Below are 144,179 nucleotides of genomic sequence, written 5' to 3' on the forward strand. Positions count from 1 at the left end.
ATGAGACTCATCACTGGGGGACTTCTCCATCCCTTCCCAGCTACAGCTGGGAATTGTGCTGCTGCAGCCCCAGACCATGATCCCAGTTCTCCCAGTGCCCCCTGCCTCTCCCCAGCAATGCCCCCAGCCAGACTGCCCAGAGATCAATTACCAGAGCCTGGGACGTTCTCCTCTCCCCCTCTCCACTGACCTCTCTGCCCCAGATTCTCCTCTCCACCGAACAATCGTCTTCCCCTCCCTCTGCTCTCCAGACCAGCCCCCAGCCTCTCTGCTTTGCCCTTCCCCCAACTCATTCCTCTTAGGCACAGACCCCACAGCTAAGGAAGGGAGTTGAACTCCGACGTGGCCCCCATCTCAGCCAGGAGGGGCCAGCTGGGGTAACAGCTGAGGTAAAGAAACCAGAGCCCCAGACCTGGATAATCCAGGCCAGTCAATGGATCATAGATCATACTTCATAGGTTGCCAGCCCAGAAATGACCACTCTGCTCATCTTGTCTGACTTCCAGCATTGCACAGGCCAGAGAACTGGAGCAGGACCAGCGCTACGTCCCTCTGGCCCCCACTCCTACCTCTTCTGATTCCACTTCTGCTTATTATCCTCTCTCCCTCCTTCCCCGCTGGACTCTAGTCTTTAAATTTACAACTGCTCCTTTTACTCCCCTCCTCTTCTGCCCCCTCTTTGCTCTTTCATGCTCCTGATGAGCCTCACGCTTCAACATTCGGGCCTAACATGGCTGCCCAACTGGGAAAATGGCCTCCTCACTGCTTTACATGACCACCTAACTGGCAACATGGCTGCTATTCTGATGCCAACACAGCCACAAAATGAGGCTGCTCAGCACAGCCCAGGACACATTTATCCAATATGGCTGCCTGATTTCCAATATGGCCGCCCTTCAGAGAGCAGCACAACCTATGGCTAGTCAACATAGCCAAGGACATGGCTGCCAAACAGAAACAGATCTGGGCATCAACGTGGCCATCTTGTGCCTCTCCCCTCTGGGAAGGTAGAATCCCACCAGGACCACCCAGCTCTCAGTCAGTCTGGCCAGAGTGGGTGGGATCTGCAGAGAGAACTGTGCCCTCCCTATCTACCGAGATCTCTGTAAATATCAGGGGCCAGAGCATTAGTAATGGAGGGGTGAGACAAAATGGGTCATGGCCCGGTGCCCCCGGCCACCTTCTGACCCCCATGTCACAGCCCGACATTGTATCTGAAGGAAGCAATCCCCACCCAAGCCCGGCTCTCACTCATTTGTGTGGGGAGCCCCTCAGGATCCTGAAGAGAAGCACAAGACTCTGGAGAGAGAATAAATTTCAGCTGTAAATAAACTGAATTCTGGGCACCATCTCCTCTTTCTCCACCGCCATGCCTCTGCTGATCTCTCTCCTTTTTTAATCCCCACAGATCCCCCTCCCCAGCCTTCGCTGAGCATGGATCCCCCATCCGGAGCGGTGAGCAAAGGGCTCCCCCTGCTCATCACCTGCACGGCCCCCAGGGATGCTGGTCAGCGGAGGTTTCACTTCTACAAGGACAGTGTCAAGCTCATTCCTGGGGATGCAGGGTCTGAGATCAGCACCACAGAGCCCAGCACCAGGTCTATGAACATCTCTGTGCTCAGCATCCCGCAGGCCAGTCCCAACAACACCGGGGAATTCACCTGCGGGTACGAGGAGAACGTGGGTGGAAGGTGGATCCTGTCCACCAGGAGCCATGCTGTGAATGTCATTGTTACAGGTGAGACTTCCCTAATTTCTTAATCCAGCTCCTGGTTTGCTCCCATTGGAGGGGGACCATCCCCTGGAGCTCTCCTGGGAAAGGGGGTCGGATGAGGTGACAGATGTCACATGGAGATAGAAACTAAAGTGGAGATGAAAATCCTCCCTCTCCTCCCATGCCCTTTCTATCTATGATACTTCGATGGCCACGTGACCTATTATCTGAGCTCCTCACAATGTTGTTAATGGATTTAGCCCCTCAGTGCCCATTTCAGAGATGGGGAATAGAGGCAAAAAGAAGATGAGTCCCACAGGATAGCAGGGAATTGAACCCCCATAGCTAGTGTTGAAGACTAGCTCCATAACCACTGGACCATCCTTCCCCTCTTTGGAAAGGGGAGCAGGCTGTTACAGATGGAATGTGCAATAGACAACATAGTGAGAGGTTGTCGTCACAGCAAATTTGTTTCAAGGGCGGATTCCTCTGTGGGTCCCAGACCTTTTGACATGGCTGCCTGGCTGTTCTCATGTCCCCGCCCCCCCCCCCTTTTCTTTTCTGCGGCATGAACAGCCTCACACTATACCCGTGATATTCTGTTGACAACTGGTGGCATCTTGCTTCTGGGTGGAGCCCTGGCTGCTCTCATCTGCTACTGCCATAGGCGGAAAAGAGGTGAGTGAAAGAGGGCAAGGGGATGTGATCTCCCACATGCTCCTGTGATATAGTCTCATCAAAAACTGTTCTGTAGTGATCAGTGTAAAGAGTTTTAAACCATTAACAACCACAAAGAATCCTACCACCGTGTGGGTACGGAAGCCAAATTCTCAAATATGCCTGGTAAACGAGGTATGTACCTTTGAATAAGAAGACAAAGTACAATAAGAAGCTAGAGTTCTAAAAAATATGTATAGGCTTTCCAATGTGTAGTGATACATGTTCGATTTATTAACACATCATGTCAAATAACCAACTCAGCTGAAGTTTGATTGAAGACAAATCATTTCATTTGATGTGAGCACTAAGACCTTTGTTTGTGGTTAGGGTGAAGTGAGGGTAAAATAATTTAAAACGTGCAGTCGTCTTCATGCCTCTGGGCTGGGAAAATATAGATTTAAACAAATTCAGATAAATTGTGGGACCGTTTTCCCCCTGCGCCCTGGCAGAAGCCCCAGAATCACACACGCACTGAAATCAATAGTTACAAAGCTGAGTTTACCTTCTTCTTTCTCAAGTTTGCACATTGCAGCTAGGCATTGCCTCACAATCTCTCCCCACCTCAGCTCCGTTCTCATCTGGTTCTGTTTTAGTTCCAACACCTCTGAAAAGCACCAAGGGATCTGAGCCCGGAGAACACACCAGGAACCTGGATCCTGGTCATGATAATAAGGGATCAAAAGCCACGGGTGCCGGAGCAGAGCAGATGGAACAGGTAACGTGAATGGATTTATAGGCTAAACTTCAAACCCCAGCACAGTCCAACCACCTGGAAATGGCAAGGCCTGAAACTTTTGTCCACTCCTAAGATGCAGCTGCCTCTCTGGGGTGGGGCAGCCAGGTAACAGCCACAAAGAGATGCTGCACAGGGTTTGCTCACACAGGAGGCAGGGCTGGGAATTCATCATCCCTTTCACCATCACCCCAAACCTCCATTGAATCACAGAAATGTGGGGCTGGAAGGAACCTCAAGAAGCCATCTAGTCCAGCCCTCTGGGCCAAGGAAGGATTACTTAAACCTAGACTATCCCAACGGGATGTCCAGCGGTTCTAAAAACCTCCAATGATGGAGATTCCACATCCTCCCAAGGTCACCTGTTCCAGAGATTAACTACCCTTAGAGATTGAAAATTTCCCTTAATATCTAACCTAAATCTCCCTTGCCGCATATTAAGCCCATTACATCTTGTCCTACCTTCAGTAGATACAGAGAACAATTGAGCACTGTCCTCTTTAGAATGTCATGTAAAAAGATGGTTATAAGGTCCCCCCCTCTCTAAACTAAACATGCCCAATTCTTTCACCCTTTCGGCATAGGTCATATTTTCTAAACTTCTGATCATTTTTGTTGCTCTTCCCTGGACCTTCTCCAGTTTGTCCACATCTTTCTTAAGTGAGTCGCACAAAACTCAACACAGTACTCCAGCTGAGTCCTCACCATGCCGAGTGGGACAACAGTTACCTCCTGTGTCTTACATACGACAGACCTGTTCATATACCCCAGAATGAGATTAGCCTTTTTCTCAGCAGCATCGTGCTATCGACTCATCTGCAATTTGTGCTCCACTAGAACGCCTTTCCTGCAGTACTGCTGCCGTACAAGATAAACCCCTTTTGTCCTGCTGCCTTTAATTTTTCCTTCCTAAAGGGAGTACTTCGCACTTCCCTGAATTCCATTTGACTGATTTCAGGGGAATTCTCCCTTTTTTAAAGATCACTTTGAGCTTGTACTCCAATGTCTTTGCAACCACCTATTTTATAGGCGTACTCTCCACTCCAGCATCCAAGTACTTAGTGTCCATGCACCCCTCCCCCTCACCATGTCTCTTTCCTCCCCCACCAGGGCTCAGAAGTCACCTACGCGCTCATAGAATTCCCGGCCTCACAGGCTCACACAACCCAGATGACAAAAAAACCAAAACCTGCTGAAGCTGAGCATGTGCTGTATAGCGAGGTGGTGACAACGCACACCTGGAAGGCAACTAAATAAGGAGGAGACACTCTCTCTATGTCTCTCTGCATGTTCTCCCCCTCCTCCAGGCATCCATATCCTTAACCCTTTATACCCCAAGAGGCCTTTTATGCCTCTTGCCGATGGGCACACCCAAAACACCATTGATAGAATATTTAGCCAACCAGCATCTTGTCAGGTATCATATAAAAACTGGTAACCCGTTGGTCATGAACACCACTGCGTGATGTATGCACGGATTGTGTAGCAAGCGTTACGTATGTATGCTGGAAATATGCTATGGAGGTAGTTGATAAAGAAGCCGGACCTAGACAAAGGAATGTGGATTCATGTGTCTGCGTGAATCAGGCTAACTGGCGGATAAGCAAAACAGCCTGGCTTGTGTGCTGCTGGCAGGTCTGATGCCCACTCTTACCAAGGCTGCCGGCATTAGCTGAGAACTTACAACCTCATAGCTGGAGACCAGACCAGGTCACCTGTGTGTTAGATTTGCTCTAAATCTAATTGTCTTTAGTGTTTAGACGCTATGAAATGCTTGTATGTTGCTGCCTGCGTTAATCTCACTGATAATTTCCATATCCCATGTTATAAGGTGATAGTTAAGAGTTTGCTCTGAAACTGTAAATGCCCACAGTCTGGAGAGAAACATGACCAAGTGTGAAATATGAGTTTGCCACAAGAGATGTTATTTCCTGCCCAGCAAAAGCAGGCCCATAGACACCAGACAAACCATTGTGGAACATCAGAGGACAAAACACTTCATTGATCTTGTCCCTCCACCCATATAGAAGAGAAACGGATGGGAACTTGTCCCCTGCTCTTGAACTCTGGGGGGAGGGAATAAAAATCCCTGAGAAGAAGAAATTGCATCTTTTTGGCTGTCTGAACTCAGAAGGGCCAGAGACTCTGAACTGAAGCCAGAGATCCCCAGGGGCTGCCTCCTACGTCTGCCCTGAAAGACCCTTTGAATTGACAGATCACTACAAATCTGTCCCTCTTCAGATTTACATGGTAACTCATTGGTGTGTGTCTATTTGATTGCTTTTACCTGCAGATAACTTTTCTATTCCTTTTTCCTAGTTGATAAACCTTTGTAATAGGATTGGTGACAGGTGTTGTTTTTGGTGTAGGATGTAGGGTACCAGTTGATGTGGGGTCAGTGACTGGTCTGTTGGGCTTGGAAGCAACCTAAGAGCGATGTGATTTTTGGTGTGACCATTGTGACAGGAGCCCTGGGGTGCAGCCTGGGACCATGGGACCCCTGAACTCTCTGCAGCCTGGGCTGTCTCTCACAGTGCTTTGCTAGTGAGAAGCAGCAACCCCTTCAGGTGCTGTGATCACTCAGCACAAGCACATGTGGAGCCCCACCCCCAGCTAGATTGCATGAATGCTCCCAGAGCCACTCATGAATCACACAAGAAAGGCACCAGCCAGATCCCCCAAGCTCCCAGCACTGCACCTCAGGAATATACCCCTTTTTTATTTTATAATATACCCCTGCATATCCATGTTCAAAAGCCTAGGACCCTCTTGTTGTAAACAACTTTCTGCATTTTCTTAAGGGTGTTTGTCTCTATTTGCCACAGATTTTTGTTGCTTACAATAGAGGGCTGCTGCACCTCTATCTTTTTTGAGATTTTTTCTCACAGGCCCGTGCAATAGTCCAGGACTAGATCTTTCAAACTGTCAAAGTTGATCTTCTCTCAGTTTGCTATGTTCAGAGTAATCCCTTTGACTTTCATACAGGCCTTTCCTCCCGACAGCTTATACCTGTATGTTTTCGGGCCTGCAGAGACAAACACAGATCGTCACAGATAGTCACAAAGCCCTTTTCAATAGATTTTTTTTTTTATTTACAGCTACCAAGTTTTATATCGCATGTTTGTCCCCTCACCATTCTCTAACTTAATCCTTTTAGATTTCTTACAAATAGTCTTTTTTTTAAGCAGGGTCCTGTAACTTTTTGTGCGGACCAGACGGTCAATATAATGCTGTAAGCAGGCATCTTCTGGTTTGGTCAATTTGTTTAAAACACACTCAGGGTGTCCACTGAATTGCACAGCATTTATCAAGGTCACCCCTTGTGCTAAATGTTCTTGTGTTAGGCACAGACATTGCATAGCATAACCTACGGCAATAACAGTGTTTAATAAGCTTTCCAAACACAGCTCAGCACACAGGCCCCGGAGCTTGCAGTTTATATCCATTGAAGTCCAAGTCACACAGTCATGGTACCGCTGGCCTGGGGCATCCATGATGCAGCCCTCACAATCTTCGAAAAGCTTTTCCCTAAGGCAGTGTTTAAGGACAGCATAAACAGCAAAACGTACAATAGTCCGCATGACTTTTTTACGCTCACGACGTGGCACTGGCTCGGTTAGTTCCATGCCAAGCCTCCTCCTAAACTCCTCATAGTCGTCATCCTCGGAGTCCTCTTCAACAATTTGTAGCAGCGTTGAGCAAAAAGAAGGCGGTCCTGGTTCATCTTCACTGTTTGATCCAACACTGTCCAGGGCCTCCTCTAGAAAGGCATCGTCGAGCTGTTGAGAGATTTTCAGACAAGAAACAAGTGTAAGTTCCCACTGCTTGTTTTTACATGTAAGCAGAGTCAGGATGAGCTCTTCCCTGACATCTGGTGGTGAGTTGTGCGGGTTGTGGAAAAGAACTTAAGGGGCTGATCTCATTTGCATAGGCACACCCACTCTGCCTAGATGGTCACTTTGGCTGCTGTCAGAGCCCCAGTTTCTCTGTTATTGGGGCAGGAAGAATAAACTGTTATTATCCTGATTATGTGAATCAAGGACAGTGGAACTGTACTTGGCCTTTTGTTATGATGTGGGGGGGGGGAGGGGACTCACCATCAACTAAGCAGCACTCACTAGGCAACGGACATGGGTTCCAAAACCCAGTGAGTTGAGAAAGGCTGGGGACAGGTATTACAAGATACTGGTTTTTACTTCATGGCCTAAGAGCTATAGGCAAGGTTTTCATCTTGAGGCTAAAAGGCCAAAAATATCAAGACACTTGATCATAACCTTTGATAGACCAAGAGACTACTTACACTTGTAGTACCTGGTGGTGTGGGCCCCCTTGTGAGAACCTGAAACACCAATTGTACCTTCTCTTCTCTTCACTGTGGAATATCAGAGCTAATTTTGATTCCATTAGGAATCTAGTTACAGGCTGCTGAGCTGAATTCACTTTGGGCCAATGGTGCACCAGCACTGAGGCTCCCCTACTACAAGCTGAAATCACTAAAGAGCTAAAATTGAGTACTGTGTTAAGTAATGGGGGGGCCTGAAGATATGTTGCTGAGCGGCTGGTGTAGCAGTTTGCGGGATGGCTGGCAGAGTGGAGCGGCTGGTGGAGCGGAGCAGTTTGTGAGATGGCTGGAGCAGCTCACGGGATGGCTGGCAGAGCAGAGCTGAGCCCCACTGAGAGGTGGGGCAGTCAGCCTTGGACCACATAAGGTGCCCCTTAAAACACCCCCCCTCCCCATTTCCACCCTGGCTGTGGGGGGGGGGGTGGGGTAGAACTCTGCAGATGAACTTTTGAACTCTGGGGCTGCACTGACCAGGGACAGAGACTTTTGGGACTTTGGGTGACTTTGGGTTGCTGGACTCAAGAACCGGGGAAAGGACATGGCCCAATTTGCTTGGGGGCGGGTCTTTTGCTCATGGTTTGTGTTACAAATCCTGTTTGTGGTGTTTCCCCAACATAATGCCACATTGTTTCTCTCTGTTATTAAAAGGCTTTTGCTACACTCAGACTCTGTGCTTGCAAGAGGGGAAGTATTGCCTCTTAGAGGCACCCGGGGGGTGGTATGTAATTGTCCCAGGTCACTGGGTGGGGGCTCGAGCCGGTTTTGCATTGTGTTATTGAAATGGAACCCCTAGATACAGAACCCGGCCCTTATTGCTGCCGACTCTGATGGGCAGAAGGGTTACATACATTTACACAACCCCGGTTCCTAACTCCATTACACACACACACACACACACACACACACACATCCTCTAACGTTACTTCTAAATTGTTCAATTACCTGAGCGACGTACCTTGTCTGCCGGTGATTCCCTCGAGCTACGTTCGCCTACCCCCTCCACTCACTGACCCACACGTATGGGCCCCTGCCTGGGGGGGACTCAGGGTAATGGGCAGGTGGGGGCTCAGGCTCCATGGCCCATCCAGCCCTCGCTCTCTCTGTGTGAGAGGAGGGGGATGACTGCCCCCCCGACCAAAACCCTCTTCCCTCTCATCTCCCCCCCCCCGCAGGCATCTCAGCAAGGACAGGATATGTCATTACCTGTGTGGGACACCAGCCTGGGGAGAATCTGGAGAGAGGCTGGAAGAGAAGAGAAGAGAAGAGAGCTCTGGGGAGGGGATGGGGCCGAGTAGGATGGAGGGATGTGGGGCAGGGTGGAGGAGGAGTCTCCAGACAGACAGATAGAGGGATGGGGGCTGAGGGATGTCACTTACCCAGCAGAGGCAGAAGGAGAGTTAGCACCATGCTGAGCTGGTCGCTCTAGGCTGGGAGCTGGGTTCTCGGCTCAGCCCCCAGCTCCATCTGGGTGCAAGGAGGGGGATGGGCCCCTCCCCTCTGAGGGATGCAGAGGAAGTCGCAACCTTAGTTGCAGTCACCGCTCAGCTCAGCGGTTGGACAGGCAGCATCATCTCAGGTAAGGAGGGACTGAGGGCAGCTGACCACTTCCCGACACCTTCTCCAAGACCTGCACTGGCGGCTGTACTTCAATGAATTGCTGGTGGGAGGGGCTGGAGTCTGAGCTGGTGTAAAGGAATCTCTTGTTCTGTATTCTGGGCATTGTAAGTTTCAAGCCTTCATATGAGGCAGCGATTTCAATTACCCAAGGTCAAAGCGCTTTGGGGATTGACTTTATCTACCCTTGCACGACCCATAATCACCATGGAGATATTTTCCAAACTTTGTGGCTCTTCTACAGCATAAAGAAGGATAAAAGATAACACCAACCAAATTGGGCTGAAAAGTGTAACTGAAAACAGAGCAGGGGGTTGATTCCCATCTCCAACCCACTAGAGCCCACTTCCCTCCCAAAGCTTGGAGTAAAACCCCTACATCCTGACTCCCAGTCTCCCCTGCTCTATCCACTAAACCCCACACCTCCCCCAGAGTCTGGAATAGAACCCAGGAGTCCTGGTTCCCAGATCCCCCTGCTGGCTGCCTCAAAAGAACACACGGAAGAAAGAGAGAACTCTCCATCATGAACATTCAGACACATTAATAGAGTGTCTCAGAGATGGAGGGTGTCAGAGAATTTCATGGTTGTCCTACAGCCCTTGTGGGCACCGCCTGGGAGCGTCTTGCAGACGCTGGAAGACACAAACACAAGGAGCAATGCAGGGTCATTTCACACCAGGTCCTGCCTCGTGAGCTGTGATACACTCCAATTTCTCACACTCAGCCAGCTTGAGTGACCCCAACCATATTCAGTGTATTGCTTTGGGGGTGCCATGCTGCAGGGAGCAGGGCAGGGGATCAGCAGGGGGCGCTCTCCCCTGGCAGGCAGTGCTGGCTGCCGTGCCCTGCGTGGTGCTAGGGGGTGCGGTGCTTCGGGAACCAGAATGAGTGTCTCCTTAGGGTTCATTGTGCTGCTGGATTTGTCATCTCGTGGAAGGTCTGCATAGAAGCTAATGACATGCCTGGTCGTTAAATACCCACTGGCTCTTGACATGCACAATTCTTGTTCTCTAAATTCCCACCTCCACTTCGACTGGGCACATAAATCTCGCTCTGCTGAGCTCATGGATATCGGTCCTGTGTCTTTGTACAAGAGCTGCAGAGTCCTACACTAGGGGAGGTTGGATGGTTGCTGGGATCACTGCTCGCTGATGTTGCGCAAAAGCCGCTATGCTTGGGTGCCATCTTTTGGGGTTTCATCCACACCCTCCTCCCCCTTAACCTTTGGTCCCTTGAAATGCTTGGATCCTGCAGCTCCCTGTCTGGGTGCTTCCCACCAGCAGACAGGCATGTACTGAGCATCTGCGATCAACAGACCTGGTTTAGCAACACCGACTCCAGCAGCCTCCTTGGTATCTCTCACCATGCTCTGGTCTTCAGAAGTCTTGGTTACTACTAACCATGGGACCCCAATGCTTCCCTGGCCCAAATTTCCCCACAAACCATTTGCCCGGAAATGTCCATTCCTCATCCGGAGAAATAATATGGGTCGCTTGCTCCTTTAAAGAGACAATCCACAGCTGCTTCCCACATTAACTGGAGTTACCAGTGACTTGAATTCACATCCAGCCCTGGGTTGGTTTAGATTAAAATAAAACAAATTTATTAACAACAGGCTAACAGGTTAACAGGTTAAGTGATGCCAAGTGAAAAGAATCCAAGTGAAAAATGGTTACAAGAAAATCACAGTGAAAATGCAGCTGAAAGGCTAAAACTCAACGTAGCAAGGCACGGTCTGTGTTCAAGATGGTTTCACTCTCTAGTATGCATGGTCCAGCCTGGCCGACCGGCTCTCGGTCAGAACCTTCCACCAAAGTATGAGGCGCTGGTTTCCCCTGTTGTCCGAGGCAGAAGATAACTTGGAGGTGCATTGACCCTCTCTCTATTGTCCCTGAGAGCATATCTCTTTAAGTTCATTGATGCTGCTTCAAGAAGCAGGAAGGTCTCTTGGGAGTGCCGCTCCAGCCCCCACTGATAGCTGAGTCCTTACCTCCTCTCCTTGCTGGCTTTGAAGATTTTCAGAAAGCCTTTGAAAAGGTCCCTCACCAAAAGCTATTAAGAAAAGTAAGCAGTCATGGGATAAGAGGGAAGGTCCTCTGATGGATTGGTAACTGGTTAAAAGACAGAAAACAAAGTGTAGGAATAAATGATCCGTTTTCAGAACTGTGAGAGGTGAATAGTGGGGTCCTCCAGGGGTCTGTACTGGGCCCAGTCCTATTCAACATATTCATAAATGATCTGGAAAAAGGAGTAAACAGAGAGGTGGCAAAATTTGCAGATGATACAAAACTACTCAAGATAGTTAAGTCCAAAGCAGACTGCGAAGAGTTACTAATGGACCTCACAAAACTGGGTGACTGGGCAACCAAATGGCAGATGAAATTCAATGTTGATAAATGCAAAGCAATACACATTGGAAAACGTAATCCCAACTATACCTATGTCGTGGAAAAATCGACCACACCGTTAATTTTGGGTCAGACACACTAATGCACCTTTATTAGGTAACACAAATACAATTATGCATAAAGGGAAGGTCGGCGTATCCCCATGCAAGGGGGTCAGCCGCCTTGCATAAACCACACAGCTTTAAGCTTATAAAGGTAAAAACCGCAACGCGTAATGAAGCATTACAAATCTTATCAGCCTTATTTGGTATATTTATCAGCAAACCAATCAGAGCCCTCCTGGGGCCGCGACTTGGACCCAATTCCATTTAGGGTCTTTCCTGTTATTGCTAGAGGCCCTGGCACGGCCCCCCCCCTCTTGCATTACCTTTCTTGCATTACTTTATTGAGTACTAAGTTACCTAATGCGTTTGATTTGCTAATAGAGTTGTACAACAAGCCCTTTTTTAACTGTGTGCCCACCTACTTGCGGTTTCACTGTACAAGACTTTTCTGCTTTATTAATTTTCCATAGCTAAACTACTGTTATCTTAGGTCAGGTTACCCAACTACCAGTAGGCGTTGGTTCCCTTTTTCTCCTGTTGGCCTTTTGATTGAGCCATACAGGTCCTGCATTGTGTCACACAAGCTTATAACTTAAAGCATATACTTTTAATATCAAGCAGGCCTGCCACGGCCTGCTGTTGCTAGCTTAGCAATAGGTTATAATTCAGAGTAAGGCATATGGGGTTCCCCGAAAATCCTCCACAACTCCCTCCTCTTGATGCTATTCAACAGCATCAACTTCCTCGATATGAATGTTTATTAAAGCTTGGACCTTAGGTCTTTCTTCCAGGGGCGTTTTATATTCGTTACAGTAGGGTATTTTCAGTGAGTTATATACTGGATCTTTTGGTTCCAACACAGAAGTCCGTAAAGGGGCGAGGGGCAAGGGGTAAGGGCGTGGTGGAGGGCAAATCACAGGCTGGGTTTGGGGTGATCACAAGCTAGGGTGTTGGGGTTGGGGTCAGTCCTCTCACCCCCCTCCCTACCCTCTGACCTAATTTCCGAGGAGTGGGTGTTTGTTTGGGTAGAAGGGCGCTTGGTGGTTTCCGCAGGGGTGGTACTCGGCCCTAGTTTTGGTACATTTCTTAAGACTTGGACTATGTCATTTTCCGGGGGATTTCAGCAAAGGCTTAAGGGGGGGGCTAGTTTACAGATAGCTGGAATTACGGAATAGGTCATAGATCATGCAAGGGAGAAATTGCATGAGTCAGTTTGCATTTAGCTAAAGTTACCTATTGCTTCACACAAGCGGTTATTATATTTTATTAGCCATGAACATATTTTACCAGTGCTGCTGGGGGTCATTCCCTCCTCTGTTGGTACTTTTGACTGGGCATAGCCTCACAAACTGATTTTTGGTTCAGGCTTTTAGGCCTACCCCATTACCCACGAAAGTCCTCAGTATGGCAGATTTCTAGGGAAGATGTTTCAGGGTCTTCAGGTAGGCATTACTATTCTTATTTAGAATGGAGGTCATTGGGCAATACTTAGCACACAAGTTTATACTAAGGTGGTTAACAGTTGGGTCTGAAAGATTATTAACATCAGTGGAAAAGAACAGGGCCCTGAGGGGTGGTTGTGGCTGAGGCTGGGATATAGGACAAACTTTACATAAACAACACAAAAAGACAATTAACAATTTACAACTAGCAGCTAAAATAATACCAAGCAAAATTTTTTTACAACTATAAAAGTGAAAAGGCTGGGTACAAGCTGAGCCAATTCTTTAGTAAGAGGGATGGCTGGGTTGAGGGACACATAGATTTGGGGCATACCAGGCCAGGTAATAAACGGCTGCCTTGTGCAGTGGTTAAGTTAAGACTGTATGGAATGGGGATTTGGGGCTGAGATGGCAGGGCACACCCATTTTTTTTGCTAAACAATAATTTTCCCTCTGGGTCCCTTTTAATTGCTTCTTCTTCCCAACAGGCCATATCCAATACATTGATTATTTCCCCAGAATGCAATTTGCGGAGGCAAAATAGCTGTGGGGGTTCCAAGGGCCATAATGACCACAAGGTTCCGATACCCACCCAGATATATAGAGCAGCGAAATCATAGGGAGTGGTGATGAAATAGCTAGGTTAATGGGGTGGTTTAACTTCCCATACCTGCCGGTGGATAACCCAGTCCCATAGACAATTCGCCCAGGGTTTTGGCACAAGTAAGTGTACTGGAGCCCAGGTGCCATTTACCGGTTCCAAAGCTTGGAAGGTACATACAACAGATGTTTTATTTATTGTCCAAATAGCGGCTACTCTAGTTAGGCCATGCAAAGCTCCTTCCACCAAACCTCTTCTTCCTTGATAAAAACTTTCCCACTGCACAAGCTGGGCCAGTTGAATGGCCGCTCTCTGTAAACAATCAGGGTACTAGGTAGTTATTTGGAAAGCAGAGAGGGAAATGAGAAAGTGGTGGTTCTTACAGTAGCATTTAGCACAATTTACCACTGTAAACAACAATTCCATCGGTAGGATGTGCTATACCACATTCGTTGTTCCGAGACTTGAATTTCCCTGAGGCTATGGCCAAACAGATTTGTATGGGAATTGGAGAAGATACAAGGGGGAGTAGCTGGGGAGCGGGGACTACAACAATGGGCAACCATATAGAGCCAGAATACACTGCAATACGACACAGGCCAAACCGAAGGCTACTGATTGGCCAAGATTTAGAAAAACAAAAACAACACAAAAAATTACTTTTTCCCTCCCCACCCCAAGTTCGTTAAGGAGGAGAGGCTGAAAAATATTAAAAGTTTCATCTTTAGGTAGTTTTGGCTAGCTTCCGCAAGCTATTCTTCAAGATTTCGTAGTCTCAGTTCACTTAGCTGTCCGGCAATGAGGCTGCAAGGGAGGGGTTACCAGCACAATCACCTTGCTTGGTTGGAGGCTTTATTATGGCCTCAGGTGGAGAAGTTGTTTTCTTAGCAAGGTCCGAAGGCTTAATGGATTTGTCAGCGGACAAGAGTTCCTTAGCATGGGGCCAGGGCAGTTCTTTGCTGATGGACCCCTATGCAGACCCAGTCTCTGGTTTCCGTGAGTGGCAGGACTGCTGTATATAAAAAACCTCACATTTCGTTAGTGCCTGACTATTGTGTAATTTATTAAATGACTGTTTATTTGAGCTAAGCTAGCAGGGCACTGTTGGTAGTTGCATTGGGTGCCCTGGTAAAAATTTTCATGAGGGCTAAATTTGGTCCTTTGATTAGGAGTGGCCTTCAAAGGGTATTTGGCCATACTGGATCTGTGAAGCTGCACACATACTGGATCTGTGAAGCTGCACATAGCTCTTTTATAATTAGTTTAGATATGCCAGATTGTGATACAAAATTCTTAAGCAAAAGCTCCACAACAGCCCCCGCATGACATATTCTACCAATGCAAAACTGTTGTAAAACCTTCATCCAAGATCCTGCATCTGCCCTCTCTGCAAGAAAATACACCACCAAAACTAACACACACTTATAATTATAACTTTTAAACATTTGAACAAATTAATTTAAATATCCAAAACAGATTTAAAATTTTTTATTTTAAAACAATTTAAACTTTGCAAAGCACTAAATTACTTTAAGGATTAAATGCTAAATACCAAAACTAAACAACACTAGTTTATTTTGTTTGGCAAAAATATTTTCCTTGGTTCCATAACCCCAAAACAACATTAACTTATCTTAAACTTATAAACAATAATTATACACACCAGGAGTGTTTCTTAACAAATTTAACTAACCTTTTCTTATAGTCAAATGATTTTACCTTAATAACCTTTTGCCTGGATTACTTACAGACACTCCCAAAGGAATGGCTGCAAAGAAACCAAGAATTTCCTTTTAACATTTATTCATAGTTTTACCGCTTATGCCATTTGTGACGGGTTGGATTACAAAAACCCACTTGGGAGCCGCCACCCAATGTACCAAGACCACTCCTGCCCCTGCCCTCCCTGCCAGCTCAGGACTCCAGCACCCCGTCCTGCCGAGCCAGACACCCCAGCCTGCTCCAACACAGACCCCGCTGAATCACTTGTCCCAAAGCTGCAAGTCTACCTGAAAACAGCTCACAATAGTGTGCTTGTCTCTAGCACTCAGATGCCCAAATCCCAATGGGGTCTAAACCCAAATAAATCCGTTTTACCCTGCACAAGCCCATGCAGGGCAAACTTATAAATTGTTTGCCCTTTATAACACTGATAGAGAGATACATTTTATATTTCCAGTTTTAGATACAAGAGTGGTACAAATCAGATGACTATACTTAGTAGATTATAAGCTCTGTAATGATACCTTACAAGAGACCTTTTACATAAAACATATCCCAATCACGTTATATTCACTTATTACCATATTTTTTTTTTCTAAAACTATTCCAGTTACATTATATTGATTTATTATGTTTCTATAAAATTATATAGACTTTACATTACACCACTATTTAAGCAATTACTATTATAAAAGAAAGAAAGCAAGAAGCCAACTCTGTAATTACTTAATTTTCACCAGCAACCACAGAGTTAACCCCTCAACCCCCCCTCTCCTGACTTCCTTAAACTGCGGTTGTCTGCCCGCTTGGGCCCAATCCTTTTTTTCTTATGGGCACAGGCACTGTTTTACTATTAATTCAGCAAGGAGGGTGGGCTGTTTTTACCAACTCTCCTTGTAGAAGAGGACCAATTATTTAACAAAACAATTATTATTATTATACTTAAAGAGTGGTTAAACAACACAACAACACTAAAACACTTGCTATTATGCTTAAAGAATAGTTAAACAACACTAAAACACAGCAATAAGCTTAGTTCTCCACATTTTGGCGAGAACAATTTCCCAGGCCTCCACATTTAGGCGAGGCCGACTTCCCAGGCCCCCACATTATCGGGCGGGGCCGTCTTCCCCAACATTCACACACCAACGGGGAGGATTTATAAGGAAGGTCCTCGCATGCACCCTGTCCGGCAACGAGTTACCAATCCGCCCCTGAGGGGAACGGGGTAGGATGCCCAATTGCCCCAGGTTTTGGCAAACGATTTCCAGGGGCTCCCCTTCACACACAGCAAGGGGAGGGAGCTCACTCCACAGTGATCCAACCCACACGCGAGTTCTTGCTCCAGAAGAAGATAAGATTCGGGGAAGGGTTTTTGGTCGTAGGTCAATCACACGAAAAATTAGGAAAGCCTTGGTCACCGTACTCTCCTCCCCCAGTAGAGAGCACCGGCCCGTCTTCAAGAGTACGGGATGGGATACTCTACTACCTAGGAGTACTAGGACGGATTCCTTAGGGGCCCCCCCGCTCTCCGAGCAAGGAGGTGGTCGCCGTACACTCCTCCCCCAGCAGGGAGCACCGGCCCGTCTTCAAGAGAACGGGATGGGTTGCACCACTGCCTAGGAGTACTTGGACGGTTTCCCGGGGCCTTCTCTCTCTCCGAGTGAGAAGGGACACAATGGTCACTTAACGGGTAGAAAAGGGTGGGGACCTACTACTCTACTTACACAAAACGGGGGTCTCCGCTACTTCACTTCACGGTCCCTTACCCCGCCCGTAGCAGGTCCCGGAACCACCTTACGACCTACAATCACACCACACCTAAACTGGGATCTTTGCTATAACAGTCCTACCCAGCCACTAGCCTAATACTAGTGGGAGTCCTGTCAATCCCCGGGCCGCAGGTCTCATCAGTCCACACAGCCTATTGCTGGTGGGAGTCCTTTGGCCCCTTCGGCTGCTCCGGGATTCCCTGTACCTAGCCCTACATGCGCAATGGGGGTCTCCACAGTTAAGGGTCCCTTACCCCACCCACAGTAGGTTCCAGGGTGCCCTGTCCTAGCCCCACCGCTGTCACTCTAGGCGGGGGTCTCCGCTCCTCGGTCCCTTACCCCGCCTGCAGTGGGTTCCAGGGAGTGGCTCTGTCCCCTACTCACTATGGGGTCCACTTTCCCGGGGTGCTCCAGCAGCCTGATTTTCACCTCCCTCTGGGATCACCACTGCCCAGAGGGATATGGCCACAAAGCTAAGCAAGCAACAATATAGAAAGCTTAAAAGGCAAAGCATAGGAGTTTGGCATACTTCTTGTTCTTATCAAGATTAGAAACCCTTTCAGTTGTTTACCTCTAGTCCTCGGGCCACTTAGTTCTTGAGTCAGTGGTGGTTTCCTTTATATCCCAGAGAGATCACCCAGCCTATTCAGCCTCTGTTCCTGCCTGAATAATCTCCTGTCATCCGAAACTTGTTTTTATTCTGGGCTGGCACTCTAAAAGTGTTTAACTGCCAGACGGATGTCCCAGTAATTTTACCGAGGCTGTTCCAAAGAAACCGTTGGGTCTAAGACCTCGTGTACGCACCACAAAACAGACAGTCACCTACGCCCTCCCCCCTAGCTTATAGCCTAAGAGAGCGCAGCATGATGCAAAAATTTAAACAGACAAGTTACAGAACAGACACACACAAAACGAACAGGCGTCAGGCAAATGAGTCTTACAAATCGCCAAGTTTGCTTCCCTGGCTTTCTCACAGGTAAAATAGGGGAGTTACATTCACTGACCGTCGGCACAATGACCCCTTGCTCCAACAGAGCAAAAATTACCGGGCGAATACCCTCCTCTGCCTGTCTGGATAATGGATATTGGCGGATCCTGGGGAGGGGCTTTGCTGGGTTTACACGGATTTTAACCGGTTGGGCAGAACCAATGCGCCCAACCTGGTTGGCATGTTTTGCCCATAACGTGGGTGAGACCTTTGCCAGCAATTCCTGTTGCAACAAGGAAGGGCTGGACTGGGTGTCCCCCATCGGAGCCTGCTCTTCCTGCAGCAGAGCTAAAACTGTATTCTGTGCAGGATCGGGCACCTCCAGAAACACCCCGTCTGGGGAGCAAAAATTGTACAATTCAGTTTACACAGCAAATCCTTTCCCAATAAATTGGCAGGGGAACAGGGGCTGAGGAGAAACGCGTGTTGGTCAGATAGGGGACCGATAGAGACTGACAAGGGAGAAGTAACAGGAATCAAACTGACCCTGGGGCACCGTGTTGGCAAGAAGGGCTCCTCTAAGGTGCACCATCCTGTCAAGATCAAAGCTACCCTCCAGGGGAAACTGCAGTTTTGGATTATCTCTAGTGTACCAGTTCCACTTATCTAAATATTTACACGTCGACGATCCACAATGTACGTACATATAAGCAGCAGGCGTGCCTTTGGGTGGGACCGGCAGGATTTTTGATCCTTTGGCCCCCATTCTTTTTACAGCTCACTTTCACTCAAGCCAATTACACCAGGATGCTAACTCGGGGGTTACCACAGTTCTACACTAATGGCCCAACTTAGGCCTGCCCTTGTTTCATGGCAGGAACACAAGGGAGCAGGTTCCCAGGCATTTCTCTTCTGGTGAACCTACAGGAAAGCGGACAAGGGGGGGCGGGCTGACTGGGCAACCCGTGGTCCCCGTACGTCCCTCTCCAGCCCTGGGCACCAGCCTTCAAGCCAACGGTGCTGCAGTAGCTTTTGAGCCGACGGTACGGTTTCCTGGGGCTTCCCTCCTCTCCGAGGTAGGGAAGGGAGCTTATGGCTCCGGGGGGAACAAAAGGGACCCCGTGGCCTTTTACAAGGCGGTGCTCCAAGAGCGGTCACTGGGCCATAGGGAAGTGGAGGGGTAAAGGACAACAGGATGGGGGACACACAAGCACCCGGACTGGTTAGCCACTTACCAAGGCCTGCCAGTCGGGGAAGCTTTTCAATTTTTCTTCAAGCGGGTCGTGGAGCTTGCTTTCAGAACACCCCCGGTCACGAGCAATTACTTGCTTCGCAGGGGGTCTGGGGCGTCTTTCCACGACCAATACACTCCGGCCGCCTGGCCTTATACACACACACACAGGCCGCTTGGCCTCACACACACAGGCACATTTCCTGGCACAGCCGCCAGGGCGAAATTACCCCTTGTCCCTCCCAACCTGGTCGGCTCCGGGACCCCGAACGCCCAGCTCTAATAGGCGATCAGGCTACTGCGGACCAAAGGAGCGTGGTCCGAGGGGGCTGCCGGCACTTCCTGAGACTGGGGCGCGTAACCCAGCCTAACACCTCTCGGCTGAGACCGTAGCTCAGCCTGACACCTCTCGGCTGAGACCGTAACTCAGCCTGACAACTTCGGAGACACCACTTAACAACTTCGGAGACACCTCTCGGCTGAGACCGTAACTCAGCCTGACAACTTCGGAGACACCACTTAACAACTTCGGAGACACACTTCGGAGACACACTTCGGAGACTGAGACCCGCCCAGTCTAACACAAACCCCAATAAAGGCGTCAAGCAGTGTCTGACTTTGTCCCAAGGTTGGATCCAGCTTGTGACTTACCCCAGTCAGAGCCTACGGACCAGTCCTCTCCCAGGCCCCTAGCAGCAGAGATTTCAAAAGGTCTCTTACCTCTCAGATGGGCCCCGGGGTTGGAAGAGAACTGCCCGCGGTCCTCTGATCCAGGGATGTCATCTGTGGATCCCGGACGAGCCCCCAAATTGTCGTGGAAAAATCGACCACACCGTTAATTTTGGGTCAGACACACTAATGCACCTTTATTAGGTAACACAAATACAATTATGCATAAAGGGAAGGTCGGCGTATCCCCATGCAAGGGGGTCAGCCGCCTTGCATAAACCACACAGCTTTAAGCTTATAAAGGTAAAAACCGCAACGCGTAATGAAGCATTACAAATCTTATCAGCCTTATTTGGTATATTTATCAGCAAACCAATCAGAGCCCTCCTGGGGCCGCGACTTGGACCCAATTCCATTTAGGGTCTTTCCTGTTATTGCTAGAGGCCCTGGCACGGCCCCCCCCCCTCTTGCATTACCTTTCTTGCATTACTTTATTGAGTACTAAGTTACCTAATGCGTTTGATTTGCTAATAGAGTTGTACAACAAGCCCTTTTTTAACTGTGTGCCCACCTACTTGCGGTTTCACTGTACAAGACTTTTCTGCTTTATTAATTTTCCATAGCTAAACTACTGTTATCTTAGGTCAGGTTACCCAACTACCAGTAGGCGTTGGTTCCCTTTTTCTCCTGTTGGCCTTTTGATTGAGCCATACAGGTCCTGCATTGTGTCACACAAGCTTATAACTTAAAGCATATACTTTTAATATCAAGCAGGCCTGCCACGGCCTGCTGTTGCTAGCTTAGCAATAGGTTATAATTCAGAGTAAGGCATATGGGGTTCCCCGAAAATCCTCCACACCTATAAAATGATGGGGTCTGAATTAGCAGTTACCACTCAAGAGAGATTTTGGAGCCCTTGTGGATAGTTCTCTGAAACCTTCCACTCAATGTGCAGCGGCTCTCAAAGAAGCTAACAGAATGCTGGGAGTCATTAGGAAAGGGATAATAAGACAAGGGGGAGTGTCCTCCCTCCAGACGGACAGAGGGACAACCGCAACTGCCCCGCCAGAAGGACACCCTCTCCCACCCCGCCGGAAGCAGAAGGGAGGGACAGGAACCTGAAGTATAAAAGGCAGGCCCTCCAGCTCAGTTGAGGACAAGCCACCAGAGGAGGACATCTTCCATCCACTGCCGGAGCTCAGACCCGACAGTGCCCGCTACAGCGCCTGAGACCCAGAGGGACTGCCAGAGCTGCCAGTTGCCAGAGACACCAAGGAGTTGTTGGGGCTGCCATTAGCTATTTATCCCAGCGAGATGAACGATGACCCTGGGACCCAGGTACCCCAGCCCCAAACAGGAGTGTAGGATGTAGCCCAGGGCAGTGGTTCTCAACCAGGGGTATGTGTACTGGGCGCACCCAGAGGTCTTCCAGGGGGTGCATCAGTTCATCTAGATATTTGCTTAGTTTTCCAACAGGCTACATAAAATGCACTGGCAAAGTCAGTTCAAACTAAAACTTTATACAGACAATGACTTGTTCATAGTGCTTTATATACTATACACTGAAATGTAAGTACAATATTCATATTCCAATTGATTTATTTTATATTGTATGGTAAAAATGAGAAAGGAAGTAATTTTTCGGTAATAGTGTGCTGTGACTCTTTTGTATTTTTATATCTGATTTTGTAAGCAAGTAATTTTTAAGTGAGGTGTAACTTAGGGGTGTGCACGACAAATCAGACTCCTGAAAGGGGTACATTAGTCTGGAAAGGTTGAGAGCCACTGGCCCAGGGGAGCTGAATGTAGTTCGGCTGTGTTGTTGACTGACAGCTGGCTAGGAAGTTGTAGCTGGATTTCTCCGCTGACCCAGTGGCAGACCGTTCCACCACTCTTAGGGCCCTGGGCTAGAGTCGAGTGGGCCTGGGTCCCCCTACCCCGCCACCCACCCGGGGATGGCAGGCTCCCCAGTCTAGGCCAAGAAGCCTGTGTTTGGTGGTGGTTTGCCAGAGTCAGGAGCCCCACTGTTTGCTGCCCAGCCCTGCTTGAATGCCTGGGCTTTTAGACTTTACTGCTCTGCCCAGGGCCGGCTCTAACTTTTTTGCCGCCCCACACAAAAAGAAGAGTGCCGCCCCCCCCCGCGAGCGCCACGCCGCGCCGCCGTACCCCCCCCAGTGCCGCCGAAATCCCCGCCCCCCCAGCACCACGCCGCCTGAATCCCCGCCCCCCAGAACGCCACGCCGCCCGAAGCCACGCCCCCTCCGAGCACCGCGCCAACCCCCGCCCCTCCTCCGAGCGCCAGCCCCCGCCCCCCCCAGCGCCGCACCGCGCCAACCCCCGCCTCTCCTCCGAGCGCCAGCTCCCGCCCCCCCAGCGCCACGCCAACCCCCGCCCCTCCTCCGAGCGCCAGCCCCTGCCCCCCCAGTGCCGCGCCGCACCAGCCCCCGCCCCTCCTCCGAGCACCAGCCCCCGCCCCCCCAGCGCCACGCCAACCCCCGCCCCTCCTCCGAGCGCCGGCTCCCACCCCCCCAGTGCCGCGTCGCGCCAGCCCCCACCCCTCCTCCGAGCACCAGCCCCCGCCCCCCCAGCGCTGCGCCGCGCCAACCCCCGCCCCTCCTCCGAGGGCCAGCCCCCGCCCCCCCAGTGCCGCGCCGCGCCAGCCCCCACCCAATAAATAAATAAATAAAAACCTGAGCGCCGCCCCGGCCCAAGGTGCCGCCCCAACCATGTGCTTGGTCGGCTGGTGCCTGGAGCCGGCCCTGGCTCTGCCCTGACTACAGTGTAACTGTTTGGTGTCACACCCTGGCTGGGGACCTGGGCGCCTAGAGTCGTTACTGCTCTGTGCTGAATACCGGCCCCAGCCTCCTAACTGCTAGCTGCCCCACCCTGCCTGAGGGCCTGGGCTTATACACCTTGCTGCTCTAACCTGACTGCAGGCTAGAGCCCTCTGTTTGTTGCCCCATCCTATTGGAGGGCCAGGGTCCATAGACTTATTACTGCTCTATCCTGCCACGTGATGGAGACCCTGGTGCTAATACCCCCTGAACTGTGCCCTTTCAGAATGCACTCAGTCAAGATGGTTGGCTGGGCAGGGCCCCTTCAGGTTAATGAGCCATTAGGAGAAAACAATAGGCCTTAGAAGAAACTTATCTCCCACCAGTGGGGTGTGGAGGGGGAGGCTTCCTAAGGACCCTACAAACAGCCTCTGACTCATGGCTGATATGACACTACAGAGCAGGGCCACCCAGAGGATTCAGGGGGCCTGGGGTCTTCGGCGGCGGGGCGCCCCCGCCGCCAAATTGCCGCCAAAGACCCGGCACTTTGGCAGTGGGTCCCGGAGCGGAAGGACCCCCCGCTGCGGGTCTTCGGGGCACTTTGGCGGTGGGTCCCGGAGCGGAAGGACCCCCCACCGCTGAATTGCCGCCGAAGACCCGGCACTTTGGCGGTGGGTCCCGGAGCGGAAGGACCCCCCACTGCGGGTCTTCGGGGCACTTTGGCAGTGGGTCCCGGAGTGGAAGGACCCCCCACCGCTGAATTGCCACCGAAGACCCGGAGCGGAAGAAGCTCCGGGGGCCTGGGCCCCACAAGAGTTTTCCGGGGCCCCCGGAGCAAGTGAAGGACCCCGATCCAGGGGCCCCGAAAAACTCTCATGGGGGCCCCTGTGCGGCCCAGGGCCTGGGGCAAATTGCCCCACTTGCCCCCCGCTCTGGGAGGCCCTGCTACAGAGATTTGTGACCAGGTCACCAGGTGCTGGACTCCATCTTGGAATACCAGTGTTTTTCCACTGACTTGCGTGGGAACCAAGCTTTAACACAAAGGGTTCCCGCCATATGCAACAGCTAATTAAGACAGGGGAGTGACGTCATTCTGGTTCTTCACTGACTCCCCACCCAAAGAGACTCCTGAAAACACCTGAGGAACAAAGACTGAACTGGGGGGAAGTGCTGGACCCAGACTAGAGGGATTTTTAGCCTGTGAACAAAACACCTGGAGATTCCAAGCTGTAAATTAGTGCAGCTTACTTCTTAAGAGCCTTCATCTGCTTGCATCATTTAAGGTGAGAATTTTCTATTCATATCCGATCTATGTAGTATAAGAGCATAAGAACATAAAAACAGCCATAGTGGGTCAGACCAAAGATCCATCTAGCCCAGTATCCTGTCTTCCGACAGTGGCCAATGCCAGGTGCCCCAGAGAGAATGAACAGAACAGGTAATCATCCAGTGATCCATTCCCTGTCGCTTATTCCCAGCTTTTGGCAAACAGAGGCTAGGGACACCATCCCTGCCCATCCTGGGTTATAGCCATTCATGGACCTGTCCTCCATGAATTTATCTAGTTCTTTTTTAATCCCTGTTATAGTCTTGGCTTTCACAAAATCCTCTGGCAAAGAGTTCCACAGGTTGACTGTGCGTTGTGTGAAGAAATACTTCCTTCTGTTTGTTTTAAACCTGCTGCCTATGAATTTCATTTGGTGACCCCTAGTTTTTGTATTAAGCAAAGGAGTAAATAGCACTTCCATATTTACTTTCTACAAACCAGTCATGATTTCATTATATTAAGCTTAGTTTGTGTGTTTTGTTTATTTGTTAGGTAATCTACTTTGATCTGATTGCTATCCCTTATAATCACTTCAAATCTATTTTTTTTTTGTAGTTAATCAATTTGTTTTTGCTTTTTCTAAAACCAGAGTGTGTGATAATCATACCTCGGGGCAGAAAGCTCTTGTATATTTCCTCTTCACATTGAGGGAGGAGACGAATTTCATTAGCTTACGCTGTACAGTTCCCTGTGCAGCACAAGATGGTATAATTTTGGATTTACACTCCAGAGGGGTGCATGCCTTAGGAACTGAGAGATACCCTAGCTGGGCCTTCCCATGCAGTGGCTGGTTAAAGAACCTGTCTGCACATAACTGCAGCTGGGTGTGTCCCTACCTGTATGTGTGCTGGTAAAAGTGCAGGCTGGAGCCTGGGAGAGGGCTTGGCAGGCTGGTCACAGCAGTACAGTGTAAAGGCAGCCCAGATTGGTGGGTCAGGGGGGCTCAGTGGTACCCCAGTTCCAGGTGGCACCGGGGGCGGGAAACCCTTCACACCCACATCTTGAGTACTGCATGCAGATCTGATTGCCCCATCTCAAAAATGATTTATTGGAATTGTAAAACATACAGAATAGGGCAACGAAAATAATGAGGGGTATGGAACAGCTTCCATATGAGGAGAGATTAAAAAGACTGGGACTTTTCAGCTTGGAAAAGAGACGACTAAGGGGGAATATCACAGAGCTCTATAAAATCATGATTGGTGTGGAGAAAGTAAATACAAAGTAAATAAGTTCACACAACGCACAGTGAACCTGTGGAACTCTTTGCCAGAGGATGTTGTGAAGGCCAAAACTATAACAGGGTTAAAAAAACAACTAGATAAATTCATGAAGGATAGGGCCATTAGGGGCTATTAGCCAGGATGGACAGGGTTGCAAAACCATGCTTTGCCAGAAGCTGGAAATTGACCTGAAGGGATAGATCACTTGATGATTACCTGTCCTGTTCATTCCCTCTGAAACACCTGGCATTGGACACTGTCAGACAACAGGATCCTGGGCTAGATAGACCATTGGTCTGACCCACTATGGCTGTTCTTATGTTCAGCAAATATGTAAATTGTAATTCTCTTGTCACTGGTCACACTGCTTCATTTGTATTCAAGCCCTGGGCAGACCTGGTTCTCCTTTGTTCAAATACAGACTTTAAAAGAGACTAGCAGAGGACAACCATATCTCCACCTATGGCACTCTCACATATGTACCACCATTATATTATTGATCAATGTGATGGGAGTTTCAAATGATACCTCAGAAGGCTGGGTTGGTACACACATCATTGCAGCTATGTGTAGGGTGTGAATGCAGGGCTTCCTGGGTTCACACTGAGCAAGCAAACTCTGTGCATGAGAACTGTGCAGCTGTGAAACAGTAGTCATGCCTCACCCCAGACATGGCTGCATTTTGGTTGGTTGCTGGAGCCTGCATGGTGCCTAAAACCCTTTTTCAGATACAGTGGATGTTTCTCAGATCTCACTTTTGGAATTTCCACTAGAACCTTCTACCACTCCACCACCAGGCTGAAATTCAAAGGGAGAGATTGCAGCCCAAATGGGTCACCCTGTGGAGAGAATCCAAGCCACAGAATGAAGGGCCCCCTTTACAGAGCAAGCCAGTTACCTGGGTCTAGAAGCAGCAGCGTGAGACGAGGAAGATAACGTCATTGATGAGGAAGAAGAAGCCACCCACCACCAGCTCCTGGATGCATAGGAAGCTGCGAGCTGCAGAGAGAGGAGAATAATGAGTGGAACCAGCAGATGAACATCACTGCTAATGGTGATACACATAATGTCCATGTGCCTGTGCCTCCAGGACTCATGACAAACTCCCCTGGATCTCAGGAGCCATCAAGGTGAGATGTGAAACCCACCCCAGCCCTTCTCTCTTAGACTGGTGGATACCAACCCCTGATTCTTCCCATCTGTGTGTCTTTTCCACTCCTCTCTTTCTGTCCTCCAATGCTGTGACCTGCCCTGACCTCGTTTGGCCATCGGGGCACTGGGTGCTGGTTGCTTGCTTGAGAACTGTGTCTGGGGTTCGAGGGTGAATTTATGTGGGAAGTTGTTAAAAGTCATAGCCCACCTCACCTGACACCGTGACGTTCACGGCCAAGCTCCTTGGGGACAGGATCACCTCCCGCTCACATTCTCCTCATACTCGCAGGTGAATTCTCCGGTGTTGTTGGAGCCAGACCACAGGATGCTGAGCACAGAGATGTTCATAGTGCATGTCCTGGACTCCGTGGTGTTCACCTCAGACACAAGGTCCTCGGGGAAGGTCTTGGCTCCGTCATTGTAGAAATGAAATGTCCGCTTGCCGGCATCCCTGGGAGCCATGCAGGTGATGAGCATGGGGAGCCCTTCATTCACTGCTCCAGACAGAGGATACACACTCAGCACTGGCTGGGGAAGGGTGTCTGAGGGGAGGAGCAAAGGGAAGGGTTCAGCAGGGATAGGGCAGGGGGGAAATGGAGATGATGCCCAGAGTTCAGTTTAGCCAGAGCTGACCTGTGCTCTCTCTCCAGAGCCTCTTGCTTTACCTCAGGATCCTGAGGGGCTCCCCGCAGAAATGAGTGAGAGCTGGGCTAGGGGATGGGGATGGCTTCCTTCAGATACAATGTGGGGCTGGGATGTAGGGATCGTAAGGTGGTCAGGGTCACCAGGAGGTGATTCATTTTCTGTCACCCTTCCATTACTAATGGCCTAGCCCCCTATATTTATGGAGCCCTCTCTAGATAGGGAGGGCCCAGGGTGTCTGGCAATCCCACCCCATCTGGCCAGACTTTCTGAGACTAGGCTGGCCTTGCTGGGATTCTACCATCCCACAGGGCAGAGGTGCAAGGCAGCCATGTTGGATGCCAAGGTCTGTTTCTGTTGGGCAGCCATGTTCTTGGCCATGTTGAGCAGCCATATGTTGTGCTGCTCTCTGAGGAGCGGACATATTTGAAATCAGGCAGACATATTGGGTAGACATGTCCTTGGCTGTCTTGAGCAGCCATGATATGTGACTGTGTTGACATCAGTATAGTGGCCATGTTGCCAATTGTGTGGCAAATTAGAATATTGAGGAAGCCATTTTCTCAGCTGGGCAGCCATTTTGGGCCTGAATATTGTGATGTGAGGCTCATTGAGAACATGAACATGTCTGTAACAGCCTGCTGCTCATTCCAAAAAGGGGAAGGATGATCCCGTGGTAAGGGGGCTGGCCTGGGGCATTGGCTATCAGGGTTGAATTCTCTGTTGTACCACAGGCCCCTTGTGGGACTTACCCTCTCTTTGCTTCCATTCCCCATCTCTACAATGGGCATGGAGAGGCTATATCCATTAACAAACTGTAAGCAGCTCAGATACTTGGGCCATCAAAGTATCATAGATAGAAAGGGCCTGGGGAGAGAAAGGAGATTTCCACCTCCACTTTATTTTCTATCTCCATGTGACATCTCTCACCTCATCTGACCTCCCTTTCCCAGGAGAGATCCTGGAGATGGTACTCCTCCGATGGGAGCAACACAGTCAGCTGAATTAAGAAATTAGGGAAGTCTCACCTGTCCTGGTGACATTCACAGTGATGTTCACCACCCAGCTCCTCCGGGACGGGATCCACCTCCTGCTCATATTCTCCTCGTACCCGCAGGTGAATTCCCCGATGTTGTTTGGACCGGCCCGGGGAATGCTGAGGACAGAGATGTTCAGAGAGCCGGTGCCGGGCTCCATGGTGCTAATCTTAGACCCTGCATTCCCGGGGGTGATCTCAGCCTCATCCTTGTAGAAATGAAACCTCTGCTCACCAGAGTTCCTGGGGGCCGCACAGGTGATGAGCAGGGGAAGCCCTTCACTCACCACTGCAGATGGGGAATCCACACTCAACACCGGCTGGGGAAGGGGATCTGCTGGGACAAAAGAAGCAGAGGGTTCAGCAGGAACATGGAGGGAGAGAAAGTGGAGATGGTGCCCAGAATTCAATTTATTCATGGATAACCTGTGTTCTCTGTCCAGAGCCTCTTGCTTCTCCTCAGGATGCTGAGAGGCCCCACAAAATTTGTGTGAGAGCCGGGTTAGGGGTTTGGGATGGCTGCCGTCAGATACCATGTGGGGCTGAGATGTGGAGATCATAAACTGGCCAGGGTCACCAGGAGGTGATTCATTTTCTGTCACCCTTCTATTATTAATGGCCTAGCCCCCTATATTTATGGAGCCCTCTCTAGATAGGGAGGGCCCAGGGTGTCTGGCAATCCCACCCCATCTGGCCAGACTTTCTGAGATTTGGCTGGCCTTGCTGGGATTCTACCATCCCACAAGGTAGAGGTGCAAGGCAGCCATGTTGGATGTCCAGTTCTGTGTCCATTGGGCAGCCATGTTCTTGGCCATGTTGAGCAGCCATATGTTGTGCTGCTCTCTGAGGAGTGGACATATTTGAAATCAGGCAGACATATTGGGTAGACATATCCTTGGCTGTCTTGAGCAGCCATCTTATGTGATTGTGTTGACATCAGTATAGTGGCCATGATGCTGATTGAGTGGGAATTTAGAATATTGAGGAAGCCATTTTCTCATCTGGGCAGCCATTTTGGGCCTGAATATTGTGATGTGAGGCTCATTGAGAACATGAACATGTCTGTAACAGCCTGCTTCTCGTTCCAAAAAGGGGAAGGATGATCCAGTGGTTAGGGGGCTGGCCTGGGGAATTGGCTATCGGGGTTGAATTCCCTGTTGTACCACAGGCCCCTTGTGGGACTTACCCTCTCTTTGCCTCTATTCCCCGTATATACAATGAGCATGGATGAGCTATATCTATTAACAAATTGTAAGCAGCTCAGATACTTGGACCATCAAAGAGCCAGGTTAGGGGTTGGGGATGACTGCCTTCAGATACCATGTGGGGCTGGAATGCGGGGATCATAAGGCAGCCATGGTCACCAGGATGTGAGTCTTCTTCTGTCACCTCTATATTACTAATGCCCCAGCTCTTGATGTTGGTAGATAGGGAAGGCCCAGAGCATCTGGCAATCTCAGTCACTCTGGCCAGACTGGCTGAGAGCTGGAAGGCCCCGGTGGGATTCTACTGTCTGAGAGGGTAGAGGCACAAGGTGGCCAGGTTGGATGTCCACATCTGTGTCCATTGAGCAGCCATGTTCCTGGCCATGTGGAGTGGCCATGTATTGTGCTGCTCTCTGAAGGGCGGCTATATTTGGAAATCAGGTAGACATATTGGGTAGACATGTCCTTGGCTGTGCTGGGCAGCCATGTTATGTGGTTGTGTTGATGTTGGTATAGCGGACATGTTGTCAGTTGTGTGGGCATTTAGGAGAGTGAGGAGGCCATTTTCTCAGCTGGGCAGCCCTGTTGGGCCTAAATATTGTGGCATGAGGCTCATCAGGAACATGAATGAGCAAAGATGGGGCAGAAGAGGAGGGGAATAAAAGGAGCAGGTGCAAATTCAAAGACTAGACTCCAGCATACAAAGAGGGAGAGAGGATGATAATCAGAAGTGGAATCAGAAGAAGCAGGAGTGGAGGCCAGAGGGACGTTAGTGCTCGTTCTGCTCTACTTCTCTGGCCTGTGCAACGCAGGAGGACAGAATAGATGGGCACAGTGGTCCTTTCTGGCCTGGCAGCCTATGAAGTATGATCTATGATCCATTGACCGGCCTCGATTATCCAGGCCTGGGGCTCTGGTTTCTTTGCTTCAGCTGTTAGCCCAGCTGGCCCCTCCTGGTTGAGATGGGGACTGCATCAGAGACCTGCTCCCTTCCTTGGCTGCGGGGTCTATGCCTAAGAGGAATGAGTTGGTGGAAAGAAGAAGGCTGGGAGCTGGTCTGGAGAGCAGAGGAAGGGGAAGACGATTGTTCTGTGTAGAGGAGTGTCTCATAGACTCATAGACTTTAAGGTCAGATGGGACCATTATGATCATCTAGTCCGACCCCCTGCACAACACAGGCCACAGAATCTCTCCCACCCACTCCAGTAACAAACCCCTAACCTATGTCTGAGCCATTGAAGTCCTCAACTCATGGTTTAAAGACTTCAAGATGCAGAGAATCCTCCAGCAAGTGACCCGTGCCCCACACTGCAGAGGAAGGCGAAAAACCCCCAGGGTCTCTGACAATCTGCCCTGGGGAAAAATTCCTTCCCAACCCCAAATATGGCGATCAGCTAAACCCTGAGCATGTGGGCAAGGCTCACCAGCCAGACACCCAGGAAAGAATTCTCTGTAGTAACTCAGATCCCACCCCATCTAACATCCCATCACAGGCCATTGGGCATATTTACCGCTAATAGTCAAAGATCAATTAATTGCCAAAATTAGGCTATTCATAGATTCATAGATTCTAGGACTGGAAGGGACCTCGAGAGGTCATCGAGTCCAGTCCCCTGCCCGCATGGCAGGACCAAATACTGTCTAGACCATCCCTGATAGACACTTATCTAACCTACTCTTAAATATCTCCAGAGATGGAGATTCCACAACCTCCCTAGGCAATTTATTCCAGTGTTTAACCACTCTGACAGTTAGGAACTTTTTCCTAATGTCCAACCTAGACCTCCCTTGCTGCAGTTTAAGCCCATTGCTTCTTGTTCTATCCTTAGAGGCTAAGGTGAACAAGTTTTCTCCCTCCTCCTTATGACACCCTTTTAGATACCTGAAAACTGCTATCATGTCCCCTCTCAGTCTTCTCTTTTCCAAACTAAACAAACCCAATTCTTTCAGTCTTCCTTCATAGGTCATGTTCTCAAGACCTTTAATCATTCTTGTTGCTCTTCTCTGGACCCTTTCCAATTTCTCCACATCTTTCTTGAAATGCGGTGCCCAAAACTGGACACAATACTCCAGCTGAGGCCTAACCAGAGCAGAGTAGAGCGGAAGAATGACTTCTCGTGTCTTGCTCACAACACACCTGTTAATACATCCCAGAATCATGTTTGCTTTTTTTGCAACAGCATCACACAGGCTATCCCATCATACCATCCCCTCCATAAAAATGTATCAAGCTTAGTCTTGAAGCCAGATATGTTTTTTGCCTCCACTACTCCCTTTTGAAGGCTGTTCCAGAACTTCACTCCTCTGATGGTTAGAAACCTTCATCTAATTTCAAGTCTAAACTTCCTGATGGCCAGTGTCTGGGGCAGAGGGGTTAGTGCAGAGGGGAGAGGAGAAAGTCCCAGGCTATGCTAATGGGTCTCTGGGCAATCAGGCTGTGGGCACTGCTGGGGAAAGGCAGGGGGCACTGAGAGCACTGGGATCATGGTCTGGGGCTGCAGCAGCGCAATCCTCAGGTGTAACTGGGAAGGGATGGAGAAGACGACCCTCATGTCTCACCCCCCCAGGTGAAAATAGGATCTCACCCGTCACAGGCACTGGGACAGGAGAGCTCCTTTTGGATGGGATCTGTCGCCCAAGCACCGTTATCCAGTACACACAGCTGTATGCTTCACTGTCTGCTGCATAAGTCGTGGTGATCAGCCAGTTGACCTGGCTGGAGTCTCCTTTGGAGTTCTGCTCCCGTCTTTGATTGAAGAACCTGTATCTCTTCACTTTTCTCCAATGGGAGCTGAGCACCTCAGCATTACTGACTCCCCTGGGATATAGATGGGGTGCAGGGGGTGGAGAGAGAGCGTGGGGGATGGTGGAGGGTCTGGAATAAAGGTAAAAGGGGCCCCACAAAATGAGGAGAGGAGCTAGATGAGCAAAGTCCATGACAAACACAAAACACCCCAATCTCCCTGTCCAGTGATGCCTCCGCCAGGCTGTTAGAGACGGGCTGGCTCTTCCCAGATGTGATCTCCCAGCCAGATGGGCATACCCAGAACAGACAGGTGTGTAACCCAGAGACTCCCAGCCCTGTGACATTCAGTGTATAAGGAAGCTGCTCCCGGATCAGCCCTCAGCTGAGATGCTCCATCCTCCCACCATGTCAAATTGGATCCTGCAGCTTTGTGACCCCAGGGGCAGCCAAACATGTCAGGGGAACAGGCTCTCCAGAAGGAGAAAGATGGGGCCGCAGGGGGGGTTGGAAAACAGGGGTCAATGTTAGATACAGTAGAAGGGTCACACCTGGATGGGATCTGTGGAAGGATCTGGGAGGTGAGGGGCAGATATTATAAGGCAAAATTCATTTCAGGAATTAGGAGGGGTTGGAGACTTCTCCATGTGAAACTCCCTGCACCCCTGCACCTCACTGAACCCCGACCTTGCACTGTGCCCATGTATTTCCCAAGTGGAGGCAGGGCCTCTCTGGGATCCACTGGCTGGACTGGGTTGCCCAGTGCACAGCAGGGGTAAGGGACGGGTGGTCCCTGCCTGGGCTGTGAGCGTCACCCAGTCACTCCACTGGGACCAGGGACATCTTTGGAGACCAAATCCCTGCCATGATAGACTAATTTGTGTCCTATGGTGCTTTCTCCCCAGGGGCCAAGCACGTCAGGGTAGCACCTTCCCTTCCCATACACATGGGGAGTGAGGGATCCTGACATATTGGTGCCGGCCTGGGGTCAGATAACATGATAGCAACCAATCCCTCTAATGACAGAAATCATGACTGAGGAATCCAGGCAGCTGAAGGCCTGTAGATTTACAGAGGGTGGCCCTGACAGTGCCCACCCGGGACCCTGGTGCTTTGAGCTTGCCCACAGCAGTGACCTGTCAGTGCCCAGTCTTTGCTGATCAGTAGGGACCTCCTGAGGCCACCACAAAGTGTCTGAGATGCTGGGAGTGGCCCTGACAAGAGACAGGGGTGAAGCTGTGGTGATGGGGTGGGCTTCAGCTTCCCAGGGACTCTCCAATCAAACAGGAGGAAAAACAGGGGCTCACCTGTCACTGTTATGGAGATGGAGCTGCTGTTCCTAGACGAGATCTCTTGATTGGATTCCAATCTCCAGTACGCACAGGTGTATGTCCCAGCATTTCCCTTCTCAGCTGTGAGCTCCAGCCGGGCTCCAGCATTAGGGTTGAGGACTACACTGGGGTCCTGCTGCCCTTTCTGATAGAAGAATCTGTATCCTGAAACCTCCTCATGCCCAGGAGCTGAGCAGGTGAGGTTAACCCGCTCCCCTGGGAGATACACTGTGTACCAGTACTCCCACAAGAGTGTGGGGGCCGACGGGCGATCTAGAACAGAGGCAGAGGGTCACTGTTGAGGGAGAGGCCATGATGGAATGAGGAGAAGGGAGCAGATAGGAGTCCTGGACAGACATGATCACAAACCAGCCTCATCTCACTGCCTGGCACCCACCCCCTCGCTAGGAAATACACCATGCCAAATAAACCACAGCCCGTTTCTCTCTCTCTCGCTCTCTCTCACATTCGGGGATCTTTTCATAGATCCCAAGGCCAGAATGGACCATTGTGATCATCGAGTCTGACCTCCTGTGTCACCCACAGGGCCGGCTCCAGGCACCAGCTTAACAAGCAGGTGCTTGGGGCGGCCAAGGGAGAGGGGCGGCACATGCGACAATTCAGCGGCGGCAGGTCCCTCACTCCCTCTGGGAGCGAAGGACCTGCCACCGAATTGCCGACACCGATCGCGGCTTTATTTTCTTCCCCCGAATTGTCGCCGCCGATCGCGATTGCGGCATTTTTTATTTATTTTTTTTTTTGCTTGGGGCGGCAAAAATGCTGGAGCCGGCCCTGGTCACCCAGGCCCTAGGGTTTCCCTGAATTGATTCTTCTGTGACCTAGAGCAGATCTCTGAGAGAAACATTCAGCCTCGATTCAGAAATTGCCAGCACTGGAGAATCCCCCACGACCCCTGGGGAATTCTCCCAGTGGTTAATTCCCCTCACTGTTAAAATCTGCACCTTATTGCCAGTCTGCATTTGTCTAGCTCCAGCTCCCAGGCACTGGGTCGTGTTAGATCTCTATCTGTTCTGTTGAAGAGCTGTCGATTGTCCAATTTCTGTTCCCATTAGGGTGACCAGATGACAAAACTGAAATATTGGGACGTGGGGGGGGCCCGGCGGAGGGGAAATAAAAAGCCGCCGGAGCGCCCCCCCCCGCACCAGCTCACCTCGTCTCCACCTCCCCCTGTAGGGGAAGATGCCCAGCTGGTGCAATCCCGCAGGTGGCCCCAGCCCCCCCGTCCTGCTCAGGTCCCGCAGGGGAACAAACGGGGCTGCCGCTGCCTCCACATGGCGGGAGGTGAAGCCCTCTCGGAGTCCCCGTGTGGGCAGCTGCTGCCCTCCCACCCCCACCCATGGGCGCGTACAGGGAGCCAGTTCCTCAGGCCGGACCCAGGGTTGCCCTTGCAGGTACGGGCCAAGCCGGACTCACTCACCCCATGCTCCACTGCGTCCCCCGGGCCTCCCTCCAGCACCTGTACCGCCATACAGCTAATCTGCACAAGCCTGGGAGGGAGGAGGAATGGCGTGCTTGGGGAAGAGGCGGGGATTTGGGGAGTGATCCAATGGGGCAGTGAGGGGGCGGGGCTGGGGGCGGGGTCAGGGCAGGGATTTGGGGAGGGAACCAATGGGGGAAGGAGGGGGCGGAGTCGGGGTGGGGGAGGCGCGAGCCCCTCCGGGCTCCACCTGTGTGTGGGAGCGGAGGGCAAAATTTTTTGTTTGTCCCGTGTCCTGACCGAACATCGGTCGGGACACGGGACAAACAAGCAAATATCAGGACAGTCCCGATAAAATTGGGATGTCTGGTCACCCTAGTTCCCATGTAGGAACTGCTAGACTGTGATCAACTCCCCCTTAACCTTCTCTTTGTTACAGTAAACACCTCCAGCTCCTGCAGTCTCTCACTATAAGATGGACCCACTCTTTGTGTGGCTGAGCAAATTCCAGCTCCCCGCATCTGTGAAACTTAACACCCCCTATCCCACAGCCTGCTCCCCACTGATAATATACCCCACTGACACCCAAATTGCTGCTTTCCCCTCCCTTGGACAGAGGAGATGGCAGTGTGGGTGGGGCCCAGACTGTGCTGAGGAACAATTCAGGGATGGGGACAGGAGCCCAAGAGAGAATCTGCTTTTCTCATCAGGGATTAGGGCAGGGGTGGGCAAATTTTTTGGCCTGAGGGCCACATTGGGGTTGCAAAACAGTATGGAGGGTTGGGTAGGGAAGGCTATGCCTACCCAAAGAGCCTGGCCCCCGCCCCCTATCCGACCCCCCCCCACTTCCTGCCCGCATGGCAGCATGGCTGCGGGGGAAGGGGGACAGTGGAGGAGGGGCTGGGGCTAGTCTCCCCGGATGGGAGCTCAAGGGCTGGGCAGGACAGTCTCGCAGGCCAGATGTGGCCCGCGGGCCGTAGTTTGCCCACCTCTGGATTAGGGGCATCAGAAACAGAGCTGGGGGAAGAAGGGCCCTTCATCCACCTGGTGCACTCCAAAATCCCCACACTCTCCATCCAGGGGGAAGTGGGTGCAAAAATGGGGGAGGATTGTTGATGCAAATGGTTCAACCCCAAGACCCCCTTTTCCATCAGGGTATTCACCGAATGTTCTCTGTCCAGGGGCAGTGGTAGAAGAGGGTGGAGAATCCATCAGCTGACCATCAGACCTGCCTAGCTGTAGCTAGAAGGCATTGAAGAGAAATGAGGAAGCTCAGGCAGCTGTGGGGAAGGGAGGGGGGAGTTTTTCCACCCACCGTATTTCCTCTGGGGTCTCTGCAGAACCTGCTTTTAATGTCCCTCTCAGCGGTGTTGGGCTGTGTCCCCTGGCCCTTAATCCTCTGTGGGAGCCCAGAGCTGGGGCAGAGAGACCTCCCTCCTCCACACACAGCCCCACTCCCCGAGATGCCCCCCCACCCTCTGCGAGCATCTCATCAAGGACAGGAGACATCGTTACCTGCGGGGGACACAGGGCCAGGGAGCATCTGGAGAGAGGCTGGAAGAGAAGAGAAGAGAAGAGAAGAGAAGAGAAGAGAAGAGAAGAGAAGAGAAGAGAAGAGAAGAGGGGCTGAGAGTTATGGGGAGGGGGATTCAGAGGGATGGAGGAATGTGGGGCAGGGATGGAGGGAGTCTACAGACAGACAGACATACAGAGGGATGGGGACCGAGGGATGTCACTTACCCAGCAGAGGCAGAAGGTGAGTTAGCGCCATGCTGAGCTGGTTGCTCTGGGCTGGGAGCTGGGTTCTCAGCTCAGCCACCATACCAGTCTGGGTGCAAGGAGGCGGACAGGCCCCTCCCCTTTGATGGAGCCAGAGGAAGCCACAGCCTCATTTGCAGTCACTGCTCAGTTGGGCGGCTGGACAGGCAGCAGCATCTCAGGTAAGGAGGGGCTGAGAGCAGCTGACCACTTCCTGCCACCTTCTCCAATGTTTGCTCTGGCTTTTGTACTTCAATGCAGTGCTGGTGGGAGAGGCCAGAGTAGCAGCCCCCGAGGGCTGGATCTTCCCAGGGTGGCCCAAGGTATCAGCTGTTGTAAAGGAACCTTCCTTGAGTTACTCTGGTTTACACCCACTTGGGAGCTGTGGGCAATTGACCCCAGCTGGGGATCTTCCCCATTGACTCCAATGGAGCTATGGCCCATTGACCCCAGCTGGGGGTCTGGGTCATTAACAGCGATGAAATGGCTGTTACTGCTGGAGGGGTTTTTCATTGTTTGATGTTCCCGATGTGCTCAAGAGTATTTCTGTCCAGAACGGAAGTAGAGAAATTTCAGTCTCAAATGTCTGATGCAGCCAGCCTCCTGGCCTGGGGCCAGCCCTCCTTACCAGGGCATAATTTACATGTCTGTTGACCGAAATAATCAGAGTCACTTTTAGCTCATCAGGAAACTGCCATCTAGGGTTTGACCAGTGCCGCTTTGATGTCCGGTCCCGTACGAAGCGCTCTCAGCCTTGTAAGCATAAAGGCTCAATACGAGGTGGAGATTTCAGTTGACCCAGTGCAAGCAACTATAGGGACTTACTTTGTCTCCCATGGGACACCCTGAAAATACCAGGGTCCCCAAACCTCCCACTACTCCACAGCTGATACATGAATAAAAAATGGCACCAACCAAACTGGGCCAGAAACAAGTTTAATTCAGGAGAGTGTGATTAGACAGGGGTATTTACCCATCCTTCACCAGCAGCTCTAACCACTATACCCAAACTCCTCTCAAAGCTTGGGATAGAACCCATGAGCCCTGGCTCCCAGACCACCTGCTCTAACTGCTAGACCCCACTCCCCCTCCAAGAACCAGGACAGAACCCAGGAATCCTGGCTCCCAGCCCCCCCCACCCCCTCTAACCACTAGACCCCACAATCCTCCCAGATCTGGGTATAGAACCCAGGAGTCCTGCCTCCCACCCCCCTTATCCCACAAGATGAAAAGAACAAAATTGAGGTGTTTGCTGTGACAAGCCGAGATTGAGGTCTGGGGAATTCGCAGGTAATGGAAGCAACATGCTGCTGGGAAGTTGGGGGACAGGGATTAGAAGAGAGGTTCACTGTACACAACTTCCTCTGAGACCAAATTCCCTCCTCGCTGGTGGAAAGTGGAGTTCCCAGGTGGGCACGTGGCTACAGGATACTAGGAAAGTGGAGAACAGAGAAGAATCAGGTCTGCCAGGAGCTTATGTTGTGCTGTAGAGAACTTTTGTTGTGCTCTCCCCTTGCAGTCAGTGCTGGCCCCACTTCCCCAGGGTGGTGCTAGGGGGCGCTGTGCTGCAGGGACCAGGGCACTCAGTAATGGGCACTCGCCCCTTGGAGTCACTGCTGACCGCACTGCCCAGGGTGGCGCTAGGGGGCACTGCAGGGAGTGGGGTGGGGGATCAGGGGCGCTCTCCCCTCACACTCCGAGCTGACCCATTACCTCACTGTGGCTCTAGGAGGCGCTGTGCTGCAGGGAGCCGGGTGGGATCTCAACAGGGGGCCCTTTCCCATTGTGGGGAATACTGACACCAGTGATCCCGCATGGCACCGGCGGGTGCTGTGCTCCAGAGACTGGGGTGGGGGGCTCAGCAGGGGGCGCTCTCCTCTCTGAGCTTACCAGGGTTGGGCATCCTGCCCTGGTGCCTGCATCCTCTTCTCCCTGGCCTCTTTTCTTGCATTTCCCACCGGGGATGCTGGGCAACCGCCGCTGGTTGTGGGTCACCAGCTGATCCCACCCGTCATGGCTCCTTTGCTGCAGAGCTAATCACGTAACAGATCAGACCCCCCTGCCTGGTCTCCCCTCCCCGCTGCCCTGGATCGGAACCTCCATCCAGCACCCGGTCTCCCCTCCCCGCTGCCCTGTGTTGGACCCGCCACCCAGCAGCCAGACTCAGGGACTCTTTTCTCCATGCTGCAATTCCCATTTTTGACCACTAGCTGGCAACATAGTCTCAACATCACCATAGGGGAGCTGGAGTGTGGCAGTCAGAAATTCCCCTCTTCAAGGGGAAGTGGCCATGAGAAGGCCCATCAGATACCTCCCATGTACCATGCCCCACCTCTGAGACCCCATGGGCCACACAGTGGGGGAGAGTGTCCGGGGGGGAGCAGGGTGGTCATTACTCACCTAAATTGACCCCAGGGGCTCCGCTAACACCAAGGTAGCTGAAAGAGGCAGAACTATGTCTCAGTGATGGAGCTGGGAGTGTCAGTGGGAGGAATTAGGGGCTCCTACCCCTAAGGGTGGAGAGGATTTGGGGAACAGACTCCTGGAGTGTGATAAGGGGTGAAGGTGGGAGTTTTGGGTGGGGCTATTATTGGCCAGCAATGCTCTAGGTGATAGCTTTTCTCTCTGCTTCATTCCTCCATTCTCGCTCATTCTCTCCTCTTCATTCATCACCCCCTTCCTTTCCCTGACTCTTTCTCTCCCTCATTCCTCCATTCTTTTTTGCTATCTATTCATTGCATCTCTTGCTCATTTGCTCTGCTTCTCACCCTGGCCCAAACCTCCTCATGCCAACTGGCACAGGGCATTGGGGTACATGGGGCTATGGGGAACCCACAGTGTCACCAATATAACATCATGTACAGTCTCTACTGAAAGCATGTGTCACACTGGCCATCATCATCAGACTGCTTATAAGGCATGAACATTTAATTAAGCAATGGAGCACCAAGGGTTGTGGTGGATTCTCCATCATTTGCACTTTTAAATCCAGATTGGGTGTCTTTCTAAAAGATCCTCTCTAGGAATTATTTGGGGGCAGTTCTCTGGCCTGTGTTATGCAGGAGATCAGACTAGATGATCACAATCATCCTTTCTAGACTTAAAATCTATCAAACAAGTATCGTATTGAACCTTTCCCCCGTATTATCCTATAATTGACTTTCTGTAATAAACCTGACTGATATTGGTCATTTGGTCTCTTGAGCGTGTTTCGTAACAAACCAAGGTGCGGTCAAGCGATTGACTGGACACTTTTTCCAGAGACCAATGGGAAAAATATGTCCAGAAATTTACAGATACACAATGTAAGGGGAAAGTCTGTCTGAGAATCAAAGTTTGATCTAAAGATATTGATGCTGCATCTTTTGGCATGTGGGGCTGACAATTTCGGCTGTAACAGATATAAAGTTTACCTTTTTGAATCTCGGCATGGCCTGTCATTAAATAATTATTCTCTAAGCCCCCTGTTGTCTGACTTCTCCCTGGTAATTTCCCTCAACTGTGAAAAAAAATATTTAAAAAAAAATGCTTAAAAATAAACATCGATATTACCTGTTGAAATTATAACAAAATAATCAAAATTCTGCCAGACCTAGATATACACTTCTGATCATAGAATCATAGCATCATAGAAGATTAGGGTTGGAAGAGACCTCCGGAGGTCATCTAGTCCAATCCCCTGCTCAAAGCAGGACCAACACCAACTAAATCATGTCCAGCTGGACCGTAAAAACCTCTAAGGATGGAGATTCCACCACCTCCCTAGGCAACGCATTCCAGTGCTTCACCACCCAGCACTGGGAAGAGTTTGGAGTGAATGTGGGAGTGGACATATAGTGGAAAATAAACATCTCATCTGCCCAGCCTTTTTTCCTTCTCTCCCATTCATGTATCATTCTCTCTTTCTCATATTCACTCATCTGTGCTCTCTCATTCACAGCCTGGCTCCTCACGGCTCAATCCAGAGGGGAGAAGTTGGGGGACGAAGGCAGATGTTGTGGGGGGAGGTGGGTTCCTCTGTTGTAACAGATGGGATGGGCCAATGTTTTGGGAGGGATATTGATGACCCTGCCAGGGGAGACAGACAGCCCCCCATGGGGAGGGGGAGTAATACCTCTGGAAATGGGATATCTTACCCAGTTGCTGTCTTGCTGCTACCTGTGGAGAGAAGGTCAAGGAGCTACATTAAATGGCTGCTTGGTTTCCCTTATTCCCCCGTCCCTGTGTCTCCCCCCACAGAGGCATGGGGTGAGTGCCTGGCACGGCTGTGACCCACGGCCTTCTTGATGCCAACTGACAGCATGGCACACAGGGGTGCAGGGCTACCATGGGTCCACCAAAGAACGTCACATGAGGTCGCTAATGAAAGCCTGCATCACATGCATTGTCAAGACCATTGCGAGACAAGCGTATGGAAAATCTGCGGGGAGTTATGCAGAGATGTTGAATATTATTCTCTCTGGGCCTTGTCATGGTTAAAGGGAGGTCACTCCAAGGTAACTCTGGGCAGGAGCTGGAAGATGCTTATCTCCATTGTGGACCACTGCGTGTCTCCCTCTGGAAGTCTATCAGCATCCTGAGTCCAATGCCAACAAAGAGCTTGTGGAGAATCGGGGGTGATATTAACAGGAAGAATTAAACAGCAGCTGGGGAAAACTTGTTCTCAGATGAAGATCAAAGGTCTGGTCTGGTACATTAGGGGGTGCAGAGAGGTGCACCCTGGAAGCCTTCAATCTCTGAGGACAACCTGACATGAGGTTTGATCTTAGGGAAGGAGGATCTCAGTCAACCTGACTGAAAATGATGGGAAAACACTGTGCTGTAGGAGACAGGGAAACATCCTGGGAGTTCAGTTTAGGCTCTAGGAAGCATGTTACAATTTTGTTTTATATTAAACCATTTGTTTCCAATATTCTTCCTTCAATCTCTGGTCTTGGATGAGAAGAAGAAGAGGTCTGTATCCCTCAAAAGCTTGTCTTGCTCCCCCTCAGAAATTGGTCCAATAAAACCTCACCCACCTGGTCGCTTTGGTGATAAACTTCCTCTTGTTTTCCCTATAAACAGATCTAAGTGCCGCATGGTAAGTGGGGACCCCCAACTCAGCATCCAAAGTTGGAGTGTCCCATTCCTTTGGGGACAGCAGATCTAAAAGTTCTAGGTGTGTTCAGTGGAACAGGGGGTAATCGTAACCCTGTATAGAGAGCAAAGTTTGCAGGAGCATGTGTTGCCAGAGACTGGAAGAGTCCGGGAGCTGATCCACAGCAAGACACAGACAAGAATCCCTCACACAAAGGGCTTGTACCTCATAACCCCGGGGATCCCTGGACACCTGGGTCCTATTCTCCACCCCAGTCTTGCCCACCCTCCCCCAGAATTCCACAGACAAGACCCAAGCTTCCATTCCCCAACCAGGTCGCCTTACCGGTACCTTTCTTTTTCCTTCTGCGGCAGTAGCCAAGAAGAGCCAGTAGCCCCAGAGCGGCTCCTCCACCACCGCAACCAGCCACCAAGGGGAGGAGCAGAGCCCAGCCTACTTGAGAGAAGAGAGGAGAGCGACAGTAGGCATTATGCCAGGATCTCCAATATAAACGCTTCCCCTGCATGGCATTGTGGACTCCGCTATACCCCAGGCAGCCTGCAGAATAGGGACAATCTGCGCCCTCCCCTTTAAGAAAGGAATTGCTGCATGCCAGATACACGATGTGATCCTGCCACCTATGGGTCCAAGATGGGAACTGCACCTCAGGGGAAATATTCCTTATTATGTTAATGCTGTTGGGGGCCTCACCTCTCCAGCTGTAATTCCTGGTGACATTCCAGGTAACATTCACAGCCTGGCTCCTGGGGGACTGGATCCACCTCCTGCTCATGTTCTTCTCGTACCCACAGGTGAATTCACCAGTGTTGTTAGGACCAGCCCGTGGGATGCTGAGCACAGAAACATTTATAGATCCGGAGATGGACTCCATGGTGCTGATCTCAGACCCCTCATCTCTGGGGATGATCTCAGTTCCATCCTTGTAAAAGTGAAATCTCCACGCACCGAGGTCACCAGGGGCCATGCAGGTGATGAGCAGGGGGAGCCCTTCACTCACTGCTCCAGATGGGGGATACACACTCAGCATCGGCTGGGGAAGGGGGTCTAAGGGGAGCAGAAAAAGGGAGAGGTCAGCAGGGGAACCACAGTCCAGTATCGGGAAGGGGCAGCTAAACTGTATAATGGGCACTATGGGTAGCAGAGAATGGGGGTTGGAAAAGGAACATCTATACTGTGTAATGGGCAGCAGAAGGGGAATGATGGGGAAGGGCAGAGGAAGAAGATGTTTGGTGGGGGGGAATGTGGGGCATCTCTGCTCCCCCCCCAGGCCCACTGCTCCTCTGGCTGTCTAGGATGTGGGGTGACCCCTGAGATCAGTTGAGCAGTTGAGGGTGACCTTCTCCCCAGGCAGGTACACAGGGAGCTTGGGATGCAGAGAGAGTTTGGGGGCCAGAGGAGGAGCTGCAATAGAGAGAAAGGGGTCAGTGCAGAGGGGCAACCCCCCAGAGTCAAGAGAAGTCGATACGGGGAGTCCAATGATCCCCCAGCCTGTGACATACCCCACAGAAAACACCCCATAGGACAGATGACAATCCCCAGTCTGAGTGGAACGGCATCTCACAACTGGCAGAGCTGTGGGGGAATGGCCACAGCACCTAACCAAATAAGCACCTCAAAATACAACAGGCAAAATTCCTAGCAAGACTTTCGAGTGATTTAGAATGAGAAGTGCTGAACTTTGAGCTGCTCAACTTGGAGCAAATGAGCCTTGACAACCCCACATTTGGCAAAGGCGAGGATATGACGCCAGAAAGACCTGGTGGTCTCCATAAATTTCCCTACTCAAGAAAAATAAAGGTTACACTCATGGATAACTGAGGATGAGACACAGGTAATGACTGAGGTGCTAAAGAGTGAGAAATGTGCTGAATGGTATAAATCAAGGCTGTGGTCTGGTAGTTTAATACTAATCGTTCATGACGATGGATGTTGAATGGTTTTTTTCATTGTGTGTCCTCCACCACAATCATAGGTTTTCCCAGTGCTGGGCACATGCTATGGCCCAGTCTGCAGATCTTCCCCCAAGAGCCGGCAGACCAACAGATGTTCCCTATTTTGTGTTTGCCGCAGTCACATGTGTCTGGGTCACTGGACTAGCCCCACTTCCACAGATTGACTTTGGACCTGCCAACTTTTGTTCGGAGATGATTTAAAGATCTCCAGGTCGACCAATCCTTCACTCCTCTGGGGAGGCATTCGGCATATCACTGTACATTTTGACAACCTTGGTGAGCATTTCAAGTCATGTGTGCCACGTTTCCAGTTGTGTGGCCGTGGATCTTTTTAAGCAATTATTTTACAACTAGGAAGCTTTTCTGTGATTTCAGGGCCACCATTGGCCATGTACTGGATGTCTGGGATGGCAAACGCATGCACATCATGGCCCATGTCAGACTGTCTCAATCTGCAAATCCTGCTGAACACCTACCACTACAATATGTGGAATGGGAAAAATAAGGGCTGTTTTATTAGTTTATTCTTCATAGTTCATGACGATGTACGCTGAATGGTAAAAGAATCATGGAGTTATGTGGATGTAATGCCAATGATTTGTAACAACATAGAAGAATGAAAACAACGTATTAACGTTTGGGTAAATGTATAACTGGAGACATAGGATGACAGACATAGAAGCACCAATTAATGTATAAAAAGAAAGTGACTGAGGGCCCAAAGTGGAGAACACAGGTCCAGAGACTGAGACAAATTTGGAAACTTGGGCCCCTACCTGTTCAGTCCAATCTGTCTTATTGTTTTCACACGTGTATGATCAGAACCGACAAGTGTCAATGATTCAATCTGAAAATTTATAAATAAATGTGAAAAAATTGATTAAGCCAATATTGGGTGCCTCAGTTTCCCACCTTACAGTGGTCACTGGAATTCAACAGGTGACCATGAAGAGTCTGGAGTCCATAGAAGGAGTAGGGGGCCTCTCCAGAACACACAGAAAAAGGGCAAAGGGATGCTGGATATAGGGCTGGACTCACCAGTCACAATGATGGAGATGGAGTCGCTTTTGCCTGACATGATCGCTTGCTCAGATCGGATTATCCAATAGGCACAAGAGTACGCCCCAGCATTCCCAGTCATAAGCACACGCTCTAGCCAGGGCCCCTCATCCAGCTCGGAGATCTGCTCACCTCTTTGATGATAGAATCTGTATCCCCTCACCTGCTCGCTGCCAGAAACTGAGCAGGTGAGCTTGACACATTCCCCCTGAAAATAGATGTCTTTTGGGGGGTCCAGAATGATTTGGGGGGCCAGTGGGGGGAGTGGGACACCTGGAGAGAATGAAGAGCAGAGAAAGCAAGGAGAGAAATGGAAGGGCTCTGAATGAAGAGCACCTGGCTGATTGTGCAAATAAAATGGGGAGCTGTCACATACCCCTTGGAGAAGCTACACCCCCACTTTCACCCTTCAACAGAGAATAACTTCATACCTCCCATCCCCTGGTGGTCACCCTCTGTGCCCCAACAGCAAAGAGCAAATCAGAGCATTACTCGGCACCAAACCCAGCCAGAAGTCTAAGGACAACCCAGGTGGAGAAAGAGCCCCAGAGATTGACTGTCCAGCCCCCTGAGGTCAACCATCCAGTTGCCTGGTCTCTGTCGCTCTCCTTGCCATGGGATGATGTGATGGCCAAAAGCATATCTGGGTTCCCAGAAGTACTGGATCCATTCATGGAGGACAGGTCCATCAATGGCTCTTAGCCAAGATGGTCAGGTACACAACCCCATGCTCGGCGTGAGGCTGAACCTCTGACTAATACAAGCCACAATGGACACCTGGGCTGGATCCTTCCAAAATTGCACTGTTCTGTACGCTCCCCCTGAAGCTCTGGTATGGGCCACCATTGGAGACAGGCTACTGGGCCAGACGGTCCAGGGACCAGCATGGCAGCTCTTATGTTCTGATACTGGTCCCTGCTATCACATGCTGAGAGAAAGAGGCCTCACCTGTGACTGTGATGGAGATGGGCTGGCTCTCTAGGGAGGCGATCTCCTGCCCAGGTTCGGCTACGCGGTACATACAGGTGTACGAGCCAGAATCCTCCATGCCGAGTCTGCCAATCTGGTAACTCTGAGAGTCCTCCAGCACCTGTCTTGTGCATGCAACTTGTTCCCCAGCCTTGAGGAAGCAGAACCCCATCTTCTTCTCCCAGCTGGGAGCTGAGCATATCAGGGTAACAGAATCTCCGGTGGTGAACTCAGGGCCCGTTGGAGACAGACGCAGAGTTGGCCGAAAGGTTTCCGGGAGCACGGAAGGCCCTGAAGAGAGACAGTGCGGACTGAGCCCTCCAACAACCCCCAGTGCTATGGAGCTCCCCGCCAATCCCAGGAAATGGCTGATGTGTCCGAATGGAGATGATGCTCAAGTTCATTTGCTACCACACTATATTTCCCTCCCTGGTCACTAACGTTCCTTCCCCACCCAGAGATGTTTTCTTTGAGGAGCATCAGCTCTGGGTTCACCCACTTTTCATTTACTGATTTTCTCAGTTTTCTTGCCCGTTTCAGGGAAGGTTGATTGGTCTTTAAAGACCATCAGGTGATGTTCCTGGGATAAGGCAGGTGTGAGCCTACAGCTAACCCAACAGACCAACCTGTGCTCGATCTCTTTGGAGGCAGAGAATTTAATAATTCCTGTGAGTCTCCCAACAGCAGGACTGGGAACTGCAGGGAGATGCCTCTGGGGACATCGACTGGGACCTGCAAGGCCAGGTTTGGACTGGCAGATCTCAAGGAGTTTGCTGGCGAGGCTGACAGGTGGGAATGTCAGGGAGGTAACAGACATTTCAGCAGCAGCACATATCTCCCTTGCTGAGGAGATCATCACAGGGACTTAGTTGCTAATACAACCTCCCTTGACAAACCAGCTCTCCTGGACAGGAGCTCCCTGATTGCCCAGAGCAATCACATTGCAATGGCCGAGCATTTTAACTCAACAACTCTCTGGTGCTATTCTGTTCCCACCTTCCTTCGGAGGTTCAGCGGAAGAGGGAGACCAACTGACCACAGCGAAGGTAAGGAATCCCCCATCCAATGTGGAGTCTTCAGTCTGGCCCAGATACCAACCCCCCAATATCAGACAGGATTCATCAGCTCTACAGACGGATTACTCAGTCCATCACAGACGTACCGGTCGGTAGCCCACAACCCCTCCAGTCTGCAGGCCAGATGTCTGAACAGCCATCGCCTGACCCAAGAGGTGTAGATGGAAACATGACTCACCTGTCAGATGGATTGAGAGGGGAGCACTCGGCTGTGACTGGATCATTCTCCCTGAGACATTGATCTCATAGCTGCAGGTGTAAGGGCCGGTAGCGTCCAAATCAGACTGACGGAGCTGGAGACGGGCACCCGGCTGTGAGATAATGACATTCCCCTGCCTCAGAAACTGGTACCTTGTAGCCACGTGTCCCAGTGTGGCCGAACATACGATGGTAACAGGGATCTTCCCAGGGGGATCAGAAATGACAGAGATGGATGGAGCAACAGGGAAATCTGTGAAGAGCAACAATAGAAGAGAAGAGGGAGTGTTAATGTACCGAGAGTGTGGAAATAGCAGTGCGATTGGTGATGAGGAAGTGGGGTCTAGAGGTCAAATCGAGGCATGGGGAGGGAGCCAGGACTCCTGGGTTCTATGCTCGGCTCTGAGAGGGGAGTGAATTTCAGTTCTTGAAACCCTGACACAACTAGAAGGAGGAGAACCAGGTAGCGAAACTGAGCTGATGCCCTTGGTTGCAGCTAGATTGCTGATTGCGTCTCAGCCACTGTAGGGGGAGAAATGCCAGTGACCCCAGCTCAACCAGCCCTAGGAAACAGATGCACCAGTTGCTAGGGCCAAGCAGGGATGGCTGCGCTCTGAGATGGTTTCCCACCCAGACTCTGCTCCCCCGTACGGGCAGGTGTATGCTTTCGGGATCCCCATCACAGCTGTGAGACCCAGCTGAGCACCCCTGTTCTGAGCAGGGAGATCTGCAGAGACCTGCACCCCGATTTCATTGCAGAAGCCATATCTCCCTCCTGGGAGCCGAGCACCGGAGAGTAACACGCTCCCCAGGGAGATAGACAGAATGCTTAGGGGCTAGAGAGAGCGTGAGGGCTGGCTGCCCCCTGCACCCCAAAGGGCAGTGAGAAAGCATCCTAGGAGATGCTGGTTCAAACCGGGCTCCTTTAGGGCCTGATGAGGTGAAAGGAAGAGGCCCCCGGCTTGCACTCCAGAGGCTGTGCTCACGCAACGTGGCCGGCCCAGTGCTTGTGGTGACACCATGCAGAGAAAATATACTAAGTAAATAGCCTGAAATAGATCTCAGTCATCATTGTTCTTACTTTGCCTCGTGTTAAATTTCAGTTATGAAGGTTGAAAATATTTCTCTCTTGCTTTGTGTGTGGGCAGTGAAATCGGTGTTTACTGTCAAAAATCGAATACAGAACGGACTCCCGTTCTGGACTACATCTGCCAAGATGCACAGTGGTCACCCCTCTAGTTGAACTGCTGCAATGCAACATGGGGGGGGGCTTAGTTCTGAGAAGGGGGCTGGCCAGGAAAGGAGAATGGGGCCATAAAATACCAGAACTGAAACTCCCATCAGGCACCACAGCCGCTCTGAGCAGATACAGGATACAAACAGAGCAAAAAAATAAAGAATTTTGTTTCAAGAAGGAGGAAAATGTATCATTACAATCCACAATCTTTAAATGAAACATTTTGATGTGTCTGCAATGAATTTCAACCCTCCCCTACCGTCCCATGCAAGGACTTTGGAGGACAGAGTGAGAACTCAAAGAACCACAAGCACTATTGAACAATGTGCCGTATCTGCAGTCAAAGGCCAGAAGGGACCATCACAAAGCTCCTTCAAGCCAGAATCAAACCAGCGACCTAAAATCTAGCCACGTCCTTGAAATCTATAATAGCCTCACCACCAGTTCAGGTGCTGAAGGACTCTCTAGAGATCAGCATGTTTAGCTTAACCAAGGTGAAGGGGTGATTTGATTACGGTCTATAAGTGCCTAATGTGATGACAGAAAAATTGTACCAAAAGGCTCTTCAATCTGGCAGCCAAAGATCTAACAGGAATCAATGGATGAACGCTGAAACTAGACAAATTCAAACTGGGAATAAGGTTGACATTTTCAACAGGGAGGGGAATTCATTACTGGAAGAATGTATCCATGGCTGTGGTGGATTCTCCATCACTGGCCGTTTTTAAAACAAGGGTGGGTGTTTCCCTAGAAGATCTGCTCTAGTTCAAACAGGAATTACGTTGGCAATGTCCGATGCAGATGGGACTAGGTGATCACAGGGTCCCTTTTTGGTTTGAGAATCTGTGAAACAGTTTTGGTTTGTTTGTGGGGGTTCATTGTTTTTGCGGTAGGTGGAGCAAGGCAACAGGACCATCCACAAACAGCATGGGGACCCTGGGGGTGGAAGTGAGCAGGCTGCTGTGGGTTGAGGTTTCACATGTGATTGAGATGGGGATGGGAATCCCTATTAGACAGCAGGAGAAAGGGGACTCACCCATCACTGATATCCAGACAGGCTGGCTGCGTGCAGAGTAGATGGTCTGTCCATCTCTCACTGCCTGGTACTCACAGCTGTACATCCCGGTCTTCCCTGTCTCAGCCGTCAGGACCAGCCAGGGCCCCCCAGGCAGGCCAGTAGTTCCGTGAAGACCCGTTCCCCGCGTGGATTGTAGAACTGGTAGCTGGTCACCGCCTCCCCACCAGGGGCCGAGCATCTGAGGGTGAGACGCTCCCCCGGTATGTACACAGGGTGCTGGGAGTCCACGATGACTGTGGGGGCTTGCAGGGGGGCTGAGGAAGGGCAGAGAGATTCAGGAGATGTTACGCTCCCCCAGCCAAGTGCTGCCTCCCAATTCCTGCCCCCCTTGGCTGTAGCCAGCAGCCCGTCGCAGCTCTCCGTTCCTCCCACACAACAAGACACCTGGTGTCTGCACCCCACACACCCCAGAGCTCTGGCTTCATCCCTCCTGGCCTCACCCTCACCCCCACCCCTGTGCTCCATGGGGATCAGGCAGGATCCACTGTCACCTTTAGGGGGTTCTGGTTCCCACCTGGCCACGCCACATGTCACGGGCTCTGCCTGGCATGGAGCAGCTCAGTCAGTTCCGTGGGAGCGCTGAGACCGGGCGGACGAGGGAAGTGGGAGTGGGGGTGGGGAGATGAGAGGAGATGGCAGCTATGGAGAGAGACCTCCCCCCATGGAAGCCCCCAGCTCAAATCCCCCCCCAACCTCCCGGCTTGCAGCCAGCGCTGCTGAGATTTCACTCTGCATGTGGACCTGGGGCGAGGGCTAGAGTCTGTTTTTGGGGTGCTTCATTTCAAGCAGTTTAAAGGGGCCTGGTTCTAAGGGGGGCAGCTCAGCCCTATCAGAGAATCCAGCCCCTATAAGGCTTCCAGGGGACCCCAGGAAACTGAGCCTCCCACAAATGACCAGTCACTTTTGGAAGTCTTGCCCAGGGCTCCCTGCAGGTCCCGAAGCTGGGAGCTGAGTGGACCAGAAACAGAGTGAGATGCACTCAAAGGTGGGGTGGGAGAGTCCCTGCACACGATGCCTGGGGGGGGCGGGTCTCTACACACAGTGCCTGGGACCCCACAGTGAGTAGCCAGGCACACAAGCGAATACTGGAATCAGTGTCCCTTGTCTGGTCCCATTCCCCACCCCACTGACCAGCCAGTTCCTCTGGGGCAGGATCGGAGCTGGCAGTCCCTAGAGATGAAAGGCCCCATGTCCCATTCTCTGACTCAACCAGCCAGACCCCCTACCATGGGGCCAGACTGGAACTTGAGGTTTGCCCCATCGGGTGACCCCCTTTAATAGAGAGACCCACCTGGATGGACAGCTGGTGTGTGTGTGTGGATCGGGTCCCTCCTTACCTGCAGGTGACACAAGCCGGGGAAGGATCTGGAGAGAAGCTGAAGGACAGAAGAGGAGAGATGGGCAGTGAGAGCTCTGGGGACGGCACAGAAGGGAAGGGGGCTGTGGAACAGGGAAGGTAATTTAGGGAGACGTGAGCCCAGGTGGATGAGGCTCATCATCTATTTCCCTAGGGCAGAGCGACAGACAGTAGGTGGAAGAAAATGACCATCGTGAAAAGATCAGGAGCTTAATACTGGAGTAAAGCCCTAGGAAAGCAGCCACCTGGTGACTGTGAGTCTATTTACAGAAGCCTGAGGGTCGGGGTTCGTGCTCCCTGCACAGAAAGGCCCAGTTAGCCATCCCCGCACGGCAGGGAAATGCCGGACGCCCACCAGACTGTCGCTGAATGGAGGCTGGAGATGGAGTCTGGGGGACGAGAGGCCCCGAGGAGCTGGAGGTGGAAGGAGAAGGTGAGACGCATGCAGGGAAGGGGGGAAGGAGACACAGGCTGAAGGAGGAGTGCAGGGTCACTCACCCAAGAGATGGAGGAGCTCCATGCTGGGTGTAACAGGATGCTTCTGCCGGGTGAATCTGCTCCTTCAATGGGCTACTTAAATAGCAACCGAGCTCCTACAAATATCTGTGACCATCCGTCCCATGAGGCGAGACACTTCCCCAAAGTCTGCACATCTGAGAGAGGAACCAGCTCCTGGGATGGGCCAGCCGGTCTCTGAAAGGAGCAGGGACAGGTGGTGACGATGCAGCCTCAAGACCTGCTGATCGCTGGAGAACCCTGGTGTCCGGGATGGAGAAACCTCATGGATTAATGTGGGAGATGGAATGAAAGAGTGAGAGAGGGAAAGGGGGATTCAGACAGAGGCAAACAGATGAATGAAGAGACAGGCTGCAAATAGAGGAGTGGAGAGTCGACTGTGAGAGGAGGGGCAGAGAGAGGGGGAATGAAAGTCAGACACAGGGAGGGAACGTGTGAATGAGGGAGAGAGAGACGGAGGAGTGGGGAGGATGAAGAGGAGGGTAGCACAGCGAGGCAGCGAAAGGAGGAGACGGAGGGAAGGCATGAATGAGGCAGGCACGGAAGGAGGGGTGCAGGGTGAGTCATTCACCTGATGCAGGGAGACACATTTAGCTCTGTACGGGGGGGACCAGTCTGAGCCCGGAAGCTGAACCCCTAGTCCCCGTCTCCTGAGTGTCACCTGCTCCCCTCTGATCACAGCCAGAGGAAGTGCTGCCTAAGGGACGCAGCAGCTTCTCCACCCCAGCATCTAGGCACCACATGCTGTGGGCTGACCACGGCCAGGCCAGGGGCCTCCCAGCATGCCTTGCAGCTCCCAGCCACTCTGCAGCGCCTGGTCCAACAATAGCAGAGGGATCATCTACCGGGTAACCAGGTAATAGCTTCTCACTCCATCCATTACCCTGGCCAGGTACACCAGGGGGCACGGTCCCAGCACCAAACCCGCACTCCTGGCTGTGACGGGCCATGGGGCCAGCACTGGGGCATGGGGATCAGCACTGACTGGGAGGGGAGAGAGCCCCCTAGTGAGCCCCACGGCAATCTCTGCGGCACAGCGCCTCCTAGCACTGCCCTGGGACACGGGGCTCAGCACTGACTCAGAACATGTAACTGGACAGAACTGAATTAAACCTGCACTTCTCGCCCAGCTCACCGGTCGCCGTTCTCAGGTGAACGCCGCGTGGGCAGGGGTCATGGACGTGTCTCAGCCGGCAGCGTCACCCAGCAGCTGAGTCATGTTACTTTTTACAGGAATGGAGACGGGGCCGGTGGCTGAGCTGAAGGAACAACCTCACGCCAGAGACCATTCAAGCTGATGCGGAGGTGGAGATTGGCTTAATTTTGGGTCCCTCTTTATTTATCCCTCTGTCTCTCTGTGTCCTGTCCTTCAACCTCTTCCTTCCTTTGTAGTACAATGGACGAGGTGTCTCTCCTCCTAAGTCCTCTGCCCCACACACCCTCCCCCTTCTCCCATCCCCCTAGAGAGTCCCCATCCCACTCTCCAAACTGTTCTCCTGTTTTCAGTGGCATCATGGATAATTTGGGGTGTGATGGTGAAGGCTGAGGTGGCTTTGGAGCTGTTTCTGGGGAGCTCTTCCCAAGCGTGTGGGGCAGGCTGGAGAGAACACAAAGAGACTTGTCTGAAAATTTCACACATGTGCCATGTGGGTTGGCATCACGGGCAGATGCGATTCGCTGGGCTAGAGGCAGGGTTGGGGCCTGTAACAAAGAGAAAACTGAAGCAAAACAGAGACTAGGGAGAAAGCTAAGAGGGTTTCATTGGGACTGGGAAATTTCCCTCCTGAGCAGCCCCCGAGAACCTGCGCCAGAGAGAAAGGACAACCAAGGAAAGGCCCTGACTTCCTGAGGTTAGCTCTGATACTGCTGCCGAGATCCTGCTAACAGACTGCTCCCCTAAACACCCCCACTGGGCTCATTAGCCCTGGCACCCCTTGAGACTCAGACATGCCCCAAATTCCCCAGAGCCTCTTAATGTTCTTCCACATTTTCAAACAAGCCCTTTGGTGTCCCGGCAGAGCTGTTATATCTGCATCTGGCCAGTTTCTCAATATTATACCCAAAGGGAGGGACGCATGTGCCACAAGCCACTGGCTGGCTGATTACCTTGTCATGGCCTCTTCCCAGACCCCAGACTGGCTAAAGGACCCCCAGAGTCATGGGGGATTCTTGTGCAGAGTGGAAGCCAGTGTCCGAATGAGCTCCCCCTTGCCATCCAGTGATGAACTGGAAGTGGGGGGGCAGTCTTCGGGAGCAGTGCATCTATTTGCATCAAGACTGCTACTCTACCTGGGTGTTCAGTAGCCAGGGCTGCGTTGCCAGTGATCAGTTGGGGCCATTCTGGGATGAAACTCCCTTTAGGATTGAACACCGGGGTAATGAAATGTTGTGTCTTTAATTGTACGAGCAAAGGGCAGCAGAAGTGTCCTTAGCAGGCCCTGATTGAGGGCATCACCAGCAGTCATGCTGGATTCTCCATCACTGGCAAGTTTTAAATTAGGAGTGGGCGGTTTCCTAGTAGTTCTGCTCTAGGGATTGATTTAGGGAGGGGTTACGCAAGGGCTCAGATGGGATGATCACAGATTATGAAGCCAGAAGGGACCATTATGAGCCGCCATATGGCTATGGAAGTCATCTAGGATGGAGAAGACCAAGAGTCAACTGCTTGACACAGACCGGAGAGCTGAAACTGGGTTCTACACATCCCAGAGCAGGCCTCTGAAAAGAAATATGGGGGCCCCGTACATCATATTAACTTGGTCCTCACTTTCTCCCCTGTTATAGACATTTGGGGGGGGGGCAATTCAAAACTTTTCCCCAATTGTTTCATCTGCATGCAGCAAAGAAAAATATTTGAAATCCAAAAACATTTCCCAGGCTGGGACAACCCTTTCCCACTGGCTCTAGAGGTGGGTTCAATTCCTGGCTGGGGGAAATGGAGGCAAGGGGTAGGGAAGCACAAGAGTTTGGAAAGATCAACAGAAATATTTTGGAGGGGGGCTGGGGTTTTATAATCCATATAGATCCCCCTCCCCTGGGAGGGTATTGCGTAGTCCAGAAACGACAACAAAGGGGTGTCACTAAACATCACTTATTTCGTAGCGTGTCTCAGGTTTGGACTTTTTGCTCCTCAACTTTATGAGAACCCTAGTTAGCTGCTGTTGATCTCGCTGGAGTCAAAGGAGTCAAATAAATCAGGACCCTTGTTGCGCAGGGATGGCACTTGAGAGAGGCCAGAAGTGAGAAGAGATGAGAACTCCAGGGACAGGAAAGAGAGAGAGAGGCAGGGGAATAAACAAAGAGTCAGCCACTGACCCAGAACAATTCTAATATGTTCATACCCCGCGGCGGCTTAAATAACCTGTGGCTTGAGGTTTTTCTTTGCACTCAGCTTACTGCCGTGTCTCTGCACTCATAAAAAAAGCAACAGCTGCTTCCCCCTCAGGCCACGTGGGGATGAAATCACCCCAGCCCCAAGGACCGCAGACACATGCTCCTGGTTAGCACTCCCCGCTGAGACACGGTGGGGCACAAAATAGCACGCCTGCAAATGCAACGTACGGCTTCGACCTGCAACCGTCAGATTGAAGTGACCACCTTAGCTTAAACAGGGATGTCTTGCAACACAGGCTACTTTGCAGGTTGGGGGAGGGGTCTCAATGTGGTTCCAATGTCCCACTGCAACACTGGAGGGTATTGGGTTGCAGAGGGCAGAGAGTAGCTCTGTAGGGGGCGCTCTCCCCTCACACCTAGTCCTGGCCCCCATGTCCTCATTCAACTCTAGGGGGCGCTGTGCTGCAGAGGGTGGTTAGGAGGCTCAGTAGGAGGCGCTGTCCCCTATGAGTCAGCATTGATCCCCAGGCCCCATTTAATACAAACAAGTACTTCCTCTTCTTTGTATTAAACCTGCTGCCTCATCATTTCCTCAAGTCACCCCTGGTTTTTGTGTTATGGGAAAGGGTAAATAACACTTCCCTACTCCCCTTCTCTACACCATTCCTGATTTCAGAAACCTCGGTCATATCCCCCGTAAATCATCTCTTTTCTAAGATGAGCAGCCCTAATCTGTCCTCGTACTGAAGCTGCTCCACACCCTTAATCATCCTTCTTGCCCTTCTCTGAACCATCCCTGGTTCCTTTTTGTGATTGGGTAACCAGAACTGGATGCAGCATTCAAGGGGTGGGCATGGTGATTTATATAGTGTCATCATCCTGTCTTCTTTTCTTATCCTATTCCTAATAGTTCCTAACGTACTGGTAGCCTTTTGGACTCCCCATATGGAATGCTGTTCAGAGTGGACCTCATGGGGATAAGGCAGGAAGTAGAGAGGCAAGAGAGTAATGGACACAGGGGGGATTGTCTGCAAATACCTGAAAAGGCTGGTGAGGGTGCGGTGTGGGAATGGCATGGATGTGGGCTTCAGGTTATGGTGCTATGGAATTGCAAAATTAGTAGCTGGGATTTGCCCGTGAAGAGGCATGGGGAATCATTCCTTGGGATTAGGGTGAAAGCATCACCCTAGAACTCTTGGGATGCCCCCGCAGACTTTAGGGCTAGGGTGAGATGGGAAGCTGTACTATACCATTTTTTTTCATTTTTATTATTAATTAATTAGCAATCTTAAGGAAGCAGCTAGAGACCATGACCAAGATGAGAGCCCCACCGACCAAGCCGGATGCTGCCCAGATCCCCACCGAGATCAGGCCTCTACTCCATAATACTACGTATTGCACAGACCTCGACCAGGATGTCCCCACCCATCATACCAGGTGCTACCCTAGTGCCCCTTATACAGTCTAGCCACCCCTTCCCCACCCCCACTCTCTGCTGCCCCTAGTGTCCATTATACAGTATAGCTGCCCCTTCCCTCATAATTGTTGGTCAATGTTGTCTGCATAAAATGTGTGGCAACATTGTGTGTGAAGTTATAAGATTTCCACATGTTCCAAACCCCACACCCTGCCCAGACATAAATCTTCAAACAGGTCTGTCTCCAACAAAGTAGGATATGTTTGCTTAATTTGCATTTAAGCTGTAAACAGAGTCATCAGGCAGGAAGGGAAGACATCAGAAGTTCAAACGGGTGAAAAAACCATCAGGGAACATCCTTCCACAGAGACTCTTTGGGTCCTGGTTCTCAGCTGGAAATGCTTTTCAAGAGGGAGATGGAAAGGGGGGGGCAAACATCCCATAGCACCCCTCTCTCTCTGCCCCTGCCCCTGCCCCTGCCCCTCTCATGGTAGGTGAGGTGATAGCTTTTATTGGCCCAGCATCTTTCACCAACAGAAGTTGGTTCACTACAAGATATTACTTCACCCACCTTGTGGCTCTGTAATGGAAGAAAACTCTATTAATATCTTGGCAGCAGCATCAGAGCTAACCCTAGGAAGTCAGGGCCTTTCCATGGCTGTCCTTTCTCTCTGGCACATGTGCTCAGGGGCGGCTCAGGAGGGAAATTTTCCAGTTCCATTTAAACCCTCTTAACTGTCTCCCCATCTCTGTTTTCCTTCCGTTTCCCTGCTTGCCCGGCTGCCTTAATGTTACAGGCCCCGACCCTGCCTCTAGCCCAGTGAGTCGCATCTGCCCACGATGCCAACCCGCATGGCGCACATGAAATTTTCAGAGAAGGCCTTTCGTGCTTTCTCCAGCCTGCCCCTGTGCTTGGGAGGAGCTCCCCAGAAACAGCCGTGAAGCTACCTCGGTATCCACCTTCACACCCAGAATTATCCGTGATTCTACTGAAAACAGGAGAATAGCTGGAGAGCAGGATGGGAACTGAGTAGGGGGACAGGAGGAAGGGGGAAGGTGTTTGGGGCACAGAACCCAGGAGGAGAGTCACCTCATCCATTTTACTAGAAAGGAAGGAAGAGGTTGAGGGACATGAGAGATAGAGAGACAAGGGGATAAATAAAGAGGCAGGCACTCACCCAGAATTAGACCAAACTCCACCTCCGTGTCAGCTTGAACAGTCTCCGGCATGAGGTTCAGCACCATCGCCGTTCCTTTAAAAAGTAACAGCCTCTTCCCCATTGGGCTGTGTGAGGATGAAATGCCCCCAGCATGATGGACTATACAACCCACCTCCTGTGTGATGCTGCTGGCTGAGACACGTCCACCATCCTTGCCCACGCTGCATTCATCAGAGTGGTGACCGCAAGGCTGAGGTGTGAAGTCCAAGACTAATTCTGTCACCCTGCAGCTACGTGTTCTGAGTTGGGGCTGAGCCTGGGACCCTTGTGTGACGCCAGAGGACGCTGTGCTGCAGGGACTGTTTTCGGGGCCCAGCAGGGGGTCTTCTCCCCTCCCAGTCAGTGCTGACCCCATGCCGCAGTGCAATGCTATGGGGCACTATGCTGCAGGAATCACATTGGGGGTTCAGTAGGGGTCGCTCTCCCCTCCCAGGCAGTGCTGATGACCATACCCTAGTGCTGGCCCCATAGCCCTGCAGACAAGGGGCACGGGTTGAGTACTGGGGCAGCACCCCTTGTGCAGCACTGGTGTCCCGGTACCCGGCCAAGGTAATGGATGCAGTGAGGAGCTGTTACCTGGTTACCCTGTATCTCCATGGCTCCTTCATTGATCCCCTCTGCCATGTCAGCCCAGGCAGGTCTTGAGGCTGCATCATCACCATCCACCCCTGCTCCTTTCAGACACTGGCTGACCCATCCCAGGAGCTGGTTCCTCTCTCAGAGGTGCAGACTTTGAGGAAGTGTTTTGATCCATGGGACGGATGGTTACAGATATTTGTAGGAGCTCGGTTGCTCTTTAAGTAGCCCATTGAAGGAGCAGATTCACCAGGCAGCAGCATCCTGTTACACCCAGCATGGAGCTCCTCCGTCTCCTGGGTGAGTGACCCTGTACTCCTCCTTCAGCCTGTGTCTCCTTCCCCCCTTCCCTGCACGCATCTCACCATCTCATTCCACCTCCAGCTCATCAGGGCCTCTTGTCCCCCAGACTCCATCTCCAGCCTTCATTCAGCGACAGTCTGGGGGGCGTCCAGCAATTCCCAGCCACGTGGGGTCTGCTCACGGGGCCTTTCTGTGCAGGGAGCACAAACCCTGACCCTCGGGCTTCTGAGAATAGACTCACAGTCACCAGGTGGCTGCTTTCCTAGAGCTTTACTCGAGTATCGCGCTCCTGGTCTTTCCGCGGCGGTCGTTTTCTTCCACCTACTGTCTGTCGCTCTGCCCTAGGGAAATCGCTGTTGAGCCACATCCACCTAGCTGATTTGTTGTTAGCGCTCCTGGAATAACACCCGATATTTGGCTTGGAATAGGGAATTAGTGGACATTATGGCCCTTAGAACCCCCGCAGCTTCAGTACATAAGGAAATTGAAGCAAGGGGAAGTTGTCACAGTGTTTGACAAAGTTTGTTGGGAAGGTATGGGACAAGGAACTACCCTGACAGGACATTTGCTGTTCCAAGCTAATGATAGCTGTGTATATGTTAAAGCCACCACTTTACTAGATATGCATTTTAATCTCACCACGGCCGCAGGAAATCACATTATTTATTGGCCAGCAGAGAAAGCCCTATGATTAGACCTTAGGTACCAGATTTCTTTTAATTGGACCACTTTGATACCCGACCAGTTTCAAAATTTATGCTCACTCCTACTGGAGGTTCGGAAAATTGCTGACTTACAGGGTTAAATCCATGTGCTTCAGAATATATATCAAATTGAAAAACATGCTTTTTATACAGCCTATAGAGTGTCTACTCTGTGTACTAATTATGATGTAATGTGCTATGTAATTAAGGCAATGAAACAACCCCAGCATATTATTACAATGGGGACATTAATGCTTGCATTGCTTTTGTTTAGTCTAGGATTATGTTGTTGTTGTTGTAAGGATGTACTAACAAAAATGCCTTTCATGTTCACACTAGTCATGCATTATCGTTATATCCCGTTAAGACTTATAGGGTTGATTCTGATCCTCCTGAGCTAGAAACAGAAATACAAGGCTTGATGCAATTGGAGGTTTAAGAATGTTAGTTTTGCTAAAGGAAGCACAAAAGCAGGGAGTGTGGAAGCAGGGAAAGAGAGGGTTTAAGTGCAGCCATTTAAGTGTCAGAGACAGAGCAACTGTTCTGTCAAGTCTTAGCCTAATATCGCGAGACCTGTAGAAGCCGGGCTCACGTCAGAAGCGAGTGGAAAACAGCAGAATAGTCAGTGTGACCAGCCTTGAGATAACGATGTTGAGAAGAGAAAGTGAGAAAATACTGGAATAGATAGCACATAGCCTAAATAAAATGCAGATGTTTTTAATTAATGCATGTCACAAAGAGGTATAAATGCTTGTGTGACTTTGCTTGTACTTTGGAGAAACTGAGGCAAAGATGCTCTCTGTCAGCTGTGTTCTTCCCTTGCAATTGCATGTCCTGAATAAAGCTGTCTCTGATTTTGTTGCTTCCAACCTGAGAGTGGAGTTCATTTCTTCCACAGTCACCAGGTGGCTGCTTTCCTAGGGCTTTACTCGAGTATCGAGCTCCTGGTCTTTCCCCAACACTCGTTTCCTTCCACCTACTGCCTGTCGCTCTGCCCTAGGGAAATAGATGTTGAGCCTCATCCACCTGGGCCCACATCTCCCTAAATTGCTTGGCTCAGGGGAGCATGGGGCCTTTCACTTCTAGGGTGTGCTGGCTCCTTTCCCACCCCAGAGGGACTGGCTGGCTCAGGGGGGTGGGAAATAGGACCAGACAGCGGACACTGGTATCAGTATGCCCTCGTGTGCCTAGCTTCTCACTGTGGGATCTCCCCCCATCCCTACCTCTGAATGCATCTCTTTCTGTTTATGCTCCACTTAGGTCCCAGATTTGGGACCCGCATGGGGCCCTGGGCAAAACTTCCCAAAGTGATTGGTGATTTCTGGGGGACTGGGTTTTCTGGGGTACCCTGGAGGCCTTAGAGGGGCTGGGTTCCATTTTAGGGATGAGCCACTACCCCCTTAAAACTAGGCCCCTTTAAGGAGCTGCGAATGAAGCACCCCAAAACAAGACACTCCTGACCCTATCCCTGGCCCGTGGTCCAAGTGCAGTGTAGAGCTGGCTGCAAGCGGGGGGGGGGTGAGTCTGGGGGGGCTCCTTGGGAAGAGTGGCTGGATCAGGGACACTGTGAAGGGCAGAAGGCCAATCAGAATCCCCACCTCGGAGGAGAGAAGAAGGATGGGTCCAAGGGGCAGGCAGTGGTGGAAGTAGGGTGGTACAGTCCAGTACACCATACCAGTAAGCTATTTATAGTCATTACTGCATTCCAGAAACTTTCAGAAAGACACAGGAGGAGCAGAACTTGGGGCCGCCCGGCAGCCCCACACCAGCAGCTCCTGCAGCATGGCTGTACCGCCCCCAGCCCTTCCATGCGGCTGTGTCTAGCATCTCCTGTCTGCGGTCTGTAGGTATCCCCACCGGAGGACAGCACCGGGGGCATGGCTGGGGGTGGTACAGTCACGCCCAAGGAGCTGCCTGTGTTGGGCTGCCCGAAGTTCTGCTCCTTTCCCTGCTGTGGTTCCCAGGTTCAGGGCTCTCCAGGGAACCGCAGCGGTGAAAGGAGCAGAACCCCAAGCTGGCAGCTCCTCTGGCATGGCTCTACTGCCCCAGTCCTGTGTCCCCCCTCAGCCCTGTCCTCCAGCGGGTTTGCTGTACAGACCCCAGACAGGACTCAGGAGATGCAACTGCGTGGGAGGGCTGGGTGGTACAGCCATGCCAGAGCAGCTGCCAGCATGGGGTTCTGCTCCTTTCACCTCTATGGTTCCCAGGAGAGCCTGGTGGTTCAGAAGTCTCCAGCACAGTGGGAGGACAGAGCCCCCCAGGTAACGTGGGGTGGATCATGAGGAGGGGAGGAGGAGAGCGTGGGGCCCTGGGCTGGGGGTGGGGTCACAAGAGAAGTCATGGGGAGGGGTCACGTGGGGCGGTCACATCCCCCCTCCGTTTAGCTGGTGCAGCTCACCAGTCAGAAATGATTTCTACTTGCACCACTGGGACAGGGTTGGGTCCTCTTCCCCTCCCCACCCATACTAGGGTTGCCAATTTTGGTTGCACATATCACTGGAGGTTCATCACATGACCATCTTTAATTAAAAATTATCTAATTCCTGGGAGACACCAGGAAGGTTCATCTCCCTGCCCCACCCGGCCCTCACCAGACGTCTTCTAGCCACAGCAAGACTTCAGTCTGCCCTGAGCTTTCAGCGCTCAGGCTTTCTGCTGAGCCTGCCACCAACGGGGACACTTGGAGATGGGTTGAGACCTGACACCACCTCCTTGCACTCGTAAGGAGGAGTGATTGGTGATGGGTTTGGACTGGCGTTTGTTGGAGGGCTGCAATGGGCAGGGATATGCATGTGGGAAATGTTGGGGAAACTAAACTTGCTTTACTCCCTTAGGAATGGGACATGCATTATGCAGAGCAGTGGTTTTCAACCTGTGGTCTGCAGACGCCTACGGGTCCGTAGACTAAGCTTTCCAAAGTGGTCCACACCTCCAATTTAAATTCTTTAGGGGTCCACGTTCATGTCACCCTCCCCAGCCATACCCAGGCTGGGGAAGCTAATGCTCCAACCAGCAGACCAAATCTGGTGATGAATCCTGGTCACCTGCTACATGAAGCACGTTATGCATAAGCTAAGAAGAGGGGTCTGCAAATGGGGTGGGGAAGGTTGAAAACCACTGATGTAGATTTGAGTTAGCACCTTAAAAAGTGTGGTTTGGTATTGTTCTGAATTAGACAGCTGCAGTGGCACAGGAGCCAGCAAACAGCTGTAAACAGGGGAGTTTCAGTGGGAGTTTGCAAGGGGAGTTTGTGGGGGAGACTATGAGAGCTAGGCAGAGAAATAGACAGGCTAGTGAAGGGAGTGGGTGGTGTTCTGCCAGTGTTCTGGTGCCCGTTGGGGGTTTGTTTTGCTGTGGGTGGTGGTGGTTTGGTTTGGTTTGGTTTGCGTTTCCCGGACTAACAGGTTTTAGGTGGGAAGGCTATGACCGATACAGAGGCAGCGGTGGAAGACACAATGAGGATGCCTGGACGTGGAAGCTGCGGCATGTACATGATCCTGGAGGGGGTACCTGAAAAGAGTTTCATCTGCATGAAGTGCTGCCTGATAGAGCTGATGGAAGAAAAGATCCAAGGATTGGAGATGCAGGTGGAAACTCTGGTTGAGTTTAGAAGGGGGTTTGAGCAGATGATGGAGCAAAGACATGAGGAGGCTGAAGAGAAAAGCTCAGACTTGCAGATGGAAGCAGGACCAAAGAATTCTGAGGGGAGACTGCTGGTTGAGGAAAGTGGACAGTGGAAGCATGTGGCTAAGAGAACCAGGCAGAGGAAAAGACGGGCTAGTGAAGGAGAAATAGAGCTCAGGAATAGGTTTGCGGAGTTTGAAAATGTAGAAGGGGCACAGCAGGTGGTCGCTGAAGGTGAGAGGGCAAGGAAGAAGAGAAGAGCAGCTAGTCCTATGGGAAGGGGGGAAGAGTCAGTGGAGATAACAACAGCAAATATGAGCCCCAGGAGGATACGGGATGGGTTGCGGAGGATTGCAAGGGACAATAAAAATCGAGAGGACTTGCAGCCAGAGGGAACAGGGGATAGACCGGAGAATCGCACCATCACCAGGAAAAGGCAGGTCTACGTGATTGGGGACTCCTTACTGAGAAGAATAGATAGGCCTGTAACTAGAGCTGATCCGGAGAACAGAAGGGTGTGCTGTCTGCCGAGTGCTAAGATATGGGATGTGGACCTGAGGCTGAAAAGGATCCTAACGGGAGCGGGAAAGAATCCGCTGATTGTCCTTCATGTGGGAACAAATGATACAGCTAGATGTTCGCTGGAACGTATCAAGGGAGACTATGCCAGGCTGGGGAAGATGCTTAAGGAAATCGAGGCTCCGGTGATCTTCAGTGGGATTCTGCCTGTACCTAGAGAAGGGTAACAAAGGTGTGACAAGATTATGGCCATCAACAGATGGCTCAGGCAGTGGTGTTATAAGGAGGGCTTTGGGATGTATGGACAGAGGACTGTTCTCTCAGGATGGACTTCACCTGAGTAAGGAGGGAAATAGACTTCTAGGATGGAGGCTGGCACAACTAATTAAGAGAGCTTTACACCAGGAATTTGGGGGAGATGGTTGGGAGATGTCCAGGTAATCTCCACACTGGAATTTAACATTGAGAGGGAAGAAAACGAAATAAGAAAGGATACAGCCATGGGTATGAGAATGGACATGAGGAGGAAGGGTAGTGTAGATACCAGTCTAATAGGTGATACTGGTGGTAGAATGTCTGGGCCGAATCGGGTAAAGAATGTCAGTGAAGTCTGTCTGGGCAAAAATCACATTGGGAAAGAAAGCTACTAGAGCCTCCCCTGAGATAGTGCTTGGGGTGTGCTACAGACCGCCGGGATCCGATTTGGATATGGATAGAGACCTCTTTAATGTTTTTAATGAAGTAAACACTAACGGGAATTGTGTGATCATGGGAGACTTTAACTTCCCAGATATAGACTGGAGGACAAGTGCTAGTAATAATAATAGGGCTCAGTTTTTCCTGGATGCGTTAGCTGATGAATTCCTGCACCAAGTAGTTGAAGAACCAACAAGAGGGGATGATATTTTAGATTTGGTTTTGGTGAGTAGTGAGGACTTCATAGAAGAAATGGTTGTAGGGGACAACCTTGGTTTGAGTGATCATGAGATAATTCAGTTCAAACAAGATGGAAGGATAAACAAAAATAGATCTGGGACTAGGGTTTTTGATTTTAAAAAGGCTAACTTTAAAGAATTAAGGAAATTAGTTAGGGAAGTGGATTGGACTGAAGAACTTGTGGATCTAAAGGCGGAGGAGGCCTGCAATTACTTCAAGTCAAAGTTGCAGAAACTATCAGAAGCCTGCAACCCAAGAAAGGGGGGGAAATTCATAGGCAGGAGTTGTAGACCAAGCTGGATGAGCAAGCATCTCAGAGAGGTGATTAAGAAAAAGCAGAAAGCCTACAAGGAGTGGAAGATGGGAGGGATTAGCAAGGAAAGCTACCTTACTGAGGTCAGAACATGTAGGGATAAAGTAAAAGAGGCCAAAAGTCATGTAGAGTTGGACCTTGCAAAGGGAATTAAAACCAATAGTAAAAGATTCTATAGCCATATAAATAAGAAGAAAACAAAGAAAGAAGAAGTGGGATCGCTAAACACTGAGGATGGAGTGGAGGTTAAGGATAATCTAGGCATGGCCCAATATCTAAACAAATACTTTGCCTCAGTCTTTAATTAGGCTAATGAGTAGCTTAGGGATAATGGTAGGATGACAAATGGGAATGAGGATATGGAGGTAGATATTACTACATCCGAGGTAGAAGCCAAACTCAAACAGCTTAATGGACTAAATCAGGGGGCCCAGATAATCTTCATCGAAGAATATTAAAGGAACTGGCACATGAAATTGCAAGCCCATTAGCAAGAATTTTTAACGAATCAGTAAACTCAGGGGTTGTACCGTACGACTGGAGAATTGCTAACATAGTTCCTATTTTTAAGAAAGGGAAAAAAGGTGATCCGAGTAACTATAGGCCTGTTAGTTTGACATCTGTAGTATGCAAGGTCTTGGAAAAATTTTTGAAGCAGAAGGTAATGGTAATTGGGACAAAATACAACATGGTTTACAAAAGGTAGATCGTGTCAAACCAAACTGATCTCCTTCTTTGAGAAGGTAACAGATTTTTTAGACAAAGGAAACGCAGTGGATCTAATTTACCTTGATTTCAGTAAGGCATTTGATATGGTTCCACATGGGGAATTATTAGCTAAATTGGAAAAGATGGGGATCAATATGAAAACTGAAATGTGGATAAGGAACTGGTTAAAGGGGAGACTACAACGGGTCATACTGACAGGTGAGCTGTCAGGCTGGAAGGAGGTTACTAGTGGAGTTCCTCAGGGATCGGTTTTGGGACCAATCTTATTTAATCTTTTTATTACTGACCTTGACACAAAAAGTGGGAATGTGCTAATAAAGTTTGCGGATGACACAAAGTTGGGAGGTATTGCTAATACAGAGAAGGACCGGGATATTATACAGGAAGATCTGGATGACCTTGTAAACTGGAGTAATAGTAATAGGATGAAATTTAATAGTGAAAAGTGCAAGGTCATGCATTTAGGGATTAATAACAAGAATTTTGGTTATAAATTGGGGACACATCAGTTGGAAGTTTTGCTTCAAATAATGACAAATACACCTTGTCTTAGGGCTGGAGCAGCACATTCACAGTAAGGTTCTTAGGTGTTGTGATGGGTTTGGTCACAGAGACCCCCTTGGGACTGTCACCTGATGTGCTGAGACTACCACTGAGCCCATTTTCTCTGTCAGATTGGGCCTCCAGAACCCTGCCTTGTTCAGCCAGACACGCCAGTCTGCTCCAACACAGACCCAGGGTCTGAACCACGTGCCCCAAAGCTGCAGACTTAACTGAAAACAGCATAAGAAGTGCTCCTGTCTCCGGCACCCAGCTCCCAATGGGATCCAAACCCCAAATAAATCTGTTTTACTCTGTATAAAGCTTATACAGGGTAAACTCATAAATTGTTCGCCCTCTATAACACTGATAGAGAGATATGCACAGCTATTTGCTCTCCCAGGTATTAATTACTTACTCTAGGTTAATTAATAAGCAAAAGTGATTTTATTAAGTATAAAAAGTAGGATTTAAGTGGTTCCAAGTAATAACAGACAGAACAAAGTAAGTTACCAAGCAACATAAAACAAAACACTCAAGTCTAAGCCTAATACATTTAAGAAACCGAATACAGGTAAATCTCACCCTCAGAGATGTTCCAATAAGCTTTTTTCACAGACTAGACTCCCTTCTAGTCTGGGCCCAATTCTTTCCCCTGGTACAGTCCTTGTTCCAGCTGAAGTGGTTACTAGGGGATTTCTCATGACTGGAACCTCCTTTGTTCTGTTCCACACCCTTATATAGCTTTGGCACAAGGCAGGAATCTTTTGTCTCTCTGGGTCCCCACCCCTCCTTCTAAATTGAAAAGCATCAGGTTTAAGACTGATTCCAGTACCAGGTGACATGGTCACATATCCTGTGAGACCCCATGCCATTCACAGGAAGGCTTGCAATTAAACAGAGCCATTTACAACCAATTGTCCTAGTTGATGGGAGCAATCAAGATTCCAAACCACCATTAATGGCCTACGCTTTCCATAATTACAAAAGGACCTCAGAGTTATTTCTAGTTTTGGATAGAAGAATGATACATTTATACAAATAGGATGACCACACTCGGTAGATTATAAGATTTGTAATGATACCTTACAAGAGACCTTTTGCATGAAGCATATTCCAGTTACATTATATTCACACACATTAACATATTTTCATAAAATCATATGAAGTGCAATGTCATAGGCGTATTTTTATTTTTGCCTCCTGGCAAATAGAGGGAAATATAAAATGTTGAGAATAGCAAGCATCAACAGCGTAAACAGCACAGGTTCTAGCCTTTGTGCTGAAATAGGATGTAAAGAGACCAGATCTGACACTATCAGGTTAGAGCTGTGCAGAGGATGCACATTCAAATCTCACTAGGGCCTAAGCAGCTGTCTCTGTTGTCCTAGGAACAGTCACTAATATCTCCTTGGAAATGCTGGTGGAAGTCATTTTTTTCTTCTTCTTTCCCTCTTCCACTGTTGATTCTGAGAGCAGAAATATTCCATGTAACGTCTTCTTCTCAATTCCATCCCCCTCCCCGCCAAATTTTTAACTTCTTCACACCCTGCCTTGGGGGAAATCTGTGGTGTTTTTTGAGTAGGTGGGTCCCCCACATACCAAGTTTCCATTCCCCACCCCCGCCCCTCTAATATCTAGCCCCACCTCCAGAGTTGCCCCTGTCATAACTATAAAGGGAAGGGTAACATCCCTCCTGTGTACAGTACTATAAAATCCCTCCTGGCCAGAGACTCCAAAATCCTTTTACCTGTAAAGGGTTAAGAAGCTCAGGTAACCTGGCTGACACCTGACCCAAAGGACCAATAAGGGGACAAGATACTTTCAAATCTTGGTGGGGGGAAGGCTTTTGTTTGTGCTCTTTGTTTTGGGGGTTGTTCGCTCTTGGGACTGAGAGGGACCAGACATCAATCCAGGTTCTCCAAATCTTTCTGAACAAGTCTCTCATATTTCAAACTTGTAAGTAAACAGCCAGGCAAGGCGTGTTAGTTTTTATCTTTGTTTTCTCAACTTGTAAATGTACTTTTTTGCTAGAGTGTTTATCTCTGTTTGCTGTAACTTTGAACCTAAGACTAGAGGGGATTCCTCTGGGCTCTTTAAGTTTGATTACCCTGTAAAGTTAGTTTCCATCCTGATTTTACAGAGATGATTTTTATCTTTTTCTTTAATTAAAAGCCTTCTTTTTAAGAACCTGATTGATTTTTCTTTGTTTTTAGATCCAAGGGGGTTGAATCTTGATCCACCAGGAGTTGGTGGGAGAAAGGAGGGGGGATGGTTAATTTCTCCTTGTTTTAAGATCCAAGGGTTTGGATCTGTATTCACCAGGGAATTGGTGAAGAGTCTCTCAAGGCTACCCAGGGAAGGGAATTAGCACTTTGGGAGTGGTGGCAGCGGACCAGATCTAAGCTGGTAGTTAAACTTAGAAGTTTCATGCAGGCCCCCACATTTGTACCCTAAAGTTCAGAGTGGGGAAGCAGCCTTGACAGCCCCACACCAGATTAGCATCTCCAGAAGGTAGGATGACCAGATGTCCTGATATTATTGGGACCACCCCAATATTAGGGGCTTTGTCTTATATAAACAACTATACCCCCCCATGACCCAATTATTCACACTTGCCATCTGGTCACCCTACTGAAAGGAAAGGCGTCAGTCTCGCCTGCATGGGACCATGGCTGGGGGAGAATATGGAGGGGGTGGGATGGGGGTTATAGGGGATGGGCTGATCAGGACAGGGGGAGGTCACCTTCCCAGGACCACAAGGAGTGCTGGTGCCATTCCAAGCCGGTCCCACTGGTGCAAGGAGCTGGATTCTTGGCTCAGCCCCTGGCCCCATCTCCTGCCAGGGCAGGGAATAGCGGCCTGAGCCTGTGTCACTTCTCAGTCTCTCTGGTGTGGCAGGAAATGCTGCAGGGTGCCAACCACATCTGAGCGGCTGTGGTATCCCCTGTAAGCCTGCGTGGGGCAGTGCCCCTTCTGCTAAGGCTTGTGGAAATAGTCCCCAATGGTGAGGCAGGGCTGGATTGATTTCCCCTGCCCCATGGATCCGCTGGGCACCCTACACTGAGCTGAAAAGATGCCAAGGGGCTCCCTGGACTTTTGCCACAGACCCCCAGGCTCAGGGCTACCCCCAGCTTCTCAACTGTCCTTTGGAGGAACCCCTCCATGTCCCAGACCCCTGAGGGGGACCACACATCCTTCAGGGTTGGTCACACAACCTCTGTTCTTTTTGATTCCCTCTTTCACACACCCCTTTTTCTCTGTCTCCCAATCAGCTCTTCTACTTACTTCCTTCATTGATTCATGTGCTCCTTTAGTCTTTCTTTCATTCTGTTGCCCATTCATCATCTCATCTCCTTTCAAACTCATTCATTCATTCATTCCATGCCTCATGCTCCATCTCCCAAGGGTGATGTCTGGCTCTGATTTCGCCCTCAGAAAGCAGCTTGCCCGGTGCTTTGGGGGTGTATCTGAGGGTATGTCCACACTGCATTATGAACCTGGATGTGCGGGACTCGGGCTGGTGGAGATGGTGTTTCTCAGTCCATACTGGGATTGCAATAGCTGCACACGGCTCTCTGGGCCATTCTAATACATCCACACTGCACCACGCAGACCTTCTGAGGAAGGTCTGGGGCTTGAACTGTGTCCACACTGCCAATGGACCAGGCTTGAATCCGCATCACAGCAGGACTTGGGTTCTGACCCACCCCCACAGCAGAGTCCTGGGACCCAGCTCCTGAGTGATTGCTGACTAGAGTCAGACTAATTTATGTGTGGATGAGTGAGAGCTGGGCTTAGTGTGAAGTGTAGACATACCCTGAATGAAGCCTGGGGAAACCTTCACTATCACGGTGACTTTCACAGCCAGGATCCAGGGGGAGAGGATCCACCTCCCTCTAATATTCTCCTCATACCCACAGGTGAATTCCCCGGTGCTCTCGGGACTGGCCCGTGGGATGCTGAGAACAGAAACTTTCATAGAGCTAGTGCCGGGCTCCATGGTGCTGATCTCCAGCCCTGGGGATGAGCTCAGCTCCATTCTTGTAGAAGTGAAACCTCCGCTCGCCAGCATTGTCCTCAGAGGCCATGCAGGTGATGACCAGGGGGAGCCCTTTGCTCACTGCTCCGGATGGGGGATCCACACTCAGCGCTGGCTAGGGAGGCAGATCTGAGGGGAGCAGGATAAGGGAGGGGTCAGCATAGGAATTCACCCTGCAGCTTGTAGGGAAGCGGCAGCTATACTGTATAATGGGCACCAGGGGGCAGCAGAGGGTGGGGGGTGGGAAACGGACGGCTATACTGTATAATGGGCACTAGGGGGCAGCAGAGGGTGGGGAAGGGGAAGGGGTGGGCTGTACTGTATAATGGGCACTAGGGGGCAGCAGAGGGTGGGAGTGGGGAAGGGGCGGCTGTGCTGTGTTATGGGCACTAGGGGCAGAAGAGTGCAGGCAATGGGGTGGATTTGCTGTGGGGTGAATTGTCCTGTTAATTAATTAAGCTCTATCTGCAGCATCTTCCCTGGGATGACCCTCCCCCCCACCCCAGGGCATCTGCAGGACCTGAGCTGGTGGACTCTGTGTGCACAAGCCCACATGTGAACGTCAGCCCTTCATCGCTAACCTGGGTTTCCAAGGGCTGGGCCCGGATCTCTCTGCCATGCTAACATGTCTGTATTCCACCATGCAGACCTTGGGCTGCATACGCACTGCAAAGCGATGGGGCTGGGACCCAAATCACCATGAGATTTGGCCTCTGACCCATGCCCCACAGCGGGCCCCTAGAACCTGGGTCAGGCTAATTTGTGTGTGGACAGAAGGGGAGCTTGGGCTCAGAGCTGAATCAGAATCCAGCCTCAATGTGCAGTAAAGATGCCCCCCAAAAGCCCTGCCACCCCTCTTCAGTGGGTTCCTGTGCTCCCCAACAGAGTCCCTGTACCCCAACCCCTCTTCAACAGCATCTCTGCTGCCTTGTGACAAACGGTATCGTTAACCCCATGAGTACCTCCTACTGGTTGCCCTGTGCCTTAGATCAGAATTGTGGGTGAGTGGGTGGGTGGTTAGGGGTAGTACTGGGGTGGGGACGACAGGGTTAGCATCTGCCAGGATCTTGGGTGGAGAGAGTGGGGAAGGTGATAACCGATGGATCATCCATCACGAGGACATATGGCAGGTGTATGGTCTACCCGGAGTACCAGGTATGGCAGTAGCTGATATCCACATCAGAATGTTCTTCAGGGCCCTCCCCTCACATTTGGCCCTTGTATGACGGACACAGGAATACCATAAAGCCGCGCACAAGCGATCAGGGAGCTTTGCGAACAGGGGCTGCTAACAGGGAGTTTCGCAAGGGAGTTCTCCAGGTGAAGGAGGAGCTAATACAGCATCTGTGGGGTAAGTGACTGTCTGTAGTGTGTGTTTGTTTGTGTTTGGGGGTTACTTGCTGTGTGCTGAGCTTGTGTTTGTTTGTTTGGTTGTTTGAGGGACCGTGTGCTCTGGCTGGCAGTTGGAGGCAGGTTTGAAAGCTCGAAGCCTCTGGTAATTGGCTGAGCCTTACTCAGTGGGCGGGGCATTCACTCAGGCCAGGGCTTTATAAAGCCGCGCACAAGCGACCAGGGGCTGCTAACAGGGAGTTTCGCAAGGGAGTTTAGAAGGGGAGTGGGAAGGGAGTGGGAGTCCCTCGCCAGCCATAACCCCATCCCCGTGGCCCCCCCCTAAAACCTATAAACCAAACCACATTCCAAAACTTCCTTCTGTAAACCACCCTTTCACTAACTAGGATACAATGCAGGCAGAAGCCCAGCAGCAGAGTGGGGGCTATCCAGTTTATTGCACCGACTGTTGCATGTATGATTACCTGCCCTGTGGGTGGGTGGCGTATGTGTGCAGTCGGTGCAAGGAGCTCCTGGCCCTCAGAGACCATGTACGGACTTTGGAGGCCAGGGTGGCGGAACTGGAGGAGCTGAGAGAGGCAGAGAGGTATGTTGATGAGGCTTTCCGGGACACTGTAGAATTGTCCCACCTCCGCTTAGACAGCACCTGTGCTGTTAAGGAGGAAGAAGGGCCCAGGGAAGTAGAGCAGTCAATGGGAGCAGAGGGAAACTTTCCCGTAGTTGGGACCCTCCTTCCAGATGGTTCTGGGGTTGCCTCTCGCACTGAGGTTGCCTCTCCGGGGGAGGGAACTCCAGTTTCTAGGAAAAGGCAGGTGTTAGTAATGGGAGATTCGATTATTAGAAATGTAGATAGCTGGGTCTGTGATGACCGGGAGAACCGTATGGTGACTTGCCTGCCTGGTGCGAAGGTTGCGGATCTCTCGAGGCATCTAGATAGACTTATGTGTAGTGCTGGGGAGGAGCCGGTGGTCGTGGTACATGTAGGTACCAATGACATAGGGAAGGGTAGGAGAGATGTCCTGGAAGCCAAATTTAGGCTGCTAGGGAAGAGACTGAAATCCAGGACCTCTATGGTGGCATTTTCAGAAATGCTCCCAGTTCCACGCGCAGGGCCAGGTAGGCAGGCAGAGCTTCAGAGTCTCAATGCGTGGATGAGACGATGGTGTAGAGAGGAGGGGTTCACGTTCATTAGGAACTGGGGAAACTTCTGGGATGGGAGGAGCCTATACAGGAGAGATGGGCTCCACCTAAACCAAAGTGGAACCAGACTGCTGGCACTAAACATTAAAAAGGTTGTAGAGCAGTTTTTAAACTAGGAGATGGGGGAAAGCCGACTGCTGCAGAGGAGCGTGTGGATCGGACACAGACTTCCCATAGGGGAGAGTCTGATGATAGAGAATCTCCAGGTTATAGTCAGGAGCAGAGGACTGAAAAGTATAATGTAAGGGCCGGATCAGATGATAAACAGCCACATAAAAAAGAATCTGGCACATCAGAAAAAGACAGGCTAATAAACAGGGACACGTTTTTAAAGTGCTTGTACACAAATGCCAGAAGTCTAAATAATAAGATGGGTGAACTAGAGTGCCTTGTGATAAAGGAGGATATAGATATAATAGGCATCACAGAAACCTGGTGGACTGAGAGCAATCAATGGGACACAATCATTCCGGGGTACAAAATATATCGGAAGGACAGAACAGGCCGTGCAGGGGGAGGAGTGGCACTATATGTTAAAGAAAGTGTAGATTCAAATGAAGTAAAAATCTTAAGCGAATCCACAGGTTCCATAGAGTCTCTATGGATAGAAATTTCATGCTCTAGTAAAAATATAACATTAGGGATCTATTATCGACCACCTGACCAGGACAGTAATAGTGATGATGAAATGCTAAGGGAAATTAGAGAGGCTATCAAAATTAAGAACCCAATAATAGTGGGGGATTTCAATTATCCCCATATTGACTGGGAACATTTCACTTCAGGACGAAATGCAGAGATAAAATTTCTCGATACTTTAAATGACTGCTTCATGGAGCAGCTGGTACGGGAACCCACAAGGGGAGAGGCGACTCTAGATTTAATCCTGAGTGGAGCGCAGGAGCTGGTCCAAGAGGTAACTATAGCGGGACCGCTTGGAAATAGTGACCATAATACAATAGCATTCAACATCCCTGTGGTGGGAAGAACACCTCAACTGCCCAACACTGTGGCCTTTAATTTCAAAAGGGGGAACTATACAAAAATGAGGGGGTTAGTTAGACAAAAGTTAAAAGGTTCAGTGACTAAAGTGAAATCCCTGCAAGTTGCGTGGGCCCTTTTTAAAGACACCATAATAGAGGCTCAACTTCAATGTATACCCCAAATTAAGAAAAACAGTAAAAGAACTAAAAAAGAGCCACCGTGGCTTAACAACCATGTAAAAGAAGCAGTGAGAGATAAAAAGACTTCCTTTAAAAAGTGGAAGTCAAATCCTAGTGAGGCAAATAGAAAGGAGCACAAACACTGCCAACTTAAGTGCAAGAGTGTAATAAGAAAAGCCAAAGAGGAGTTTGAAGAACGGCTAGCCAAAAACTCCAAAGGTAATAACAAAATGTTTTTTAAGTACATCAGAAGCAGGAAGCCTGCTAAACAACCAGTGGGGCCCCTTGACGATGAAAATACAAAAGGAGCGCTTAAAGATGATAAAGTCATTGCGGAGAAACTAAATGGATTCTTTGCTTCAGTCTTCACGGCTGAGGATGTTAGGGAGATTCCCAAACCTGAGCTGGCTTTTGTAGGTGACAAATCTGAGGAACTGTCACAGATTGAAGTATCACTAGAGGAGGTTTTGGAATTAATTGATAAACTCAACATTAACAAGTCACCGGGACCAGATGGCATTCACCCAAGAGTTCTGAAAGAACTCAAATGTGAAATTGCGGAACTATTAACTAAGGTTTGTAACCTGTCCTTTAAATCGGCTTCGGTACCCAATGACTGGAAGTTAGCTAATGTAACGCCAATATTTAAAAAGGGCTCTAGGGGTGATCCCGGCAATTACAGACCGGTAAGTCTAACGTCGGTACCGGGCAAATTAGTTGAAACAATAGTAAAGAACAAAATTGTCAGACACATAGAAAAACATAAACTCTTGAGCAATAGTCAACATGGTTTCTGTAAAGGGAAATCGTGTCTTACTAATCTATTAGAGTTCTTTGAAGGGGTCAACAAACATGTGGACAAGGGGGATCCGGTGGACATAGTGTACTTAGATTTCCAGAAAGCCTTTGACAAGGTCCCTCACCAAAGGCTCTTACGTAAATTAAGCTGTCATGGGATAAAAGGGAAGGTCCTTTCATGGATTGAGAACTGGTTAAAGGACAGGGAACAAAGGGTAGGAATTAATGGTAAATTCTCAGAATGGAGAGGGGTAACTAGTGGTGTTCCCCAAGGGTCAGTCCTAGGACCTATCCTATTCAATTTATTCATAAATGATCTGGAGAAAGGGGTAAACAGTGAGGTGGCAAAGTTTGCAGATGATACTAAACTACTCAAGATAGTTAAGACCAAAGCAGATTGTGAAGAACTTCAAAAAGATCTCACAAAACTAAGTGATTGGGCAACAAAATGGCAAATGAAATTTAATGTGGATAAATGTAAAGTAATGCACATTGGAAAAAATAACCCCAACTATACATACAACATGATGGGGGCTAATTTAGCTACAACGAGTCAGGAAAAAGATCTTGGCGTCATCGTGGATAGTTCTCTAAAGATGTCCACGCAGTGTGCAGAGGCGGTCAAAAAAGCAAACAGGATGTTAGGAATCATTAAAAAGGGGATAGAGAATAAGACTGAGAATATATTATTGCCCTTATATAAATCCATGGTTCGCCCACATCTCGAATACTGTGTACAGATGTGGTCTCCTCACCTCAAAAAAGATATTCTAGCACTAGAAAAGGTTCAGAAAAGAGCAACTAAAATGATTAAGGGTTTAGAGAGGGTCCCATATGAGGAAAGATTAAAGAGGCTAGGACTCTTCAGTTTGGAAAAGAGAAGACTAAGCGGGGACATGATAGAGGTATATAAAATCATGAGTGATGTTGAGAAAGTGGATAAGGAAAAGTTATTTACTTATTCCCATAATACAAGAACTAGGGGTCACCAAAAGAAATTAATAGGCAGCAGGTTTAAAACAAATAAAAGGAAGTTCTTCTTCACGCAGCGCACAGTCAACTTGTGGAACTCCTTACCTGAGGAGGTTGTGAAGGCTAGGACTATAACAATGTTTAAAAGGGGACTGGATAAATTCATGGTGGCTAAGTCCATAAATGGCTATTAGCCAGGATGGGTAAGAATGGTGTCCCTAGCCTCTGTTCGTCAGAGGATGGAGATGGATGGCAGGAGAGAGATCACTTGATCATTGCCTGTTAGGTTCACTCCCTCTGGGGCACCTGGCATTGGCCACTGTCGGTAGACAGATACTGGGCTAGATGGACCTTTGGTCTGACCCAGTACGGCCTTTCTTATGTTCTTATGTTCTTATGTTCTTACCATACAGTGGCCACCTGTCTGGTTTTTTACCAGAAAGTCCAGTCAAAAAGGGGACCTGAGTGTGTCCGGTCAGATCTACTGAATGGACACCCAAAGTGCGGTTACTGCAAGTGGGGAGGTACCAAGTAATCACCCGTGCGAGCCCCTACTCAGCCAGGGCCACCTCCTACCTGCATCAGGTGGCTGCAGCTCCCATCCCTGGCTCTGCAAGTGAATCCCTCCAGACCCACACAGGGAGGGGGGAAGAGGGGAACAGCAGTGAGCAATGGAGGGAGGGGAAAAGAGGAGTGAATGGGGGCTGTGGACTCAGGGGGAAGGGAAGGGGTAGGAGCAGGGATTGGGGGAAGACACGGGACAGGGATGAGATCTGAGGGGAAGGGGCAGGGGCGGAGCCTTCGGGGCGGGACAGGGGAGGTTCTGGTACTCCTGCTGAAGTGTCCAGTTTTTAAACATTACAAAGTTGGCAACCCTAAAGAAGGTAAATTGGAGAGGGGTCAGCCATGAGATTCGAAAACCTGCCTTACAGTGATAGACTCCAGAGGCTCAGTCTATGTAGCTTAACAAAAAGAAAGTAAAGGGGTGGCTTGATCCCTGTCTTTAAGTATATACATGGGGAACCACTACTTGATAATGGGCTCTTCAATCTAGAAATGGAAGGTCTAACACAATCCAATGGCTGGAAGTTGAAGCTAGACAAATAGAGACCAGAAAGAGGGAGTAAATTTCAACGGTGAGAGTAATGAAACATTGGAACGACTTATGGAGTCTCGTGGTGGATTCTCCATCAGTGACAATTATTAAATCAAGGTGGGATGATTTCCTAAAAGATCTGCCCTTGGAATTATTGTGGGGCAGATCTCTGGTCTGTGTGACACTGGAAGTCAGACTAGATGATCACAATGGCAGCTCTTGGCCTTGGAATCGGAGTCGCTGAGTTCTCAGTCACCAAAGGGCTTGCACCCTCATAAGAATGGCCATACTGGGTCAGACCATGGTCCATCTAGCCCAGTAGCCTGTCTCCAACAGTGGCCAATACCAGAGCTTGTGGGGGAGTGAACAGGGCAATTTGGAGACAGCCACCCATCCACTAATAGCAGCCACACTTGGAGTGGCTGAGACCACTCAGATTTATCCGTGGGGTTGGGGGCAGATCACAGCCAGGTCTGTAGTCTCACAGTATTCATGGGATCTCCTTGAAACTGTCCCAGGAGCGTTGTCGTCAGTGCACCGCTCACCTGTGACAGAGATGGAGACCAGCTGGCGCTCCTCGGATCGGATCCCCCAGCTGGATGGGTGTATCCAGTATGCACAGATGTACAAGCCGGAGTCCCCTGGCCCAGTGAGGCTCAGGGCATGCTTGTTGCTGCTTCCAGGTGAGACCCTCCTTCCACTGTCCTTGGAGAACTTGAATCCCATCACGGTGTGAGCTCCGGGGGGACCGAACACATGAGGGTGACAGTCTCTCCCTGGAGGTACACGGTAATCTGGGGGCTCAGGGAGAGGGATGGGGCTCCAGGGGGTGCTCAAAAAGAGAAACAATGTCTATCTATAAGGGAAAAGGGGCTTGGAGCGAGAGGAGCTGGAACAGCCTCAGGGTATGTCTGCACTATGAAATTAGGTCGATTATATAGAAGTCGATTTTTAGAAATCGATTGTATACAGTCGATTGTGTATGTCCCCACTAAGCACATTAAGTCGGCGGAGTGCGTCCTCAGTACCGTGGTTAGCATCGACATACAGAGTGGTGCACTGTGGAAAGCTATCCCACAGTTCCCGCAGTCTCCGCTGCCCATTGGAATTCTGGGTTAAGCTCCCAATGCCTGATGGGGCAAAAACATTGTTGCGGGTGGTTTTGGGTACATGTCATCAGTCGCCCCTCCCTCCGTCCCTCCCTCCTTCCCTCCCTCCATGAAAGCAACTGCAAACAATCATTTCACGCCTTTTTGCCTGGGTTACCCGTGCAGACGCTATAGCAGGGCAAGCATGGAGCCCGCTCAGCTCACCGTGGCTGTTGCAAGCATTCTAAATACCTCGCACATTATACGCAGTATGTGCAGAACCTGGCTAAGAGACAGCAGCACCAGGACGATTGTGATGAGGACATGGATACAGACATTCCTGAAAGCATGGGCTGTGGCAGTTGGGACATCATGCCGGCAGTGGGGCAGGTGGATACAGTGGAACGCCGATTCTGGGCCCGGCAAACAAGCACAGACTGGTGGGACCGCATAGTGTTGCAGGTATGGGATGATTCCCAGTGGCTGCAAAACTTTTGCATGCATAAGGCCACTTTCCTGAAACTCTGTGAGTTGCTTTCCCCCACCCTGAAGCAGAGAAATACCAAGATGAGAGCTGCCCTGACAGTTGAGAAGTGAGTGGCGATAGCCCTGTGGAAGCTTGCAACACCTGACTGCTGACAGTCAGTAGGGAATCAATTTGGAGTGGGCAAGTCTACTGTGGGGGCTGCTGTGATCCAAGTAGCCAAAGCAATCATTGATGTTCTGCAATCAAGGGTAGTGACTCTGGGAAATGTGCAGGTCATAGTGGATGGCTTTGCTGCAATGGGGTTCCCTAACTGTGGTGGGGCAATAGACGGAATGCATATCCCTATCTTGGCACCGGACCACCTTGCAAAACAGTACATAAACTGCAAGGGGTACTTCTCAATGGTGCTGCAAGCACGGGTGGATCACAAGGGACGTTTCACCGACATCAACGTGGGATGGCCGGGAAAGGTGCATGATGTTCGCATATTTAGGAACTTCGGGCAGTTTGAGCAGCTGCAAGAAGGGACTTACTTCCCGGACCAGAAAATTACTGTTGGGGATGTTGAAATGCCAATAGTTATCCTTGGGGACCCAGCCTACCCCTTGCTCCCATGGCTCATGAAGCCATACACAGGCAGCCTGGACAGTAGTAAGTAGCAGTTCAACTATACGCTGAGCAAGTGAAGGATGGTGGAAGACAGGGCCGGGGCAACCACTAGGTGAACTAGGGCACCAAGTGGTTGGGGGCGTCCGAGATTTTTCCTCCCTCCCCTCCCTTCCCCTCACACAGAGTGTGGCGTGGCTGATTGGGCACCTGGACCTGATTTAGCTGCTCCCATTGGCCTCCAGCAGGCAGAGTCCCTCCCCCGCTCCCCCCTCCCCTTGCCTCAGCGTCGCATCGCCAGCACTCTACGGGGGAGGGGCTGTGTGCTCCGCAGCCTGTTTGGAGCCAGCAGCTGGAGCTGCATGGTGGTAAGGGGAGTCCTGGGGGGCAGTCAGGGGGTGGGGGGAGGGTTGGATGGGTTGGGAGTTCTGGGGGGGGGCTGTCAGGGGGCAGGGGTGGGGAGAGGGATCGGAGCAGTCAGGGGACAGGGAGCAGAGGGGTTTAGATGGGTCGGGAGTTCTGGAGGGGGCTGTCAGGGGGTGGGGAGTGGTTGGATGGGGCGTGGGAGTCCCAGGGGTCTGTCTGGGGGCGGGAGTGTGGATAAGGGTTGGGGGAGCCAGGGGACAGGTAGGGGGTAGGGTCCTAGGGGGGCAGATAGGGTGGGGGGTCTCAGGAGGGGGCAGCCAGGGAACAAGGAGCGGGGGGTTGAGAGTTCTGAGGGGGGCGGGAAGTGGGAGGGAGTGGATGGGGGTGGGGCTCAGTTGGGGCTCTCCCCCCCATCCTCTTTTTTGACTGTTGAAATATGGTAACCCTAAAAAAGCAGTGCCCTGGCTCGGGAGGGAGGAACCGCCTTCTGGAGACACCGGAGAGCCAGAGCATCGGCTTGCGGGGATGGCAAGCCCCAGCCATGGAGGAGCTGGCACAGCACAGGGGGCAGCAGCCCAGCAAAGGTGGCGGCACCGCTAGTGGGGAGCAGCTATGCCCCCTCCCCCTCCTGCCCAGGCAGCAGCCCGGCGCCCCCCCCCCCCCAGGGGCTCCAGCAGGCTGCAGCAGTTGCATGCGGTCAGTGCCCCCATGCGCCCCCCGGTACCCCCGTCACCATGCTCGGGCTCTGCGGCTCCTGGGCATGTGAGCCGCCGGGGCACGGGGCCCTGAGCCTGCTCCGGGAGGGGCAGCGGCATTGGCGGTTCACACTCCCGGGAGCCGCAGAGCCTAAGCGTGGAAGGGGGGAACCGGGGGACACACGGGGGCTGCTGCCTGCATGCATCCACTACAGGAGCCCCCGGGGGAGCGCCGGGCGGATTGCAGCCCGGCCAGACGCATCCCCCGGCTTCCCCCTCACCGCGCTCGGGTTCTGCGCCTCCCGGGCGTGTGAGCCGCCACTGCCCCTCCCAGAACAGGCTCAGGGCCCTGCGCCCTGGCAGCGGCTCACATGCCCGGGAGCTGCAGAGCCCAAGCACAGAGAGAGGGCAGCCGGGGGGCGCATGGGGGGCCTGCATCCACTGCAGCCTGTAGGAGCCCCCGATTGGGTGGACGGTGGGCCGCAGCCTGGGAAGGAGGGGCTGTGAGCGTGGCTGCTCCCGGCTAGCCACGCTGCCGCCTTTGCAGGGCTGCTGCCCCCCTGCGCCGCGCCAGCTCCTCAATGCCTGTGAATTGCCGCCCCAGCAAGCCGACGCTCTGGCTCTACGGTGCCTCCGGAAGGTGGCTCCTCCCTGCCTAGGTGCTGCAGTGGCCCAATCCCGGCAAAGCCAGTGAGTGGACTCAGGGTGGGGACTGCTGGGGTGGGGTGGGGTGGGGTGGGGAGGGCTCTTGGGTTGGTTGTGCACCCTCCAGGGGAGTTCAGGGGTGGGGGGGGAACCTGGTCTGGGGAGCAGCCCCTGGGCACAGCTGGCCCCTGGGGTCTATTAAGGCTCATTGGGATTTGCCCCTCAATGAATGATGTGCCGGGAGGGGCGCAAAATATTCTTGCACCGGCCCTGGTGGTAGAATGTGTCTTTGGACGTTTAAAAGCTCGCTGGCGCTGTTTGCTGACTAGGTTAGACCTCAGTGCAACCAATATTCCCATAGTTATTGCTGCTTGCTGTGTGCTCCATAATATCTGTTAGAGTATGGGGGAGACGTTTATGGAGGGGTGGGAGGTTGAGGCAAATAGCCTGGCTGCCAATTATGAACAGCCAGACACCAGGTCGATTAGAAGAGCACAGGTAGGCGTGCTGTGCATCAGAGAGGCTTTGAAAATCAGTTTCATGACTGGCCAGGCTACTGGTGTGACAGTTGTGTGTGTTTCTCCTTGATGCAAACCCGCCCCCTTTGTTAATTTTAACTCCTTGTAAGCCAACCACCCTCCCCCTTCGAATACAGCTGGCAAAGGAAATAAAGTCACTATAGTTTTGAAACCATGCATTCCAGCCAGCTCTAACTTCTTCTAGCCTTAGTCCCATCTACATGGGGTTGACTGTTTCAGTCCATCTCTATTCTAGGCTGTTGTTTAGCAGATCCTCAGAAAACCTGCAGCTAATCAAATCCTTTCATATAACATCCTCCCATCTAGTTTTAGGTCTTCCAACCCTTCTCTAACCTTCTACTTCTAAACATAATGCCCTGTTTCCTATTGTAACAAAGTACTGTCCTTGACTCTGTGGGTCCTGCGTTTCCTGGTGGATTTTGCTAGACTCAGAGGCTCACTGTGACCCTCCACGTAGCCAGCGGCGGCTCCAGGCACCAGCGCTCCAAGCGTGTGCCTGGGGTGGAAAGCCGCAGGGGGCGCCCTGCCGGTCCCTGCGAGGGCAGCAGTCAGGCAGCCTTCAGCGGCTTGCCTGTGGGAGGTCTGCCGGTCCCGTGGATTCGGTGGCAATTCGGCAGCGGGTGCACTGAAGCTGCAGGACCGGGGACCTCCCGCAGGCATGCCGCCAAAGGCAGCCTGCCTGCTATGCTTGGGGTGGCAAAAAAGCTAGAGCAGCCCCTGCACGTAGCCCTTCTCTCTCAGGAGGCAAGGGTCACAGCTTACTGAGACATTTTCATCATAAGCCAACAAGGGAGGTGAGGAGAAGCAGCCCTCCCTCACACAGTCTCTGTTGTCTCCCAGTCTCAGTGATTAATCAGGGAGGGGAGGGGGGAACCTGGGCCCGCCCTCTACTCCGGGCTCCAGCCCAGGGACCCTAAAATTAGCATCTATGGTAGCTGACTTTTTGGAAATAGGACATGTTCACTTCCCTGGTCCACTTCCCCACAGCAGCCCCCACTCAATATCTCCTTCACCGTTACCTCAGGGCCTCCTTCCTTGCACCTAATATGGATTTGTACTGCTTCATTCCTCCAACAGCGCAGCTCCATCCTACAGCTCCTGACACACGCACCTCACTGACTAACTGGGAGGCTTTTAACTAGTTCCAGCCAGCCTTTGATTGGCTTCAGGTGTCCCAATTAATCTAGCAATCTCCACTGCCTTCTAGAAGGATCTTAATTGGCCCCAGGTGTCTTGATTAACCTGGAGCAACTGCCATTTGGTAACCATGGTACCAGGGATTTGTTTAGCCTGGGGCTAACATACCTGTTCCTCACTACTTTACTGTAGCCATCTGGCCTTGCCCCATCACACTATATATTCTTCTTTTCACATACCCGAACCATCCAAGCTGGGAGTCCCTCAGCTTTTCGATAACCGGTACCACCTACACACTTTCCCTGATTCGTTCATTCCAAGCATGGCCCATCCTTGCAACTCCAAGCATCCATCTTAACATTTTATTTTCCACAGCATTCGAGATCTACCCGGTCTTTTCCTCAGCCCCCAACATTTGGAGCCGTACAAACGTACAGGCCTAATAACCATCGTGTAGATCTTACTGTTCAACTTAAGAGGCATTCTCCTATCTCAGATCGCTCTGCTTACTTCTCTCTTTCCCATGATACAAAAACCAGGGGTGAACTTGAGGAAATGAAGAGGCAGCAGGTTTAATACAAGCAAGAGGAAGTACTTGTTTGTATTATATAGGACATGGGGATCAATGCTGATGTTTAGGGGACAGCGCCTCCTACTGAACCTCCCAACCACTCTCTGCAGCACAGCGCCCCCTAGCACTGAATGAGGACATGGAGGCCAGGACTGGGTGTGAGGAGAGACTGCCCCCTACAGAGCTACTCTCTGCCCTCTGCAATCCAATACCCTCTAGAGTTGCAGTGGGACATTCGAGCCACATTGAGACCCCTCGCCCAACCTGCAAAGTAGCCTGTGTTGCAAGACATCCTAGTTTAAGCTAAGGTGGTCACTTCAGTCTTGTGGTTGCAGGTCTCAGACATATGTCGCATTTGCAGGGTGTGCTATTTTGTGCCCTGCTGTGTCTCAGCAGGTAGCACTAACCAGGAGCAGATGTCTGCGATCCCTGGGGCTAGGGTCATTTCATCCCCACGTGGCCTAAGGGGGAAGCAGCTGTTGTTTTTTATGAGAGCAGACATGGGACAGGCAACTGAGTGGAAAGAACAACCTCAAACCACAGGTTATTCAAGGCACCGCAAGGACAGAACGTGTTCTCATTGTTCTGAGTCAGTGGCTGACTCTCTGTTTATCCCCCCGCCTTTCTCTCTCTCTCTCTTTCCCATCCCTGGAGTTCTCATCTCTTCTCACTTCCGGCCTCTCTCCAGTGTCACCCCTGCACAACAAAGGTCTTGATTTATTTGACTCCTTTGAGTCCAGTGAGATCCTCAGCCACTAACTAGGGTATGCTAGAGTCGAGGAGCAAAAGTTCAAACATAAGACGCTACAAAATAAGTGACGTTTAGTGACACCCCTTTGTTATCATTTCTGGACTTGGCAATTCCCCCATGGGGGGGGGGGTATCTATATGGATTATAAATCCCCAGTCCCCCTCCAAAATATTTTTGTTGATCTTTCCAAACTCTTGCACTTTCCTTCCCCTTGCCTCCATTTCCCCCAGTCAGGAATTGAACCCACCTCTAGAGTCAGTGGGAAAGGGTTGTCCCAGCCTTGGAAATGTTTTGAGATTTCAAATATTTTTCTTTGCCACATGCAGATGAAACAATTGCGGAACAGTTTTGAATTGCACCCCACCCCCCAAAATGTCTGTAACAGGGGAGAGAGTGAGGCTCAAGTGAACATGATGTACGGGGCCCCAAATTTCTTTTCACTGGCCTGCTCTTGGATGTGGAGAACCCAGTTTCACGTCTCTGGTCTGTGTCAAGCAGTTGACCCTCGGTCTTCTCCATCCTAGATGAGTTCCATAGCCATGGGGCTACTCATAATGGTTCCTTGAGACTTCATAATCTGTGATCATCCCATCTGAGCCCCTGCGTAACACCTCCCTAAAACAATCCCTAGAGCAGAACTACAAGGAACTCCCCGACTCCTGATTTAAAACTTGTCAGTGATGGAGAATCCAGCATGACTGTTGGTGATGCCCTCAATCAGGACCTGCTAAGGACACTTCTGCTGTCCTTTGCTCGTACAATTAAAGACACGACATTTCATTACCCCGGTGTTCAATCCTACAGGGAATTTCATCCCGGAATGGCCCTAAATGATCACTGGCAATGCAGCCCTGGCAACTGAACACCCAGGTAGAGTAGCTGTGTCGATGCAAATAGACGCACTGCTCCCGAAGACTGACCCCCCCCAGTTCATTGCTGGATGGCAAGGGGGAGCTCATTCGGACACTGGCTTCCACTCTGCACAAGAACCCCCCATGACTCTGGGGGTCCTTTAGCCAGTCTGCGGTCCGGGAAGAGGCCATGACAAGGAATGAGCCCGTCAGTGGCTTGTGGCACATGCGTCCCTTCCCTTGGGTGTAATATTGAGAAACTGGCCAGACACAGATATAACAGCCGTGCCGGGACACCAAAGGGCTTGTCTGAAAATTTGAGAGAACGTTAAGAGGCTCTGATTGGAGCTGGGGAATTTGGGGCACGTTGGGGTCTCAATGGGTGCCAGGGCTAATGAGCCCAGTGGGGGTGTTTAGGGGAGCAGTCTGTCAGCAGAATCTCGGCAGCAGCATCAGAGCTAAGCCCAGGAAGTCAGGGCCTTTCCTTTGCTGTCCTTTCTCTCTGGCGCAGGTTTTCGGGGGCTGCTCAGGAGGGAAATTTCCCAGTCCCAATGAAACCGTCTTAGCTTCCTCCCTAGTTCATGTTTTGGTTCAGTTTTCTCTTCGTTACAGGCCCCAACCCTGCCTCTAGCCCAGCGAGTCACATCTGCCTGTGATGCCAACCCGCATGGCACACGTGTGAAATTTTCAGAGAAGTCGCTTTGTCCTTTCTCCAGCCTGCAACCCATGATTGGGAAGAGCTCTCCAAAAACATCTGCAAAGCCACCCCAGGCTCCAGCATCACACCCCAAATTAGCTGTGATGCCACTGAAATCAGGACAACAGTTGGAGAGTGGGATGGGGACACAGGAGGGTGACGGGAGGAAGCGGGAGGGCGAATGGGGCAGAGGACTCTGGAGGAGAGACACCTCGTCCATTGTACTACAAAGGAAGGAAGAGGTTGAAGGACAGGACACAGAGAGACACAGGGATAAATAAAGAGGCACCAAAATTAGGCCAAACTCCACCTCCGCATCTGCTTGAATGCTTTCTGGTGTGAGGTTGTTCCTTCAGCTCAGCCACCGGCCCTGTCTCCGTTCCTGTAAAAAGTAACATGACTCATCTGCTGGGTGATGCTGCCGGCTGAGACACGCCCATGACCCCTGCCCATGCAGTGTTCGCCTGAGAGCGACGACCGGCGAGCTGGGCGAGAAGAGCAGGTCTAATTCAGTTCTGTCCAGTTACATGTTCTGAGTCAGTGCTGACCCCCGTGTCCCAGGGCAGTGCTAGGAGGTGCTGTGCTGCAGAGATTGTGGTGGGGCTCACTAGGGGGCTCTCTCCCCTACCAGTCGGTGCTGACCCCCATGCCCCAGTGCTGGTCCCATGGTCCTTCACAGCTGGAAGCATGGGTTTGGTGCTGGGTCTGTGCCCCATGGTGTACCTGGCCAGGGTAATGGATGGGGTGAGGAGCCTACCTGGTTACCCTGTAACTTACCCCTCTGCTATTGTTGGACCAGGCCCTGTAGAGTGGCTGGGAGCTGCAAGGCATGCTGGGAGCCCCCCAGCTGGCTGTGATCAGACAACAGCGTGTGGTGCCTCGATGCTGGGGCAGGGAGGCGGCTGCGTCCCTTAGGCAGCATTTCCTCTGGCTGCGATCAGAGGGGAGCAGGTGGCCTGCAAGGGACAGGAGTTGGGGGTGCAGCTTCTAGGGCCAGCACTGAGCTAAATGTCTCTCCCTGCACCAGGTGAATGACTCACCCTGCACCCCTCCTTCCGTGCCTGCCTCATTCATGCCTTCCCTCCGTCTCCCCCTTTCCCTGCCTCGCTGTGCCACCCTCCTCTTCATCTTCCCCACTCCTCCGTCTCTCTCTCTCATTCACACTTTCCCTCTGTGTGTCTGACTTTCATTCCTCCCCTCTCTGCCCCTCCCCTTCTCTCACAGTTGGCCTCTCCACTCCTCCTTCTGGCTGTGTCTCATTCAATCGTTCTGTTTCTGACTGTCCTGCTCCTTCTCGGCCAGTGACCTCCCTCTGCACGTCTCCTGCTGTGCCTTTATCTTTCACTCTCTCCATATGCATCACTCCTCTTCTTCAGGCACTGTCTCTTCTTCTTCCTCTTCACTCATCCTTTTGTCAGTGTCTCATTCACCCTTTCCTTTTCTCACTCTTGCTCTGTCATTCATCTATTTACTCTCTTTCTTATTCCTTTCACTTGCTCTATTTGTGAAGCAGCCTGTCTCTTCATTCATCTCTTTGCCTCTGTCTCAGTCCACCTTTCCCTCTCTCACTTTCATTCCATCACTCCTGTTAATCCGTCAGGTTTCTCCATCCCGGACACCAGGGTTCCCCAGCGATCAGCAAGTCTTGAGGCTGCTTCATCACCACACTTCCGTCCTCCTTTCAGAGACCGGCTGGCCCATCCCAGGAGCTGGTTCCTCTCTTGGATGCACAGACTTTGGGGAAGTGTCTTGCCCCATGGGACGGACGGTCACAGATATTTGTAAGAGCTCGGTTGCTATTTAGGTAGCCCATTGAAGGAGCAGATTCACCCGGCAGCAGCATCCTGTTACACCCAGCATGGAGCTCCTCCATCTCTTGGGTGAGTGACCCTGCACTCCTCCTTCAGCCTGTGTCTCCTTCCCCCCTTCCCTGCATATGTCTCACCTTCTCATTCCACCTCCAGCTCTTCATGGCATCTCGTCCCCCAGACTCCATCTCCAGCCTCCATTCCATGATAGTCTGGCGAGCGTCCGGCAATTCCCGGCCATGTGGGGTCTCCTCATGGGACCTTTCTGTGCAGGGAGCACAAACCCTGAGCCTCGGGCTTCTGCAAATAGACTCACAGTCACCAGGTGGCTGCTTTCCTAGGGCTTTACTTGAGTATCAAGCTCCTGTTCTTTCCCCGATGGTCATTTCCTTCCACCTACTGTCTGTCACTCTCCCCTAGGGAAATAGATGTTGAGCCTCATCCAGCTGGGCTCACGTGTCCCTAAATTACGTTCCCTGTTCCCCAGCCCCCTTCCTGCATGTGCCGTCCCCAGAGCTCTCACTACCCATCTCTCCTCTTCTCTCCTTCAGCTTCTCTCCAGATCCTTCCCTGGCTGGTGTCACCTGCAGGTAAGGAGGGACCTGATCCACACACACACCCCAGCTGTCCGTCCAAGTGGGTCCCCTCCATGAAAAGAGGTCACCCCATCGGGCAGACCTCAAGTTCCAGTCTGGCTCCATGGCGGGGGAATCTGGCTGGTTGGATCAGAGAATGGGACATGGGGCCTTTCACCTCTAGGGGTTGCTGGCTCCGATCCTTCCCCAGAGGAACTGGCTGGTCATTGGGGTGGGGAATGAGACCAGACAGGGGACATTGATTCCACTATGGCCTTGTGTGCCTGGCTTCTCATTCTGGGGTCTTAGGCATTGTGTGTAGTGACCCCCCCTTCCAGGCATTGTGTTCAGGGACCCTCCCACCCCCACCTCTGAGTCCGTCTCACTCTGTTTATGCTCCACTCAGCTCCCAGATTCAGGACTTGCACGGGGCCCCAGGCAAGACTTCCTAAAGTGACTGGTGATTTGTGGGTGGCTCCATTTTCTGAGGTCCCCTGGAGGCCTTATAGGTGCTGGATTCTCTGATAGGGCTGAGCCACCCTCCCCCTTAGAACCAGACCCCTATAAGCTGCTTGAAATGAAGCACCCCAAAGACAGACTCTAACCCGGGCCTCAGGGCCACATGCAGAGTGAAATCTCAGCAGCGCTGGCTGCAAGCCGGGAGTGGGGGGTTGAGCCTGGGGGCTTCCATGGGGGGAGGTCTCTCTCCCTAGCTGCCATCTCCTCTCATCTCCCCACCCCCACTCCCACTTCCCTCATCTCAGCGCCCCCATGGAGCTGACTGAGCTGCTCCATGCCCGGCGGAGCCCGTGACATGTGGCGTGGCCAGGCGGGAACCAGAACCCCCTAGAAGTGACAGGGGCTCCTGCCCCATCCCCATGGAGCACAGGGGCAGGTGTGAGGCCAGGAGGGATGAAGCCAGAGCTCTGGGGCATGTGGGGTGCAGACACCAGGGGTCTTGTTGTGTGGGAGGAATGGAGAGCTGCGACGGGCTGCTGGCTACAGCCAAGGGGGGCAGGAATTGGGAGGCAGCACTTGGCTGGGGGAGCGTAACATCTCCTGAATCTCTCTGCCCTCCCGCAGCCCCCCTGCAAGCCCCCACAGTCATCGTGGACCCCCAGCACCCTGTGTACATACCGGGGGAGCGTCTCACCCTCAGATGCTCGGCCCCTGGCGGGGAGGCGGTGACCAGCTACCAGTTCTACAATCAGCACGGGGAGCGGCTCTACACAGAAACTACTGGCCCGCCCCGGGGGCCCTGGCTGGTCCTGACGGCTGAGACAGGGAAGACTGGGGCATACAGCTGTGAGTACTGGGCAGTGAGAGATGGACAGACCATCTGCTCCACACGCAGCCAGCCTGTCCTGGTACCAGTGATAGGTGAGTCCCCTTTCTCCTGCTGTCTAATAGGGAATTGCTGTCCCCGTCTCCATCACATGTGAAACCTCAACCCCTCATGTGTGGGGAGGGTCACTAGCCTGCTCACTTCAACCCCCAGAGTCTCCTGCCCTTGATGGATGCTCTTGTTGTCTTCAGTTCACCTATCCCTAAAAAACAATGAACCCCCCTCCCAAACAAACCAGAACCATTTCACAGATTCTCAAATCAGAAAGGGCCTCTGTGATCACCTAGTCCCATCTCCATCAGACATCCCCAACATAATTCCTGTTTGAACTAGAACAGGTATTCTAGGGAAACATCCACCCTTGTTTTAAAAATGGCCAGTGATCTAGAATCCACCACAACCGTGGGTATGTTCTTCCAGTGGTGAATTCCCCTCCCTGTTGAAAATTTCCACCTTATTCCCAGTCTGAATTTGTCTAGTTTCAGCATTCATCCATTGGATCCTGTTAGATCTTTGGCTGCCAGATTGAAAAGCTCTGTGGTATCAGATTTCTGTCGTCTCATTTGGTACTTAAAGACTATGATCAAATCACCCCTTCACCTTGGTTAAGCTAAACATGTTGAGCTATAGAGGTTTCTTTAGCCCCTGAGCTGGTGGCGAGCTGAACTGTAGATTTCAAGAACGTGGCTAAGTTTTAGGTCGCTGGTTTGACTCTGGCTTAAAGGAGCTTCATGATGGTCCCTTCTGGCCTTTCACTGCAGATACGGCACATCGTTGAATAATGCTTGTGGTTCTTTGAATTCTCACTCTGTCCTTCAAAGTCCTTGCTCTTTTCATATCATGTATCTGTCAGGAGCAGTTCTGGTGCCTGATGGGAGTTTCAGTTCTGATGCTTCATGTTCCCTTTCTCCTTTCCTGGCCAGCCCCCCTCTGAGAACTAAGTCCCCCATGTTGCTTTGCAGCAGTTCAACTAGAACGGGGACCGCTGTGCATCTTAGCATATGTAGTCCGGAACGTGAGTCCGTTCTGTATTCGATTTTGGTCAGTAAACACCGACGTTGCTGCTCACAGATAAAGCAACAGAGAAATATTTCCAACCTTCATAACTGAAATTTAACACGAGGCAAAGTAAGAATAATGATGACTGAGATCTATTTCAGGCTATTTATTTTGTATATGTTATCCACGTGGTCTCACCACAAGCACTGGGCCGGCCACGTTGCATGAGCACAGCCTCTGGAGTGCAAGCCGGGGGCCTCTTACTTTTCATTCATCAAGCCCTAAAGGAGCCCGGTTTGAACCAGCATCTCCTAGGATGCTTTCTCACAGTCCCTTGGGGTGCAGGGGGCAGCCGGCCCTCGTGCTCTCTCTTGCCTCTAAGCATTCTGTCTATCTCCCTGGGGAGCGTGTTACTCTCTGGTGCTTGGCTCCCAGGAGGGAGATATGGCTTCTGCAATGAAATCGGGGTGCAGGTCTTTGCAGATCTCCCCGGTCAGAACAAGGGTGCTCAGCTGGGGCTCACAGCTGTAATGGGGATCCCAAAAGCAATACACCTGCCCATACTGGGGAGCAGAGTCTCGGTGGGAAACCATGTCAGAGCTCAGCCATCCCTGCTTGGCCCTACCGACTGGTGCATCTGTTTCCTAGGGCTGGTTGAGCTGGGGTCACTGGCATATCTCCCCCTACAGTAGCTGAGACACAACCAGCAAACTAACTGCTACCAAGGGCATCAGCTCAGTTTCACTGCCTGGTTCTCCCCCTTCTTGTTGTGTCAGGTTTTCAAAAACTGAAATTCACTCCCCTCTCAGAGCCGGGGATAGAACCCAGGAGTCCTGGGTCCCTCCCCATGCCTCGATTTGATCTCTAGACCCCACTTCCTCATCACCAATTGCTGTGCTATTTCCACACTGTCGGTACATTAACACCCCCTCTTCTCTCCTATTGTTGCTCTTCGAAGATTTCCTTCTTGCTCCATCCATCTCTGCGATTTCTGATCCCACCGGAAAGAGCCCTGTTACCATCGTATGCTCAGCCCCTCCGGGACACGTGGCTAAAAGGTACCAGTTCCTGAGGCAGGGGCATGTCATTGTCTCACAGCCGGGTGCCCATCTCCAGCTCCATCAATCTGATTTGGATGCTACCGGCCCTTACACCTGCAGCTATGAGATCAGTGTCTCAGGAAGAATGATCCAGTCACTGCCGAGTGCCCCCCTCTCAATCCATCTGACAGGTGAGTCATGTTTCCATCTACACCTCTTGGGTCAGGCGATGGCTGTCCAGATATCTGGCCTGCGGACTGGAGGGGGTGTGGCCTACCGCACGGTATGTCTGCAATGGACTGAGCAATCTGTCTGTAAAGCTCATGAATCCTGTCTGATATTGGGGGGTTGGTATCTGGGCCCAACTGAAGACTCCACATTGGATGGGGGATTCTTTACCTTCGCTGTGGTCAGTTGGTCTCCATCTTCTGCTGAACCTCCGAAGGAAGGTGGGAAGAAAATAGCACCAGAGGGTCATTGATGTCCCCTGAGGCATCTCCCTGCAATTCCCAGTCCTGCTGTTCGGAGACTCAAAGGAATTATTAAATTCTCTGCCTCCAAAGAGACCGAGCACAGGTTGGCCTGTTGGGTTAGCTATAGGCTTACACCTGCCTTATCCCAGGAGAATCACCTGATGGTCTTTAAAGGCGAATCGACCTTCCCTGAAATGGGCACAAAAATGGAGAAAATCAGTAAATGAAGTGGGTGAACCCGGAGTTGAGGCTCCTCAGAGAAAACATCTCTGGGTGGGGAAGGAACGTTAATGACCAGGGAGCGAAATATGGCGTGGTAGCAAATGAACTTGGGTGTCGTCTCCCTTTGGACAAATCAGCCATCTCCTGGGATTGGGTGGAGGGAGCTCCATAGCACTGGGGGTTTGTTGGAGGTCTCAGTCCTCACTGTCTCTTTTCAGGGCCTTCCGAGGTCTCGGAAACCTTTCAGCCAACTCTGCGGCTGTCCCGAACAGGTCCTGAGTTCACCTCCAGAGATTCTGTTACCCTGACATGCTCAGCTCCCAGGTCTCAGCATGAGATAGCAGGGACCAGCATCAGAACATAAGAGCTGCCATGATAGTTCCTGGTCCCTCTAGCCCAGTAGCTGTCTCCAATGGTGGCCCATACCAGAGCTTCAGGGGGAGCGTACAGAACAGGGCAATTATGGAGGGATCCAGCCCAGGCGTCCATCATGGCTTGTCATAGTCAGAGGTTCAGCCTCACCCCCAGCATGGAGTTGCGTCCCTGACCGTCTTGGCTAAGAGCCATTGATGGACCTGTCCTCCATGAATGGATCCAGTACTTCTGGGAATCCAGATATGCTTTTGGCCATCACAGCATCCCATCGCAAGGAGAGCCACAGAGACCAGGCAACTGGATGGTTGACCTCAGGGGGCTGGACAGTCAATCTCTTGGGCTCTTTCTCCACCTGGGTTGTCCTTAGACATCTGGCTGGGTTTGGTGCTGAGTAATGCTCTGATTTGCTCTTCCCTGTTGGGGCGCAGAGGGTTGCCACCAGGGCATGGGAGGTATGAAGGGATTCTCTGTTGAAGGGTGGAAGTGGGGGTGTAGCTTCTCCAAGGGGTATGTGACAGCTCCTCATTTTATTTGCACAATCAGCCAGGTGCTCTTCATTCAGAGCCCTACCTTTCTCTGCTCTTCATTCTCTCCAGGTGTCCCACTCCCCCCCCAAATCATTCTGGACCCCCCAAAAGACATCTATTTTCAGGGGGAACGTGTCAAGCTCACCTGCTCAGTTCCTGGCAACGAACAGGTGAAGGGATACAGATTCTACCATCAAAGAGGGGAGCAGATCTCCGAGCTGCATGAGGGGGCTTGGCTGGAGCGCATGGTTATGACTGGGAATGCTGGAAAGTACTCCTGTGCCTATTGGATAATCCGATCTGGACAAGCGATCCTGTCAGGGAAGAGCAACTCTGTCTCCATCACTGTGACTGGTGAGTCCAGCACTGTCTGCAGCACCCCTTTGCCCTTTTCGTGTGTGTTCTGGAGAGGCCCTACTCCTTCCATGGACTCCAGACTCTTCATGGCTGCCTGTTTCAATCCCAGTGACCATTGTAAGGTGGGAAACTGAGGCAGGATCCCACCCAATATTGGCTTAATCAATTTTTTCACATTCATTTATAAATTTTCAGAATAAATCGACACTTGTTGTTTCTGATCATACACAGATGACAAACAATAAGACTGATCGGACTGAACAGGTAGTGGTCCAAGTTTCCAATTTTTTCCCAGTCTCTGGACCAGTGTTCTCCAATTTGGGCCCTCGGTCACATTGTTTTTATACATTAATTTGTACTTCTATGTCTGTCATCCCATGTCTCCAGTTATACATTTACCCAAACGTTCATAAGTTGTTCTCATTCTTCTATGTTGTTATAAATCACTGGCATTACATCAACAAAACTCCATGATTCTTTTACCATTCAACGTACATTGTCATGAACTACGAAGATTAAACTAATAAAACAGCCCTTATTTTTCCCATTCCACATACTGCAGTGTTCAGCAGGATTCGCAGATTGAGACACTCTGACGTGGGCCGTGATGTGCATGCGTTTGCCATCCCAGACATCCAGTACATGGCCAATGGTGGCCCTGAAATCACAGAAAAGCTTCCTAGCTTAATGGAATTGCTTAAAAAGATCCATGGCCACACAACTGGAAATGTGGCACACATGACTTGAAATACTCACAAAGGTTGTCAAAATGTACAGTGATATGCCGAATGCCTCCCCAGAGAAGTGAAGGATTGGTCGACCTGGAGATCTTTAAATCATCTCCGAACAAAAGTTGGCAGGTCCAAAGTCAATCTGTGGAAGTGGGGCTAGTCCAGTGACCCAGACACATGTGACCGTGTTCAAACACAAACTAGGGAACATCTGTTGGTCTGCCGGCTCTTGGGGGAAGATCTGCAGACTGGGCCATAGCATGTGCCCAGCACTGGAAACACCTACGATTGTGGTGGAGGACACACGATGAAAAAGACCATTCAACATCCATCGTCATGATCGATTAGTATTAAACTACCAAACCATGGCCTTGATTTATACCATTCAGCACATTTCTCACTCTTTAGCGCTGGAGCTCATTACCTGTGTCTCATCCTCAGTGATCCCTGAGTGTAACCTCAATTTTCTTGAGTCGGGAAATTTATGGAGACCACCAGGTCCTTCTGGCGTCATATCCTTGCCAAATGTGGGTTTGTAAAGGGTCATTTGTTCCAAGTTGAGCAGCTCAAAGTTCAGCACTTCTGTTTGTAAATCACTCGAAAGTCTCGCCAGGAATTTCACCTGTTGTATTTTGAGGTGCTTATTCGATTAGGACTGTAGCTGTTCCCCCACAGCTCTGCCAGTTGTGAGATGCCGTTCCACTCACACTGGGGATTGTCATCTGTCCTGCGGGGTGTTTGCTGTGGGGTATGTCACAGGCTGGGGGATCATTGGACTCCCCATATCGACTTCTCTTGACTCTGGGGGTTGCCCCTCTGCACTGAGCCCTTTCTCTCTATTGCAGCTCCTCCTCTGGCCCCCAAACTCTCTCTGCATCCCAAGCTCCCTGTGTACCTGCCTGGGGAGAAGGTCACCCTCAACTGCTCAGCCCCCCGTGGCGAGGAGGTGGTGCGGTTCAGGTTCCACCAGCACAGAGGGGATCAGACCCCTGAAGAGCTGCCACCTGCCAGCGGGGGGGCCCAGATGGAGCTCACAGCACAGAGAGGGAATGACGGCACCTACACCTGTCAGTACTGCAGATGGGAGGCCGGGCAGGAGATTGTATCTGAGGACAGTAACAGCATCACTGTACCAGTGTCAGGTGAGGTTCTGACCCCTGGGATGCTCCCGCCGGGGTCTCTCCCCACATCTCAGGTGGTGCTAGACAACCAGATGAGCAGTGGGGTTGGGGGGATAAAAGAGATGCCCCCCCAAATCTCTTTTTCCTCTGCCCTTCCCCATCACCCGCTGCTGCCCATTATACAGTACAGCCACCCCTTCTCCACCCCCACCCTCTCCTGCCCCCTAGTCCCCATTACACACTGTAGCCACCCCTTCCCCGGCCCCACCCTCTGTTGTCCCTAGTGCCCATTATACAGTATAGCTGCCCCTTCCCCACCCCACCATCTACTGCCCCCTAGTGCCCATTATACAGTGTAGCTGCCCCTTCCTCGCCCCCATCCACTGCTTCCCCTAGTGTCAATTATACAGTATAGGCCCCCCTTCCTGACACTCAGCAGGGTCGTTTCTCTGCTGACCCCTCCCCTGTCCTGCTCCCCTCAGATCCCCCTCCACAGCCAGAGCTGAACGTGGATCCGCCATCAGGAGCAGTGAGCGAAGGGCTCCCCCTGCTCATAGCCTGCATGGCCCCCAAGGACACCAGTGAGTGGAGGTTTCATTTCTACAAGGATGGAGCTGATGTCATCCCCGGGGACATGGGGTCTGAGATCACCACCATGGAGCCTGGCACTGGCTCTCTGCACATTTCTGTGCTCAGCATCCCACGGGCCGGTCCCGAGAGCACCGGGGAATTCACCTGCGGGTATGAGGAGAACATGAGCGGAAGGTGGATTCCATCCCCCAGGAGCCGGGCTGTGAACATCACTGTGACAGCGAAGGCTTCCCCAGGGTCCATTCAGGGTATGCCTACACTTCACACTAAGCCCAGCTCTCACTCAGGTTTAAACCCCAGCCCCTCTTCCATGCACACATCAATCAGTCTGACTTAGGTCAGCAAGCACTCAGGAGCTGGGTCCTGCTGCAGGGACAGGTAAGAATCCAAGCCCCGCTGTGATGCAGATTCAAGCCCAGTCCATTTGTAGTGTGGACACAGCTCAAGCCCCAGACCCGGCTCAGAAGGTCTGTGTGGTGCAGTTTGGATGCCTTAGCATGGCCCAGAAACCCGGGTGCAGCCATTCAAACCCCAGCATGGACTGAGAAGCACCAGCTCCACCAGTCCAAGTCCTGCACATCCGGGTTCACAATGCAGTGGGGACATACCCTCAGATACACCCCCAAACCACTGGGCAAGCTGCTTGATGGGGGAGAAATCAGAGCCAGGCATCAACCCTGGGAGATGGAGCATAAGGGATGGAGGGGGCTGGGACAGAACCTGTCTCACCAGAGACACTCTGGTGGGATTTTTGACCCAGGGTCCGTCTCCCACGTCCGAGCCACAGAGGGCAGAACTCCAGCCCAGAGCAGCTTCTGTTTTCTAGCAGTGGGCGCAAAATACCCCTCGTTTGCCGGTGACTCACCTGTCCCCTTCTCATCCCCAGACTGGCCTCCATGGATCCCCCTGGTGGCCGGATGTGTCGGTGCCGCAGCTCTGCTCCCCCTGCTGCTTCTCCTCATCTGCCTCTGCAGGAGGAGGAAAGGTACTACTGCGGGGAGACCTGGGGGAGGGGTGGAAGCTGGGTCTCCCACTGAGGAGTCATGAATTGCTGCCAGCACCTGGATTTGGGGGAGGGAGAACCTGGGACTAGGAAGTTGGGGGGATCCAATAGGTCTTTATTAGTTATAATCCCTGGATGTTACCTCATGCAGAGCTCAAAGCACGTGTATCAGTATCAGATTCCACCTTCTGCAGACACGCGGGGGGCACTTTTCAGGGTCAATCAGAAGGAAGCCCGGTGGGCAGCTGACAGGGCATATGCTCCCCGGCCACCAGCTCCAAGCCCTGCTCTTATGAAAGCAGACTGGCCCCCCAACCCGGTCACATCCGCCTGCCTATTCCCTCGGCTTCCAGGTGGCCGGGATGTACCTGGTTCACCGGCTTCACCTTAGAGCACCATTCTCCTCCATGCGAGGTGCTCGGCCATGTATCCAGGGACACCGAACTGCAGGTTATTTCATGGGGCTAGAGGTAAAGATGCAGAAAAGCAGGAATCGGAATTTGGAAACAAAAGGTGACAAGTGAAAAGACCCCATGAGATGCCAGCGAGAGCCACTGCTTGGGAACACGGTACTTCCCTGTTCTCTTCGGTACGTCTCACCCCAACAGCCGGCCTTGCAGCCTTGTCCGATCTGCGGAACGGGGAGATCCCCCTTTCAGGTGGTGGGTTTTCCCCCCCACAGCATCAGCACACAACATCCTACATCACCCTAAAATGGTTCCCCGTTCAAACACCTCTCACTGAGCAGAGCGATCCTGAGACCTTCGCTTTCGGCTGAGGCCCCAAGGTCCACAGAACCAAGCACCCTCCTGTTTAATGGCTGTTTCCCCTTCTCTTCACAGGTGGTGTCGCGGCAGAGACACAGTAAGTTGCCCCAATTCCAGAAGCCGATACAGCCCCACCCCTCAGGGACTGGCTCTGTCTGTCCCTCGCAAGGTGTCCATGCCTGCCCACCCCACCAGACTGGCCCATCCCAGAAGGAAGGAAGGAAGAAGGAGAATAAATGACTGAGTTTGCAAAGAGATGAATGAGAAAGAAAGATGAATGAATGAATGAGATGGAATGGATGAATGCAAGAAATGAAAGCTATAGTAACCTTACCCAACCACTGCACCCACCTACTCTATCCTCAGTGCCGTTCCCCTGATTACCCTAAATTTTCCTGTTCTGGGATCAGAACCCCAGCGCTGGTCAGCAGACCCTGCTCCACCACTGATAGTTGGTTCTCCCTCCTTCAGGCCCGTGTATGTCAACAGACCCTCTGGGGCCAGCACAGGTGAGTAACACTCCCAGGTGCCCCCACAGGTGATGGAGACACATACCCTGCTGGTGGGAGACATGGAGTCGCAAAGCCTGGGGTGGGGTCGCTGGGGCACTTCCCCTTTAAGAGGGGAATTTCTGACTGCCACACTCTAATGTGAGGTTGCACCTAGCTGTTAAAGATGGGAACAACAGCACGGAGGAGATATTCACCCTCTGGGCTCCCGTGGGAGACCAGGCCGCAGGGCAGGGGGATGATCTGTTGTGTGGTTAGCTCTGCAGCAATGGAACCGTGAAGGACAGGTCCAGCCGGTGACCCACACCCAGCCGGTGCTACTCAACATCCCTGGAGGGAAGCCCATAGTGGGTCGAAACCCCCAGGAAAGGGGCAAGAGAGAAGAGGATGCAGATCCGAGGGTAGGGCGCAACTCCTTGGTAACATCTGGAGAGAGCACTAGCCCTTGTGAGGCCCAGATCCTGCTCCCTGCAGCACAGCGACCCCCAGCACCATCCTCGGCCATTGGGGTCAGCAATGACTACATGGGGACAGCACCCCTTATTATACCTCCACCCTGCTTCTTGCAACACAGTTCCCCCTTTCACTGCATAGGGGTCAGCATAGACGCTAAGGGGAGAGCCCCCCACTTCTGAGCCTCCCACCCTGCTCCTTACAGCATGGTGCCCCCTACTGCCACACTGGGGAATTGGGATCAACACAGACTGCACAGGGAGAGGTCCCCCCACTACACCTCCCCAACCCGTGGCCTGCAGCACAGCGCCCCCTAGTCTCACACTGGGGCATTGTGATCTGCACTGAACAGAGAGCACCCCCTACTGAGCCTCCCACCCTGCTCCCTACATCACAGAACTCTCTAGCTGACATGAGGCCCTGTCTTTTCTTTCCTAGGCGATCATTACCCTCTATTCCGTGGTGACTCCCCCTAGTGCCGTGGCCCAGCAGAGAGGAGGAAAGTACGTCTCGGAGGATGTGGTGTACAGCAAAATCCCGTACTGATCACGGCCTCTGCCACCACCCCGTCCCTGTCCCACCCCACACTGTGAACACTTCTCATAATGCCCCATCCCCCCAACCTTCCCTTCCCTGCAAAACCTGCTAACGGCCACAAACTTCTTCCTGCCATACTGTCATAACTATAAAGGGAAGGGTAACAGCTCTTCTGTGTACAGTACTATAAAATCCCTCGTGGCCAGAGACTCCAAAATCCTTTCACCTGTAAAGGGTTAAGAAGCTCGGGTAACCTAGCTGACACCTGACCCAAAGGACCAATAAGGGGACAAGATACTTTCAAATCTTGGGGGGGGGGGGGAAGGCTTTTGTTTGTGCTCTTTGTTTTGGGAGTTGTTCGCTCTTGGGACTAAGAGGGACCAGACATCAATCCAGGCTCTTCAAATCTTTTTGAACAAGTCTCTCATATTTCAAACTTGTAAGTAAACAGCCAGGCAAGGCGTGTTAGTTTATCTTTGTTTTCTCAACTTGTAAATGTACCTTTTGCTAGAGTGTTTATCTCTGTTTGCTGTACTTTGAACCTAAGGCTAGAGGGGGGTCCTCTGAGCTCTTTAAGTTTGATTACCCTGTAAAGTTATTTTCCATCCTGATTTTACAGAGATGATTTTTACCTTTTTCTTTAATTAAAAGCCTTCTTTTTAAGAACCTGATTGATTTTTCCTTGTTTTTAGATCCAAGGGGGTTGGATCTTGATCCACCAGGAGTTGGTGGGAGGAAGGAGGGGGGATGGTTAATTTCTCCTTGTTTTAAGATCCAAGGGGTTTGGATCTGTATTCACCAGGGAATTGGTGAAGAGTCTCTCAAGGCTACCCAGGGAAGGGAATTAGCTTTGGGAATGGTGGCAGCGGACCAGATCTAAGCTGGTAGTTAAGCTTAGAAGTTTTCATGCAGGCCCCCACATCTGTACCCTAAAGTTCAAAGTGGGGAAGCAGCCTTGACATGGTGGCAGAGCGGTGGGATCATTTTAAACCAAAAGCCAGTACGATTTTTTTTTCTCCTTTCTAGCTGCTTGGAAAGCAGAGCTGAAGGTAGATGCATATCTTATCTCTCCTTGCCTGAAGGCAGAGGTGTTAAGTTTTTTTTAACAAGGGTCTTTGTTAAGAGAAGGGTTCAATCAGTGAGCAAACAGCTGGTAAAAGGAATTTACAAGCTGAATTGTTTTTTTTCTTTCTACCTCTCGGGGATAGCCAGTTAGAAAGTCTCTGTTACCTCAGCAGCAGCCTGAGCTGAGTGCATCCCAGTTTCAGTCAACTGCAGAGGGGTGTGGCCCAGCACAAGAAAACAGGAAAATGACTACCAAAGAAGTAGCTAACAAACTAGAACTGGCCAGACTAGAAGCAGAAGAAAATGAAAAAAAACATCAGAGACAGCTTCAATTAAAAAAACTCGAGCAAGAAGCTGAAGAGAAAGCCAAAGAGGAGGCCCACAAGAGAGCTATGGAGCTGAAAGAAAAAGAGATGGAGCTGAAAGAAAAAGAGATGGAGGAGAGGGAAAAAGAGAGGAAGCATGAACTGAAATTAGCAAGGGCTAGGCCAGATATACCAGCCAATCCTAGCAACCCCTCTCCAGGTACCACTTCCCATCCCAGAAAATTCCCCACCTACAAGGCAGGCGATGATACTGAGGCCTTCTTAGAAAATTTTGAAAGGGCCTGCCTTGGATACAGCATCACTACAGACCAGTACATCGTAGAGCTGAGGCCGCAGCTCAGTGGACCCTTAGCAGAGGTGGCGGCTGAGATACCTAAGGAACACATGAACAGTTATGAACTTTTTAAAAATAAGGCCAGACTCAGAATGGGGCTAACACCTGAGCATGCCCGTCGGTGGTTCAGAGCCCTAAGGTGGAAACCAGATGTGTCATTTACCCGACATGCCTACCACATTGACAAAAATTGTGATGCCTGGGTATCGGGAGCAAATGTTAAATCTCTGGAAGATCTGGTTTCCCTAGTAAAAATGGAGCAGTTTTTAGAGGGTGTTCCTGAGGAGATAGAAAGGTACATCCTAGATAGGAAGCCCAAAACTGTAACCGAGGCGGGGGAGACTGGAGCCAATTGGGTGGAGGTGGCAGAAAAGAAAAAAACTAGTAGCAGTTGGAGCGAATATAAGAAGGGGCAAGCCGAAACAAAACCTTACCACCGGGGACAACCCAAGGCCCCACCCACATCCCAAGGGAAACCCCAGACGCCTTCTCACCCCACCACACCAGTCTCCACCAACCAACATCGCCCCGGTGATACCTTAGCAGGGCGATGTTTTAAATGTAACGAACTGGGACATATAAAGGCTCACTGCCCCAAGAACCCCAACCAATTACAGTTCATTACACCACAATCACACCAAAGAACCCCAGACCCAGAAGTCTCTCTCATACCCTCGGAGCGAAGGAAAACCTTGAGAGTGGGCGGAAAGAAGGTTATCGCTTGGAGGGACACTGGGGCACAAATGTCAAATAGGCCAAAACAGAGTGACTTACCTGGGGCACCAGGTGGGTCAAGGAATCCCCTACAGGCCAAAGTGGATGCTATCCAAAAGTGGCCGGTTCCAAAGTCAAAGAAACAGGTCCAATCCTTCTTAGGCTTGGCCGGATATTATAGGCAATTTGTACCACACTACAGCCAAATCGCCGCCCCGCTGACAGACCTAACCAGAAAGAAACAGCCAAATGCAGTTCAGTGGACTGATGAGTGTCAAAAGGCCTTTAGAATCATAGAATCATAGAATCATAGAATATCAGGGTTGGAAGGGACCTCAAGAGGTCATCTAGTCCAACCCCCTGCTCAAAGCAGGACCAATTCCCAACTAAATCATCCCAGCCAAGGCTTTGTCAAGCCGGGCCTTAAAAACCTCCAAGGAAGGAGACTCCACCACCTCCCTAGGTAACGCATTCCAGTGCTTCACCACCCTCCTAGTGAAATAGTGTTTCCTAATATCCAACCTGGACCTCCCCCACTGCAACTTGAGACCATTGCTCCTTGTTCTGTCATCTGCCACCACTGAGAACAGCCGAACTCCATCCTCTTTGGAACCTCCCTTCAGGTAGTTGAAGGCTGCTATCAAATCCCCCCTCATTCTTCTCTTCTGGAGACTAAACAATCCCAGTTCCCTCAGCCTCTCCTCATAAGTCATGTGCTCCAGACCCCTAATCATTTTTGTTGCCCTCCGCTGGACTCTTTCCAATTTTTCCACATCCTTCTTGTAGTGTGGGGCCCAAAATTGAACACAGTATTCCAGATGAGGCCTCACCAATGTCGAATAAAGGGGAACGATCACGTTCCTCGATCTGCTGGCAATGCCCCTACTTATACAGCCCAAAATGCCGTTAGCCTTCTTGGCAACAAGAGCACACTGTTGACTCATATCCAGCTTCTCGTCCACTGTGACCCCTAGGTCCTTTTCTGCAGAACTGCTACCTAGCCATTCGGTCCCTAGTCTGTAGCAGTGCATGGGATTCTTCCGTCCTAAGTGCAGGACTCTGCACTTATCCTTGTTGAACCTCATCAGGTTTTTTTTGGCCCAATCCTCTAATTTGTCTAGGTCCCTCTGTATCCGATCCCTACCCTCTAGTGTATCTACCACGCCTCCTAGTTTAGTGTCATCTGCAAACTTGCTGAGAGTGCAGTCCACACCATCCTCCAGATCATTAATAAAGATATTAAACAAAACCGGCCCCAGGACCGACCCTTGGGGCACTCCGCTTGAAACCGGCTGCCAACTAGACATGGAGCCATTGATCAGCTTAAGGCGACACTCATGTCTGACCCTGTGCTAAGGGCCCCAGACTTTGACAAACCATTCCTAGTAACCACAGATGCGTCCGAGCGGGGCGTGGGAGCAGTTTTAATGCAGGACGGACCGGATCAATAATTCCATCCTGTCGTGTTTCTCAGCAAGAAACTGTCTGAGAGGGAAAGCCACTGGTCAATCAGCGAAAAGGAATGCTATGCCATTGTGTACGCGCTGGAAAAGCTACGCCCATATGTTTGGGGACGGCATTTCCAACTACAAACAGACCATGCGGTGCTACAGTGGCTTCATACCGCCAAGGGGAATAACAAAAAACTTCTTCAGTGGAGTTTAGCTCTCCAAGATTTTGATTTTGAAATACAACACCTTTCAGGAGCTTCTAACAAAGTGGCTGATGCACTCTCCCGGGAAAGTTTCCCAGAGTCAACTGGTTAAAAATTGTTCTTGGAATGGAACATATTGTTAGTTTTAATATAATCAGTAGTATGTCTAAAGGTACTTGTGTCTTATTAGCTCTGTTTTCTCCTAGAGCTCCAGGAAGAAATCACAGCCAGTGTGGAACCGGATGTCCAACACTATCTGTGATTTGGGGGGCGTGTCATAACTATAAAGGGAAGGGTAACAGCTCTCCTGTGTACAGTACTATACAATCCCTCCTGGCCAGAGACTCCAAAATCCTTTTACCTGTAAAGGGTTAAGAAGCTCAGGTAACCTGACTGACACCTGACACAAAGGACCAATAAGGGGACAAGATACTTTCAAATCTTGGTGGGGGGGAAAGGCTTTTGTTTGTGCGATTTGTTTTGGGGTTGTTCGCTCTTGGGACTAAGAGGGACCAGACATCAATCCAGGTTCTCCAAATCTTTCTGAACAACTCTCTCATATTTCAAACTTATAAGTAAACAGCCAGGCAAGGCGTGTTAGTTTTACTTTGTTTTCTCAACTTGTAAATGTACCTTTTGCTAGAGTTTATCTCTGTTTGCTGTACTTTGAACCTAAGGCTAGAGGGGAGTACTCTGAGCTCTTTAAGTTTGATTACCCTGTAAAGTTATTTTCCATCCTGATTTTACAGAGATGATTTTTACCTTTTTCTTTAATTAAAAGCCTTCTTTTTAAGAACCTCATTGATTTTTCCTTGTTATTAGATCCAAGGGGGTTGGATCTTGATCCACCAGGAGTTGGTGGGAGGAAGGAGGGGGGATGGTTAATTTCTCCTTGTTTTAAGATCCAAGGGGATTGGATCTGTATTCACCAGGGAATTGGTGAAGAGTCTCTCAAGGCTACCCAGGGAAGGGAATTAGCTTTGGGAGTGGTGGCAGCAGACCAGATCTAAGCTGGTAGTTAAACTTAGAAGTTTTCATGCAGGCCCCCACATTTGTACCCTAAAGTTCAAAGTGAGGAAGCAGCCTTGACACATACTTTGAATGTAAGGGAGTGGGGGGCTGGGAGCCAGGTCTCCTGGGTTCTATCCCCAGCTCTGGGAGGGGAGTGGGGTTAGTGGGTTAGAGCAGGAGGTGTGGCTGGGAGCCAGGCTCTGTGGAGGGAGTAGGTTAGAGCAGGGAAAATAGGAATTCCTAATGCTTGGGTTATTTTCAGTATAGGGATTAGAGGAGGGGGTTTGGGTTTTAATCTGTCAAAGACAAGAGTTTGCAGAACTATGTGAAATAGTCCAGAGGGGCCCCTACCCCTGCATCTGTTCCAATGCACATTGCGCCCTTTTGTTGTGGGAAACCTTCTCTTACAATGGGACCCCCTGGATAGAGGGCCGGCTCCAGGCACCAGCTGAGCAAGCTGGTGCTTGGGGCAGCAGATTGTTTGAGGCGGCATTCTGCCTAATCCTAGGGCGGCACGGCCGCTTTTTTTGTTTGTTTTTTTGTTCCACTCCGGCCGCCCTGTAGGGGGCGGCGGCGCAGAGAACCAGAGCGCCCTGCAGGGCAGTCCTCTTCCTTCCCTCCCCGCCGACCAGAGCGGAGCCCTCATGACAGGCGGCAGGAGGCGGCGCAGCGGGAGGGGCCGCGTGGCAGCGCCCCCGCTGTAGCCCTGGCCGCCCCTTTCTCTCTCTCTCTACTGCCCACTCCCACCCCCCCCCCAGCCGATCCCCCTGCACCCGCGCTCCGGCCGCGCCGCAGGTTGTTTTGGGTTTTTTTTTGCTTTGCCGTTCTGGCCGCCCCATTTTTTTTTGCTTGGGGCGGCCAAAAAGCCAGAGCCGGCCCTGCCTGGATATTATTACTCTTGTTCCTCTGCCATGTAGTTCTCAGTGTGTGTTTCCAAAAATTCTTTAAACAAAATGAAATCAAATTGGTTTTCATTAAGGGGTTAGATAGGGGAGTGGCCTCGACACACACACACAGATCTCATCCCCTCCAGTAGGGGGCAGAAGGGAGGGACACACACACACACACACACACACAGCTGGCGGACAGCCTGTGAGCAAGAGATCTATGCAATATCACAAGCATCGGAAGAGCTTCCCATACTGTGATACATTAATCAAACCACTGAAATGCAGCCAGCTCCGGGGTGAGGACTGACCACCCTTTAACACAGTTAGTGCTAATCCTCCAAAGGGACTTTCACCTGGGGCTGAAATGCATCCACTTCCAGGGAATTTTTTTTGGGGGGGGGGGATGATTTGACAGCAGTTTAGCAGCATGAGGGCAAATGCTGCAGAAGGGGATCTTACACCTAGTAACAAAAGGCATAGCTCAGTGGTTTGAGCATTGGCTTGCTAAACCCAGGGTTGTGAATTCAGTTCTTGAGGGGGTCACTTAGGGTTCTGGGGCAAAATCTGTACTTGGTTCTGCTAGTGAAGGCAGCAGACTGGACTCAATGACCTTTCAATGTCCCTTCCAGTTCTAGGAGATAGGATGTCTCCCTTAATTATTATAATCCCCCCCTCCACTGAGTCTTGTGCCTCCGTTTTCCCATTTATATATTGTGGATCTTGCTTCTATTACACGGGAATTGTCACAGCTGCAAATTGTGGTGAGATGCTCAGATCAAAGAAGTCTCACCATCCATTGCCCTGTTCACACTGCGGAGAAACTCTTTCACTTCAGCTCCTCGAGGCAGAGCTGCAAAGGTGGTGATGGTGCAGCGTGGGGGAGGGAGATCTATTAATCATCTCTGACTGCAATGGCGCCAAGGGGCAGCGCGTTGTAGAGCCCCATGTTCCCGGGCTCCAGCAAATTCAGAGGTCCCAGGGCCTGGCTCCACCAATGGTCGTGTGCCTCCACCGAGCATTCCTGCCTGCCCTGGGCAGCGGGCGGCTGCCCCCTGCAGCTCCTTGCTGTGCTCCCTCCCCAGCTGCTACCGGCTACAATGGGGGGAGGGTGCCGGGGCAGGCTGAGGCAGCATGGCTGGCCTTTGACCAGGGTGGTAAGGACAGTTGCCCAGGGTGACCTGCTGATGGGGGCGCATTTGATACATCACAGGTGATCTTACCTGTGGCCAGCCAGCTCAGCCCAGCTGGGCTTAAGGAGGGGAAGCCCTACTGCCAGCCCAGCCAGGGTCAGGGAGGGAGAGAAAAAACACACATCCAAGCTTCAGCTTGAGGCACTCACTTACTCTCGGGGAACTTCTCTGGTGGGAGCACCAGCAGGGGTGGGTGCCCTGGGGGGGGGCTTCCCAGGACAGAAGGGCCCCTGTAAAACCATGGGGAGTGGATGGGGGCATGGGGCAGGCTGTGCTGGGTCCCGACCTGACCTGATGTCTGGGATGTGTTACCAGATTTCCCCGTTACTTTGGGGTATGCTCATTTATTAGGGTTACTCTTCTGTGGGGGGGGTCTGTAATTCTATCAATGTACTGCTTGTGTCACTTGTGTTTTCATATGGACCTCTACTTCTCCCTTCTGCAAGTCCCCTCCCAATGGAGCAATCCTGCAGGACCGAGGTTCCCCAGGACTGGGCTCTTCCAGCCTCAGAATCAGATGAACACACAGACACACACACATTGACAGAGCAAGTCTGAGTAGACCGGGTCAATCAGCACTTTCAAGCTGCCACCCTTATATGCCAAAGGTACCGCACCGGAATAGAGTAAGCCTGAGCAGGCTGGGTCGAACAGCACTTCCAGGCTGCCACCCTGATGTGCCCCTGGACTCAGTAGTCTGGGTCGAGCAGCAGTTCCAAGCTGCCACCCTCGTATGTTATAGGTTCAGCACATCCCTATCTGCACTTTAACATCACAATTATACTGGTAGCAACCCACTTGATGAGCAAACCCCACAGTATTTTGGGCGCTGCAGGGATCTTTAGCTTAGGTAAGAGAAGCGTTGCTGCAGAGCAAATGGGGAAGCTAAAAACACAAAAGAGTAAAGTTCAGAGAGAGAGAAGCAACCAGCTTAACCATAAAAGTTATTTATTGAATAATAGTGATAACTACACAAGGAGGGCTAAACCAACATAACAGTTACATTATTAAAGGTTACAAAAGGCATATATGGAAAATTCTACCTGATCAAACAAGTCAGGGTTAGAAAGTTATACCTGAGGTAGAAAAGAAAAGAGAGAGAGAGAGAGAGAGAGAGAGAGAGAGAGAGAGATCTCACCACTCCATGAGGCTTGAACTGGTCGGGGTTCCCAGGTGATGGTGGTAGCTCAGGGTCCTGAGTGCTGGAGACAGGCAGAGCCCCCAGCACGATCAGTCAGGAGAAAATGAAATCCCAATGGAACTGATGCAGATTTTGGATCCAGCCATCAGAACACTTACTGGAGTGTGGGTAGTTTTTTTGTAGGGAAACAGCAATGGTTCAAGCGAGAACATTAGATTTGTTTATGGGTAAACTGATGACTCAAGGGTTTTCTTTAGGCTAGACAATAGGAGCTGATCACTCTCGGCTATGGGCGGTGTTCCTTGGAGGGAGCTCACAATGCAGTTAGGCAGCTTCAGTATTTTGGATATCAATCAAGGATTCATTACTAGAATTGGTCTGATAACTGCTGAGCCGGGTGTGTGCAGGCGTGGGTTCATTAACATCTGGAGCAGAGATCCCCCATCATGCAGTGCTTCCCTGCTTTTCTGGTCCCAGAGTTCAGTGCGGTTCTTGCTATGGAATCTCTGTTCTCCATTCTGTAGCTAATGGAGATGCCTCCCTGTCCCATCTTTGATGCAGATGATGCTAGGGGAGCTGCCTTAATCCTATCACCCTTGTCAGGAGGGGTCTAGGTGTGTCTCCCAACGCCCTTCACTGCTCTCTGCAAGTCTTTTCTCTCATCGGTTTTGGTTCAAGCAGAGGCTGGGGGAGTGTGTGTCCTTCATGAGTCAGACAGGCTGGACACTGCGCCCTGGTTCCCCAACAACACAGAGCTGACTCGTATCAAGTCCACCCATTGATGGGGTGCTTGCGCTGAGCGAGTATCCCCATCACAGCCTTACTCCGTGCAACCAGGTCTGATCTTCCATCCATTGCAGCCGCCGCATCAGTCGTTGTATCCAACAAACCAGCAGAACCAGACCAATTGTTAGTATAATTTGGAAACCGATGATCACCACAAAGGGGTGAAGCATGATATTCAAAAGACCTGTTGCACTGGGGCTCCACCCAAGGAAAGTCTCCCAACAGGAGTCATTGCTTGTGTTTGTAACGGTAGCTGTTAGCCTACAGATCTTCTGGTTGTGGGGTTGAATCTCGAGTTTGCCATTTCTCCCCGCCCCCCATTTGGAGGGATGAGTTAATAGTCCCTTAATGGCAGTGAGACCCATTCCCAGTGAAATGGGGGAAACCTCCTTGTAGAGCTCAGCATAGGCTTTTAAATGTTGTACAGCCCATGTAGGCACAGTAACCTTAATATCACAACTAACAATGGTGGTTACATTACAGAAACAGCGATTAACGTAAGGCACCATGGGTTGAATCCAATGTCCATTAATCAATACAACATTGCGTTTCGTTCTTACACACACACATGCTTTAGTAACATAGATAATAACAGACCCCTCTTCCTGTATAACATCCAGGGAACAGTGAGACTTATTTCCAGGTTGTGGAATTCATAATGTTCCTCCAATGCTTGGTCATCACAGATAGAGCCCAAACCTTTTTTTCTCCTACACCCTTTTACATTTAATGTCTTCCACACATTATCTTTCTGCCAGGCCCAAGTGTTAGGATCTCTGGAGTACATTACTGAGTTATCATTAATCTGTAATCCCAGTCGAATTACTGGGTGCCTTACTCTAATTTCTTTGCCTGCCACAGTTATCAAGAATAACTGCAAGCTTTGCTGGTGGTGATTGTAGGAAGCATTAACTAGTCTCCACCAGGGCTGGAGGACTAATTCTTCCTCCATTACATGGGGCCAAATTAAGTTGATTGCTTCCATGGGAATTTGTCCTGCTATGGCTTGCCGAATCATTCCCATGACTACGTTCTGGGTGAGAGCCTGAGCTTGCTCACACGCCAAATCCAATGAGACATTATTTTGGAGGGACTCTCCACCAGACATTATTAACTCTTCATCCTTTTCTATGAGTCTTTCCCATCCAGGAAATACCTTACTTATCAACTGCTGTTCCTCACTTAACTGTTCCAAAGATGCTGTTAATGGGGTTCCCATCTTCCCTATACTTTGGGTGGCATATGACAGTTTATTAGCCAGAACTTCTATATTTGCTGCATCAACTACAGAGATTCCTGTTCCTACAGGTTCAATCCAATCACTTAATTCCCTTTTTACTCTATTTACATGGTCGGCCCCTTGCCACATTCTTACCCACTCATCCCAACCCTTATGGCTAGTTCCAATCAAGGGAGCACATACAGGTGCTATGTGAGAGATATTCATGTCCTCTAAGTGGATTTGAACCTCCTTCAGAGAAGTCGGAGGTTGCAGAACCAAATGTTCTTGTTGATCCAATTTCAACACATGGGGTCCTGAAACTGGGGCTCTTAAGCGTCAGAGGGGAGTGAGGTTTGTGATCAGAGGGTCGAAATTTAAAACTGTTTTTTGTTGTTGGGCCAATTCCATTCTGTACAAACCGGGCTCATGAAATCCCTCCAAAATGACAACATGCTGATAGAATTTAAACCAAATTGCTGGCATGAGCTTGTCACAATGTGTGCCCTTTAATGGAACTACCCAGTCTGGGGGACCTTGCTGAGTCAGGTCATGTCCAGCTAAAGTCCAGTTCAGCGGTTCCCAGTTTATGAGGAATCGTGTGATATTCTTGCCTGCTGGCATGATCAGAGACAGCTGCAGTTCATCTCCGGGTAATGGAGGTGTCTGAGTTCCAGTGATAATGATGACATGTAGGGGTATGGTTGTTCCCCAAACAGTGGAGGAAACCAGGGCTACCCTGCAGCTTCCGCCACCCAGGAGGCTGTCACTGGTTGGGTTTGATGGTGTATGTCCCATTCTAGACCACAACAGCTTACAGAAGAATGGGACGGAGTCTGGTGTGGTCTTAGTTTTGTAACAAAACTTGGGTGACTCCCTGCTGGCACTCTGTGTGCAATTGGTAATGCTTTCCCAGGGCAACCCGAGGAGTTGCTGACAGCGTAGAACTGGTAACGACATTGCAGGGCCAGGAGATATCTCCCATTCCCATAGAATCCATGCATGTGGCACAGCAATTTTACTTCCTGGACTCCAGCTGGCAGGCACCTCCGGAGGTTCAGAGGGATCACAGGTACAGCATAGAGCCTGGACAGTGTCAGACTCCAGACACTTATGGACAGCAGGGTGCTGGTGCACCAGTGGGATGTCATGGCTCGTGTCCGAGACCTATGAGGGGGAAGAGAAGAGAGAACAAATTCCCACACTCCCCCCGTATATAGTGAGAGAATCTGGGACCAATATTGCTGGGTGAACATGAAGTAGTGACCTACGTGAGGGTGGCCATAATGAATCAAGGACTTTTCTGGCCTTTTCCTGTCTCAACATCAGGGTAGGCACTGACAAGCCCACACGATGCGTATTTTCCAACGGCCCCAAGCCATTCCTTCTTGCTAGACAAGAAGGGTGGCCGACAGGATGGAGAAGACAATTATAATATCCCTTGTGGGTAAGCTGGTTTACCCTTCCACTCTTTGAGCTGTGAGGAGTGAAACCATTTCCGCCAGGGTTTCCCATTTTTTCCATTCAGGATTTCTACCTGCTAAACACTGGGGCTGGCCCGATTCACAATAAAGCAGAGGCCATCCCAGGTGTGTGTCAAAGAGTGCTCCTTCTCTGAAAACTTTCTGTACATTACTGGTTGGCCTAGTTCCCATATCAAAGGAGGTTTTCCCCAGCCTAGTTTTTTCTCTGTGTTTTGCTGTACTATGCCTAGCTGTGTTGCCACTTGCTTGTGCAAAACAGCTATTGTCTCCGTTAAGGTTTGTACCCATTCATCTGTTCCCACCTTCCCTTCCCAGGCACTAGGCAGTTCCACTCCCAACCACCAACTTTCAGGCATGCGCATTTCTCTTCCAGTCATAACTTTAAAGGGAGTGTACCCATGTATCACCTTAGAGCCTCTTAAAGCCATTAAGATGATTGGTAGCTTTTCATCCCAATCCCTCCCTGAGCTCTTTATTCGTTTTCTCAAAGCTTCCTTTGGTGTGCGATTGGTTCGTTCAACTTGTCCAGAGGACTCAGGGTGTCCAGCTATGTGGAAACGTTGCTTAATGCCTAAAGCCTTACATAATTCTTGCATAACATCTCCCACAAAATGGGATCCCAAGTCTCAATCAATTACTCTGGGAATTCCCATTCTTGAGAAAACTATGTTAAAGAGCTGTTTAGCAGGGACCGAGGCAGTGTTGGTTTTAGTAGGGATGGCTTCCACCCATTTGGAGAAGGGAGCTACTATTACCAGGCAGTATTTATTCCCTCTACTGGTGGTGGCCAAAGGGCCTATGTAATCTATCTGAATCCAGGAGCAGGGACCCTCTATTCTTTGGTGCCCCAATGCATTCTTTTGAACCTGGCGATCAGCATTAACCATGGCATACTGCAGACAATTATCACACCATTGGTCTATACCTGTTTTCATGCCTGGGCACCATCCTGTATCTTTAACTCTGTTCAAAGTATCTTGTTTCCCTCTATGTCCTTGCTCATGCACAAATTGAATCAGGTCCCCCCGTACCTGGCTAGGGACTATCCAGTGCCTTTGCCCATCTGCATCCACTGCCCACCGGACATTTCCACCCTGCTCAATCCTGTATTTTCCTTTGGGGTCTTTTCCTGCCTTGGCTAAGGACCGGATTTCTGTAGCCTCATCCTGAAGGATATTTAAGTCTAAGGTATCTATTCTTTTGCCTAAAGTTTTTCCCCCTGTAGACACTGCCTCTATTTGCTCTACCTAGTCTGTGTCTCCAATGTGGTTACTAGTAGCAGCAGCTTTGGCTAAGGCATCAGCTCCATTGTTCCAGTTGCTTCTTCTGAGTGATTTTTTGATGCCCCTTTGTGTGTCACCCAGGTGTCTCCAGTTCTTTCCTTGATCAGGTTTGCAATTTGTCTCCATTTGTCTGAATGAGAGATGGAGCGCCCATCTGCAGCTACCATCTCGCTATTCAACCAAAGGGGGAGCAACACAATGATTGCTCTGGCTGTCCAGTCAGAGTCAGTGTAAACAGCAACAGAAGTGTCCCGAGATTCATAAGCAAGGACAGCTCTAACTGCCTCCACATCGGCTGCTTGGGCAGAATGGGGGCGAGCTGGTCCTTGGAGCATCTCCCCGTCGTTTACATGAATGGCTCTGTCATAACTATAAAGGGAAGGGTGACAGCTCTCCTGTGTACAGTACTAAAGTCCCTCCTGGTCAGAGACTCTAAAATCCTTTTACCTGTAAAGGGTTAAGAAGCTCGGGTAACCTGGCTGACACCTGACCCAGAGGACCAATAAGGGAACAAGATACTTTCAAATCTTGGGGGGGGAAAGGCTTTTGTGTGTGTCCTTTGTTTAAAGGGTTGTTCGCTCTTGGGACTGAGAGGGACCAGACATCAATCCAGGTTCTCCCCATCTTTCTAAACAAGTCTCTCTTATTTCAAAATTGTAAGTAAAAGCCAGGCAAGGCGTCTTAGATTTACTTTGTTTTCTCAGCTTGTAAATGTACCTTTTACCAGAGTGCTTATCTTGTTTGCTATACTTTGAACCTAAGACAGAGGGGATTCCTCTGAGCTCTTTAAGTTTAATTACCCTGTAAAGTTATTTTCCATACTGATTTTACAGAGATGATTTTTACCTTTTTCTTTAATTAAAAGCCTTCTTTTTAAGAACCTGATTGATTTCTCCTTGTTTTAAGATCCAAAGGGGGTTTGGATCTGTATTCACCAGGAGTTGGTGAAAGGAAGGAGGGGGGAAGGGTCAATTTCTCCTTGTTTAAAATCCAAGGAGTTTGGATATGTATTCACCAGGGAATTGGTGAAAGGTTTCTCAAGGCTTCCCAGGGAGGGAATTCTTAAGATGGTGGCAGCGGACCAGAGCTAAGCTGGTAAATAAGCTTAGAAGTTTTCATGCAGGCCCCTACATTTGTACCCTAAAGTTCAAAGTAGGGATACAGCCTTGACATGGTGGCACAGCGGTGGGATCGTTTTAAACCCAAAAGCCAGTAAGATTTTTTTTTCCTTCTAGCTGCTTGGAAAGCAGAGCTGAAGGTAGATGCATATCTTATCTCTCCTTGCCTGAAGGCAGAGGTGTTAAGTTTTTTTTAACAAGGTCCTTTGTTAAGAGAACGGTTCAATCAGTGAGCAAACTTTGATCTGGTAAAGGTAATTTACAATCTGAATTGTGTTTTTTTTCTTTCTACATCCTCGGGAGTAGCTTGTTAGAAAGTCTCTGTTAACTCAGCAGCACTCAGCAGGAGCCTGAGCTAAATACATCCCAGTTTCAGTCAACTGCAGAGGGGTGTGGCCCAGCACAGGAAAGCAGGAAAATGACTACCAGTGAAGCAGCTAGCAAACTAGAACTGGCCAGACTAGAAGCAGAAGAAAATGAGAAAAAACATCAGAGACTACTTCAAATTAAAAAACTCGAGAAAGAAGCCAAAGAGGAGGCCCACAAGAGAGAGATGGAGCTGGAAAAAGCCAAACATGACAGAGAAGAAAAAGCCAAACAGGAGGCCCATGAAAGAGAAGAGAAAGCCAAACAGGAGGCCCATGAAAGAGAAGAAAAAGCCAAACAGGAGGCCCATAAAAGAGAAGAAAAAGCCAAACAGGAAACCCATAAAAGAGAGATGGAACTGGAAGCAGCAAGGACTAGGCAGGGTGCATCAGACCACCCTAACAACTCCTCTCCAGGTACCACTTCCCATCCCAGGAAATTCCCCACCTACAAGGCAGGCGATGATACTGAGGCCTTCTTAAAAAATTTTGAAAGGGCCTGCCTTGGATACGACATCCCTCCAACCCAGTACATGGTAGAGCTGAGGCCGCAGCTCAGTGGACCCTTAGCAGAGGTGGCGGCTGAAATGCCTAAGGAACACATGAACAGTTATGAACTTTTTAAAAACAAGGCCAGAATCAGAATGGGGCTAACACCTGAGCATGCCCGTCGGCGGTTCAGAGCCCTAAGGTGGAAACCTGATGTGTCATTTACCCGACATGCCTACCACATTGGGAAAAATTGGGATGCCTGGATATCAGGAGCAAATGTTAAATCTACGGAAGAGTTGCCCTTCCTATTGCAAATGGAGCAGTTTTTAGAGGGTGTTCCTGAGGAAATAGAAAGGTACATCCTAGATGGGAAGCCCAAAACTGTAACCGAGGCGGGGGAGATTGGAGCCAAATGGGTGGAGGTGACAGAAAAGAAAAAAGCTAGTAGCAGTTGGAGCGAATATCAGAAGGGGCAAACCGAAACAAAACCTTATCACCGGGGACAACCCAAGGCCCCACCCACATCCCAAGGGAAACCCCAGACGCCTTCTCACCCCACCACACCAGTCTCCATCAACCAACATCGCCCCGGTGATACCTTAGCAGGGCGATGTTTTAAATGTAATGAACTGGGGCATATAAAGGCTCACTGCCCCAAGAACCCCAACCGATTACAGTTCATTACACCCCAATCACACCAAAGAACCCCAGACCCAGATGCCTCTCTCATACCCTCGGAGCAAAGGGAAACCTTGAGAGTGGGCGGAAAAAAGGTTATCGCTTGGAGGGACACTGGGGCACAAGTGTCAACTATCCACCAATCCCTAGTGGACCCCAAACTCATCAACCCGGAGGCTACAGTGACAATTCAACCCTTCGTGTCACAGTCTGTAACCTTGCCTACAGCCAAGTTGCATGTCCAGTACAAGGGCTGGTCAGGAATGTGGACTTTTGCAGTCTATGACAATTATCCCATTCCCATGCTACTGGGGGAAGACTTGGCTAACCATGTGAAGCTAGCCAAGAGGGTGGGAATAGTCACCCGCAGCCAGGCTAAGCAAGCTTTCACCCCCATCCCTGTTCCTGAGCCGTCCACCAGGACCCCGTCTGTGTTACCGGAGACCCAAACACAGGTGGTGGAACCGGATCCCCTGCCAACGACTGCAACAGCCGTAGTGGATCCAATCCCAAAGACCCAGCCAAAGCCAGTCCCAGAACCGGAACTGGCAACGCAACCAGCACCAGAACCATTGCCAGCACTGAGTCCAGCGCTTGCAACCCCGTCTACAACTCCAATGCCAGAGGGCACCAGCGAGCCTAAACTGGCGGAAGCAGCAGATAACCCTACCCAAGAGGCTCAGCCAAAGACTGAAATACCACATAGTGCACCAGCGGACAGCGGTTCACAGTCAATAAAAAAAACCCCAGCACCTGCATCGCTTCCAGAGGGACCAAGCCCCAGTCCACAGTCCAAGGAGGAACTGATGTCTCCAGCATCAAGGGAACAGTTCCAGGCCGAGCAGGAAGCAGATGACAGCCTTCAAAAAGCTTGGGCAGCGGCACGGAGCACCCCACCGCCTCTCAGCTCTTCTAACCGATCCCGGTTTGTTGTAAAAAAAGGACTTTTATACAAGAAGACTCTTTCTGGTGGGTACCAGGAAGACTGGCATCCTCAAAGACAGCTGGTAGTTCCCACTAAGTATCGGGTAAAACTCTTGAGCTTAGCCCATGATCATCCCAGTGGCCATTCTGGGGTGAACAGAACCAAAGACCGGTTGGGGAAGTCCTTCCACTGGGAGGGAATGGGCAAGGACGTTGCTAATTATGTCCGGTCTTGTGAGGTGTGCCAACGAGTGGGAAAGCCCCAAGACCAGGTTAAAGCCCCTCTCCAGCCACTACCCATAATTGAGGTCCCATTTCAGCGAGTAGCTGTGGATATTCTGGGTCCTTTCCCAAAGAAGACACCCAGAGGAAAGCAGTACATACTGACTTTCATGGATTTTGCTACCCGATGGCCGGAAGCTGTACCCTTAAGCAACACCAAGGCTAAAAGTGTGTGCCAGGCATTAGCAGACATTTTTGCCAGGGTAGGTTGGCCCTCCGACATACTTACAGATTCGGGAACTAATTTCCTGGCAGGGAACATGAAAAACCTGTGAAAAGCTCATGGGGTAAATCACTTGGTTGCCACCCCTCATCACCATCAAACCAATGGTCTGGTGGAGAGGTTTAATGGAACTTTGGGGGCCATAATACGTAAATTCGTAAATGAACACTCCAATGATTGGGACCTAGTGTTGCAGCAGTTGCTTTTTGCCTACAGGGCTGTACCACATCCCAGTTTAGGGTTTTCACCATTTGAACTTGTGTATGGCCGCAAGGTTAAGGGGCCATTACAGTTGGTGAAGCAGCAATGGGAGGGGTTTACGCCTTCTCCAGGAACTAACATTCTAGACTTTGTAAGCAACCTACAAAACACCCTCCGACACTCTTTAGCCCTTGCTAAAGAAAACCTAAAGGATGCTCAGGAAAAGCAAAAGGCCTGGTATGATAAACATTCCAGAAAACGGTCCTTCAAAGTAGGAGACCAAGTCATGGTCTTAAAGGCGCTCCAGGCCCATAAAATGGAAGCGTCGTGGGAAGGACCATTCACGGTCCAGGAGCGCCTAGGAGCTGTTAACTATCTCATAGCCTCCCCCACCTCCAACATAAAGCCTAAGGTATACCATGTTAATTCTCTTAAGCCCTTTTATTCTAGAGAATTAAACGTTTGCCAGTTTACAGCCCAGGAAACTGATGACGCGGAGTGGCCTGCAGGTGTCTACTATGAAGGAAAAAGGAATGGTGGCGTGGAAGAGGTGAACCTCTCCACGACCCTGGAACGTCTGCAGCAACAGCAGATAAAGGAGCTGTGCACAAGCTTTGCACCGATTTTCTCAGCCACTCCAGGACGAACTGAACGGGCATACCACTCCATTAACACAGGTAATGCTCACCCAATTAGAACCCCACCCTACCGGGAGTCACCTCATGCCCAAGCGGCTATACAAAGGGAGATCCAGGACATGCTACAGATGGGTATAATCCGCCCCTCTACCAGTGCATGGGCATCTCCAGTGGTTCTAGTTCCCAAACCAGATGGGGAAATACGCTTTTGCGTGGACTACCGTAAGCTAAATGCTGTAACTCGTCCTGACAACTATCCAATGCCACGCACAGATGAGCTATTGAAAAAATTGGGACATGCCCAATTCATCTCTACTTTAGACTTAACCAAAGGGTACTGGCAAGTACCACTAGATGAACCCGCTAAGGAAAGGTCAGCCTTCGTCACCCAGGCAGGGGTGTATGAATTCAATGTACTCCCTTTCGGGTTGCAAAATGCACCCGCCACCTTCCAAAGACTTGTAGATGGTCTCCTAGCAGGATTGGGAGAATCTGCAGTTGCCTACCTCAATAATGTGGCCATTTTTTCTAATTCATGGACAGAACACCTGAAGAACCTAAAAAAAGTCTTCAAGCGCATCCGGCAGGCAGGACTAACTGTTAAGGCTAAAAAGTGTCAAATAGGCCAAAACAAAGTGACGTACCTGGGGCACCAGGTGGGTCAAGAAACTATAAATCCCCTACAGGCCAAAGTGGATGCTATCCAAAAGTGGCCGGTTCCAAAGTCAAAAAAACAGGTCCAATCCTTCTTAGGCTTGGCCGGATATTATAGGCAATTTGTAACACACTACAGCCAAATCGCCGCCCCGCTGACAGACCTAACCAAAAAGAAACAGCCAAATGCAGTTCAGTGGACTGATAAGTGTCAAAAGGCCTTTAACCAGCTTAAGGCAACACTCATGTCTGACCCTGTGCTAAGGGCCCCAGACTTTAACAAACCGTTCCTAGTAACCACAGATGCTTCCGAGCGAGGCGTGGGAGCAGTTTTAATGCAGGAAGGACCAGATCAAGAATTCCATCCTGTCGTGTTTCTCAGCAAGAAACTGTCTGAGAGGGAAAGCCACTGGTCAATCAGCGAAAAGGAATGCTACGCCATTGTGTACGCGCTGGAAAAGCTACGCCCATATGTTTGGGGACGGCGCTTCCAACTACAAACAGACCATGCTGCGCTACAGTGGCTTCATACCGCCAAGGGGAATAACAAAAAACTTCTTCGGTGGAGTTTAGCTCTCCAAGATTTTGATTTTAAAATACAACACATTTCGGGAGCTTCTAACAAAGTGGCTGATGCACTCTCCCGGGAAAGTTTCCCAGAGTTAACTGGTTAACAATTGTTCTTGTAATGAAACATATTGTTAGTTTTTATATAATCAGTAGTATGTCTAAAGGTACATGTGTCTTGTTAACTCTGTTTTCTCCTAAAACTCCAGGAAGAAATCACAGCCAGTGTGGAACCGAACGTCCAACACTATCTGTGATTTGGGGGGCGTGTCATAACTATAAAGGGAAGGGTGACAGCTCTCCTGTGTACAGTACTAAAGTCCCTCCTGGTCAGAGACTCTAAAATCCTTTTACCTGTAAAGGGTTAAGAAGCTCGGGTAACCTGACTGACACCTGACCCAGAGGACCAATAAGGGGACAAGATACTTTCAAATCTTGGGGGGGGAAAGGCTTTTGTGTGTGTCCTTTGTTTAAGGGGTTGTTCGCTCTTGGGACTGAGAGGGACCAGACATCAATCCAGGTTCTCCCCATCTTTCTAAACAAGTCTCTCTTATTTCAAAATTGTAAGTAAAAGCCAGGCAAGGCGTCTTAGATTTACTTTGTTTTCTCAACTTGTAAATGTACCTTTTACTAAAGTGCTTATCTTGTTTGCTATACTTTGAACCTAAGACAGAGGGGATTCCTCTGAGCTCTTTAAGTTTAATTACCCTGTAAAGTTATTTTCCATACTGATTTTACAGAGATGATTTTTACCTTTTTCTTTAATTAAAAGCCTTCTTTTTAAGAACCTGATTGATTTCTCCTTGTTTTAAGATCCAAAGGGGGTTTGGATCTGTATTCACCAGGAGTTGGTGAAAGGAAGGAAGGGGGAAGGGTCAATTTCTCCTTGTTTAAAATCCAAGGAGTTTGGATCTGTATTCACCAGGGAATTGGTGAAAGGTTTCTCAAGGCTTCCCAGGGAGGGAATTCTTAAGATGGTGGCAGCGGACCAGAGCTAAGCTGGTAAATAAGCTTAGAAGTTTTCATGCAGGCCCCTACATTTGTACCCTAAAGTTCAAAGTAGGGATACAGCCTTGACAGGCTCCATACCCTGTTCGGGGATGGCCCATATGGTAGAAACTTGAGCCATCTGCAAACCAAATGACAAACCCCTTCTGCTTAGCATCTGCAAGCCTCATGCCTCCCTTGACTGGCCACTCAAGGTGCTTTGTAAGGGGGAGGGGGCAGGTATGCTCCTTTCCTTCTATAATTAGCCCATACGGGGGCTGGAGAAACAGCTTGTTCTTTTCTAAACTCGACTCCTCAGTTTATTAGGGCGAGGGTCCATTGAGCAATGTGTGGATTAGAGACCTGGCCGTCCTGTATTCTCCCCAATATGATGTACTTGAGCAGTGAGTGCACAGTCTGAACAATGACCTTCGACCCTCCAATAATAAATTCCCAATGTGTGAGGCTCCAGACCAATGCAAGACACTCCTTTTCACAGGGGGTAAAGCCTTGCTCTGTTTGATCCAGGAGCCTGGAGGCATATGCGATGACTCTGAGCTTGTTGCATTGCCTTTGACTGAGAGTGGCTCCGATGCTTGTCTCTGAGGAGGCCAATTGAATCACAAAGGGCAGGGCAAGGGCAGGGCAAGGGCAGGATAAGCCAGGGAAGGAGCACTGGCCAAATCTTGTTTCAAGGTGGCCAGGGCAGTTGGTCTGGTCCCCATTCCCAAATCCTGTTTTTCGTTAATAGTTGGTACAGAGGCTTGGCTTTGTCCGAGAACATTTCAATGAACTCTCTGGAGAAATTCAAAGTTCTCAAGAGAGCTCGTAAGGTGTGTGTGTCAGTGGGAGTGGGTAGCGTTCCTATCATTTCTACCCTTTGTTGATCAGGAGTCTGGCCATCCTCCCCAAGACACACACCCAGGTATTTCACTTGTTGCTCTACTAACTGAGCCTTTTCTCGATTTACCTTAATCTGGTTTCCTGCACTGTAGTCAACACCTCCCTGGTGATTTCCCTGTTCATTTACGCAGTGGGGCGGTGAATTAAAATGTCATCCATGTATGAAATTACATGTGAGTGGTGGTCAGGGCACAATTAGTTCCATGTCTTAGTGACGTGGGCATGACAAATACTAGGGGAAGAATGGAAACCTTGGGGGGGGGGGGGCGGGTGAAGGCATATTGTTGTCCCCTATAGGTAAAAGCAAACTTATACCAACATGAAGGATGGAGGGGGATAGCCATGAAAGCATTAACCAAATGGATCACAGAGAACCATTTTCAGCCAGCTGCTACCGCTGCTACGATTTCGTTGTATTTAGCTACTACAGGGGCTGCTGCAGGGATGGCCAAATTTAATGCACAAAGTCTATTGTCATTCTGTAAGTGACCCCGTCCGCCTTAAGGACGGGCCATACTGGTGAATTGCAGATACTTTGCATAGGCACAAGCACTCTTTGTTCCAAGAGACAGTCTACAGTATTTTTAATGCCCTCCCCTGCTGCAGCTGGATATTTATATTGCCTTTGAGGAGGGGGATCTTTTCTGTCAATTAAAACCTCAGCATCTATTTTCCACACTCTGCCTTATTTTTAGTCCATACACTGGGAAATTCCTGTACCCTTGGATCACTAACGGAGGTTAGAGTGGCTGTGGGTGTCTTTATAGCAGCACAACAATGCACAGCAGAGATCTCTGCAAGCCCTCCTTCCAATTTCCATAACACTTCATTAGCCAGATTCACAGTTAGCTGAAATACTCGGAGGAAAGGGACACCTAGAATTCCCTTCTCATTTCCCTCATGAGCACAGCATTCTACTTGTCCCTCTAGTCTGTAATTTGCAAGGGAATATTCTGCCAAACCGGAGCTTCCTGGATTTCTCCCCCATACCCACTGAGCTGAACCTGTTTAGTGGTGGGTTTCCCTCCAGAGACCCACCAGGGACTTAGAATATTTCCTGATGATCCGGTGTCCACTAGTAATTGGGCTAATATCCCATGGTGCCCCACTGTAGCCCTCACAATGGGTCTCCCCCATATGTTGCAATTAAGTCTTGAGATCAGCTGGGGAGGCCCATGGGGAACTGGGCACCCCTAATGATCATCAGACTACCTCGAGAGCCTCCACTCAGAAGAGGGGGCAGGGATCTGGCTTTGACAGGGAGTGGGCATGGGGGATGCACTCCGTACCGGGGCAGTGGGTTGTGGGGGATCTCCCTGCATTAACTCCATTCTCTGCATGACCTGAGACAAAGCATTAATCAGGATGCTGAGGGGCTGGCGATCATATTTTCCCATATCCTCCCCTAAATTCACCAGCTCCTTCCAAATCATGTTCCTAAGGGTTTCCTTGGGTCAGCGCTGCCCAGGGTTGTGGGTGTTACCCAAAACTGGGACAGCTAGTAAGCTTAGGGAGGACTAATGACTCACCAGGGTTTGGTGGAAAGCAGCACATTTATTATACTAAGCAACAGAGGGTCCTGTGGCACCTTTAAGACTAACAGAAGTATTGGGAGCATAAGCTTTCGTGGGTAAGAACCTCACTTCTTCAGATGCAAGTAATGGAAATCTCCAGAGGCAGGTACCTAGGCAAAACTTCCACCTTGCGCCCTCCCCCCCAGCCCTGCGGCAGCTCCCCGCCCCCCCCTCCGCCCTGAGGCGCCCCCCCCGTTGGAGCTCCCCCCCGGGGAGCTGTGCGGCAGCTCCCCACCCCAGCTCACCTCTTCTCTGCCTCCTCCCCAAGTACGCCGCCCCCGCTCTAATTCTCCTCCCTTCCCAGGCTTGTGGCGCCAAACAGCTGATTGGCTTGGGAGAGGTGGCTTGCAGCAAATGGCCCGTCAGCCCATTTGAAAACTGCAGGAAGATCTCGGTATGTCCAGAGGACCCTGATTTGAGCTTCCAGCTCTGGCTGGCCAGGTCTCTGGCTGGGGATGGTCAGAGTACAGGATCACACAGACCTGCCCCTCCATGCCGGCTATGCAGCTGTGTGTGTGGGGGGGGACGACGCCAATGGAGTAGCCACCGCCTGGGGTGTATGTGTGTGAGTGTCTATGAGCAGGAAGGAGACCCAGCATGGGGTGTGTCTCGACCCCTTAATCACACAGAGGGCAGGACACACAGACCTGGTGCATTGGGGCGGGTGCCAATAGCAACCCAGCCACTGCCCTCCCCTTGGAAACCGCAGGGCGCAGCAGCCCAGGGGACCAGCCAATGCGGCGAGTCTCGCAGTTGCAGAGAAACAGCTGGTGCCATTGCAGTCACAGAGATGATCAATAGACCCTCTCCCCCGCACTGCACCATCATCACCTTTGCAGCCCTGCCTCGAGGAGCTGAAGTGAAATAGTTCCTTCACAGCATGAACATGGCAATGGATGGGGAGATTTAATCCTTTGGTGCCCCCAGCCCCGACATCTTTGATCTGAGCATCTCACCGCAGTTTGCAGCTGTGACAATCCCTGTGTGACAGAAGCATGATCCCCAATTTATAAATGGGAAACTGAGGCACACAACTCAGTGGAGTGGGGGAAATCTAACTGAGGAGTCCTGCATCCTAGCGTCTTCCTCTTTTGGCCACTGGATAAGCCACCTCCAGGCAACATAATAGGTGAGATTCAGTCGTAGGAAGGCGAATGAGTTCTCTGTTGCGAGCTATCAAGCAAACTCATGGAGAGCTTTCGAGCTGGTGATTTGGGGAATGCATCAGATCTCTCTGAGTCTGGACACCCCTGCTCGGCCTATGACCCTCCTGCAGATCCCATGCAGGCCAGGAACAACACAGACTGGTGTAGCCTCCCATGCCGTGGTCCAATCCCACCTCATATGGGAGAGACATGTGGGTGACATCAGTGCACAGCAGGGAGATCTCTAAAGCGTTGCCAAGAGAAGGGAAGGGGACTGTGACGATGCGGTTCTGGCGGAACCCAACTGAGAGTGCCAACTCAGGACAAATTGCTCAAACAGGGCAGTTCCAGCCCAAGGCTGGGTTTTTTCCACCTCTAAGGCAAACCAAACCAGCCAGACTAAGAGGACTTCGGTCTCACCCCACTGGCTAACCGCAAGTCTCACAAGCAATCTCCTTAGACACTCCAGTTTCCCAGTATCACCACCAGTGCCACTCGTTATGGGGACAAATGGTTAAGAACATAAGAACATAAGAACATAAGAAAGGCCGTACTGGGTCAGACCAAAGGTCCATCTAGCCCAGTATCTGTCTACCGACAGTGGCCAATGCCAGGTGCCCCAGAGGGAGTGAACCTAACAGGCAATGATCAAGTGATCTCTCTCCTGCCATCCATCTCCATCCTCTGACGAACAGAGGCTAGGGACACCATTCTTACCCATCCTGGCTAATAGCCATTTATGGACTTAGCCACCATGAATTTATCCAGTCCCCTTTTAAACATTGTTATAGTCCTAGCCTTCACAACCTCCTCAGGTAAGGAGTTCCACAAGTTGACTGTGCGCTGCGTGAAGAAGAACTTCCTTTTATTTGTTTTAAACCTGCTGCCTATTAATTTCATTTGGTGACCCCTAGTTCTTGTATTATGGGAATAAGTAAATAACTTTTCCTTATCTACTTTCTCAACATCACTCATGATTTTATATACCTCTATCATGTCCCCGCTTAGTCTTCTCTTTTCCAAACTGAAGAGTCCTAGCCTCTTTAATCTTTCCTCATATGGGACCCTCTCTAAACCCTTAATCATTTTAGTTGCTCTTTTCTGAACCTTTTCTAGTGCTAGAATATCTTTTTTGAGGTGAGGAGACCACATCTGTACACAGTATTCGAGATGTGGGCGTACCATGGATTTATATAAGGGCAATAATATATTCTCAGTCTTATTCTCTATCCCCTTTTTAATGATTCCTAACATCCTGTTTGCTTTTTTGACCGCGTCTGCACACTGCGTGGACATCTTTAGAGAACTATCCATGATGACGCCAAGATCTTTTTCCTGACTCGTTGTAGCTAAATTAGCCCCCATCATGTTGTATGTATAGTTGGGGTTATTTTTTCCAATGTGCATTACTTTACATTTATCCACATTAAATTTCATTTGCCATTTTGCTGCCCAATCACTTAGTTTTGTGAGATCTTTTTGAAGTTCTTCACAATCTGCTTTGGTCTTAACTATCTTGAGTAGTTTAGTATCATCTGCAAACTTTGCCACCTCACTGTTTACCCCTTTCTCCAGATCATTTATGAATAAATTGAATAGGATTGGTCCTAGGACTGACCCTTGGGGAACACCACTAGTTACCCCTCTCCATTCTGAGAATTTACCATTAATTCCTACCCTTTGTTCCCTGTCCTTTAACCAGTTCTCAGTCCATGAAAGGACCTTCCCTTTTATCCCATGACAGCTTAATTTACGTAAGAGCCTTTGGTGAGGGACCTTGTCAAAGGCTTTCTGGAAATCTAAGTACACTATGTCCACCGGATCCCCCTTGTCCACATGTTTGTTGACCCCTTCAAAGAACTCTAATAGATTAGTAAGACACGATTTCCCTTTACAGAAACCATGTTGACTATTGCTCAAGAGTTTATGTTTTTCTATGTGTCTGACAATTTTATTCTTTACTATTGTTTCAACTAATTTGCCCGGTACCAACGTTAGACTTACCGGTCTGTAATTGCCGGGATCACCCCTAGAGCCCTTTTTAAATATTGGCGTTACATTAGCTAACTTCCAGTCATTGGGTACCGAAGCCGATTTAAAGGACAGGTTACAAACCTTAGTTAATAGTTCCGCAACTTCACATTTGAGTTCTTTCAGAACTCTTGGGTGAATGCCATCTGGTCCCGGTGACTTGTTAATGTTGAGTTTATCAATTAATTCCAAAACCTCCTCTAGTGATACTTCAATCTGTGACAGTTCCTCAGATTTGTCACCTACAAAAGCCAGCTCAGGTTTGGGAATCTCCCTAACATCCTCAGCCGTGAAGACTGAAGCAAAGAATCCATTTAGTTTCTCCGCAATGACTTTATCATCTTTAAGCGCTCCTTTTGTATTTTCATCGTCAAGGGGCCCCACTGGTTGTTTAGCAGGCTTCCTGCTTCTGATGTACTTAAAAAACATTTTGTTATTACCTTTGGAGTTTTTGGCTAGCCGTTCTTCAAACTCCTCTTTGGCTTTTTTTATTACAGTCTTGCATTTAAGTTGGCAGTGTTTGTGCTCCTTTCTATTTGCCTCACTAGGATTTGACTTCCACTTTTTAAAGGAAGTCTTTTTATCTCTCACTGCTTCTTTTACATGGTTGTTAAGCCACGGTGGCTCTTTTTTAGTTCTTTTACTGTTTTTCTTAATTTGGGGTATACATTGAAGTTGAGCCTCTATTATGGTGTCTTTAAAAAGGGCCCACGCAACTTGCAGGGATTTCACTTCAGTCACTGTACCTTTTAACTTTTGTCTAACTAACCCCCTCATTTTTGTATAGTTCCTCCTTTTGAAATTAAAGGCCACAGTGTTGGGCAGTTGAGGTGTTCTTCCCACCACAGGGATGTTGAATGCTATTGTATTATGGTCACTATTTCCAAGCGGTCCCGCTATAGTTACCTCTTGGACCAGCTCCTGCGCTCCACTCAGGATTAAATCTAGAGTCGCCTCTCCCCTTGTGGGTTCCCGTACCAGCTGCTCCATGAAGCAGTCATTTAAAGTATCGAGAAATTTTATCTCTGCATTTCGTCCTGAAGTGAAATGTTCCCAGTCAATATGGGGATAATTGAAATCCCCCACTATTATTGGGTTCTTAATTTTGATAGCCTCTCTAATTTCCCTTAGCATTTCATCATCACTATTACTGTCCTGGTCAGGTGGTCGATAATAGATCCCTAATGTTATATTTTTACTAGAGCATGAAATTTCTATCCATAGAGACTCTATGGAACCTGTGGATTCGCTTAAGATTTTTACTTCATTTGAGTCTACACTTTCTTTAACATATAGTGCCACTCCTCCCCCTGCACGGCCTGTTCTGTCCTTCCGATATATTTTGTACCCCGGAATGATTGTGTCCCATTGATTGTTCTCAGTCCACCAGGTTTCTGTGATGCCTATTATATCTATATCCTCCTTTATCACAAGGCACTCTAGTTCACCCATCTTATTATTTAGACTTCTGGCATTTGTGTACAAGCACTTTAAAAACTTGTCCCTGTTTATTAGCCTGTCTTTTTCTGATGTGCCAGATTCTTTTTTATGTGACTGTTTATCATCTGATCCGGCCCTTACATTATACTTTTCAGTCCTCTGCTCCTGACTATAACCTGGAGATTCTCTATCATCAGACTCTCCCCTAAGAGAAGTCTGTGTCCGATCCACACGCTCCTCTGCAGCAGTCGGCTTTCCCCCATCTCCTAGTTTAAAAACTGCTCTACAACCTTTTTAATGTTTAGTGCCAGCAGTCAGGTTCCACTTTGGTTTAGGTGGAGCCCATCTCTCCTGTATAGGCTCCTCCCATCCCAGAAGTTTCCCCAGTTCCTAATGAACGTGAACCCCTCCTCTCTACACCATCGTCTCATCCACGCATTGAGACTCTGAAGCTCTGCCTACCTACCTGGCCCTGCGCGTGGAACTGGGAGCATTTCTGAAAATGCCACCATAGAGGTCCTGGATTTCAGTCTCTTCCCTAGCAGCCTAAATTTGGCTTCCAGGACATCTCTCCTACCCTTCCCTATGTCATTGGTACCTACATGTACCACGACCACCGGCTCCTCCCCAGCACTACACATAAGTCTATCTAGATGCCTCGAGAGATCCGCAACCTTCGCACCAGGCAGGCAAGTCACCATACGGTTCTCCCGGTCATCACAGACCCAGCTATCTACATTTCTAATAATCGAATCTCCCATTACTAACACCTGCCTTTTCCTAGAAACTGGAGTTCCCTCCCCCGGAGAGGCAACCTCAGTGCGAGAGGCAACCCCAGAACCATCTGGAAGGAGGGTCCCAACTACGGGAAAGTTTCCCTCTGCTCCCATTGACTGCTCTACTTCCCTGGGCCCTTCTTCCTCCTTAACAGCACAGGTGCTGTCTAAGCGGAGGTGGGACAATTCTACAGTGTCCCGGAAAGCCTCATCAACATACCTCTCTGCCTCTCTCAGCTCCTCCAGTTCCGCCACCCTGGCCTCCAAAGTCCGTACATGGTCTCTGAGGGCCAGGAGCTCCTTGCACCGACTGCACACATACGCCACCTGCCCACAGGGCAGGTAATCATACATGCAACAGTCGGTGCAATAAACTGGATAGCCCCCACTCTGCTGCTGGGCTTCTGCCTGCATTGTATCCTAGTTAGTGAAAGGGTGGTTTACAGAAGGGAGTTTTGGAATGTGGTTTGGTTTATAGGTTTTAGGGGGGGGGCACGGGGATGGGGTTATGGCTGGCGAGGGACTCCCACTCCCTTCCCACTCCCCTTCTAAACTCCCTTGCGAAACTCCCTGTTCGCAAAGCTCCCTGGTCGCTTGTGCACGGCTTTATAAAGCCCTGGCCTGAGTGAATGCCCCGCCCACTGATTAAGGCTCAGCCAATTACCAGAGGCTTCGAGCTTTCAAACCTGCCTCCAACTGCCAGCCAGAGCACACGGTCCCTCAAACAACCAAACAAACAAACACAAGCTCAGCACACAGCAAGTAACCCCCAAACACAAACAAACACACACTACAGACAGTCACTTACCCCACAGATGCTGTATTAGCTCCTCCTTCACCTGGAGAACTCCCTTGCGAAACTCCCTGTTAGCCGGGAGCTTGTTCATTGGTTATGAAAACCAATATCCAAGTAAAAGAAAAAGGTTCTCCTGATCCCAAAGGACCAAGCCCCAGACCCAGGTCAATATACAAATCAGATCTTACCCACAAATCATGCTGTTGCCAATCCTTTAAAATCTAAAATCTAAAGGTTTATTCATAAAAGGAAAAAGATAGAGATGAGAGTTAGAATCGGTTAAATGGGATCAATTACATACAGTAATGGCAAAGTTCTTGGTTCAGGCTTGCAGCAGCAATAGAATAAACTGCAGGTTCAAATCAAGTCTCTGGAATACATCCCCCGCTGGGATGGGTCCTCAGTCCTTTGTTCAAAGCTTCAGCTTGTAGCAAAGTTCCTCCAGAGGTATGAAGCAGGATTGAAGACAAGATGGAGATGAGGCATCAGCCTTATATAGTCTTTTCCAGGTGTAAGAACACCTCTTTGTTCCTACTGTGGAAAATTACAGCAAAATGGAGTCTGGAGTCACATGGGCAAGTCCCTGCATACTTTGCTGAGTCTCAAGGCATATTTGCCTTCTCTCAATGGGTCCATTGTATAGCTGATGGTCATTAATGGGCCATCAAGCAGGCTAGGCAAAGCTAACACCAGTTTGTCTGGGATGTCACCCAGCAGCATAGCATAAGTTTGAAATACAGACAGTATAGAGCCAATATGCATAACTTCAACTACAAAATTGATACACACATATAGACAGCCTAACTATAACCAGTAAACCATAACCTTGTCTTAGACACCCCGTTTGACCCCCTTTATACAAGATTTGCGTGCCACTACAGGACCTTGGTTGCAACAATGATCTATATGGTCCCAGATTATATCAATAACGTCACAGGGACCTTGTAGGGGACGCTGTCCTTTCGGAATCGGTGCTGACCTCAATCCCTGAGTGCAAATCTAGGAGGCGCTGTGCTGCAGGGAGCAGGGCGGGGGCTCAGAAAGGGGCATTCCCCAAGTGTGGCACTAGGGGCGCTGTGCTGTCTGTTTTAAAATGAAAAATTCCTTCATTCACCGCTCATGGGCATCACAGATCCCATCATGTTTCTAAATTTGTTTTGCCTGCCTCAAATTGCAGTCTTAGTTGGACCCAGGTTTCCCCATGCCCCCATCTCCTGAACAGCTCTGCCAGACAGCTCTTCAAGAGTTGCCACGTTCCACCCCAGAAGTGGCTGCATTCTGGTGCTGGGGGAGGGATCCCCTTCTGCAGTGTTTGCCCTGACACTGCTAAAAGGCTATCAAATGACCCCCCCAGAAGTGGCAGCATTTCAGCGCCAGGTGAAAATCCCTTTGGAGGGGTAGCGCTAACTGTGTTAAAGAGTGGTCAGTCCTCACCCCAGAGCTGGCTGCATTTCAGTGGTTTGATTAACGTATCCCAGTATGGGAAGCTCTTCCGATGCTGGGGATGTTCCATAGATCTCTTCCTCGCAGGCTGTCCTCCAGCCGTGTGTGTGTGTGTGTGTGTGTGTGTCCCTCTCTTCTGCCCCCTACTGGAGGGGATGAGATCTGTGTGTGTGTGTGGAGGCCTCTCCCCTATCAAACCCCTTAATGAAAACCAATGTGATTACATTTTGTTTAAAGGATTTTTGAAAACACCGACCCAGAAGGCCATGGCGAAGGAACAATAGTAATAATATCCAGGGGGTCCCATTGTAAGAGATGGTTTCCCACAACAAAAGGGCGCAATGTGCATTGGAACCGATGCAGGGGTAGGGACCCCTCTGGACTATTTCACATAGTTCTGCAAACACTTGTCTTTGACAGATTAAAACCCAAACCCCCTCCTCTAATCCGTATGCTGAGAATAACCCAAATGTTAGGAATTACTGCTCTCCCTGCTCTAATCTACTCCCTTCGCAGAGCCTGGCTCCTAGCCCCACCCCCTGCTCTACCCCACTAGACCACACTCCACTCCCAGAGCTGGGGATAGAACCCAGGAGTCCTGGCTCCAAGCCCCCCACTCGCTTACTTTCAAAGTACACCAGGAAGACATTTGTGGCTGTTAGCGGGGTTTGCATGGAAGGGAAGGTTGGGGGGATGGGGCATTATGTGAGGTGTTCTCAGCGTGGGGTGGGACGGGACTGGTGATCGCAGAGGCCGTGATCAGGAGGGGATTTCGCTGTACACCACAGCCTCTGAGACGTACTTTCCTCCTCTCTGATGGGCTACGGAGCTAGGGGAGTCGGCGTGGAATAGACGGTATTGATCACCTAGGAAAGAAAAGACAGGACCTCATGTCAGCTGGGTGGTGCTGTGCTGTAGGGAGCAGGGTGGAAGGCTCAGTAGGGGGCATTCTCTGCTCAGTGCAGCTCACAATGCCCCAGTGGGACACTAGGGGGTGCTGTGCTGCAGGCCATGGGATGCTGGGGGTGTAGTAGGGGAACCTATCCCCGTGCAGTCTGTGCATACCCCAATGCACCAGTGTGGCACTAGGGGTTACTGTGCAGTGCGGAGCAGCATGGGATGCTCAGAAGTGGGGGCTCTCCCTTGGAGTCTATGCTGACCCCTATGCAGTGACAGGTGGAGCTGTGTTGCAAGGAGCAGGGTGGAGGCGCAATAGGGGACAGTCTCCCCACGCAGTTCTTACTGACTCCAATTCCCCAGGACTGTGCTTCAGGGAGTGGGATGTGGGGCTCAGAGGCAGGGCGCTCTCTCCTGATCTTACTGAGGAGCTGTACCCTACCCTGGCATCTGCATCCACTTCTCTCTTGCCCCTTTCCTGCGGGTTTTGACCCACTACAGGCTTCCCTCCAGGGTTCTTGGGCTGCACCGGCTGGTTGTGGGTCACCGGCTGGACCTGCCTTTCACGGCTCCGTTCCTGCAGAGCTAACCAAACAACAGATCATCCCCCCTTGCCCTGCGGCCTGGTCTCCCAGGAGAGCCCAGAGCGAATATCTCCTCTGTGCTGTGGTTCCCATTTTAACCACTAGGTGGCAATCTCACATTAGAATTACCCACAAGGAAGCCAGAGTGTGGCAGTCAGAAATTCCCCTCTTAAATGGGAAGTGCCTCAGAGACCCCACCCCAGGGTTCCAGACCCCATGTCTCCCACCAGCAGGGTATGTGTCTCCATCACCTGTGGAGGCCACCATGTTCTCTCCACAGGTACTAATGCGGAGAGTGGACTAGATGACCCATCTGAGGGAAGGGAGCAGAAGGAGACTCCACCGATTGGAAGGCAAAAGATGCACTGTCCTAGGGATGGGGGTTCCACGACCACCACTCCCAAGAGGAGGAGGAGGGTGGTGGTGGTCGGGGACTCCCTCCTCAGGGGGACTGAGTCATCTATCTGCCGCCCCGACCGGGAAAACCGAGAGGTCTGCTGCTTGCCAGGAGCTAGGATACACGATGTGACGGAGAGACTGCCGAGACTCATCAAGCCCTCGGATCGCTACCCCTTCCTGCTTCTCCATGTGGGCACCAATGATACTGCCAAGAATGACCTTGAGCGGATCACTGCAGACTACGTGGCTCTGGGAAGAAGGATAAAGGAGTTTGAGGCGCAAGTGGTGTTCTCGTCCATCCTCCCTGTGCAAGGAAAAGGCCTGGGTAGAGACCGTCGAATCGTGGAAGTCAATGAATGGCTACGCAGGTGGTGTCGGAGAGAAGGCTTTGGATTCTTCGACCATGGGATGGTGTTCCAAGAAGGAGGAGTGCTGGGCAGAGACGGGCTCCACCTAACGAAGAGAGGGAAGAGCATCTTCGCCAGCAGGCTGGCTAACCTAGTGAGGAGGGCTTTAAACTAGGTTCACCGGGGGAAGGAGACCAAAGCCCTGAGGTAAGTGGGGAAATGGGATCCTGGGAGGAAGCACAAGCAGGAGAGCGCAAGAGGGGAGGACTCCTGTCTCATGCTGAGAAAGAGGGACGATCGATGAGTTATCTTAAGTGCCTATACACAAATGCAAGAAGCCTGGGAAACAAGCAGGGAGAACTGGAAGTCCTGGCACAATCAGGGAACTATGATGCGATTGGAATAACAGAGACTTGGTGGGATAACTCACATGACTGGAGTACTGTCATGGATGGATATAAACTGTTCAGGAAGGACAGGCAGGGCAGAAAAGGTGGGGGAGTTGCGTTGTATGTAAGAGAGGAGTATGACTGCTCAGAGCTCCGATATGAAACTGCAGAAAAACCTGAGAGTCTCTGGATAAAGTTGAGAAGTGTGAGCAACAAGGGTGATGTCGTGGTTGGAGTCTGCTATAGACCACCAGACCAGGGGGATGAGGTGGATGAGGCTTTCTTCTGGCAACTAGCAGAAGTTGCTAGATCGCAGGCCCTGGTTCTCATGGGAGACTTTAATCACCCTGATATCTGCTGGGAGAGCAATACAGCGGTGCACAGACAATCCAGGAAGTTTTTGGAAAGTGTAGGGGACAATTTCCTGGTGCAAGTCCTGGAGGAACCAACTAGGGGCAGAGCTTTTCTTGACCTGCTGCTCACAAACAGGGAAGAATTAGTAGGGGAAGCAAAAGTGGATGGGAACCTGGGAGGCAGTGACCATGAGATGGTCGAGTTCAGGATCCTGACACAAGGAAGAAAGGAGAGCAGCAGAATACGGACCCTGGACTTCAGAAAAGCAGACTTTGACTCCCTCAGGGAACAGATGGGCAGGATCCCCTGGGAGAATAACATGAAGGGCAAAGGGGTCCAGGAGAGCTGGCTGTATTTTAAAGAATCCTTATTGCGGTTGCAGGAAAAAAACATCCCGATGTGTAGAAAGAATAGTAAATATGGCAGGCGACCAGCTTGGCTAAACAGTGAAATCCTTGCTGAACTTAAACGCAAAAAAGAAGCTTACAAGAAGTGGAAGATTGGACAAATGACCAGGGAGGAGTATAAAACTATTGCTCAGGCATGCAGGAACGAAATCAGGAAGGCCAAATCACACTTGGAGTTGCAGCTAGCAAGAGATGTTAAGAGTAACAAGAAAGGTTTCTTCAGGTATGTTAGCAACAAGAAGAAAGTCAAGGAAAGTGTGGGCCCCTTACTGAATGTGGGAGGCAACCTAGTGACCGAGGATGTGGAAAAAGCTAATGTACTCAATGATTTTTTTGCCTCTGTCTTCACAAACAAGGTCAGCTCCCAGACTGCTGCACTGGGCAGCACAATATGGGGAGAAGGTGACCAGCCCTATGTGGAGAAAGAAGTGGTTCGGGACTATTTAGAAAAACTGGATGTGCACAAGTCCATGGGGCCGGATGCGCTGCATCCGAGGGTGCTAAAGGAGTTGGCGGATGAGATTGCAGAGCCATTAGCCATTATTTTTGAAAACTCATGGCGATCGGGGGAGGTCCCGGATGACTGGAAAAAGGCTAATGTAGTGCCCATCTTTAAAAAAGGGAAGAAGGAGGATCCGGGGAACTACAGGCCAGTCAGCCTCACCTCAGTCCCTGGAAAAATCATGGAACAGGTCCTCAAGGAATCAATTATGAAACACTTAGAGGAGAGGAAAGTGATCAGGAACAGTCAGCATGGATTCACCAAAGGGAAGTCGTGCCTGACTAACCTAATTGCCTTCTATGATGAGATAACTGGCTCTGTGGATGAGGGGAAAGCAGTGGATGTGTTATTCCTTGACTTTAGCAAAGCTTTTGACACAGTCTCCCACAGTATTCTTGCCGCCAAGTTAAAGAAATATGGGCTGGATGAATGGACTGTAAGGTGGATAGAAAGCTGGCTAGATCGTCGGGCTCAACGGGTAGTGATCAATGGCTCCATGTCTAGTTGGCAGCCGGTTTCAAGCGGAGTGCCCCAAGGGTCGGTCCTGGGGCCGGTTTTGTTTAATATCTTTATTAATGATCTGGAGGATGGTGTGGACTGCACTCTCAGCAAGTTTGCAGATGACACTAAACTAGGAGGCGTGGTAGATACACTAGAGGGTAGGGATCGGATACAGAGGGACCTAGACAAATTAGAGGATTGGGCCAAAAAAAACCTGATGAGGTTCAACAAGGATAAGTGCAGAGTCCTGCACTTAGGACGGAAGAATCCCATGCACTGCTACAGACTAGGGACCGAATGGCTAGGTAGCAGTTCTGCAGAAAAGGACCTAGGGGTCACAGTGGACGAGAAGCTGGATATGAGTCAACAGTGTGCTCTTGTTGCCAAGAAGGCTAACGGCATTTTGGGCTGTATAAGTAGGGGCATTGCCAGCAGATCGAGGAACGTGATCGTTCCCCTTTATTCGACATTGGTGAGGCCTCATCTGGAATACTGTGTTCAATTTTGGGCCCCACACTACAAGAAGGATGTGGAAAAATTGGAAAGAGTCCAGCGGAGGGCAACAAAAATGATTAGGGGTCTGGAGCACATGACTTATGAGGAGAGGCTGAGGGAACTGGGATTGTTTAGTCTCCAGAAGAGAAGAATGAGGGGGGATTTGATAGCAGCCTTCAACTACCTGAAGGGAGGTTCCAAAGAGGATTGAGTTCGGCTGTTCTCAGTGGTGGCAGATGACAGAACAAGGAGCAATGGTCTCAAGTTGCAGTGGGGGAGGTCCAGGTTGGATATTAGGAAACACTATTTCACTAGGAGGGTGGTGAAGCACTGGAATGCGTTACCTAGGGAGGTGGTGGAGTCTCCTTCCTTGGAGGTTTTTAAGGCCCGGCTTGACAAAGCCCTGGCTGGGATGATTTAGTTGGGAATTGGTCCTGCTTTGAGCAGGGGGTTGGACTAGATGACCTCTTGAGGTCCCTTCCAACCCTGATATTCTATGATTCTATGATTCTATGATTCTATGAGGCACCTGGGAGTGTTACTCACCTGTGCCAGCCCCGGAGGGTCTGTTGACATACATGGGCCTGAAAGACAGTGAACCAAACATCAGTGGTGGAGTAGGGCCTGCTTAGCAGGTCTGGGGTTCTGATCCCAGGGCAGGAAGATTAGGGTCATTAGGGATAAGGCAGTGGGGATAGAGTAGGTGGATGCAGTGGTTGGATCAAGGTTTTGTTTTTTGCATTCATCCATTCCCATTCATTCATTCATCTTTCTTTCTCATTCATCTCTTTGCAAACTAAGTCATTTTCTCCTTCCTTCCTTTAGTCTGTCTCTCTCTCAATCATCTCCTCTCTTTCTTTCATTCATTCTTTCTCATAATCACTTTTCTGTTCTCTTTGGTTCCCTCTTTCAAACACCCCTTCCTTCTCTGTCTCCCAATCATCCCTTCTACTTCCTTCCATCATTGATTCATGTGCTCCTTTAGTCTCATTCTTTCATTCTGTCTCCCATTCGTCCGTCTCTCATTCATCTCCTCTCAAACTCATTCATTCTTTCCATGTTCTCTTTCATACGTAGGCTTGGGAGCATTAGATCTTCCTTGTTCAACATCGGCAAATGTCAACTTTGCCGCACACACACAAAATGACTTTAAAATATTTTGAATGATGATGATCAAAATTTACAAATAGGCAAAGTAAGAAAAATGCTTCCTGAGAATTGATTAATTTGCTTCAAGGATGTTTACTTTGCCTATTCTGATATGAGACATCGGCAATTTTTTTTTATTAGTAGTTTGCATTGTTTGAATCTCAGCATTACTGTCCTTAAATAATTAGAGTCTAAAGAATGACTAGGCCTGGCAGAATTCGGTTTTCATTTTTCTGTAATTTAAATGGATAATGGTTATTTTTAAATTGTCACAGTTGCAGGAAATTACAAGCAGGGCTTATGCAGTTCCTACCAGCTTGGCCAAGGGGAGAAGATGCCCCGTCCCACTAGATGGCAGTATTGCATCATAGCTTATGTGAACATAGATTAGAAATTGGGGAAATTTACCCGGATCAGATGCTGGGCTGGGGTGGCCATTCCCCTTGCCCCTTGCTAGCCATGAGTTTCTTATGGGATGGGCCAGTCTGTTGGGGTGGGTGGGCATGGACACCCTGCAAGGGACAGACAGAGCCAATCCCTGAGGGGTGGGGGTGAATTGGCCTCTGGAATTGGGACAACTTACTGTGTCTCTGCCGCGACACCACCTGTGAAGAGAAGGGGAAACAGCCATTAAACAGGAGCCTGTATAGTCCAGTGGCCCTGGCGCCTCTGCCGAAAATGAAGATCTCAGGATCGCTGAGCTCAGTGCGAGGTGTTTGATCAGGGAACCATTTTAGAGCGATGTAGGATATTGTGCGCTGAGCCTGTTTGGGGGACAAACCCACCACCTGAAAGGGGAATCTCCCTGCTCTGCAGATCAGACAAGGCTGCAAGTCTGGCTGTTGGGATGAGACGTACCGAAGAGAACAGGGAAGTACCGTGTTCCCAAGCAGCGGCTCTTCATTGTATCACATGGGTTTTTTTCACTTGTCACCTTCTGTTTCCAAACCCCGATTCCTGCTTTTCTCTGCATCTTTACCTCTAGCCCCGTGAAATAACCTTCAGTTCGGTGTCCTTGGAGACATGGCCAAGCACCTTGTGTGCAGGACAGCGGTGCTCTAAGGTGAAGCCGGTGAACCGGGTACACCCCAGCCACCCGGAAGACGAGGAACTGGGCAGGCATGTGTGACCGAGTTGGGGGCCAGTCTGCTTTCAGAGGAGCAGGGCTCAGAGCTGGTGGGCGGGGAGCATATACCTTGGTGGGTGCCCACCGGGCTCCCTTCTGCTGATTGACCCTGAAAAGTGCCACATCCCCCACCCATGTCTGAAGAAGGGGGAATCTAATAGTGTTTTCCTCTGTATTATGCTTTGAGCTTTGCATGAGGGAACATCCAGGAACATCCAGTAATAAAGGCCCGTGGGATCCCCCTGACTCCCCAGTCCCAGCTTTTCGCACCCCCAAATCCAGGTGCTGGCAGCAATTCAGGGCTCCTCAGTGGGAGACCCAGCTTCCACCCCTCCCTCCGGTCTCCCGCCAGTTGTACCTTTCCTCCTCCTGCAGAGGCAGATGAGGAGAAGCAGCAGGGGGAGCAGAGCTGCGGCACCGACACATCCAGCCACCAGGGGGATCCACGGAGGCCAGGCTGGGGATGAGAAGGGGACGGGTGAGCTGTCGGCAAATGGGGGTATTTTGCACCCGCTGCTAGAACACAGGAGCTTCCCTCAGCTGCAGTGCTGCCCTCTGTGGCTCAGACGTGGGAGCCGCACCCCGGGTCATAAATCCTGCCAGAGCGTGTCTGGTGAGGCAGGCTCTGTCCCTGCCCCCTCCATCCCTTATACTCCATCTCCCAGGGGTGATGCCTGGCTCTGATTTCGCCCTCAGAAAGCAGCTTGCCCGGTGCTTTGGGGGTGTATCTGAGGGTATGTCCCCACTGCATTGTGAACCCGGATGTGCGGGACTCGGGCTTGTGGAGCTGGTGTTTCTCAGTCCATGCTGGGATTGCAATGGCTGCACACGGCTCTCTGGGCCATTCTAATACATCCACACTGCACCACTCAGACCTTCTGAGCCATGTCTGGGGCTTGAGCTGTGTCCACACTGCAAACTGACTGGGCTTGAAACCCCATGACAGCGGGACTTGGGCTCTGAGCCACCCCCACAGCAGGGTCCCGGGACCCAGATCCTCAGTGCTTCCTCATGTGAGTCAGACAGATTCATGTGTGGATGAGTGAGAGCCGAGTGTAATGTGAACTATAGACACACCCTGAATGGAGCCTGGGGAAGCCTTCGCTGTCACAGTGATGTTCACAGCCCAGCTCCTGGGGGACAGGATCCACCTCCTGCTAATATTCTCCTCGTACCCACAGGTGAATTCCCCTGTGCTCTCAGGGCTGGCCTGTGGGATGCTGAGCACAGAGACATTCATGGAGCTGGTGCCAGGCTCCATGGAGGTGATCTCAGATCCAACGTCCCCAGGGATGAGCTCGGCTCCATCCTTGTAGAAGTGAAACCTCCTCTCGCCGGTGTTCTCGGGGGCCGTGCAGGTGATGAGCAGGGGGAGCCCTTCGATCACCACTCCGGATGGGGGATCCACACTCAGCACTGGCTGGGGAGGTGGATCTGAGTGGAGCAGGATAAGGGAGGAGTCAGCCTTACAGTGATAGACTCCAGAGGCTCAGTCAAAGAGAAAGTTAAGGGCTGGCTTGATCCCTGTCTTTAAGTATCTACATCGGGAACCAATACTTGATAATGGGCTCTTCAGTGTAGCAATGGAAGGTCTAACACAATCCAATGGCTGGAAGTTGAAGCTAGGCAAATACATACTGGAAAGAAGGGGTACATTTTCAACGGTGAGAGTAATGAGCCGTGGGAATGACTTATAGAGGATCATGGTGGATTCTCCATCAGTGACAATTATTAAATCAAGGTGGGATATTTTCCTAAAAGATCTGCCCTGGGAATTATTGTGGGGCAGGTCTCTGGCCTGTGTGACACAGGAGGTCAGACTAGATGATCACAATGGTCCCTTCTGGCCTTGGAATCGGAGTTGCTGAGTTCTCGGTCACCAAAGGGCTTTCACCCTCATAAGAACGGCCAGACTGGGTCAGACCATGGTCCATCTAGCCCAGTAGCCTGTCTCCAACAGTGGCCAATACCAGCGCTTGTTGGGGAGTGAACAGGGCAATTTGGAGCGAGCCACCCATCTACTAATAGCAGCCGCACTTGGGGCCACTCAGATTTATCCATGGGGTTGGGGCAGATCACAGCCAGGTCTGGAGTCTCCCAGGATTCATGGGATCTCCTTGAAACCCTCCCAGGAGAGTTGGCGTCGGTGCACTGCTCACCTGTGATAGAGATGGAGACCGGCTGGCTCTGCCCAGATCGGATCCCCAAGCTAGATGAGCGTATCCAGTATGCACAGGTGTACGAGCCGGAGTCCCCCGGCCCCATGAGGCTCAGGGTGTGCATGTTGCTGCTTCCATGTGAGACCCTCCTTCTGCTGTCCTTGGAGAACTGGAATCCTGTTACCGTGTGAGCTCCAGGGGGGACCGAACATGTGAGGGTGACAGTCTCTCCCGGGAGGTACATGGTAAACTGGGGGCTCAGGGAGAGGGATGGGGCTCCAGGGGGTGCTGGAAAAGACAAACAGTGTCGATCAATAAGGGGAAAGGGGCTTGGAGCAAGAGGAGCTGGGACAGCCTCAGTGTTATACCCCAGAACCCCCAGCTCTGCCAGGCTGCAGCCCCTGGCTTAGATGCCAAAGCTGCCCATGGTGGTGGTGTTAGGGACTGCAACCCAAGGAATGGCAGCAGGCCTCAAGGCAGTGAGTGGGGACCCCTGCCAGGTGACTCAGGAAGAGCAAACGTGAAATGCAAACCCCACCCAGAGGGGCAAAGCAGGGACGCAACCCCACAGCCCTCCAGGCTGATGGGTGGCAATGCTGCTAGGAGCCCCAGAGCTGAGCTTTGCAGGGGGCCACCATGGACAAATGCTGCCACTGCTATCCCGGCTCCCAGTAGTGATTATCCCACACACCTTCCGCGGCTTGGAAAATCTCAGCCACTGTGCCGCAATTAGAGTGTGTGTGTGTGTGTGTGTGTGTGTGTGTGTGTGTGTGTGTGTGTGTGTGTGTGTGTGTGTGTGTAGGGTTTGCTAGACAGAGGGGAGTGTATGGGGCTCGATGGATGGGGGGCATGTATGAGGATAGATGGAAGGGTATGGATAGGTAGATGGATTGATGAATAGATCTATACATGGATGAAGGGGTGTGTATGGGGATGGATGGGTTGATGGATTGATGAATAGATGCATGGAAGAAGGGGTGTGTATGGGGATGGATGGATGTGTATATATTGATATTTGCAGTCTTTGTGGAGCCACGTTGGTCTCAGAATATTAGGGAGACAAGGTGGTGGACGTGATATCTTTTATTGGACCAACTTCTGTTGGTGAAAGAGACAAGCTGTTGAGCTCCACAGAGCTCTTCCTCGGGTCTGCAGAGGGTAATCAGAATGTCTGAGCTACAAACAAGGTGGAACAGATTAAGCATAAGGGGCTCACACATGCTGAAGAAGACCATGAAGTGGGCAACCAAGGGTTAGCAGGTAGTACCAAGTGTTACAGATTGTCGTAATGAGCCATAAAACCAGTGTATTTATTCAGTTCCTGGTTTGTCATGTCCAACAGGTTAGGAATTCAGTTCTGAGGCTTGTCTTTTGAAGGTGCTGGGCAGGTTTCCTTTGAGGATGAGGATAATAGAGGGGGCATATGGGGAGTATGGGGATGGATGGATAGATGTGGATTTCATTACTTTGCTTCAAACTGTGTGCAGAGGGTGTCCGTTTTGATTAATCTGCATTTTTGGGTGGGAAAAACTTCTGTCAATAAATTCCCAGCCAGCTGTAACTTCTTCTAGCCTTAGTCTCATCTACATGGGGTCGACTGTTTCAGTCCTTCTCTATTCCAGGCTATCGTGTAGCAGTTCCTCAGAGACTCCTCAGCTAACCAGATCCTTTCATATAACATCCTTCCATCTAGTTTTAGGTCTTCCAACCCTTCTTTAACCTTCTCCTTCTAAACATAATGTCCTCTTTCTTATATATTCTTCTTTTCACATGCCCAAACCATCAAAGCTGGGAGTCCCTCAGCTTTTCGATAACCGCTACACGCTTCACCTGATTCGTTTGTTCTGAGCATGGCCCATCCTTGCAACTCCAAGATTCCATCTTAACATTTTCATTTCCACAGCATTTGAGATCTGCCTGGTCTTTTCCTCAGCCCCCAACATTTGGAGCTGTACAAACGTACAGGCCTAATAACCATCTTGTAGATCTTACTGTTCAACTTGAGAGGCATTCTCCTATCTCAGATCGCTCCGCTTACTTCTCTCTGCCCTGCTCTGCTTATAAGTTCGACATTGAGTTCATCACTATCCCACCATCCCTAACTGCACTACAGCAATACAAATAATCAATAATAATTGTAATAGTACAGTAGTAGCGTATTTTAAAATGGACCAGGCATCAATAAAATTAGAAAATGAAGCAGCAACAGAAGCCTAGTAATTTAGTAAGTGACTACCAAAGCTGGTGGAAAAAAGGTCATCATAACCATTTTTAAATCAAAAATGGCTTTTTGACCAAAATAAACATTTTTACCGGGGAAAAAACTTGATTATGGCTGAAATATTCTAAGTGTTTTTGTCCAACGAAACCAAATCTTGAAATTGTTCGGCAAAAAAATAATTCAGCAAAGTAACTGAAGGGTTTTTTTGTTTTTGTTTTTTTGGAAACCAGCTGTTTGAACTGAAAACATTTATACAAGAGTGTTCAAATTTTCATAAAAAAGGTGAAAAATTTTGGGGTGGAAAACCAAATTTGTTTCAAATTTTTGCACCAAATATAATTGGCATTTTCCAAACAGCCCTGTCAATGACCTCAGGAGAAATATCACAAGGATGCAACGGTTGAATGTACTTAATCACCTGGCAAATGGATTGAGAAGGGAGAACTCAGATTCGACTGCATCTTCCTCCCAGACATGTCTATCTCGTAGCTACAGGTGTAGGAACCAGCAATGTCTGGATTGGCCGTATGGAGCTGGAGACGGGCCCCCTGCGAGGGGGGGGTGGATTCCAACAGTACGAGGTGCCCATTCTTGAGCATTTGGAAGGTTGTAGACATGTAGCTCCCGGGCAGTGAGCATACAATGGTGACAGAGTCATTCCAGGGGCCACCTACAGTCGCAGAGATGGACGGGGCTGCGGGACGATCTGAGAGTAGAAATGAAGGGGGAGAAGGAGGAATGTACACGAGTAAAGGTAGAAATAGCAGAGCTAGTGACAGGTCTGGGGAGGGTCTAGTGGTTAGAGCGATGGGCGGGGTTAGGCTGAGAAGCAGGCGGAGCAGAGACAACGGGACCATCCACCAAGGGCAAGAGATCCTGGGGATGGAAATGAGCAGGCTGGTGACCCTCCCCACACATGAGGGCTTGGGGTCTCACATGTGGTGGAGACAGGGATGGGAATCTCCTATTGGACAGCAGGAGAAAGGGGACTCACCCATCACTGGTACCAGGACAGGCTGGCTGCGTGCAGAGTAGATGTTCCGCCCATCTCTCACTGCCCAGTACTCACAGCTGTACACCCCAGCCTTCCCCGTCTCAGCCGTCAGGACCAGCCAAGGCCCCCCAGACAGGCCGGTGGTTTCCGTGTGGACCTGTTCCCCGAGCTGATTGTAGAAGTGGTAGCTGGTCACCGCCTCCCTGCCAGGGGCCGAGCATCTGAGGGTGAGACGCTCCCCCGGGAAATACACAGGGTGCTTGGGGTCCACAATGACCGTGGGGGGTGACAGAGGGGCTGAGAAAGGGAAAGGAGAGGCAGGAGAAGTTATGCTCTCCAATTCCTCCCCCCTTGGCTAGAGCTGGCAGCCCCTCACAGCTCCCCGTTCCTCCCACACAGCAAGATGCTTGATGCCACGTGTCTGCGCCCCAGAGCCCTGGCTGCATCCCCTCGACCTCACACCCATCCTGTGCTCCATGGGGCTAGGGGCAGGAACCACTGTCACCTCTAGGTGGTGCCAGTTCCCACCTGGCTGTGCTGTGTGTGACAGGCTCTGCAGGGACCGGTGCAGGTGGGTTGGCTCCATTTGGGTGCTGAGACCGGTCGGACGAGGGAAGTGGGGACGGGGAGATGGCAGCTAGGGAAAGAGACTTTACCCAGGGAGCGCCCCCCCCCAGACTCACCCCCTGGCTTGAGCCAGCGCTACACTGATCATGGACCGGGGGACAGAGATAGGGTCAAGAGTGTCTCATTTGCAGCCCCTTAAAGGGGCCTGGTTTCAAGAAGGTGGCAGCTTAGCCCTATCAGGCAATCAGCCCCTATAAGGTCTCCAGCGGACCTCAGAAAATTCAGTCACCCACAAATCACCAGTCACTTTGGGAAGTCTTGCCCAAGTCCGGTGGATCCCAAATCTGGGAGCTGAGAGGAGCATAAACAGAGTGAGATGCATTCAGTGGTGGGGTGGGAGGGTCCCTACACACAGTGCCTGGGACCCCACAGTGAGAAGCTAGGCACACAAGGGCACAGTGGAACCAGTGTCCCCTGTCTGATCCCATTCCCCACCCCCCTGAGCCAGCCAGTCCCTCTGTGGTGGGAATGGAGCCAGCGCCCCCTAGAGGTGAAAGGCCCCATGCTCCCCTGAGCCAACCAGCCATTCTCCCCACCCTGGAGCTGGTCCAGAACTTGAAGTCCGCCCAATGGGACCCACCTGGATGGACAGCTGGGGCGTGTGTGTGGATCGGGTCCCTCCTTACCTGCAGGTGACACCAGCCAGGGAAGGATCTGGAGAGAAGCTGAAGGAGAGAAGAGAAGAGACGGGGAGTGAGAGCTCAGGGGACAGCGCAGGAGGGAAGGGGGCTGGGGAACAGGGAATGTAATTTAGGGAGACATGGGCCTAGGTGGACGAGGCTCAACATCTATTTCCTTAGTGGAGAGCGACAGACAGTAGGTGGAAGGAAATGACAATCGGGGAAAGACCAGGAGCTCGATACTCGAGTAAAGCCCTAGGAAAGCAGCCACCTGGTGACTGTGAGTCTATTTGCAGAAGCCCGAGGCTCAGGGTTCGTGCTACCTGCACAGAAAGGCCCCATGAGCAGACCCTATGTCAGAGGTGGGCAAACTATGGCCCGTGGGCCACATCCGGCCTGCAGGACCCTCTTGCCCAGCTCCTGGCCCGGGAGGCTCACCCCCGGCCCCTCCCCTGTGGTCCCCTCTCCCCCGCAGCCTCAGGTCGCTCTGCCGCTGTGCAGTGCTCTGGGCGGGGGGGCTGCAGAGCCCGGCCTGACTCAGTGCTCTGTGCTGCGCGGTGGCATGGCTGGCTCCAGCCGGGCGGCGCGGCCGCCTGTCCTGGTGCTCTGGGTGGCACGGCTGTAGCGCCACCAGTCACCGGTGCTCCAGGCAGCGCGGTAAGGGGGGATGGATAGGGGGAGTTGGATAGAGGGCAGGGGAGTTCGGGGTGGTGGTCAGGGGGTGGGGGGGTGGATAGGCATCAGGGCGGTCAGAGGGTGGGAAACAGGGGGGTTGAATGGGAGCAGGAGTCTCAGGGGGGCAGTCAGGAATGAGAGGGGGGTTGTATGGGGCTGCAGGGGGCAGTCAGGGGCAGGGGTTCCAGGGGCAGTCAGGGAGAAGGGATGGTTGGATGGGGCACGTGTCCAGGGGGGCAGTCAGGAATGAGAGGAGGGGTTGGATGGGGTGGCAGGGGGCAGTCATGGCGGGGGTTCTGGTGTCTGTACCGGAACAGGGAACGGGGGGGCTGGATGGGGCAGGAGTCCCGGGAGGCCGTCAGGGGCAAGAAGTAGGGGGGGTTGGATAGGGGGCGGGGCCGGCACATGCCTGGCTGTTTGGGGAGGCACAGCCTCCGCTAACCAGCCCTCCATACAATTTTGGAAATCCGATGCGGCCCTCAGGCCAAAAAGTTTGCCTGCCCCTGCCCTACATGGCTGGGAAATGCTGGACGTCCACCAGACTGTCGCTGAATGGAGGCTGGAGATGGAGTCTGGGGGACGAGAGGCCCCGAGGAGCTGGAGGTGGAATGAGAAGGTGAGATGCATGCAGGGAAAGGGGGAAGGAGACACAGGCTGAAGGAGGAGTGCAGGGTCACTCACCCAGGAGATGGAGGAGCTCCATGCTGGGTGTAACAGGATGCTGCTGCCGGGTGAATCTGCTCCTTCAATGGGCTACTTAAATAGCAACTGAGCTCTTATGAATATCTGTGGCTGTCTCATCCGACCCGCGGTGAAAGCCACTTCCCCAAAGTCTGCACATCTGAGAGAGGAACCTGTTCCTGGGATGGGCCAGCCGGTGTCTGAAAGGAGCAGGGACTGGGGGTGACGATGCAGCCTCAAGACCTGCTGATCGCTGGGGAACCCTGGCGTCTGGGATGGAGAAACCTGAAAGATTAACGTGGGTGAGAGAATGAAAGAGTGAAAGGAAAGGGGGACTGAGAAAGAGGCAAACGGAAGAATGAAGAGACAGGCTGCTTTGCAAATAGAAGAAGTAAAAGAACGGGAGTGAACAGATGAGTGACACGGAGAAAGGGTGAGCAAAGAAAAGGGTGAATGAGACAGTGACAAAAGGATGAGTGAAGAGGGAGAAGAAAAGCCAGTGCCTGAAGAAGAGGAGAGATGCAGATGTAGAGGGTGAAAGAGAAAGACAGAGCAGGAGGAGTGCAGAAGGAGGATGCTAACCAAGGAGGATAGAAACAGAAAGAAGGGTTGAACGAGAGACAGCCAGAAGGAGGAGTGGAGAGGCCGACCATGAGAGAAGGAGGCACAGAGTGAGGGGGAATGAAAGTCAATGAGGAAGAGACAGAAGGAGGATGGGGAGGATGAAGAGGAGGGTGGCAGGGAAAGGGGGAGACGGAAGGAAGGCGTGAATGAGGCAGACACAGAAGGAGGGGTGCAGGGGGAGTTGCTCACCCGGCGCAGGGAGGCAGATGTTTAAGCTCCGTGGTTGGGGGGCCAGGCTGAGCCTGGAAGGTGCATCCCCAGCCCCTGTCTCCTTCGAGCAGTCT

This window comes from Emys orbicularis, chromosome 12 (assembly GCF_028017835.1).
Source record: "Emys orbicularis isolate rEmyOrb1 chromosome 12, rEmyOrb1.hap1, whole genome shotgun sequence".
In the NCBI taxonomy this organism is placed as follows: domain Eukaryota; kingdom Metazoa; phylum Chordata; order Testudines; family Emydidae; genus Emys; species Emys orbicularis.